Consider the following 144,179-nt stretch of genomic DNA (forward strand, 5'->3'; position numbering starts at 1 on the left):
GTTAAGAGGAAGGGCAGGAAATGACGGTTTAGGTAACACCAAAGATTGTGTTCCTTTAATGTCGTTAGTGTTGAATTGCTGGTTAGGAAAAAAAGAAGAAACTGTCCAGAAGAATAAGTAAGAGCTTGGCTTTGAGAATTCATATTATAATTTTTCTGCCAATTTCACTAACTTCTTCCCCCTACCCCCACCTGCCCCATTCCTAATCCTAAAAAATGAAAAAGATAAAAGTCATATTCAAGGTTATAACTCCCTAGAAACTTTTCTTGTTTGCTCTAGAACTTCAATAATTTATAAGAAGCCAAGCTAATTTAGTTGAAATAACTGGAGCTTTGAAGCCCAAGGGATAAAGAATCAAAATGTTAATAACAGTAGCAGTAATCACAATAATAACATTTATTAAGTGCTTATCATTGTTGGGCACTGTTCTAAGCACTTATATGGGTTATCTCAATACAATAACCCTAGAAGATAAGTACTATGTCTATTCACTGTTCACAAATTTGGAAACATGCAAGTGGAGAGAAAAACTTCCTTCTAGGTTTTTGGCTTGGCCTAATAATATACAGATTAACAGGAGAAAAACATTTAATTTTGTATGTATGGAAACCTATCAAAATATAAGACCTAAAGATAGGACCAAAGCAGGCAACTTTTTTACCTTTTAGACAAGGAAACCATACATTTATGAAGAATTGACAAAACAAAGGAGTTTGGGCTTGGGGTAGCTAATTAGTAAGGAAGTAGCAAGGTTTGTTGATGCATCCTTCTTGGCCATGAATTTCCTCTCTGGTGATAAGGATGTCTCTCTACCTCCTGGTGCACGGAGGGTAACTGCACCTCAGAGGTTTAGTTCCTGTTTTAAGGGTGACAAAGGAAGGTCAAAGTGTCCTTTTGCACCAGCTGTTTCTCAAGTAGCTCTGATTCATAATAATCAGTGTGCCAAAATACCATATATTAGGGTGGCATATTCTGCTCTCCTTCTGAAATTAAATCATTGACTAAATTCTAATTCCCTTACTTCTGCCACAGCTAGTCTGCAGCCTTGGACAAAACTTGAATTTTAGTTTCTGCAGCTACAAAATAGAAAATACATCAACTTTTTCCTGCTGCATAAGATTTAGGTGAAAGGATGTATGTGACATGGATGGTAGATAATATGAAATGAATAAATGGTGGCTATTACTAGTAACTTAAGTTTGACAGACTGTTTTACACAGAGGGGTAGTTTGTAAATTAAGGAACTAATGCAGAAAATTCTGGAAAGGACTGTAGGGTTTTTTTTTTAGTAAAAATGTAAATTCACATTTGTATAGGGCATAATAGCTGTTTGATAATGATGGAATATCTAGGAGTAACTACAAACACTTCATTTTCATTATAAAGTGTATAAATTTTGAAAAAAAATGACACATATTTGTAGGTCATGTTCTTGTGTGTTTGCTATTGACCTTTTCCCTGGTCTTTTATCCCTTTTATTTCCTTTTAAAGAAGAGAGGAAGAAGAAAGATCATACAGTTTCTGAATTTTTACTGAATTCTCCATTTTACCTCTTTTTGACTTTTTTTTATTCTTGTTCTTTTCATTTGTTTGTTTTAAGAGCCTCATGTTCATTCTTGGTCTATTTAACAAATTATCAAACTCCTAAACATTACTATGCATAGCATTACATCAATAACTGCAGCAAGTTTTCTTTTTAAATGTAGTTTTTCCAGCAATTGAAACTCTGGGTCCCATTATGTACTGCCCCAGTTGTTAGTATTTGAGATTCATTTTAACCTTGTTGCTATGGGTAGGCATGCTATGTAAATATTTGGTTGGATTAAAAAGGAATCTGAAAGGAACATTAGGTGGGAATAGATCCAATCAATTTATCCTATGACTTATAGCCTTAATATTATTCAGAAGTTTAGAAAAAATGCAATTTAGGGAAATTGTATGGTCAGAACTTGAAATGCTTCTGTAAAATTTTTTACTCAATTTCTGTGCATCGCATGAAATAATAATGGGAGAAACAAGGGATAGCAATATACTCAATATTCCAGCCACCTTTTCTACAAATAAGTGAACTAGTGAATATATATAACATATAAATTAATAAAGCCGAAATGTCTTGCACTATCTCCAGCCTCCAGCCTCTGCCCCTTCTTCATTCCTCAGCCATACCGTATCTTCTCAGATTTTTCTGTCTTTTCTCATTCCCCATTTTCCCTTTTCCATATTAAATTTGTCTAAGCCTTTTTTCTTTTTCTTTGAAGGCGCAACAATACATCATCACCTCTGTAGCATTTCAAGGACTCCTTCAATAAGAATTAATTTCATCTTTCTCTACTCTTTTCCATATAACATGGTATATGCCTCTAATTGGGGCATTTTCTTTCTGCTTCACAGTTTGGCTCTTTTTTGTTCTGTCTCCCTAATATATTCGTGTTGGAGGGCAGAGATGGCATTTTATTCATTTGTGGAATCTCCCAGCATCCAGCACAAATTCTTGCAGATATAAAGTAACCAATAATGTTTGCCAAATGAAGGAAAGAAATGACAGTGTGACTTTAGGCACTGATATGTGGTATAGACTGTAGGTGCTCACAATATCCATGACTCACGTGACACTACATTTCCCAGCTGCTCTTACAGTACATGGGGGCCAGGTGACTAGTTTTAATTAAGAGAATATGAATGAAAATGACATATGCCATTTCTGGGCAAAGGGAATTATGAGCTAGTGTGCCTCCTTTATTCCTTCCTTTCCCTGCTCTAATAGTCCCATGTTTCAGATGGAGTAGCTACAAAATGGAGTTACTTAAAGGCTGCCTAACTTACTTTGGACTTTATATGAGCAAGAAACCATTACTGTGTTAAGCCAATGATATTTCAGGCTTTATTTGTCATGAGAACATAGCCTAGTTTATTCTGACCAACACAAGATGTTACCTAATAAGATTACAAATCATAACAAAATGAAAACCCAACGAAACATTAGCTTATGAGAATGCTGTAATGTGTTCTTAAATCAAGGTTAAAAATGTATAATTTCACAACCCCAAATTGCATTACAAGACTCTGTGAGACCAGAGTGGATGTGTACACACACACGTGTGTGTGTGTGTGTGTGTGTGTGTGTGTGTGTGTGTGTGTGTGTGTGTGTGTGTGTGTGTGTGTTAGGACAAAAGGCCAAATATCCCAGTTCTCACCTGAGTGAAAACAAGTGGGCACCTGCCAGCCTGGGGCAGCACAGTGTGTCTGAGATTGTAGCTGGCTAGCAGCTGTGAATATGATGGCTCTGGCTTGGTTTCATAGAATGTACAAAATATGAAAGACATCTTTCCACTGCCTCTAGATTCGTATCTTGAGTACATCCATATAATCTATTTTGGGAATATCTTCTATGGAAGCCTACCACAGACTGGTGAGAAGTCCAAATCTAGTCTCATTTTACAAAGAGTAAACAAAGGAAAAACAATTGTTTTGCTTCATGGTATGATCTTCAATAACTGTACAATAGCCTAGAGGGGTGTTTTGTCAAAATGATCTTTGGGGCTCTGCAAAATCTCTTGATAGGTTCTTCATGTAAACTGTTCATTGGTAGTTTTCTAATTTTACGTTTTATTTCATGCTATCCACAAAGTACCTAATGGATTCTGCTTACAAGTGCTGTATAGATGCCTTATTCTGAATATTTTAATTGTTCTGAAAGCATATAAAATTGCAAAGTTGAATTAAAATTTTTCATGATAAACCTTTTGACAGAGATCTCATAGATAATGTCTTATAAATATTTAATACTTTATGGGTTTTGTTAAATGAATAGGCGATGATTTGGTACCAAGGAACTGAGTTTTCAGTGCCTTTTTCTGTACATGTGGCCTTAGGTTGGTCACTTAACCTTAGCTTCACTTTCTAAAACTCTGGTATTTTCAAGCACTTCAAGGGTGCAGAGATCCACAGAGGTTATTCATAATCGTAACAAATGAAAAAATATTTGTGTATGGTACAGTTTGTTTCTAATTAACCAAAATAGATGTTTATTTATCATTTTTTGGACAGCAGTGTTGATCACGGTGTTTTATAAAATGCAACCATAAAGTCACCTGCTTAACTTGTAACCTTGTGTAACTTGCCATGTGCCTGGAATGTCCTTGAAGGGTTAGTCATTGTTTGTATTTACGTAATGCTTCATAGGTTCACAGGAGAGTTCCAGGCTAAAGAACTCTCAGCTGCCTGCTTCTCAGGAAGCTAGGTTTCCCACTATTTCGATACTTTGGCAGAAGTTAAGGCCACATTGCCATTTTGTTTTCCATTCAGGAGCTTCTTTTCTGCTTTCCGTCTTCCAGGAATTGATCAAAGCTACCTATTTGTTTTGTGCTGTTTTCCTATATAATAATAATTGATTTCTTAACATCAGTTAATTCTTTTGGGAATTTGTTGTGATCTTGAATTCTCACTTGGTATAATTTTTTTTTCCCAAAGACAGAATCTGTATGAATTCTACTATGTGAAATGTGATCTAAGTTGCAAATTCATGTGCTTGTGCTTATATAGAACATGCCTCTTCTCTTTAACCCCGTGATTTGAGCTGGAATCTTGCAATGTGGGCAGTCACCTGAAGTTTATTGGTTTTGTATTTTTTTTTTCCTTGAGCCACCAGAATTCCATTTCTCAATGTAGATCCAGAGTCATGGAATCCAATAATGGCTTTGAAGTATTTACCTTAATGAGTTTCATTCATTTGACATATTTTTTAAGCAACTATTATGACAAAGGCACTGGGATAAACTTCTTAGATGCAGGCAGTGGTTCTCTCAAGCAAACTATACACTATTTCTTTAGTTTTCAGACTGATAATGATCCTAATGCTGTGCTTACACCCACCACATAATTACATTTGCTTGTTTGTACACATTAGAGTATAAATATTGGTATGTTAGGCTTCTTGAATGATATTCGTTATAAGTTTTTTAAAATCTAAACTGGAATAGACCATCCTAGTTAATGAGCTAAAGGGTTATCCAGAGACTCAGAAATGTTTCAAAAATGTCATGTAGAGTTCTTCTTTAGTAGCCTTCATGAATGAGTTTTCTTTCATGGTACCAAAGACTCAATAAGAAATTGTGGATTTTTTGTCAATAATAGCGGCTTTATTTTAAATAAATGTATTGAAGTATAACTTACATACATTGAAATTGATGCGTATGAAGTGTACAACTTGATGAGTTTTGACAAATTTATATACCTATTTAACTACCACCCCAATTAAGATTCAGAGAACTCATGTCATCCCATAAAGTTGCCTCTTGCCATTTTTATTCCATTGATCTTTTTGCTTTTTGTCATCATAGACTAGTTGGTTTTCCCTACTCTAAAATGTTATATAAATGGAATGACATAATATGTCCTCTTTTGTACTTGGTTTCTTCTGCATATTATCTTAATTCATCCATTTAGTTATGTGTATGTTACAGTAGTTTGTTCCTTTCATTGCAGGGTGGTACTCTGTTGAGTGGAAATGGCACAAATTCTTTATCAATTCCCATGTTGATAAGTATTTAGATTATTTTTATTATTTACTTTTATGAATATTTAAATTCAAATATTTCCACGGACATGTGTTTATCTTATCAAATTTTATTTTTAATACATACATAAAAACCATGTTAAACAAGCAATATAATGTCTGAAATGAGTGTTAAGATTCTAGGCACCTGATTAACTGGATCAAGGCCTAGTTGGGCACTTTACTAATGCATTACTTTGGCAAAGATGCAAATAAGTTTAAACTGTATAAGTAACAAAAGTTTGATTTCATTATTAGGAAAGGCCAACCAGACAGAGTAAATGGAATAGTTTTCTAAATTGTAAAGCTCAACAGAAATGAAAAGTGGTATTATCATATTGTAAAATGTGCATATAGTTAGGAAAGCATCTTTCAGAAATGATGTAAGTAAAACAAAGTGATTTGACATAATTTGAATGGAAAAAGACAATATAAAATTAATTAAGGCAGGTGTTTATTCCCTTAATAATTTTTAAAGAACAAATTGGACCCTTGCAAAATCCAGAAACAGTTTTACCTAGAAAAATTAATCGCTTGTTGGCTTCATACTTTAAATGAATTCCTGTTCAGTTAGGCTTACACACGTATTTGTGATTAACTATAACAAGTACCATTTATCATACAGGAGCCCAGACCCAGTTGTAAGAGTAGTGCATAAAATGGTAGTCTCTTCCTCTGCTTTTCAACCAGATTATAACTTAAGAATACAGTTCCTCCTCATAATTATTCTAGAGCAAACTTTATCTCTTTTTTCAGTTTAGGTTTGGGATCTTTAAAGGTCATCCATCTTTTTTATTTGAGAGCTATTTCATCTTGCCTTTCTGCTCCAGTTACAATATTTTGTGTAAAAATTTAAAAACCATAGTTTAAATCAACAACAGTATCATTATGCTCGTGGATTCAGTTTTACAGAACAGGGAGGGCATATCTGTACTTCATAATGTCTGTGGCCTCAACTGGAAAGACTAGAACAAAGGGTCCCAATATCATTTAGGGGCATCTTCAATCACATGTCTGCTTCCTGGGCTGGAATGACTCAAAAGCTGGGCTCACCTGGGTCTTCTTATTGGAACACTGAAACTTGGTTTCTGTTTACTGGTTGAGATTCTTATAGCGTGATGGCTGTGTTCTGAGAGCTAACCCTCTAAGAACCAGGTGGAAGGTGACAGAAACTCAGAAGTTACTCAGTGTCTCTGCCATGGCGTTCTACTGGTAATAGTGAGTTATAAATCAGCATTAATTTTCTATTGCTACTGTAACAAATGATCACAAACTTAGTGATCTAAAACAACACAAATTTATGAACTCACAGTTGTATTAATGAGAAGTCTAAGTGTGTTTAACTGCTTCCTTTCCTCTGGGTCTCACTCTGGGGGAAACTGCTTTCAGGTTAATCCAGGTTGCTTTTGCAGAATTCAGGTCTTTGCAGTTGTGGGACTGAGGCCCCCATATCTTGTTGACTATCAGCTCCCTAGGGGCACCCCTATTCTTCACCACATTACTTCTCCATCATCCATAAGCAACCATGCCTGGAGTCTTTCTCATGCTTTGAATTTCTCTGACGTTCTCGTCGTTGCCTTTTTTTCTCCTGCCTCCACCTAGAGAAAGTTCTCTGCTTTTAAGGGTCCATGTGATTAGATTGGCCCACCTGGATAATCTCCCTATTTTAAGTCCTCTAACCTTACTTACATCTGCAAAGTCCCTTTTGCCCTGTGATAGCATATCCGTAGGATCCAAGGACTAGAGGGCTGATATCTTTGGGACGGCATCCTACCTACCACTTAAAAGAAGAGGAATTCAAGTCCACCTTTAGAAGGGGAGTAGCAAGGATACATTTTTAGGAAAGCATGAGGGATGGGAGATGTTGTCGCAGCCATTTTTGGAAATGCAATCTGCCACATGTTCCTCTTCAGCTCTTTTTCACTATCACTTCCTCTAATTAGAAACCAGTAGAAGAATACTAGTGGAAAATTGCCAAATAAATGGACCTGTGTATAGTTTTCATTGGGAAGATCAGGTCTGAAATACAGGGAGAGAGCCAGGCAGTTTGTTATTGCCTGTTTCTTGTTTTGTTTTGTCCCCTGTCTGAAAAATTTATTCCATGTGGAAGACACAGTTGTGTTTCCTGGATCCCAGAGGCAGCCCGGATGCACAGTGTGGTTAGCAGGCAGACTCCACATGTCAGCAACTTCAAGTTCTGCTTTAGCTGCAGGAAGTCACATCTCCTGATGTCACATGCTTTTTCGGGTTGCCTGCCTCTGGTGACTGAGTGTGGCAGATGTATAAAACTCAGTCATTTTGGCCCCATGTGAGATAAGCTGGTGAGCAATACTTGCTCCAGACATCTCTTCTGGTTGACATCACAGTTTGATTTCTTCTTCTGCCCAGTCCTGCTGACTCCCCTTTCCTTTCTTAGGTGTTGATTCCTAATAAATATGTTGCACTCCAGACTTCTCAGAATCTGCTTTTAGGTAATCCAACCTTTGAACGTTGGTATGAGGAGGGGTCTGAGAAAGCAGGTGTAACTACAGGCTTTAAGAGCTGTGTTACTTAGCACCTGACTGGCAGTGAGGACCCCATCACAAATAGCTTCTGGAACAAATGTGGTTGTCCCTTTGTTAAAACTTTCCAGCAGGGACGGGGGCATGCCATCGATACAAAGGATGAGATTGTGTAGGTGTATGGAGAAAACAGTATCTATAAGGAAACCCCGAAGCAGTCACAAGACATGGCCAGTGGAGCTGGGGAAGTGCTTGTGTGACTGGATTCTAAGGGTGCTTAATCAAGGGGGTCAAAATATAAAATTAGGAAAAATTTGATTGACTTGGCAATTTCAATATTGTGATTTACAGGAAATATGTATATTTGATCATTCAGATGATCATGTATTTGGTCTTCACCCAAGGTTCCTGCCTTACAGCTCCCAAAACCCTTGGAATTTCCTGAGCTAAGGGAGCAATGGGAACACCAAACTCTTGTCCCAAGTTCCTAAAAACACTTTACAGTCATACAGCGAAATGGGTGTCTTATTATTCATAACAAGCCCCTTTCCACCACAACTGGGTTTATGTTGAGAAGGTGACTTGTGGAAAGCACCTAAGGATTGGGGCTCATTGCTAGGGGAACTAACTTTATAAATAGAGGGTCAGAACTTTCAGTCCCACACTCTAATTGCCTAGGAGGAGAGAGACGGCAGGAGACTGAATCAATCACCATTGGCCAATGAGTTAATCAATCATACTTATGTAATGAAGCCTCCATAAAAACCCAAAGGAAGGGGTCTGGAGCTTCCAGGTGGGGGAAGCAGAACTCTTCCATGAGCCACTGTGTCAGGCTCCAAGCTCCACGAGGACCAACGCTCCTTTATTTGTATCTTGTCCTATGTGCCGCTTCATCAGGCTCTTTGATTCATTTCCTGTAATATCCGTTGTTATAAATCAGTCATCTAGTGAGTAAACAGGTTTCCTGAGTTCTGTAAGTCATTCCAGCAAATTTAGGGAGCCCAAGGAGGGGTCATGAGGACCTCTGATTTATAGTGAGTTGGTCAGAATGTGCAGGTAACAACCTGGACCTGTGATTGGCATCCTGAGTTGGAGGGGGGTCCTTGGAACCTCCAGTTTGTAGCTGATTGGTTAGAGGCCCTGAGCTTGCAGTTGGCATCTGAAGTGGAGGTCAGTCTTGTGGGACCGAATGCTTTACCTGTGGAATCTGATGCTATCTCCAAGTAGACAGTGTCAGAATTGAATTGAATTCTTGATACCCTGCTGGTGTCCAAGAATTGCTTGTTGGGAAGCGCACACACACACACACACACACACACACACACACACACACACACCCCTTAGAATTGGGAAGCACACACACACACACACACACACCCTAGAATTGGGTCCAGGAACCCAGAGCAGCAGTACTTTCTCATGACACAGGATCTAACACACTGGCAACCACCCCAGGAGATGTTGTGAACTCTGTCACAAGGGCTCACGATGGGTGTACCAGTCAGGATTTCCCACAGAGGCAGCATCAGTAGGTTAATCTACCTACCTACCTACCTACCTATAGATAATGTAAAAAATGCCATCACAGAAACACTTAGGCTGGTGATGGACCAAACAATTACCTACCCATAGCCTAGCCAGGTCGATACATAAAATCAAGCATAAGTGAGCAAAGTTGAAATGCCAAAATTTCAATGCCAGACAGTGAAGGAGAGCATTGAAAGGCTCAGGGAATTCAGTATGCAAGAATGCATACACTGGACACAACCAAACACTTACGAGATGATTATATTCTGCAAGGAGGCCTACTCAGCACAGTGTTTAACAAGGCTATGGGAACGTGCTGGTGAGAGGGCCACAAACACAACGAGAATGTGCTGTGGTAACTTTTCTCTTAGTTGAGGCAAGACTGTCATAGAACTATGCTCACTGATAACAGTAGGGCTGATAGTGCCTCAAAACAATATAATTCAGTTAACATTACTTACATCTCAGAACTCAGAATACTGTGATTATGGAAATGACTAATGAGCTTGGCCCAGCATCCTACAAGGCTCATCCACAGAGAATTGGCTAGATAATTAATAGGACAGAACACACCAAGGGGTATAATAGATGGACAGCTGACAAAGACACCACCCATCTTGAACCAGCAAAAGAAATAAAGTTGGATCACTGGGAGGGGAGGCAGAGGGCAGTCACTTCATTAAAAAAATCACAAATCTTTGTCTTGTTTCTAGACCTGAGCCAGTTTTTAGAACTGGAACATTGTGATTACAGAGAAGGCTGGTTCCTGGGAAAAACAACCCTGCAACACAATGACAATTATATTTGAATGATTACCCCAATTTTTCCTGAAAGGAACCTGCAGCCATCTCACTGGGAAAGGGGTGAACCCAGATTTATGAGGTCTGAGGAACAGAGTATCTGAGTGGATGTCAATACTTACCAACCTAAAGTGTCATCACGTCCCTTCTTAGAGTTTGGGCACATGGTCGTCAGGTAATAAATGGAATAGTGCCATGGTCCGGCTCTCAGTGAGTTACTGAGTCAATGGACCTACTCAATAGTCATTTCCCATCTAGGATTTAAGCACTGCATAGTGGAAGCAACTCTCACATTGAATACTTGGTCTTTGATGTGAAAGTTATAGTAGGGAAGGCCAAATGTAGGCCCTATAAACTAACTCAGCCCCTCCCAAACAAGACAATAAATAAAAATTACCACATGGTAGGGAAGAGAGGAGAGGTATGAAGATCAGTGCTACCCTCAGAAGCCTAAAGGAAACAGTGGTGGAAATGTCATGATATTTTCACTTAATTCAGTGAACTGGCTTCTACAGAAAATGGGTAATTTCTGAAGACTGATGGTAAAGTACCACAGGCTCAGCAATACAACCTGATTTTTGCTACCATGAAAGAAATGGTATTTTTGCTAGAGCAGATTAATACAGCTTTGAATAAAATGGCACGGGATTATTGATTGTATATACATTATTTTCTATGCCATTCAGAACAGAGGCTAAGAAACAGCATTCATATAGAATGGACAACAATACACTATTCATACAGAGTTTTGCTCCAAGGTTCTCCTAACTCCCCTGCCCTCTCTCATAGTGTGAAGAGATCTGGCCACCTGGGCATCTTACAAAACATCATATTGATCCATTACATTGATAGCATTACATTTATTAGGCTGAATGAGCAAGACGGGACACGCACACTTGAGTTCTTGGCAAGACACATGAATGCAAAATAAATACAGTGACATTCTACTTCTGTAACCTTCTACTTCATAAAATTTAAGTCTCGTGTTCCACAATATGCCAAAATATCCTTTCCAAAGTATTACACTTTGCACCACCTACTATAAAAAGGGAAGCATGCCATATTTGCCTCTGAGTTTTGGAGGCAGCATATTTTACACCTGTTGGTACCACTCTGGCCCATAGACTGAGGGATTAGAAAAGCTGCTAGCCTTGAGTGGGACCCAAAGGAAGAAAGGTTCTTTCTTCTTGAGAAACACAATTCAACACTCTACTGTGCTGGCGGCATCAGTGGTAGGAAAAAAATATCAGATGAGATTTGTGGCACTCCTTAGTGAGAGAATCATTTTGAAGGTCCCTGGGGTTCTGGAGCAAGATCATGCCATCTACAGTGTAGTGTTCTACACCTTTTACACCTTTTGATAAACAAGTCCTGACTACTAGGCCCTGGTAAAGCTAGAACATCCCTTCATGGGACATCAAATGAACATGCAGGTGGTGACTGTGCAGATGGAACTGCCAGTCATTGGCTTGATCCTGTCAGCCCTACCAATCATAAGATCAGGAAACCCAGCAATAATCTAATAAGAAAGGCAGTGGTGCATTGGGGATCAAGCATGAGCAGCACCAGAGGTGCAAGCAATTCATGAGTATAGCACCCACAACTGCTATATCAGCATGCTCCCTTTAGCCCACCCGTAAAGGAATCCAGGGCTGTATGAAGGAGGAGATAAAGACCGACTGTGGTTTATGGATGGGTTAGCTCAGCACAGGCAGGTGTATTACAATTTATAGAGGGGTAGCCTTGGAAAACAGTGATATGGGGAAATCCCGCTAAAGGGAAGAGCTTCAGGTGGTGCATGTGGCCATCGCATTGTGTGGACAAAGTCACAGCCCAAAGTTAGAATATATACAGACTCATAGGCAGTAGCAAATGGACTGACTGCTGATCAGAGGCAGAAAAAACCTTGAAAGACTGGGGACAAAATTGTCCGAAGTATAGGTATATGGGTAAACACAGGAGAGTAGTCATCAAGTGTAAAATGTTTGTACCGTATGTGAATGCCCAAAGGAGAGCATTCACTACGCAAGAGCCTCTAAACAACCAAGACCTAGAAGCGACCAGTAGACTGCCATCAGCCAGCTTCTGTCATTGGCCCTTCTGGTGAAATTATGATGGACACACACACAAAGCAGCTATGGGGCAGACATGAAGCCTGGGCCTGGGCCCCGAAGCACGAACTTTTACTAAGGCTAATCTAGGTGCTGCTTCTGCCAGCTTTTCAATCATCCAGCAGTAGAGACCAGTGCTGAGCCCTGATACAACCCCATTCCTCAAGGAGCCCAGCTGACCCCTACGTAGCATGACTGGGTCCATCAGTCATGAAAAGCCAGCAGTTCATCAGTGTAGGAATAGACACATATTTCACATACGGGTTTGCCTTCTCTGCATACAGGACCCCAGATAGCACTATTATCTGAGGACTTCTGGAATGTTTGATCCACCGGCATGTGATCCCATATAATATCACATTAGGTGATTAAAGTATTTTTTAGCAAAGGAGATGCTGGAGAGGACCCTGGACCCTGTTATCTACTGGTTATTCCACTTGCTCCAGTAAGAGGTTTCTGGACAGATAGAGCATTGCAATGGGCTTCTGCAGGCACATTTGGAGGGCCAGCTCAGAGGTAAGAGTCAGAGGTAAGTATAGGGTGCCAGGCTCTGGAGTGCAGCATATGCATTAAATCAGTGACGCTTGAAGTACATTATATTCCCAAGATAAAAATGTGAGTCCCAGAACCAAAGACGAAGGAGAAGTGCTTCCACTTGCCATCACTTCCAGTAGCCCTCTGGGGAAATTTGTGCTCCTGTCCCCACCACTCTGGAATCTGAAGCACTAGAGGTCCTAGTCCTCAAAGGACACACCCTCTCCATTGAATGATTACCTAGGGCTGCTGCATGGCCACTGGGTTGAGAAGGACATGGTGACCAGGGACTCAGGTCTGTTGGCAATGAGCATCTGGTTCACACCACCAGTAAGACCCTGATGTCAGCAGAGGGGACACTGAGGGTGAGGGAGAACTGGCGGAGGAGGGGGAAGGTCCCCACAACCCACCACGTGTGACTCCCAGCATGCTGCCATGTCAGGAGCTATCCTAAGTCTCACTAGCCCCCACTTCCAAGAGCCCTCTCAGGGAGAGAGGCCCACCAAAATCCTGCTTCACCAATGGCTGATTCTTGAACATACATGGAGACGTGTATGCCAGCCGTGCCAAGGGTGCGCAGTGAAAGATACAAAGATGCGCCTCCCAGATACCCTTGGGATAAAGACTTCTGTGGGGCGCGCCGTCAGCAGACAGCCTGCAGCGACAGCTCCCCAGAGTCACGTTGGCTACCACAGACTTTCACTGCACCTAGTGACTGAGCAAGGCAGCGCTGGGACGGGCTGGCCATTTTGCCCAGCACTGGCCACTTTGGCTGACCTGGGGTTGATGAGCCTACCTATTTACTGTCACAACTGACTAAAGGACCAATCAGTGCCCCTGGGGATTACCTGGGCTCTCTCCAGGGGTCCATGCCAAATTGCTGAAGGCTTTGTTGGGTCCATCTCAGTTCCATTGCTCCCTCTGCCCAGCCTAGCTTACTCCCTTCCCATCTCTAATAAAACACCCTGTTGGCGGAATGCAGTGACTCTGCTTCTGGAGAGCTCAGCTGATGACACACCAGTTTAGAGAGGCAAACCAAGCACAATCTCCCCTTATCTCTGCCACCAGGATCCACTCACAACACAGAACTATGTGAAGTTCCTGCACATAAACAATATACAGTGTCATTAAACCAGCACAAAGTCAAATTAATATGCAATTTCCTGTCCCCTTCTTTTTAAACATGGTCATCTCTTAATCCATATGCTGTAAGTTTTGTTGTGGGTTAAATCACTCGCATATGTGGGGTTTTTTTTATTTCTAATGGTATGCTCACTTTTCTGAGTGCATCATGTTTGTTTTTAATATTTTCATATTCAAGTTTAACGAGGGGTAATTTACCTCCAGGAAAATTCGCCCTTTTTAAGCACTTAGTTATAAGAGTTTTGACAAATGCACACAGTCCTGTAACTCCCACCAGAATCAAGTATTCAATCCAATCCTTTCACTCCCAGACCTTGGCAACCATTCATTTCGGTTTGGGTTTTGAACTTTTTAACCATTTTTTATTTTACTCTGCAGTTTTTTTTCTTTCTCTTGACACTTCGTCCCTCTGCACAATCATGCCTAGTATTTTAGGCTGATTATCAGGGCAATCCCCCAGGAAATGGAATCTTCTGGGACATTTTATATTCCTTTGAGAAGAATTTCCACCATTTCCTGACATGATGTGTTAATACACCTTTCATATTAACTGGTCCTGGGGCTCTACCTTCTGCTTTTTCCAATCAGTCAACATAGCTCCTTCTTTCTCAGAGTTCATTGCTTTAAGGTTCTCAAAGACTCCCCACCTTAATTTAGTAATTACATAGGGGCTCAAGGACTCAGGAAATCAAATGAATTTGTGTTTCAATTCTATAACTCCAAATATATCACCAACTTCCTACCTATAAGATTTTTATTTAAATGGCTTACTGCTTCTTTATATTGCCCATTAAATAAATCCATTTAATGGGAACCACCTTCACTACTAGAACGTGAACTGAAAAATTATAAAGGATAAAAAGGGTATTTCTAGAAAACAAACTAATCCTAATTCTAGACTTCACCATGCTACCCCAGATGATTAAAATCCTTTTCATCAATTTCCCTACCTATCATATTGTTCCACCTTCAGCATTTCATCCTTTGCAAAGGTATCAGCATTATCTTCCTATTAAAATGAGGGCTAAGAGAAACCATGTGTGGCATGTGTGGCATTTTAAATGCCATTTTAAAGCAATGCCCTGTCCCCCAACCAAGGTAATATAGTAACTTTTCTTTTGGGAAACCCTTTCAAGAAAGAAAGAAAGATATACGATGTTTGCATTTCTACTTGAACACCAGTCTGTAGTTCATACCTCATTTTCCCACCCAGCCAGAAATAGATATAATAAGAGAGGGTGATTTTCAGATTATTTGGAGTCACATATTCTTGCACCTTTCAATAGTCTAAGAAACTCAAGTTTGCAAGACTCTTTTCTTTATTAAGTCATAACATCCTTCATTCAGTGTTCCCATGTGAGAATCAAAGGAGGGCAATCTCTAAAGTCTACAATTCTGGGTTGGAGGAAAATATTCATCTGCTACCTATTTCTTAGAAAACATCTGGTTTTCTTGTTGCTATTTAGAACAATAAGCAGTTCATAATCTCTTCTGCTCAGTCCCAATTGATTTAATTTGAACAATTATGCTTAATATTCATATTTTCATATTCTACATTACAAATATAATTAGCCTTAATCTTGGGTTTTGATGTATTATTCATTTTACAGTTGGAAAAACTGCAGTATTTTGGGTAAAGTTTTAAATAACACTGCCCCCATGTCTTCCCTCTCTGGTATTGTTTCATGAACTTTGTTTTCATATGCACATGAATACACTAGTGGATAGTAATTGACAATGGTTCCTTATAACTTAAAACTTGAATGAGTGATTAATCAGTATACTTGAAAGTAGAAATACTTGATTGCAATTTTAAGATACTCCTCCTGGGATGTTAACTAAGTATGGGATCTTCTGTGCTTTTTACCAGCCAAATCCATATGCCAATCTAGAATTAGTCATTCAAAGTCAATTATTGAGAGTTTATTATGTGCAACAAAAATGGAAAAATGGAAACAACAGGTATTTTATGAGTGCTAGCTATGTATCAGGAACCATACTAAAAAATTTCTATATATGTTATCTCATTTAATCTTCAAAACAAACACCAGAGAGAGATTTTTAACTCCATTTCTTTAGGTAAGGAGACTGGGGTATATACATCTTAAGGGCTGTGCTCAAGTCACTCAGCAAATCAGTAGCATCCAAGTCTACTCAACTCTGTCTGGTTCTAGGGTTTGTGCTATAGTGCTATACTTTTTAGGGAATAGGTACAGAGATAAATGAGAAGAAGCTCTTGCATCACAACACATCACCACCTGGAAAATAATCTAGTTAGAACATTTATATAAATAGTTATAATTCAAGGTAGGAAGAAATGACCAGCATAGAAGGCCAGGTTATGCACTACAGTAATTCAGGCCAAGGTGGATGGAGCAATTTTTTATGGTTGAAGGAATCAAGGATGGCTTCTTGTAGGGGAGAAATGTAATTAAGTACAGTAATTAAAAGTATGAATTACTTGGATTCATCCCAAGCTCTGCTACTTACTAGTTGCATGATCTTGGGCCTCTCTTAGGGCCTCAATTTCTTCATTGCTAAAGAGTGGATAAAATAATATTGCTTTATGGAGTCATTGTAAAAATTCAAATTCTGGGTTGGATGAAAATATTCATCTGCTACCTATTTCTTAGAAAACATCTGGTTTTCTTGTTGCTATTTAGAACAATAAGCAGTTCATAATCTCTTTTCTGCTCAGTCCCAATTGATTTATTTGAACAAATATCTCTAAAGCAGGTAAAATTATGCCTGGCACATACTAAGTACTAATTGTCTATTTGTTTTAAAAAAAAATGAACAGAAACTTAAAAAACAAGAAGAAAATTGCCTTTTATATGGAATAAAATGAGATAAGAAGAGATAAGGATTAGCAATTTTTGTGGTCTTAGATCTTTCAAGTCACTATGGAAGTTATTGTAACACATATTAAAGTAAAAGTTGTGTGTCTCAGACAGGTAATAATTACCCTCAAATTCATAACACACTTGTGACAAAACCAGCTCAAATTCATAGTAACATTTAGTAATTCACAAAACTAATTCTGAAGTTTCCCATACCTACCACTGTAACTGAGTCTATGTCATTTGTTATATCTGACGAGATGCTAGGTCCATCCATTTGTACCTCTATATTGTCTCCTCAATCTGCCTTCTCTTTTCATTTCCAACTGTCTTTGCCTTATTAAGGATTACCTTATATTACCACTGTCTTATGTTATTTCCATAAATATCTTTCCTTCCTCCTTAAAAGTAAGTTTCTTAAGTAGCACTTGCAAAAGTAGAGGACACTGTTGTTTTCCTCTCCCTGATCTTTTCATTGCACCCTATGAGAGTCTGGGGGAGTACCCCTGAGAAGATTTCACATGGGTTCTCAAATACTTGGAAATGTATTGAACTTAGAAACATAGAAATTCATGCCTATTCTTGCCTGCAGGGCTGTGAAGTCCGGAGCTGGTGAAGAAACTTAGCAGAAAGAAAAAGTGTTAATTTCTGAAGCTGAACATCTACCATTTGGTAAACCAAAGATGCATACGATCCCCCCATAAATCAGTGAGATAACAGGGAATGTACTGTGCTTGAGTTATCTCAAACGGACCCCACTTAAGAAACTCTATGATATGTTCCTCCAGGAAATGGCAGCTAAAGAAAGACAGCAAGAGGTCAGCTTGGTATTTGCCCACATCAAAAAACGGAGGATGTTCACTTAGGGCTGGATTAAATAGCAATAATCAAGTAAATCACATGCCTACTTTTCCTCCAATCCCTGCTTTTGCCCTTGGCAGTGCAAACAGCTGAGAGAGGAATAAGTGAAGGAAGACCAGATCAAATAATTCTTTGCCACAGCAAGTCTCCAGGAAAAAAGATTTGCCTAAATTGAAGGAAGGGAAGAAACTAACTTGAATGAGATGTATGTTTAATGTAAGATAGAATCAGACTTCTTAAATCTTAAGAGTGGTAGCAAAGTTGTGGGATTTTCCTCAGATGTCATCAAGAGGGAGAGTAGATCAGAAATGGTGTATTTTAAGAAAAAGAAATATATTGTCTGTCCCATCATGTTTTGCTCATTTAATAAACCATTTATTTATAGAATCCTTCACAGCAACATCGAAACTTGCTTAAAACTCTATCATGTAAAAAAGAAACCAATCAAAGGAAAACACTCATTAGATCCTATGCTTTTCTCTACATACTTCTTAACTTTTTTTGCAATGTAACCCTTTGAAGTAATTTGTGTTAGAGTAGGCATTTAGTAAGATATGAATGGCAGAAAGGAATGGAGAGGTGGAAGCTGATAACCTTTCTAGGTTGGTTTACACCCACTCTTTGCCTAAAACAAAAAGACAGAGGCAGGAAATCCCCAAGGCTGACACTTGCACAAAGGACACAGAGACAAGTCTGAGAGATCTTGGCCCAGGCACGTGATCATTAGATTAAATTAGCATTAAATCCCCAAGGCTGACCCTGTGCAAAGGAAACCAAGACGTGTCCAGAGAATGACCTTAGCGCATTCACATGATCATTAGAATCCACACCCCCACCCTGGTCCAGTTTTTTTCAGAATGCATTATGAGTAAGAGCATGTGCAGAACCAGAGCAGTTGTATAACTTGACCCTGTTAACCCACCCCTCCCACTTTCCTATAAAACCAACAAGTATTCAGATAAACAGTGCTGTGCTGGTCCTGACCTCTCAAGCCACCTGTTCTTTCTTTGAGAGCATACTTTCTTCTTGCTAATAAAACTGTCTTCTAGTCTTCTCATTCCTCTTCTTATTCCTTGCCCATGTGCACTGAGGGAGGGGTAAGGAAGACCCTCTTGGTAACATCTGACCCCACTACCTCCATCATTTCACAACCAATTATTCCTCAACTCTGGTTTTTGCTCCTCCAATTTCTGTAGGGAAGCAAGGAGATACCCTTCATTTTCTAAATCCAATAGACATTATTCAGTTCTATTTGATATCCCAGTAGTTTGTGACATTCAAAAACTACTCGTGAAACTCTCTTCCACGGTCTTCCACTGCACTGCACTCACTGGTTTTTCCTCCAACTTTGTTGCCCAGGCATTTTCCATCTTCTTCTAAGATCACCCTCCTCTACATTTAGATGTTGGGGTTTCCTATGGATTGGTTCTTGGCCATCTCCTCATATTACTTTATGCACTCTTATTCATTGGAGGGGAGCAAAATTTGTCAAGCTCTGAAAACTGAGAAGTTACCCTTTTGTAAGAGACATTTACATTTATAAGGGAAATCTCCATCTGTTAGAGTGTCTCCCTCTCTGTACCAGGAAGAGAAAATGACTATATCTCTAGAAACTCTTATCAATGGAGAAGGCAGCAATCCAAACCTGCACGGCAACCTTACCCTTGTTTACTGTGCTTTGCCCTAACTGCTCCACCAACCTTTTTGTCGTCTATAACTAAAGATGGTTATTTAACGTGATAGCTTGGTCCTGTTCAAGGAGTTGCTATGTTTTCCCGGGTCTTTCCAAATGTGTATGGAAGTTATAAATGTTATTAAACTTCTTTTATTTTTCTCCTGTTAATCTGTCTTTTATTATAAAGGAGTCTCAGCCAAGAACCTAGAAGGGTAGAGGGAAATTATTTTCCCTCTTCTACATCATTAAACTTATTAATGTCTGCAACCCTACTTATCATAATATGCCAATCATTTTCCAGTTTAAGTCTATATTATCAACCTACTTGTTATTTCCATTTAAATATCTCAAATACACTTCCAGCCTCACATGTTCACAACTAATCCTGTACTCTTTAGCCTCCACTCTGTATCTCTTCCAATGTTCCTTATGTCTTAAATGGTAACACTATTCATTTGGTTCTACACCAATATTTAGGCCTCCCTGATATCTGCTTCTCTCTCAACCCCCATATCTAATAAATCATCATTCCCAGTGGATTTTTAAAAGATATTTCTTTAATCTACACATTTTTCTCTCTCTCCAGTGGAAATTGTCCTACTTCATACTGTAGGAACCAACGACAGGCTGCCCCAAGACTAGTCAATGTGACCTGCAGATTACTTCAGAGTTAAGAAAAATCAAGGCCCAAAGACCCAGAAAGAAACTCTGACCTCCCACCTCCCAACTGCATAAAGGGAATTTAGATGGAGGACATGCTCCAGGAAGAGAGCCATGGCCATACATAGCTATATTATAATGTAAACTATGTATGGTGGGGGGGGAGGGATGTGGCTAAGTCTTTTAAAATTCCTCTGTGCCCCCGACCCCCGGGTTTATGTGGAGCCCTTCAGGCATCTATTTATCAAATATTTACTTTTGTCATATTCCTGTGAATTATTTTCCATAGAGAAAATGAAAGTTTCTCACCAGGATACTTGCCTGGCCTTAATACTGCCCATTGTGCACATAGCCTGTCTGCAGATCTATGGGAGGTTTACCAGAGACAGAGACTCTGATCAATCACAGGAAGTACCTGCCCAGAGGAGGGGGTGGGGGAGAAACACCCATTCTCCTCGCCCCTCTCCTTAGTTCCTGGCACGTAATTGGTCAGGCATCTGCCAGTCACCATAGAGACCCACCCACAGAGTTCCTCCTGGTGCTAGGAGTGAAGAAGGGGAAAATGCAGGGGAACTAGAGAGAGCAGTGCAGCGTGGGAGCAGAGAGCTTAGAGCGCCCAGAAGGGAAGCCTGGAGGGAGAGCCAGGAGAATACAGAGGCTGGCAGAGGGAAGCCTTGGAGCTCTGGTCCTAGGGGAGGATGAAGCTCACGCTGGAGCAGGAGGGAGCAGTGCTGGACACAGCTGCTCGTACACAGCTGGGTGACCACTGTGAGAATAAATGTGATAGGAACCCCTTTTGACCCCCCAACTTGCCCTTGTCTTTATTCTGTCTCAGCAAATTTATAGGGAAATTTCCCAGAGCAGGGAGACCCCTCCTCCTGGAGCAACACTTCCCTTTTCCTTTTAAATCTCAGACGCCTATCTTCTCCTTGGTTCAGGATGACATGTGTACCTCAGTCTCCCTGACTGTCTTTGGAACCCATGGCTATGGCTTCCCCATATGTAAGTAATTAAACTTTGTTTTTCTTCTCCTATTAATCTGCCTCATGTCAGTTTCATTCTTAGACTGCTAGAAGAACCTCTAGGGGTAGAGAAAATTTTTTCCTCTCCAATATTTCTCCTGCACCATTGTGACTTGAGCCTCCTGGTTGATCTTCCTACTTCTACACTTACCCTTCTTAATCTGTCTTAATCTGTCCTCCATAGGAAAGCCAAAATCTCTTCATAGTCTCCATTTCACTTAGAATAAATAACTATTAGTATGTCTTTTGCAGAGATTCCTAATTTTCTACTGAACATTTATGCTTTTAATTTTTCTTAATAACATAACCCCTATTATATTTGGTGAAGTGGCAGTAAGTAACTAAAAAAACGATTATTTCTAACCTTTCTTACAACAGAGTAATGTCAGGGATTAACTTCCCTTCAGTGAAATATAGATGAAAGATTTTCAGTCTGGGTCTTTGGTGAGGGATCCTTAATAGAGTAGAGACCTTTTTCTTTCTTTTCTTTCATTCTTTTTCTTTCTTTTCTTTCTTTCCTTCTTTCTTCTTTCTTTCTTTCTTTCTTTCTTTCTTTCTTTCTTTCTTTCTTTCTTTCTTTCTTTCTTTCTTTCTTTCTTTCTTTCTTTCTTCCTTCCTTCCTTCCTTCCTTCCTTCCTTCCTTCCTTTCTTCCTTCCTTCCTTCTTTCCTTCTTTTCTTCCTTCCTTCTTTTCTTCCTTCTTTCTTTTCTTCCTTCTTTCCCTTCCTTCTTTCCTTCCTTCCTTCCTTCCTTTCTTTTCCTTCCTTCCTTCCTTCCTTCCTTCCTTTCTCTCTCTCTCTCTCTCTCTCTCTCTCTCTCTCTCTCTCTCTCTCTCTCTGTCTCTCTCTCTTTCTTTCTTTCTTTAATTCTCTTTATCTTCCCTGGAATGTGCCTTCATTGTCTATTGTTTTCCCTTCTACATTTAGTTCCATAAATATTGGTAGTGTGGAATAGGGTCCAATTTAATTTTTCCATATGAATATTCAGTTGTCTGAAGACTATTCATTGTCACATTGCTATGCAAAGCCATCTTTGTCATATTCCAATTGCTTGCATATCACTGTGTCTGTTACTGGGTCCTCTGTCCTATTGGTCTACTTTCATATCCCTGAGCCAACATCACACTATATTTTTAAATGCCATGAAACATTATTATTATTATTTAACTATTACTAGTTTATAGATCAACGTGAGTTTATTTTTTCTATGTATTTGCTAGTTTCTGTGCTCTTTGTTCTCGCCTGCATTACTAATTTGTCATCTGTTAGAATTTCCTTTAACCTCAGTCAGCTAGTAGTGAATTCTTTTTTGTTTTGCTTAAGAATGCCTTTATTTTTTCAAGTGTAATTCTAAAAGGAGACTCTTTAAGAAAGAAAATGTTTGGTTTCAGCATACCTATAAATTATTCCGATCTTTTGACTTAATTTCTGCTATTGAAGTTACAGCTGTCAGTCTGTTGCTATTTGTCAACAAGTCCTGTTGGTATCTATCTGATGTTTTAAAGAAAGTATTTGAAATATTTTGTAGAGCTTTCAAATGGTCTTATGTGGAAGTTGTGGTCCAAAAATCCACAGTCTGCATTGCATAGAACCAAAACTCCACCCACTTTTTTCCAATAAAACATACACACACCCAGAAATACATACCCACAATTACTATCCTGTTCTTTAATTGAAGTAGGTAAAAAATTGAACTTCTGTCTCTAACGGTTATCTTCTCCTTTTTTATCATTGAAACAAACTGCAAGTTCTTCCTGGATTATGCTCCTGCCTCCTTTAATCAGTCACAGATACTGATTTGACCTTTATTACTGAAAGAGTCTATGAGTCAGGAAGGGCTGACGTGGCTGCCGCCATTTTATAGATAAAAAGAGGAAAGTGCAGAAAACTGAAGTTATTTGTTCAGAGGAATCTAGTAAGAGAGATTTTGGGGACTAGAGTTCAAATTTTCTAATTCTAATATGAGTTTTATCATCCTTCAGAGAGAGTAGACAGTGGAAAACGAGCACTTTGTAAATCACTTATTCAATACATAATTTTGACATTATCCTCTAAATGACAGGAAAGATGAGAAGATGAGAACTGTTATTTCCCAGTACTTAAACTACCCAGGGACTGAGCTAATATGTCTATCAGACTGTAATGATTAGTGTTTTATTATTGATAAGGAGTCAAAAGAGACCCCTTAGGAATTCGAATTTTGAAAAATAAATCCAGTTGCTAAGGTACACTAAGTTTTATCAAATTTAAATGAATTTACTTATTAAACATATGTAGCTATAACTCTTATTAGCAAGTAACTCATCAGGATTGGATTTTAAGAACTGTAAATATGAGAAATAGGATATTAAGAATATAGCTTTAAGAAAAGTTGCCACAAATAGTAGGTTAACTTTGCATTATTTGAGAATTTATATTATCTTTCTCATACTACTTACTGATATAAACTGACAACTGTACGAATATTTCTATGGAAGGCATAATTCAATTGGAACTTTTTAAATTAGGAAAACTGAATTCTCAGAGTAATTTCTTATAGTACATCAAATTTTCTTGGAAAGTTGTATATTTTTATAATTTAAAATAAATAAATCTGAACTCCTGAATGTCAACATGAATCACTTTATAAATGTCTAATAACATCCAGCATGATATTCAAAGTGGTCTAAATTGATTTTCCATAGCCTGGCTTTGTTAATAGTTAATTATTTCCCAGTGAGAATTCTTCACTGAAAGTTCATGTGAAGACAATAATAAAGTTTTGCATGGAAAGCCTACTGAATTGGATTTCTTTGAAACAATATTCCCATTTCTATAAGTCTGGGACAATTTTAAATCAGTAATATATATGTAAATATAATTCATGTTTTCTGGGATACCAGATACATTCATTTTTAAAATATAATATAATGACTGCACCTGTTTTAAGAAAACCTAGCATATAAAATACAATTTTATTAAAGTATTTGTGAAACATTAGTACTAGCATAGTTCTCTTCAGAGAGAAATTGCTTATTTCACTTAACAAAAATATTAAAGCAAAGTATGTTAAAAGAGAAGTATGTTATATATTTAAATATTTTCATGCAATAAACTTCTTGACAAGGTATGGAGAAAAAACCCTATCTGTTCATTTCTGACTAGAAATTGCTATCATATTATTAATCAAATTAAAAGATTAATCATAAATTAAAAGTCTTAATTTGTAGTTTATATCAATGAAAAGCTAAGGCAGCATGCAAATATTCAACTGCAACCATTTGCATGAAATACTTTAATGTTACATCATGTGAAATGATATACTGAAAAAATGCTCAAGTATGGATATCATATCACCAAGGAAATAACATTAGGAATCATCCTAACCTTTAACACAGATCAATGTGTTTCTGACACTGTTAAAATTATTACCCCTTCTTTTTAAACCAAATGTTATTAACAGTATAATTAATAAATCTCAATTAATGTTTAAAATTTGACTTAGCCAATCTTTTTTCATATTTACCTGCTTTGGCTTTTTCTAGCCTCTCTGCACATACTCATTTGACACCTATTACTGACTGCTCTAGATTTTGGGAGTCTAGTGTTGAAGCAGATGTACAGGATGTCCTTGTCCTGGAAGCTTATATTCTGGTAGAGGAAGATGAAAGTTCACTAGTTAACACAAAAATAATTGCTAAAGTGAAAAGGCCATATGATAGAAATTTCAGGGGTGGTACTAGATGTGAGAGAGGAGCGGACATAATCAGACTAGATGATTAGAGAACATTAGTAACAGTGAAATGAACTTAGGTAACAAGGCAGAGAAAGCTACTCAAAACATGGAAGGAAAAGTAATCCAGGCAGATAGAATAGCTCGTGGAGAGATCCTGAGTCAGGGGTGTACTTGGAGTCTTAAAAAAGCTGTAAAATGTCCCGGTCTAGTGTGAGCAAGACATATACTGTGGCTGGAATGTGGTTAGCAAAGGGGGAGCAGGGGATGGACAGTGGTGGTTTCTGCTGACATCAGAAAAGGAGGCAGAGCCCGACTTCCTGTAGTGCCCCAGAAACTGTACAACATAAGATTTCATTTATTTTAAGTCAGTGAAAGACCATTCAGGTATGCCAAGTGGTGCCTGCAGGCGGGGGTAGGGGTGGGGGCCGTTCAACGTCATAGCCCAATCTCTCTCTTCATGCAAATAAATACACAGTTGGAGTAAAGATGTTTCCAAAACATCTTCCCCAAATTCCCTAGCCCACCTTCCCTTTCCAGATTGTTGTTCCAAAGGATGTCTGTATGGAAATGCTGGAGTTGTCATTGACGGGAAGCCGTAAAGAGCTTTATATAGGGAAGAAAAGCCTTGCTCTTATTTGAATTAATATATGGAAATACAGGGATGGAAACTGGAAGTTCTGGACATGTTAAGTTTGGGATATGTATTAAATATCCAAGGCGAGTCTGTAACTAAGAGGACATGTAAGTCCTCAAAGTATATTTATATGGGTCGTAAACATAGCAGTGATATTTAATCATGAAAGATGTGCTTATCCAGGGAGTGCGTGAGTGCATGTAAGAATTCTGGGCTCAGTCCTGAATCCACTGATGTCTGTGACTCTGGGGGTTTACCTCATCAGCACGCTTTGACCTAAGCACATAATAATTAAACCTAACTTCAGATCTGGTCTTCCCGCGAGTTTGGATTTTTCACATGCCCGGATGACAGCACCTAGGTCTCATAAAATGGATCTCAGTGCTGATATTTGGAGTCCCATATTACCTTTTTACTAACAAGCAGATCTCAACATTTGGTTTCTTATGAAGGCTGCTGGCTTCCTACATCAGCTGCCGAGTTACAGCCCTCCTTGTATTTTGCACTCAGCACTTTTGGTTTTCAGTTTTGTGAGTCCTCTGCTATATCCCTTCAGGTACCCTATCCGTTGGCTGGAGCCCTACCGCTCTTGAGTCCTGCCCGTCACCTAATACACTGCCTCTTTCAATTAAATCTCATGTATTTATAGAAGCTCCAGAACTGTACATGGACATTTCAGAGTTCTTTTACCACTTCCTGAAAACTTAGGGATGGTCTGAATGGACTGAACTTGTGACTCTGATGAGAATGGCTGATGGTGGCACATTTCTCCTAGCTGCAGCACTAGCGTGCTGGGAAGATATATAAACTTATTTTACATTTCCAGTATTGTAACAAGAGCCTTTGAGTAAAAAGCATGGCATTATATTTTCTGATGAAATACTCAATGTAAAGCAGACAAAGTAAATGGACAAAATTAGGTTTGGGTTTATTAAGTAAATTTCATTAAATAGAACATGCTGAGAAGTTACTGCAGGTCTCTGTTGAACGCTATTCTTTCTTTCTTTATGTAATTTTAATTGTTAAGTAAGCCTCACAATGAAATAATACCCTGTGGGAATCCTGCCCATTGGTACCAATTCAAATTTCCAATTTCTTCCCCACAGGAAAATTCCTAAATTATGGAAAAATGCTATCCACACATCATTCTTAAATCTTGTCTTTAAATGGACATATGTCTGTTTGCTTTGACAGTTCTTATGCTATTTCTTTGAAACTTTCCTCTAGAAACACTCATTCATAACAGTTTCTCTACGGTGTGGTGCCCCTCGTCTGACTGTTGTAAAATGCGCGTGGGCCAGTGCGGAGCCTATGCATCTGCGGCTCGTGCTGGCCTCTAGCCTTCCGATGCTGCCGCCCCTGCAGATGTGCATGGGAATTCTGGGGCAAGCACACACAGCGCTGTCGACTTGTACTAAGTTGAAGTCAACATATTCGCTTGGGTTTCCTTCATATGAACTTAGAATTCAGTCTCATTTCTTCTATGTAGTATTTCAGTTGATTTTTCAAACCTAAACCCACATATCTTGGAAGGGCTTCTTAGACACATAAAAACAGAACCAACCATTTCCGGTTATGTAAGCAGAAAAAGGGGTACATTAAAAAGATATTGGGTAGCTGACTGTGTCTCTTGTGTGGCCAGAGAACTGGACTTGGAGGTAGCAATCTGGTCGCTCATTTTTGTGTCTCTAGACCTTGGAGAAGTCTGGTTGCAGTCTAAATAAATTTTGAAAAGAAAGTATCCAGCTTCTGTATTAAAGGTAGTTTCTGCCTCTCAACAAGACTATAAAGTGGAGAATGTACCAAATGTAGAGATGAGGTTCAGATGAGCAGATACAAAGGTTAACACTGACCCTGCTCCCATTTCAAAGTTTGAGATTGATTCTGTAATTAGTATGGAGCCTTTCCTTTTTATTTGCATGATATGCCTACAATGTTCTTTACTATCTTCTCATGGTTTATTACATAGCCTTACCAGTTAATGTCACATATAAATTTTGGATTTTCAAATACTAACTTTTTAAACTAGCTAATGAACACAATAACATCACATCAAATTTGAAAAGAGAAAACAATTTCTGGTGGGAAACTACTATTTTCAGACATTAAGGCAATGATTTATTTACTGTATTAAGGAATCTGTTAATGCAGTAATAGCATAACAATTTTGAGATATTAGATACCCTGTATTAAAACAGGATTACTCAAAGTAGGATCAATAAATTTTTGCATGACCATTACCTAGTGTTTGTTAAAATGCATATTCTTAAACTCCGCTTCAAACCTATTAATTTCTAATCTGGGTTAGGCCCCAAGAATACGGTGTTTTGGCAGAGCATCTGACAGATTTTATGCACAGCAACATTTGAGAACTGTCCTGAGTGCTAGTTATCTTTTACCTAACATTTTTGAGAATGTCTTAAATTGCTGCTCTAGTTGAACCAGTGATATTTGTTAACACCTGCACTCTCATAATGAAAACAAGGAAACGACAGTGTCCATTTATATATTTTATATGTGTTTTAACATTTAATTCAATTTTTTAATAGGTGATATATTCCCATGGTTTAAAAAGCAAAACAACACAAAAAGACACAGTTATGATTCTTGCAGCTGTTCCTGCTCTCATCCTTTTTCCACTTTTATCTGTTTACTATGTATGCTGCTGGTGTTTTTATAGATACTGTTATTTTCTCTTCTTTCATAAGAGACAGTACCCCGTACACTGCTCTGTGTCCTGCTTTTGTCATTTAACACATCCTGAAGGGCTTTTCACGGTAGTGATGTATGCGTCATCACTCGTTAAATATTCTTTTTTTTCGGTTTTACTATCATTTTGGTGTATTTCCCTCTTCTGCTGTTTTTTCTCTTTTAATATTTTTAATAAGGTATCATTGCTATACCATCTTACGAAGGTTTCACATGAGCAACACTGTGGTTACTATGCTCCCCCCATTATCAAGTCCCCCTCACACACCCCATTGCAGTCACTGTCCACCACTGTGGTGAGATGCTACAGAGTCACTACTTGTCTTCCCTGGGCCGTGCTGCCTTCCCTGTGTCCCTGCTCTATTCTGTGTGCTCATCATAACACCCCTTAACCCCCTTCTCCCTCCCACCACCCTCCCCAAACCCTTTCCCTTTGGTAACCGCTAGTCCCTTCTTAGGTTCTGTCATTAAATATCTTTAACTCTGCTTCTTACCCTAAATGGTTCTTTCTGTGTTATTAAACTAAATAAGGTCACCTTATTGGTATTTGGTAATACTTCACATTATCTTATACATTAAAGGAAATCATTAAGGGTGGATGATCCAGTTAAGAAGGCTGAAGTTCCAAAGACTAGTAGCCAATTTTGTTTTTTATGAAACCAAAGTCTTTTGTTTGTGAAGGAGGGAGAATTATGCTATAAAACAAACAAATGACATCAGGACTTCGACAAGAAACTGAAAATATGTCTGAATATTTTCTATGTTTAATAATAAAAATTGGCAAATGAATACAATCTAAATTTTATGTTATGTAAAATAAATGAACTGATTTTATTTCAATATACTGATTGAGACAGTAATGTATAAATTCATTTTACTCTTCTAATAATAATTATTATTAAAATCAAGCTTCCTTGAATTGCACCTGCCAACACCATAAGTTGGAACATATGAAATAGGAATTCTTGTAGGTAAAGAAATGATTACTGGGAATTTTGACAGTTCAGTCAAATAGTAGCATGGGTTTTATATTCAGATCTGAGACAAAGTTTCAGCGACAGAGATTAGCAGAGGGCTCCCTGAAAGGCATTACAGTCACAACATAACCCTGGCTACTTGTGCTTACCATGAGAAAACAAAGCAGAAGAGCAGGAAGACATAAATAAAGGAACAGTAACAATCCATTCCAGTTCTCACTTCAGTTCTTATCACCTCAAATCAGGATTTCACCATTTCAGGTTTAGGTGAGTGGTAGCTTATAAAAAGATACATCCTGGAGGGTGGGCGGCTTATAGGCATCTGTGCTCATACAGAATATGCACATATATGAGGCTTTAGAGATCCAGGGGTCTCTGTCACACCCGTTCCTTCTTTTTTACTACTTGGCTGTGTTTTTTAGTGCTACAGCTTGGGAACCTTTCTAGGTACTCGGCATATCACTGCCTTATTTTTGATGCTGTTTGTTAAGAGTTCATGAAACACTGGACACATGCATATTTCATCCTCCTACTTAGATTGTAAATACTTCTTGGAACTAATGCTCCACATCTTCTAGCTTACTGTTTTTAAATTCTAACCACTGCCTGGTACAAAGGTCTACATACAGTGAAAAATCAAGAGCTGTTGCCTGATTAAAGATACCAATTCCTAGTAAGATTAAAGTTGAAATTTCTGAATGCCTTGGGAGATATGAAGAATAGAGATCTCTTAGGGTTTTTTAGATGAGAAATGTGTAAATTTGGGAACATTTAAACCAGTATGTAACTGTATTTCCCTAATTCAAAGCAAAGCAAGATCAGCATGTTGTGGTTCAAAAGATGATTTACTTTTTCCCTAAATGAATGACATTGTGTTAATACAAACATGTCATATTTTCTACATTTTTAAATATTTTCTTTTGCTCTTAGATTGATAACTCGCCTGTAAAACATACTTGTAATCCCCAATATGTAAGTATATAGCAGAATGCTTAATTTTTGGCATGTATATTTGACTTGAACTACTCTTTCTACTAATTTCAGTCTATATTCAGTTTTGAACATGCTGTAAGATGCTCTAAAAATTTTTTCCCCTGAACTCTTATTAAATGAAATGCTGAAGAGGGAAACATGTTTCTTTTCTTCATTTAGATATCAACTTTTGCTTCCTCTAGAGTTAGGCTGTCCAGTATGTCAGTATTTAAGTTAAAATTAAATAAAATTAAAATTCAGTTTCTCAGCTTTAATAGCCACATTGCAAGCACCACTCTAGAGCATCATGTGTTTTCCTTTACTTAAAACAGGATACTATATTGAATGAGCTGCCAGATGTATTTCAGATGCTTTCATTTAATTATCATTTTCTCAATGGCTTCATTTCAGATGATCTTCATGCGTTCTCTTCTCTTTCTTAGTAACAAAAGTATAAGATAGCAAAGAGAGTGCTTTTTAGTTTGTCTTTCAACTCTTTTTGCCAGTTTTTTTTAATTCCCCTTTTCGATAGCTTGACTTTGAAATTTCAGGCTTGGCACATATTTAAAAGAAGTTATTTTAAAATTGCATTAAAATTGGGAAATATTTTGAAAATAGTTGTAAACTATCCTATTAAGTCAATATTACTTAAGGATAAAAAGACAATCAAACAGATACAAATTCTCCTGGATCCTCAACTCTGGCTGTGGCTATGTAATTACTTTTATAGATTAGAGATTCTTGCATGTTTAATCTTGTGGCAAACATGTTTCTTAAATACGACTGTGCTATTTAGGAATTATGCAAACATTTGCATCAGATACATTCCTCTTGAAGAAAACAATCTCAATCTCAATTTACAATAAGAGTGGCTGCCTAGTTTTGGAAACTAGTACTCCAAAATTTGTCCATCTTAAAAGGAATTGCACTTGTTTTGAAACATCTACTCAAAACAGGAATGATTTGTCATGCAGTCATTGGGTGGGGTTAAGTGACGAGCTTTATCTTTGCTTAATATTAGTACAAGATCTTAAGCAAGAAACAAAAAACTCATACTTTAGCCTAGTATAAAAACTTCTTAGTTTATTCTGTTGTTCCAGTAACTGGATCTCTGCCTCCTCTCTCATAATTAAATCCACATTAACTTTCTAGTTTCTCTGGAACATGAATCTTGCCTTTCTCTCTCAGCTCTATTCAGTTACTTTATAGTCCAACATGCTCACTAAAGCCCCCACTCCAATTTCCAACTTACTTTTTCCCTTGTTAAACCCTGGATGTCCTTCCCAAAATCTTCCTCCATCTAGTCTGGTTCTGTTGCAGACTCTTCAAAGGGGATCCAGATTTTGTTCTCTAACCAGGCCACCATAGTGGCTATATGGGTCCATCTCTGTGGGCCCTCCGCCCTGTGCAGGATGATGTCTTCATTTCATCTTTACTTCCAATCCACTGTATAAAACCCACCACATTTATGCTCTCCCCTAGCTTTTGTTCCTGATGATCAAGGCCAAACTGAAGTGCTTGGCTTCTGCTCAGCTGGAAAGTGAGGCAAATAGTTTCTCCAAGGTATCCAATCACTTGAGAGATTATGACTTCTGCCCCACACTCCAGTCTTTGTGGATGACTGCTCACTACTTATTAGGTGATATCATGTTCATTGCCTGAATATGTTCTACCCATTCTTCTACTATCTACTGTTCAGACCTCCACTGACTTTACCATTGTAGGGCTCTGAATCCCATCTGTGAGGAGCTTGACCTATCCTGTCAGTCTCCCAGCAAGAGATATGACAACATGCCAATACCTCTAACATCTCATCCCTCAAATGAGGACTACTGGGAAGTCATTTGTGTAAAACAGGATGAGTTATGTAGGGTAGACAGATGTCCTATAATTCCTGCCTGTGGCATCCTTCAAGTATTTATTTGAATCAGACATGAATAGAGAAAAGTATTTGTATTTTTACTGAGTTTTAACTTTTTTAATTTTATGCTAAAAGAACACATACCAGATTCTGGATCAAAGATAGATTTCTTATTAAACATCACACAGGAAGTGATAAATGCTTTCAGTCATCTTTTCCTTAGTCCTTATGTCTTCAGCAACTTGATGAGAGCCAAATCAATAGTTCTATGCAAGTGACTAGATAACCCATAGATAAGTAATAAGAAAAATGTAATTTTTCTCTGTTTATAAAGATGAAGAAGGCAGTCATCCTCTTGTCTCCTAAAAGGATCTCTTCCTTGTTCCAGCTATTTAATATGTAAATAAATCTCTCCAGAAATCAGAGAACCCCATGCATCTTGCCTTTTAAGACAGTAGAGCTGGGATACTAGCACTCATTTCACCATAAAATATTTGTCTGGGAGATAGTGCTTCCTGGCACTGTCTTTCTGGCACACTGGAGGCTTAATCTAGGAAGCTAAACAGGGGTATAACTATTTGGCCCCCTCAGAGAAAAGAGAAGTTTTTTTGCATCAGAACAATTAACCGTAGAAGCAGATCAAATTCTTAAGGTATGTGAAGAGTAAAATATTTCTGGAGGAAGTGAAGTGAACATTTCCTGCCTTCGTATCATATACATTTCCATGCCATAGAAGACAGGAGCACTGACAGATCTGGTCAGGTTTTACTTTCCTGCTATTCAGAACATATAAATAACTTCTAGAAATCAATAAGAAAAATGTTACTTAGAAAAAAAAAACAGTTAAAGAATATTACTAGGCAAACCATAGAAGCAGAAAAGCAAATGTCCAATACACTTATTAAATATTGCTTAATTTCACAAGTATTGAGAAATGAAGAAAATTAAAACCAGAATGAGATTCCATTTCACACATATTAAATTTGCAAGTAATAATGTCTAATAATGTTGGTAAGGTTTTGGAACAACATATTTGCTTAAGAGCAATTTAGCAATGGCTGTGAGAGTTGTTGATTTCCTAATCCCAGCAGTTGTACTCCTCAAAATTCTGCTGTGTCTGCATCTAGTGGTCAGAATAATGTCCCCTTAGCCCCCCACCCCAAATATTCATGTTCTAATTCTTGAGCCTTATGAATATGTTAAGTTACATGGAAAATGGAAATTGCAGTTGTAGATGGAATTCAGACTGCTAAAAAACTAAATTTAAAATTGACTCTTGTGGATTATCCACTTAAACTCAATGTAACCACAAGTGTCTTTAAAAACTATTAACAGATCTGAAAGGAGAAATAGATAGCAATACAATGATAGCAGGGGACTGTGATACCCCTACTTTCTACAATGGGCAGATTTCCCAGACAGAAAATCAATAAACTTTAACTCCATATTAGACCAGATGGATTTAACAGACATTTACAGAAGATTCCATCTAAAAGCAGCAGGATAAACATTCTTCTCAAGCACATATGGGACATTCTCTAGGATAGATCTTATGTTAGGCTACAGAACAAGTCTTTAATAAATTTAAGAAGATTAAATCGTATCAAGCACCTTTTCTGACAATGGTATGAAACCAGAGATTAATTATGAGAAAACTAGAAAATGCACACATATGATTAAATAACATGCTACCACACAACCAACGAGGCAAAAAAATCAAAAGATGAATAAAAAAATACCTGAGACAAATGAAAATGGAAATACAACACACGAAAACTTTATGGAATGCAATAAAGGCACTCCTAAGAGGTAAGTACATAGTGGAAAAAATGGTGAAAATAGTGATGAAATAAATATCTCAAATAATTTTACACCTTAAGGAACTAAAAAAAGAACAAATTAATCCTAATGTAAGTAGACGGAAGGAAATAACAAAAGATCACAACAGAAATAAATGAAAAATAGAGATTCAAAACACAAAAGAAAAGATCAATGGAACTAAGAGCTGTTTTTTTGAAAAGATAAAGAAAGTCATACACACAATTAGACTCACTCAGAAAAAAGAGTGCACTCAAAATCAGAAATGAGAGAGAAGTTACAACTGATACCACAGAAATACAAAGGATCAAAGAGACTACTATAAACAATTATATGCCAACAAACCAGACAATCTAGAAGAAATGGATACACTCCTAGAAACATAAAACCTACAAGGACTGAATCATGAAGAAATGTAAAATCTGAACAGACCAGTTACTATTAAGTAGGTTGAATTAGAAATCAGAAACCTCCCAACCAACGTCCAGGACCATATGGCTTCACTACTTTTTACCAAACATTTAAAGAATTAATACCAATCCTTTTGGTTTCTCCCCAAAAATAGAAGAGAAGGGAATACTTCCAAACTTATTTTATGGGGCCAGCATTACCAGGATACCAAAACAGGACCAGGACTCTACAGAGTCCTTATAAAGAAAATTATAGACCAATGTTCCTAATAAACATAGATACAAATATTCTCAACAAACTATTAGCAAACTGAATTCAACAGTACACTAAAGGGATCATATACTATGACCAAGGGGGATTTATTCCAAGGATGCAAATGTGGTTCAACATATGTAAATATAATACAGTACCAGAGGTGACATGCAAGAATGTCAGAGAATCATTAATGGGAGAAAGGATTAATAATAGTTATCCATGGAATAATATATAAGAGCAAAAATGAATGAACCAGAGTTACTCATATCAATATAGATGATTACAGAATAAATTTGAGTAAGTACAGAATAATATATGCCATATAATACTATATAAATACTTAATATGTTCTAAAGTATAAGGAAATAAAAATCCCAACCACCAAATTCAGAATACTGGTAACTTGGGTATGAAGAGAATGAACTAGGAGGATGACCTGATCAAGAAAAAGTACACAGGATACTTCAAGTTTATTTCTCAAACAAATGTAGGCAAGAAATGTTGCATCATTTTTTGTCCATTTTTTTTATGTCTGAATTATTTCATAATAATGATCTTACTTGCTCTTCTTAAAGCAGAACATAAGATCATCTCATGCCCCTGCTCAAACCACTCAGCTGAAATTCAAACTGCTTCCCAGTGACTATGGGGCCCTACAGATCTGGCTTATGCATTTTTCTCCAAAATTCTTTCCTACTAGCTTCCTTTATTTTGCTCACTTTGCTCCAGCTACACTGACCCTTTTATTGTTACAAAATTTGCCAGATTGATTCCAACCTCAGGGCCTTCAACTTGTGACACCACTGTCTGTCACACTTCCCTCACCAGAGTATTGTAGTATTATGTGTTAATTTATTATCTGAGTATTTAAGGACAGATGTGGGCATGGAAAGAAAGGAAAGGGCCACTTCTCAAAAGATTCCAAGACATTATTCCAAAATAAATTGTACTTCCCATATTTTCAAGTCTGGATTTTCCCTACTCTCAGGAAGTGTTAACTTCCCCTATGAACAAGTTATTAAAAGGGAGAAAGTAGGGCAGAATGGGCTCCTGCGTTTTAGAGGTTCAAAAGAAAGCAGGTCCTTGAGTGGTTATCCTGGGTAAAAGCAACAGTGGTCACATTTCTCATTAGGCCCAACTTTTTCTAGGCAGAGTATCTTTTGGACAGTAAGACTCCGGAGGAATAGAACTGCTGTCTGTGGGTGAGCACTGAAAAGGATGAAGAATTGAGAGCTCGCGTAGAGGTCAGCCCGAGTTGGACAGGATACAAGGGAAGGTTCATTTTTTGAAGTATCCTCCAGAGAGGGACCCCTTGTAACAAAGCTGAGGGAAGTGTGGCTTTACCACCGTGCAGACCTCATCAATGGACCAGACTTCTGCAGCAGGGCTGGGTGGCAGCCAGGAGCAAACGCAGGTGTATCAGCTGTGGTCTGACAAACTCAAGCACTCCTCAGTGACCTAGAGTGAAGGCTTAGTGGGTGCCCACTTTGTATTTTATAGGCCTCTGAGTTACTTGGATAATCAAGGGTAAGATGTTAGCATTTGGTACTGGCTTTTCTCCCAGAAAGGAATGTGGTATTCAAGCTGGTTCTAAGTGTGCCCAAATAAAAGTGCACCCCATGTGAGGAGTAAGTATAAATAACCAATTGATGAAACACCTACAGCGCAACAAGGTCCTTTAAGCAGTTTCCCCTTTGCCTTTGTTATCATTTACATGTCTTACTACTAAATTTGAATGGGGTGAAGACAGTATTTCTAAATAAGGGAATATTATTTGTTCGCTTTTATAATCATTATGAATTTGTGCTGTAATTAGCTTAAGGGTCATACAGAACCTTGGTTTCCTTTAATGAGAACATGAATACCTACTGTGTTCACACTGTCAGTTGTCAGCAAATGATTAGCTTGTCCTGCTGATGAACTTCACTGTCTTTACAGGACTGTTATTATCTTATCAAAAGTCAAAGATTCATGAATGAAACCAATAAAATACTAAATGTATTGTTACACAACCCGGTAATCTTGATAATCCTTGCTAAAAGATTAAGTATTTGGTGGCCTACTTCTCTGTAAACAAGCATTATCAAATTTAGATTAAAAAGCATTTATAAGACTTCTGGAGCAATTTACATTTGAATTGAAATGTGTGCACTCTTAACAGCTGGAACAATGGACAAAAGTCAGTTTCCTCTAGGGAAAAAAATAGAATATTACTTACCAAGAATACATCAGCAGGAATAGATGATAGTTAATTATCTAGCTGATTATAAGCACTATTTTAGAACTCTCATTTCTGCACATTCCCCGAAGCATTATCAGTATTCAAGCTTTTTCATAAGCTACACATGTGTGGTGACGGGAAGGCAAAAATAATTTGATGTCCTGCTGGTTTATATTCAGGTTTGATTTGAATGGGAGTATGGAAATTTTATAGCAGTGAAGATAATTTGATGATTCTATCATACCTGTCTTGGTTAGTAAGAGTCTTTATATTAACGCTTTCAGCTTACTTTAGGATACATAAATTCATTAGAAGATGGCATGAAAATTACAAATCTGGTGTTATAAGTAACAGCAGAGATCACATTCTGACTCCACAGCTCACTTTAAAGGACCACGTGGCTCCATCTTAGCTTCCACATACCGACTTGACCAATAGACTTGAACACTTATATAGCCACCCAGCCCTAAAGATAGGGAAAAAACCATAATGTCTTTGGATTTTGCTTTATATTATTTTAAAATAAAAGAGAATGTTTTTATAATGTTTATCAGATGTATAATAATGTTACCACAGCAGCAATAAATAAATAAGGTAGAAATCAATTTGTAACATATAGTCAGCATCATGATGTAGGGATTGTGTTGGCCATAACATGCTTTATTGCACACAGGGCAGGAGAGAAGTGACCACAGTTACATTCTGACCTGTAACACCTCTTCTGCACCCAGGAAAAATTACACTCTGAGTTGCCATTTGTAATTTAGCTTGGCACCAATCAAACCGGAAGCACATGAATGCATTACTATTTCTGAGCAAAAGGTGAATATTTGGTTTCAAGCTTGCTCAAAGGAGTTGTGTAATTATTTGTCCCTTCCTGCTGGTATACCTTTCCCCTAGTTTTGTGTTTACATCTGCTGAAGAATCAAAGAGAGGGGACACTAAAATTCCATCTCCCAAACTCAGAGCAGGCGAGGCTCACATTTTTCCTCTTTTAATGGATTGAACTTTGTCATTCTTTTTTTTTTTAAACTGTGTTCCTTCCCCCTTAAATCTATAGTAAATATCAACTTTTACTTTTTACATTTTGTCACCATTCCTCCTAGAGGAGATTGGTATATTTATAATAGGATATGGGAACAACAGAGAGAAGTATTGAGTTTTAACTGAGTGTCCAGGGCGTCCACTAGTATTTACTGAGCACCTGCTCAATAAATTGCCTCAGTAATGAGCATTGTGTGAAACTTACAGCTGAACTAGGAAAGCTCCATGCTATGTCTGTGGATGTCTGAAATCTGGAACTAATCCTTGGCTAAGATAAGGATGAGATATATTAGTGATTTATAATTTGGTGTTAAAAGTCCAAAAGACTCTGCTATAAACTTTTGCTTGGGCATCCTTGAAATCAAGATACTTTGTGCATATCTTGGTGGTTCATAATCTGAAAATAAAATGCATTCTATGTGACTGAGAAAGGATTCTAGATCCTGGACCTCCTTGATGATTGCTGTAGTGTCTTCTTGTAGTAAACTGTACCTTTATATTTAACAAACACTTATGTGAATACACCTTCAGAAATATTGTACATCTTCCAGTTATCCGATCCTTTGTCATCAATGCAAGCACACACTTTGCAAGGTTCTTTAAAGGAGAGAGAGGGAAAAAGAAAACCCTAGAACTTCCTTTCTAATCCATGATGTTTGAAATAGTCACTTGTGTTTGAACACTGGCATCAAAATATTTTACTCACTAAGAAAAAGGGGATACTGTTTAGGGACTATCTTTACCTCTCGCTTTTCAATGTAACCACTGTATCATGATTTTTCAAATTGAAAACCCAAACACACTCATGAATGACAGCATATGTATTTTAAAATACTGTGTATATACATGACAAAGGTAACCCAGTACTTTCTGGGATCAGAATCATGGTTCTAACATTTACAAGTTGTGGAATCTTAGTCATTTCATGTTGTCTATTTGGCTGAGTTTCCTTATCTGTAAAATGTGGATTGTAGTAGACCAAATCTGTCCATACACATTTCACAAGTGGTCAGGTAGTGTTAGCTACTATTATTGCTATTGTTAGTATTGATTCTATTATTCTATATTTATATAAGATATCAAATGGACAAAAGTAGATGGTAAAGGAATTAGAACTATTCTCCATATTAGAGATTTTGCATATCAGAAGTAAGTCTTAAATCTGATAATTCTAACTTTTTAAATATTCGTATTCAACAGTTTTAAGTTCATTATTGGAATAATAGCAGCACAGAAGTAAGCATGTGAATATGTCCTTTGTTGTGATACCCTTGTTCCTTGATCATGTGCAATTCTATTTGACAAAGAATGTCGTGAATGCTAAAGTATTGTATAGAAGTTACTGTTACCATCAACTGGAGCTTAGCTATTGCTTTCAGTGTAAAATGGTTCTCTTTTTAGGAACTAGGTCTCTGCTACAGCACGTCACTGAGTAGAGCACAGATGTGTGCATGGTACTGAAACTACTGTGTGTGATAATCCCTGAGACTAAACTGGTTAAACATCGTGATGCTTCGATTTCTTGATAAATCAATCTCCAAGGTTCAGTTCATTCATACTGTGAGGCTACTCACCTGTTCAAAGTACATCACTTTTGTCCTCCAGTTTTCATATTGGCTTCCTGTCATGGTTTGTATTGATTTTAAAGTTTTATTGTTGACGTTTAAAGCACTTAATGGCCTGATACCTCCTTATATTAATGATGTGCTTATCCCCATAGGACGAGAATAAATTTTGAGATCTTCTGCTAGCTGGATGTCAATCTTAAATGTCACCTTGAGATTCAGAGAGCAAAGGCTTTTTGTCTTTTGTTCATATTCTTTTTGAGATAAGACATTAGATAGAAAATGACACATCTTTTCTAAAGGTCAGTGGGGCATCATGGAAAAATAAGATATGGAGACTTTGATTTATCAAAATAATGTACGTTTGCAAGTTCTCAAATAAGATTCATAGGAGATCAAATCCCCCAGCGACACTATAATAAAAATATGTAATCTATGAAATGTGGAAATGATTCAAATAACATTCTTCTATTATTTTAAAAACTTGGAAAATAAATGCTATGTTCTTGACTGAAAGATTGTTTTACTTGTTCTTCTCATCTATGACTAAAAATTATAATTTTATTTTTAAAGTAAATATCTCAAGATACAATTTTTTACATTCTAAGATATTTATGATAAATTTCATGAGTAGAAAACTGCTTCAAAATATTTTACAATCAATCACAAATAGCCCTTTTGGATTTAATGTTTAAGTACAAAGACTAGGTTATGCTATGCATTTGTGTTAGATAGCTTTGGTTAATGCTTAGAGCAATCTAGTTATTTGGAAAGGAAATAACTTTCATGTGTGTGTAAGTGTTAAAATATAATATAGAAAATTAACTGTTTATGACCACACATAGTCTATAAAAGGAGTGTTAAATCATGACATAGGCAAACCAATTTTTATGTGCTAGGATAATCTATAAAAGGAATACCTTTCATTTATCACCGAGCAACTTACTTTTTTATCTACTAGTTGGCTTTGAATCTCAGTCCAATGCGTTTCTGTCACTTGCCATATTGATTTTATTGCCTTTATATTGATACTTGATAACCCAGTATACATCAAACCCTCTGAACATATGATAAAGTACAAGGAAGTATTTTGAAAATTTTGACTGCAAGATAAATGTGACAGATCACCATAATTTTACTATTACTATTTCCTGTGAAGGATACTTTCCCTACAAAAGTGACCTGGCTGACTTCAGAAGGTCTCCTTTCTTCTATGCCATCTCTGTCATACCTTTCTTTGTGTAGCTATGTAATGCAATTCTTTCTTGTAGATATGGCAAAGGAAAGTTTTTTTAAACTTTCTATATATTGTGAAAATAAAATAAAATAAAATAAAATATTCTGTTCTTTATAATATAAAATTTATTCTCCATAACTGTGCAATACTCCTTCCTAAGGTTCAGATTTTGTCTAAAGACTTTTCATAACAGCATATGACTTTGATTTAGCACTTTTTAGAACATAGATGGGGAATTTAAATCTCAGACTTGAGATGTTCTCTAATTTGTATAGTCTACTATAAGATCCTACAGTAGAAACAGGTTTCATTGTTTCCCATCTCAATTTCTGACCTATGAATAAAGTTTGCATTTGCTATTAATATAATAGAAAGTATCATTTTAGCTCATACCATTAAATCCCTGACTTCTTAGTTATAATTTCTTTCTTATGAAAGTCAGTTTCTTGGGAATTGTCTAGACATATGGCTTCTCCTGAGAAAATTCTTTGGGTTTCCATGACTGCACCAAACCAATTTTTAGGTCGTCCTTAACTATCCACCAAATTAGGAGCAACTGTTTCTAAGATACCATTTAGTGATCAGTTGTGTATTATACACGTAGTTGTTAAGAGCCTTAAACCTACTTGGTTCTTAGATAAGAACTCTAGACAGTTCTTAGATAGGAACACTAAGTTCATTATACAAATGATGGGTAACTCATTTTATTAAACATATGGGTTAAACTGCACACCCATTTATTGCTATTTCTAAAGAAAAGTATCCAACTGTAAGAACATAATGATACAATCAGCCCACAGACTGGTAAGGTGACGCTCTTGTACTGTAAGAGTGGGAGGGGCTAACTTTTGTTAATTTCACAAATTGTCTTCTATTTCCAATTTTGTCTCCACTGATGGCTGTGCTAATTGAAAAAAAAATTGTAATGACTTGTCTTAATAATCTTAATAAGTATTGCTCTCTCAATACCCTAAAGTCAGTTATTAATATGACAGGCTTTGTTCTTGATTCACACAGTGTCTCGGAAGATGAAAAGGCAAGTTGGCCTGTTGTCCTCAGTCAGCTTCCTGCTCCCCACTTACAGCCTCACTTACCACCCCCACTGCAGGTTTCTGCACTGCTGGTTTCAATGTTAAAGAATAGTATACTGTCAATTTTTTAACTCACACTGATGAAAAAGCTCTGAATTGCCTATGCCTGTTTTTAAGGCTCTTAAAAAGTTGATTTGCATGTTGAAAAACCAGATAAGACTATTGCAAGGATTACTTTGGGGGGAATATAAATGACTCCATCCTGTAGGATACTCCAAGGCCACCTGTCTTTCTCATCTCTTCTCCTCCTTTTTTTCCCTTTTTTATTTTCCCCAATTGTCAATTGTCTTAGTCTTTGGGGGCTGCTGTAAGACAATGCCATACTGGGTGGCTTTAACAGCAAATATTTACTTCTTGTGGTTCTGGAGACAGGGAAGTCCAACATTGAGGAGCCAGCAGACGTCTAGTGAGAGTCTACTTCCCAGATCATAGATAGCTCTCTTCTTGCTGTGTCCTCACATGGAGGAAATGGGAAGAAAGCTCTCTGGGATTCTCTTACAAGAGCACTAATCTCATTCACGTGGGATCCACTTTCCCAACCTAATCACCAACCAAAGGCCCCAGCTGATAATACCATCATATAGGGGGTTAGGATTTCCACCTATGAATTGTTAAGGAGGCATAAGCATTCAATCCATTATACCAATTCAATTCAATTTAAATTCACTGGGTTTTACTCAGTTCCAAGCACTAGTCTAGGAACTGAACATATGATGCTTGGGAGAATATGGTCCTAGGTCTTAATAAGCACACAGTGCCATAACTCTCAAAAGTAAGTTACATTTTGCCCCTTGGAGTGGGCAGCTGGGAAGTGTCTAGGGAGGGGGGTTCGCGTGTGCAGATAGATGGATGCACAGAAGCAGAGAAGATCATGGCCCACTAAGAGAACAAAAAGCAAGGTGTTCCAGAGACAGATGATGAATGACGGGAATTAGAGGTGGAGCCATCTTGGATCTGGGCTTTGTTTAATCTCTACCTTGAGGAGCTTTTGGTTTTCTGACTGATCACCAGTCTTTTATCACTATGCCAATGGGATTTGTGGCCTATCTTGATATATGCCTATGACCAAAATGAAAATATCACTGTGTATAAGCTATTATGGAAACTAATGACCTTATTACTACTTGTAATTCCATTTATGGATGGGGGTAATGCTTGGATATCACTTTAATCTCCCAAATTAGGGAAATTGTGAAGTTAATCCTGGTACCTCCATAAGGCAGAATATTGTGAAATAACTTAAAAATAATTATTGTGACACTGGGCAAAGAGGCACTAGGATATTGCATTGCTCAATTACTCCTCACAAATGGCTAATCATGGTTTAAAATTTAGTTGTTTTAACTCCTAATCCAATTCTCCCTATCACTAAGCCATAAATATGAATTTTTCTCATGAATGAGAAAATGTACTTTAATAGAATGTTTTCATTTATTCATTAAATCACTATTACATACTCAGATTCTTTTATTAAATATATAACATCTCAAAAAATAAAGTAGCAAAAGATTTGGCTGATATTGGTGGAATAACATTATTAAACCTGTTTTAAATCTTGGTACCATCAGGATATGTTTACATCCTCTGATTTTTATTTCCATTAGAGAATTCTGCATTTGTCACCACAGGAACTAAACATGGTAACATTTTTCTGGAAAAGCTACCAACCTTATTAAAATAAAAAATTCAAGTACATTAGAAAGCTAAGGAAAGAAAAATCCATGTTTAATTACTTATAAGAAATCCAAAACTTATATCCAATACCCAAACTAAAGTAATTTGATGCAGGAATTCATGAGAAGAGAGAAAAAAAAGCATAATTAATCTATATGGAATTCATGTGTTTCTGGAACTATACTTGATAGGCCTTTGTCATTTTGCAAGGGTTAATAAAAATTGAGAAAGAAAGGGGTTTTTTTTGCCAGTCAGTTTCCTTCTTCTGGCATAAGACAGAACACTTCACAGGCATGTTCACTCTTTCAGACCACTGAGGAGCCATTAAATGAATTATTTCTGCTATTCACTTAATGACACTACAGATTTAAATCATGAAAGCCTGTTCCTGTTAGCCTGAATTATTTCCAGGAAATATTTTATAGGTATCTTGATAAAATCCTGCCATTATTTGTTTCTTCTGGATAAGTTAATGAAGGAGCCACTTTAGAAAATCAGCTTTTCTTATTTTCTACTTTGTCACCCATGTCTTTTAACCACAGTAAGCTTTAGGTTTTTGCATAAAAATTTCCAACAGCCCAATGATGCTTTTCAGAAAGTCATATATATGGTTGTTTTATTAAAATAGCTTTATAGAGGTTCTAACTGACAAGCAATACACAACACATATGTAGACTGCATAGTTCAATGTTTTGATGTATGTATACAACCATAAACCTAACACCATAATCAAGAAAATGAACATATTAATCCTACCTGAAAGTTTTCTCAGGCTTCTTTGTAATTTCTTCTTCCTACCCTGTTCCTTTTTCTCAAGCAACCAGTGATTTACTTCCAGTTACTAGAAGCTCATCTGCAACCCCTAGAATTATATGTAACCAGAATCGTACAATATGCACTCTTTTGGTCTGGTTTCTTTCCCTCAGCATAATTATTTTGAGATTTATCTATGTTTTTGTGTGTGTGTTAATAATTCACTACTTTTTATCACTGAAAAGTCTTCTATTGCATGTATATAATGCAATTTACTTATCTCTTCACCTGTTGATGACATCTGGGTTACTTCCAGTTTGGGGCTATTAACAAGTAAATATCTACGGACATTGTGTACAATTCTTTGTATAGAAATGCACTTCCATTTCTCTGGGATGAATACCTATGGGTGTAATAACTGTGTCATATGGTAGATACATATTTGAACTTTTTATGAAAGCTTGTGCATTGTAGTCCATTTTATGACCCAGAACATGGTCTTACTTGGTAAGTGTTCTTAATGCATTCCTAACAAACACTTTCTCCACTTTTTCCTGGGTGGAGACTTCAGTGAAATTCAAGTAGCTTAAAATGACTGAAATGCTGTTCAAATCTCCTATACAGCCTTACTGATTTCTGTGACTACTTATTCTGTCAATTATTGAAAGAGGAATATTGAAACTTTGTAGTATGACTATGGATATGGGTAGTCTTCATTACCTTTTTATAAATTTTCATCTCACATATTAGATACACAAATGTTTAGAATAGTTATATCCTCTGAATTGACCTACATACCATGTCAAATCTATTTTCTCTAATATTAATATAGACACTCCAGATCAAAAATATTGATGGGATCATTTTCTTTCAGGGTCCAAACACCTTTCTTCACTTTACAATTGCTTTTTCCCCATCCTGGTCATTACCGCCCCCATCCGTGGCCCAGATGGAAACATGACACTGGGGACATGAAATGTGTGCATGTGGTCCTCTGTTTCCACGAACAGGTGTAACTCCGGGGAAAGGAAATCCTGGGCAAAATACCTCTAAAACTGAAATCAGTCAAAAGGAGAAATAAAGTTTAAAAGCCGTTTATTGCTTACAAACTGCAGTATGGATCTCTCTTTCCTGCTCAGGCAGAAGTAAGCAATACCTCCCCCCAACCTCTCAGGTTCAGATAAGCCTTTGGTGGCCCAGGTAATTACCTACTGATAAGAAGATGAACTACTCCTCTCCACCCCTTAGGCTCTCCACCCCTTAGAAATGCCTGTTGAAATGCAGATGCACTAAAGCCAAGTGAGATATTCTGGAAATATTACAGTTTTACCCACAACAGAGCATGAGGTAAGCTGATGACAGATTGAGAGAACACATTTTCCTTCACTTGTAATTACTTTCCTTCAGAGCTTGAAACCAGATCTAGCATAAAGACTAAACTGTTTCTTGGTCTTAAAATTTTGGCTTTTATTTACACATATTTTATTTTAAAATGATCTCTTTTTTTATGATAAAATCATCTTTTACTCTTCCAGAAAGAATAACTCTTTTTACATGGTAAATTACTAATACGTGAAATCAAATGACTACAATATAGTTTGTGATTCTAAAATATGTTTTCATTTCAAGTATAGCTTGTATCAATAAGAAGAAAAGGTATTTTTTGGGATATTCCAAGTTATGTGTTATATGAAAAATTATATATGTTTTCTGGATAAGCCTTCCTATGGAGCTGTATAAAAATGTCATAGAGAGGGTGGAGCCAACATGGCAGTGTGAGTAAGACAATGGGAATCTCCTCCCAAAAACATATATATTTTTGAAAATACAACAAATACAACTAATCCTAAAAGAGAGACCAGAAGACACAGGACAACAGCCAGACTACATCCACACATGCGAGAGCCCAGAGCCTGGTGAAAGGGGTAAGATACAACCCCCGGCCCGGCGGGACCCGAGCACGCCTCACCCCAGCTCCCGGCGGGAGGGAGAGGGAGCCCAGGACTGCTAGACACCCAGCCCCAGCGACCGCACCAGAGCGCAGACACAGTGCATGCGTGGGATCCTGGATACTAGGGAAACAGGGCAGCAGGACCGGTGAGTGGGTCCCAAAGCTGATGCCCCTGTGACAAAGAAAAGCGAGTGCTTTTTGAAAGTCTTAAAGGGACAGGGATGCAACAGCTGGACAGAAACAACACAGGTCACAGTCCAGCAGCTGGAAATTACAGGGAAAACTGGGGGCACTAACCCCCTGGGCAACAGCTCTGAGACCCCTCATGGAGGTAAACAGCCAAACACACCCCATCCATCACCCCTCCGGGCGCTGCGAAAGCAGAGAAGCAGCCTAAGGCCCCTCCGCCCTCAGAAAGGGAGCTTCCTCCATATCGGCCGGGCAAGACACAAAGACCCAGTCTACACGCAATTACCCAACACAAGCCACTAGGGGTCGAAGTTATCCCAGTAAAGAAAGGCCGGTAGCAAGTGGAAAGTTTGGCCCCCCAGCTGACAGTCAATAGCACCTGTCAACATGAAAAGGCAAAAAAATATGATCCAGACAAGACTAACCCAGACAGCTTCAGCATCTGCTACACATTCCCCTGAGAAGGAACCTGGGGAGATAGATTTAAACAGTCTTCCTGAAAAAAGAATTCAAAACAAAAGTCATAACCATCCTGATGGACTTGCAGAGAAATATGCAAGAACTAAGAAAGGAGAATACAGAAATAGAACAAGCTCTGGAAGGACTTCAAAACAGAATGGATGAGATGCAAGAGACCATTAATGGACTAGAAAACAGAGAACAGGAACGCAGAGAAGCTGAAGCAGAGAGAGATAAAAGGATCTCCAGGAATGAAAGAATTCTAAGAGAGCTGAGTGACCAATCGAAAGGGAACAATATCCGCATTATAGGGGTACCAGAAGAAGAAGAGAGAGAAAAAGGGATAGAAAGTGTCTTTGAAGAAATAATTGCTGAAAACGTCACCAAACTAGGGGAGGAAATGGCCTCTCACACCACAGAGGTACACAGAACTCCCATGACAAGGGATCCAAGGAGTGCAACACCAAGACACATAATTAAAATGGCAAAGATCAAAGACATGGACAAAGTATTAAAGGCAGCCAGAGAGAAAAAAAAGGTTACCTACAAAGGAAAACCCATCAGGCTATCATAAGACTTCTCAACAGAAACCCTACAGGCCAGAAGAGAATGGCATGATATACTTAATGCAATGAAACAGAAGGGCCTCGATCCAAGAATACTGTATCCAGCATGATTATCATTTAAATATGAAGGAGGGATTAAACAATTCCCAGAGAGGCAAAAGTTCAGGGAATTTCCCTCCCACAAACCACCTCTACAGGGCATCTTACAGGGACTGCTCTAGATGGGAGCACTCCTAAAAAGAGCACAGAACAAAACACCCAACATATGAAGAAGGGAGGAGGAGGAATAAGAAGGGAGAGAAATAAAGAATCATCAGACTGTGTTTATAATAGCTCAACAATCGAGTTAAGTTAGACAGTAAGATAGTAAAGAAGCTAACCCTGAACCTTTGGTAACCACAAACTTAAAGCCTGCAATGGCAATAAGTACATACCTTTCAATAATCACCCTAAATGTAAATGGACTGAATGCACCAATCAAAAGACACAGAGTAATAGAATGGATAAAAAAGCAAGATCCATCCATATGCTGCTTACAAGAGACTCACCTCAAACCCAAAGACATGCACAGACTTAAAGTCAAGGGATGGAAAAAGATATTTCATGCAAACAACAGAGAGAGAAAAAAGCAGGTGTTGCAATTCTAGTATCAGACAAAACAGACTTCAAAATAAAGAAAGTAACAAAAGATAAAGAAGGACAATACATAATGATAAAGGGCTCAGTCCAACAAGAGGATATAAACATTATAAATATATATGCACCCAATACAGGAGCACCAACATATCTGAAACAAATACTAACATAACTAAAGGAGGAAATAGAATGCAATGCATTCATTCTGGGAGACTTCAACACACCACTCACTCCAAAGGACAGACCTACCAGATAGAAAATAAGTAAGGACACAGAGGCACGGAACAACACACTAGAACAGATGTACCTAATAGACATCTACAGAACTCTATATCCAAAAGGAACAGGATACACATTCTTCTCAAGTGCACATGGAACATTCTCCAGAATAGATCACATAGTAGGCCACAAAAAGAGCCTCAGTAAATTCAAAAAGATTGAAATCCTACCAACCAACTTTTCAGACCACAAAGGCATAAAAGTAGAAATAAATTGCACAAAGAAAGCAAAAAGGCTCACAAACACATGGAGGCTTAACAACATGCTTCTAAATAATCAATGGATCAATGACCAAATAAAAATGAAGATCCAGCAATATATGGAAACAAATGACAACAATAACACAAAGCCCCAACTACTGTGGGATACAGCAAAAGCAGTCTTAAGAGGAAAGTATATAGCAATCCAGGCATATTGAAAGGAGGAAGAACAATCCCAAATGAATGGTCTAATGTCACAATTATCAAAATTGGAAAAAGAAGAACAAATGAGGCCTAAGGTCAGCAGAAGGAGGGACATAATAAAGATCAAAGAAGAAATAAATAAAATTGAGAAGAATAAAACAATAGCAAAAATCAATGAAACCAAGAGCTGGTTCTTCGAGAAAATACACAAAATAGATAAGCCTCTAGACAGACTTATTAAGAGGAAAAGAGAGTTAACACACATCAACAGAATCAGAAACGAGAAAGGAAAAATCACGATGGACCCCACAGAAATACAAAGAATTATTAGAGAGTACTATGAAAACCTATGTGCTAACAAGCTGGGAAACCTAGGAGAAATGGACAACTTCCTAGAAAAATACAACCTTCCAAGACTGACCCAGAAAGAAACAGAAAATCTAAACAGACCAATTACCAGCAATGAAATTGAAGCGGTAATCAAAAAACTACCAAAGAACAAAACCCCCGGGCCAGATGGATTTACCTCAGAATTTTATCAGACATACAGGGAAGACATAATGCCCATTCTCCTTAAAGTTTTCCAAAAAAATAGAAGAGGAGGGAATACTCCCAAACTCATTCTATGAAGCCAATATCACCCTAATACCAAAACCAGGCAAAGACCCCACCAAAAAAGAAAACTACAGACCAATATCCCTGATGAACGTAGATGCAAAAATACTCAACAAAATATTAGCTAACCAAATTCAAAAATACATCAAAAGGATCGTACACCATGACCAAGTGGGATTCATCCCAGGGATGCAAGGATGGTACAACATCGAAAATCCATCAACATCATCCACCACATCAACAAAAAGAGACAAAAACCACATGATCATCTCCATAGATGCTGAAAAAGCTTTTGACATAATTCAACATCCATTCATGATAAAAACTCTCAGCAAAATGGGAATAGAGGGCAAGTACCTCAACATAATAAAGGCCATTTATGATAAACCCACAGCCAACATTATACTGAACAGGGAGAAGCTGAAACATTTTCCTCTGAGATCGGGAACTAGACAGGGATGCCCACTCCCCCCACTGTTATTTAACATAGTATTGGAGGTCCTAGCCACGGCAATCAGACAAAACAAAGAAATACAAGGAATCCAGATTGGTAAAGAAGAAGTTAAACTGTCACTATTTGCAGACGACATGATACTGTACATAAAAAGCCCTAAAGACTCCACCCCAAAACTACTAGAAATGATATCGGAATACAGCAAAGTTGCAGGATACAAAATAAACACACAGAAATCTGTTTCTTTCCTATACACAAACAATGAACCAACAGAAAGAGAAATCAGGAAAACAACTCCATTCACAATTGCATCAAAAAAAAAAATACCTAGAAATAAACCTAACCAAAGAAGTGAAAGACTTACACTTTGAAAACTACAAGTCACTCTTAAGAGAAATTAAAGGGGACACTAACAAATGGAAACTCATCCCATGCTCATGGCTAGGAAGAATTAATATCGTCAAAATGGCCATCCTGCCCAAAGCAATATACAGATTTGATGCAATCCCTATGAAACTACCACCAACATTCTTCAATGAACTGGAACAAATAATTCAAAAATTCATATGGAAACACAAAAGAGTCCGAATAGCCAAAGCAATCCTGAAAAAGAGGAATAAAGTAGAGGGGATCTCACTCCCCAACTTCAAGTTCTACTATAAAGCCATAGTAGTCAAGACAATTTGGTACTGGCACAAGAACAGAGCCACAGACCAGTGGAACAGACTAGAGACTCCAAACATTAACCCAGACATATATGGTCAATTGATATTTGATAAAGGAGCCATGGACATACAATGGCGAAATGACAGTCTCTTCAACAGATGGTGCTGGCAAAACTGGACAGCTACATGTAGGAGAATGAAACTGGACCATTGTCTAACCCCATATACAAAAGTAAACTCAAAATGGATCAAAGACGTGAATGTAAGTCATGAAACCATTAAACTCTTGGAAAAAAACATAAGCAAAAAGTTCTTAGACATAAATATGAATGACCTCTTCTTGAACATATCTCCCCGGGCAAGGAAAACAACAGCAAAAATGAACAAGTGGGACTACATCAAGCTGAAAAGCTTCTGTACAGCAAAAGACACCATTAATAGAACAAAAAGGAACCCTACAGTATGGGAGAATATATTTGTCAATGACAGATCCGATAAAGGCTTGACGTCCAAAATATATAAAGAGCTCACATGCCTCAACAAACAAAAAACAAATAACCCAATTAAAAAATGGGCAGAGGAACTGAACAGACAGTTCTCCAAAAAAGAAATTCAGATGGCCAACAGACACATGAAAAGATGCTCTACATTGCTAATTATCAGATAAATGCAAATTAAAACTACAATGAGATATCACCTCACACCAGTAAGGATGGCTGCCATCCAAAAGACAAACAACAACAAATGTTGGTGAGGCTGTGGAGAAAAGGGAACCCTCCTACACTGCTGGTGGGAATATAAATTAGTTCAACCATTGTGGAAAGCAGTATGGAGGTTCATCAAAATGCTCAAAACAGACTTACCATTTGACCCAGAAATTCCACTCCTAGGAATTTACCCTAAGAATGCAGCAATCAAGTTTGAGAAAGACAGATGCACCCCTATGTTTATCGCAGCACTATTTACAATAGCCAAGAATTGGAAGCAACCTAAATGTCCATCGGTAGATGAATGGATAAAGAAGATGTGGTACATATACACAATGGAATATTACTCAGCTGTAAGAAAAGGGCAAATCCTACCATTTGCAACAACATGGATGGAGCTGGAGGGTATTATGCTTAGTGAAATAAGCCAAGCAGAGAAAGAGAAATACCAAATGATTTCACTCATCTGTGGAGTATAAGAACAAAGGAAAAACTGAAGGAACAAAACAGCAGCGGAATCACAGAACCCAAGAATGGACTAACAGGTACCAAAGGGAAAGGGACTGGTGAGGATGGGTGGGTAGGGAGGGTAAGGGGGGGAAGAAAAAGGGGGGTATTAAGATTAGCATGCATAATGGGGGGGTGGGAGAAAGGGGAAGTCTGTACAACACAGAGAAGACAAGTAGTGATTCTACAACATTTTGCTATGCTGATGGACAGTGACTGTAAAGTGGTTTATAGGGAGGACCTGGTATAGGGGAGAGCCTAGTAAACATAATATTCCTCATGTAAGTGTAGATTAATGATAACAAAAAAAAAGAATGAAAAGGGGGATTACTCCCTGATAGGATAAAACTAACTATAAATCAACAATTAATGCATGCTTTAAATATCCTTTATTTTGATCACTTAAAGGGTGTCAGATGATCGGCTATGGAGGTACATTTTTCTGATAATATTCCTTCTCTTAATAAAAATAAAAAAAAATAAAAAAATAAAAAAAAAAGCAGTTCCTGTGTGCTGACCTCCAATGAGTTCTACACAGTGGTATAGAGGGCATGTCAAAGTGTGGCAAAGGGTCTGTTTGTTTCTATGCAGAAGATCAAGGCCTAGCTTGGATACCCAGAAAATGAACTAAGATACGATATGAGGAGGAGCTTCTGGCATCAGCACTCTCTGGAGGACTCGTGCGGGGGGATGATCATCAAAAAGCCTCCATAGGGATCCGGGCGATGCTGCGGTTGTGGCTGCGTCCACCCCACCGTTTCCTGGACTTGCCATTGGAATGAGGAGGGAGATGTCTAGGCTGGCATGTGCATACAGTGAGACAACAAATTTGACCGGATCTGTACTGTTGGAACTCAATCAGGAGTTGGGAGGGGTGCAAGTTGTAGCGCTCCAAAATCTTACGACTATAGACTATCTACAGTTAAAAGAACAGATCCCAGAAATGGGTTGCTTTAATTTGTCTGATTTCTCTCAGACTGTTCCAGTACAGTTGGACAATATCCATCATATCATAGACTAATTTTCACAAATGCCTAGGGTGCCTAAATGGTTTTCTTGGCTTCACTGGAGATGGCTGATAATTATAGATCTGCTTTGGTTATGTAACTGTATTTCTTTTATGTTAATATGTGTGCGCAAGTTAGTTAGTAGTTTAAAACCTATACATGCTTAAGTTACTCTACAAGAAGATATGTCAAAGAAATAATCAATCCTCCCATGTTTTCTTCCATATGCTACTTCTATAGCTTTTCTTCTTCCTTCCTAATTACAACCCTTAAATAGAATTCTTGCCTCATATCGAATTTACTGTGTATCATAATTCCTCCAGGTGGTAAAGATACCTCGAGACAAGTGCTGGGCATAGAAGCCACAGGGCATAAATCTGCAAAGAAGTAAAAAGCTAACCTTTTCAAACAATATGGCTTCTCTCTCACTTACCAACTTTATATCTCCCTGTATGGCCCCGGAAGATGACTGGTAAGCCAGAGACGGGTAAGATTCCTCAAGGGAGGAACAACCTAAGACAGGCACAGTCGCAGGGGGGCCATCAGGTGAGAAATTGGGGAACAACAGTGGTGAAGCTTAGACCCCCCCCCCCTTGTTTTGAGAGGAAGCTTCTGCATCCATGGATGTTTTATTGCCCTTGTCTAGCTCGGATTACCACATAGTCCACAGGCACACACCTGATCATCTACAATTGCTCTCTTACAACACTAAACTATGTTTTCTACCTTTATCTTGCATCTACCTACCACTTCAGCATTTTATTAAAAATAAAAATAATAATAATAATAAAGGGAGAAATGTGGGATCCACATATAAATCAAGTATAAAAATCAAACGAATATTCATATTTGACCTGAATGTTTATAGTTCATAATGCATGATCAAAACCGAAAGTTTCTGTGATGACTACCCTTGTACTGTTCACCATGTAAGAACTTATTCATTATGTAAGAATTCGTTCACCATGTAAGAACTTGTTCGTTATGCTTCAGAAGATTGGAGACTGAGGAGAACTAGGCTTGAGATGTATTAATGATTGTGCATTGAGCATTGACCCCCCTATACAGAATTTTATTGTTGTTAACAACCATTTGATCAATAAATATGAGAGATGCCCTCTCAAAAAAAAATGTCATAAAATGACATTTGTGGTGGTTACAGTGTATTACTATGTTTTTTCCCCCATGCTTCAGTTCTACCAAGTCAGAAAGAATCTCATGGTAAAACTGAAGTCTAATTTAAATGGAATGTCAAATTCAATTCCCTTTGCAGATATTTGTCCTCAATCAGCATGAAAATGAATTTCTTTCTTTTGTTTTAATGTATCATAATAAAAAACAACTATTAAATTCCCAAGGAAAATGAAAACGATCAGCATGTCATGATTATCAATCCCATCTATAGAAACAAGGACATTACATGTACTGTTAACTGTTAGGAGTTGCAATAATTTCATCAAGTTTGTTGCTTCTGGGAGCATTCTTAAAAATTGATAAAGTGTCCAACTACCACTGATTTAGTGTAGCAGTAGAACTAGTACTACTAGTTCTAGCAAAAACAATTACTACGTACCAAGCAATGTGCTAAAACTTTTATCAAATCTTCAAGTGTAGATGATGATTCTCAGGCTCTGGGTTATATAATTTTCACAGGGTCACAAAGCTTGCAGGTGGTGGAACCAGGAATTGAATTAATACCTCTCCAACTCCAAATTAAATGCTCTTTCCTCAAGCACAGAGTCTAATGCCCTGAAGGCATTTGATATCATTGAACTGAATAAGTGACTATCTGCAGATGTCTTTCTGCAGTGTGATACTGAAGAATATATAATTATTTGCTGATTTCTCCCTTTCCCTCATTGATAACTCCCTATGTTTCCTACAATCTATTCTTCACATAGCATTGAAGTGATTTTCTAATAAGTTAGATCACATCGCTCTCCTGCAACTCTTATTTGTTTCTCAGAATAATAATAAAATTCAATACATAATAGAATAAAATAATAATCTCCAATACTCTATATCTTCAAATCTCAGTTATCCCCTAAATACCATTCAGCTTCCCTTCCTCTTCTTCTTATCTTCTGTTCACCATGCTTCAATCTTACCAATCTTCTTTTTGTACTTCTGAAGATACTAAGTTCATTTTTTTATGTATACTTGTTCCTTCCATCCCTTATGCTGGAACATTCTTTTTCATTTTCCCAAGCCTGGCCCCTTCTCAACACTTACATTATATAAAAACCTGCCCTATGTACAAAGAAACCTATTTAAACTATATCACTAGAATTATTTTTCAGTCATATAACCCTGCTTTTCACCTTTATTATTAGATAACACTAACTGATCTGAATTTTCTAATTAGCATGTACTCACATGCTAGGCTTCTTACATGTAGACTTCTTTGTTTCACATTAGTTTATTTGTGACTCGTTTTTCTAAAGTCCATCTACTAGAAAATTAGCTCCATTAAAGCAAGAATTTGTCTTATTGATAGAACAGCTTTGTCCATATAATAGGCTCATAATAAATAATCATTTAATAGATGTATTAATAAATGTAGAAAAATATTTTGCATGATTGGAACTGAAGGCACAATACTACCCAAGTTAACATAAGAAATTAGATTTACATTGGATATAAAGTGAATGGATTTCTTAATTTCTTAAGCATAATGGTCTTTATTAATAAAGGAGGTCTTAATCAGAATTTAAGTGGACATTTTTCATCATATATATAAAATTATTTCCAAAGTTTAACTATGCATTTAAAAGCCTATCCTAAATTGAGACACACTCTACACAAAATAACACACAAAACTTTTAGGAATACTGTTTGATGAATTTGGTGTATGCATGCACCCGCACACAACCCACATACATCTAAGCAGGTAACATTTCCATCCCTCCTCCAGAAAGTTTCCTTATGGACATTGATTAGTGATACCACCCCTCCCTAACCACTATTCTGACTTCTAGGATCAGTTTTGTCTGTTCCTGAACCTAATATCAACTGAATGGTCTGTATTCACTTATGTTAGTTTCTTTAGCTCATAGTGGTTTTGAGATTCACCTATTTTGTGGAGAACATAAAAGGCTTATGTTTCTTTTCCTTCTTTTCTGTAGAGTATATTATTTTATGACTATATCACCATTAAAAAATTCTCCCATTGATGAACATCTGAGGTATTAACAGTTCTGCCCTGTATAACCAAATCATACTGCTATTAAATAAACCACTGTGGATATTACCATAGAAGTCTTTTCTGTGATGCTAGGCACACATTTCTCATGGATATATAACTAGGAGTGGAATTCTCTATTAAATGGATTCCTAATTTTATTAGAAACTGCAAGAGGGTTTTCCAAAAGGGTTGTTCTGTGTTTCATATCCACATTATATGAAAGCCCCGGTTGCTCTACAGCTTCAGCAATATTTCATATTATCAATCTCTCATATCTCATGGTGGTTTCAATCTGCAATTCCTATTGAATAATCATTTCACTGAGCACTTCTTTGTACATTTATTGGCCATTTAGCTATTTTTTCTTGTTATGTGATTGGTCATGGTTTTTGCCCATTTTTATTGGGCTTTAGAACTGTCCAATAAATTCTCAATTTAAGTATCAAAATTTTCAGTTCTATAATATCCATTTTCTTTGTTAGAAGTTTTTTTTCTCTGTTTAAGTTCTTTCCATCCATTTTGTCCAGATTTTTCTAAATTTAATATATTCTTGGTATTTACTTACAGTTTTTGCTAATTCCAATTTCTGAGTTAAATGTGGATTTTCTTTGATTGACTGATTTTTTTTTCCTCTTGAGTGTGGGTCAAATTTTCCCCATAGCTTTTAATTTTATGCTAGATATAGTACTTAAAATAACCATAGGGATTGCAATAAATAGTACTTTCCTTCAATGAGGGTGTCTCTCTGTCAGGCAGCGAGCATTTCATTTCAATCAGGAATTTAACTGCATTGAAGCTGAGTTGCAGCTTTAGTTTTTATTTCCTTCTGATTTAAAATGCCTTGAGTCCTGGACCTATGTGTACCACAGGCCCATCATTTTAGAAGGACTTTGGGATCAAAATATCAGGAGCCTGTGGGGGTCCCTTTCTGCTTTCCAGCTCAGCCTCTGATGCCCAACGCTGAGGCCAATACAGCAATCAACACCCCCGAGCTCCCACGGATGGAATCAGGTGATGGGTGGACAAAGTTAGCTCTGGATTTTGGACTCTTAGTGTTTGCAATCATTGTTGTGCAAGTCAGCATATTTTATTCAACAAGAACACAAAAGTATGAATTACGGAGTTAAACTGACGGGATTCAAACTCCAGCTCTTCAAAGGACCAGCTGTGTGACTTCAGAGAAGTTACTTAATGACCTGTTTGCCTATGCAAATTGGAATAAAATTATCTACACCACAAGATTGTTGTAATTCTAGTTAACTTTATGTAAATTAAGTGGGACAGTGCATCACACGGAGTGTTATGAAAGTATTATTTTTGTTATTATTGATATTGGCATTAATATTATGAGACACTACTACCTAGGTAGGCTATGAAAATATAAAGATGAATCAAATGTTTCCTTATCTTGGAAGAATGTATGGTGTTCTGTGAAAGAAATAGGGAAGTTCCAACACAATGTCACAATGTATATATTATTGGTTTATAAGCCTCACTAAACAATGTCCCTTGGCTGCTCTCAGAAATGACTAATTCTGAAGTTTGTCTTAAAATATTAGTTAGAACTTCCCAATTGTATTGGGGAACAAGTGAGAAATAAATAAGAGCATTCCAAGAAGACAAAATACAATATGCAAAGTCATTCATTAAAAAAAAAATCTTGGGTGTCCTGGGAGACAAGGAGCTTTGAGACATGAGAAAGTAGATCAGTGTATGTAGCACATCAGAAGATAGATGAGCCTGGGTTGGATCATGAAAAGTATACATTGTGGCAATTCTTATATTTCAATATAGTTTGAGGGTGACTCTGGAGTGTGGAGGACAGAATAGACAATATGAGAGACCAAACACCTAGGGATCATGTGAGAGAAAGTTGCAGTATTTCAGTTGGTCAATGGACAGTGTTGGTACAGGTCACACTAGTGAGACTGGTTAAGTGGCGAATAAATAAATGAGATCTTGGAGACTTGGGGCCTGATGACCAATTTGATATGGTATGTGATGGAGAAAGGGTGATTTAGGAAAATGTGTTGGCATTTATTCTAAAAAAGAAAACCGTCACAGGTGTTCAGAGATATTTTGACTGAGTTGATCTTGTAGAAGGGGAGCTTTAAGTCCTGAAGGACAGGTAGATTTCTAAAGCCAGACATGGTAGAAAGGAGCAGGCATTTCAGGGTCTTTTCAACCCCACTTTTCAATTCCTCTCAATTATATAAGAGAAATTTTGTCTTAGTTTCAGCAGCGAGAAGCAAGAATTTAAGACAAACTCTCAAAATTCAAATATTCATTCTGGCACTTCAAGAACCAAAGACAATGTGTCTTTGAGTCATCTTCATTATAAATGCAGAACCCAGAATACTGTTTTCACCCATCTGGAAGAAAATGTACCTATAGAGCAAGATGGAAGGATATAAATTTCATATTCCATCTCTTATGAGCTAAATTTATACTTATCAATGGAAGCATTATACATTTATGCATTTTAATCATCTTTTAAAAAATATTTTATGGAGTAAGCAAAAATCAATCACACATTTATAAAAAAAGCTGAAGCAACTCTAGGATGTTTGCTGCATGCATATGGCACCTGGGGGATACTTCTTAGAGTCTTTATAGGCTTTTATGCCTTGGGTGTCTTAGTAACTTGACATTCAATTTTCTTTTTCACTTTTGGTTTTAAAAAGAGACAACTAAATGGCTTTTATGTATGAAGCCACTGAGATTTAAAATGTTTAATAGCAATCATTTTAAAAGAAAAATAAGGTGGTATATTTGGCACTGATCTATGAATAGATGTTTGTGACTTTCTTGAAGATTTTTTGAAAAGTTATGTAGAATGTCTATTTACATCATTCTTTCATTGATCATTCTTGGTATTTTTATATCTCATGATGACTACTATGTAGTAGTCTAACTTGTTCTAACATGTGCCTTCTATAAAATGTCAGCTTACATGTCAAGCTTATAAAAATAGTAATTTGTTTTAGGAAATGCATTATTTCTGAAACATATGTAAATCTATAATAGCACTCTTCTCTTTGGTAACTAGACTTCCTAGAGAGTAAGCACAGTATAGGAGTTAGGATTCATGTACAACGTAGGAGGTCTGTTTATAGTCTGATTAACAGTGCCTTTGGGAAGAAAATTGCTCTATATCTCCTAAGTTCAACATTAAGTTTATTTCATAAAGCAGCATGAATAAACCCTCAACTCTTAGTGAAATAAATGTGCCCTTTGAGAAAGCATATGCTCACCTATCACTTGTAGCTCACTTAAACACTTGGGGGGGCTGAAAATATTTCCACAGCCCAAACTTAGATGCATTAAAAAATGGTCTTCAGAATGAAGTTAATGGGATATCTGATTCACCCAGTTGGCTTTATCAAAATGCAAATTTCTGGGTTCCCTCCAATTTAGTGAATGAAATGTCAGTAGGTGGGGGCCTTGAAATCTGATTTTTATTAAGCTCCTCAGGTGCTTCATATACCTTCTGAAGACAAAAATTTGACATACCTCTCACATTTATTTCGTGTCTAGAATAACATTTGAGCTTAAAAATGTGAAAAAAAACCAGATGTGATTTTGGGTGAAAATGTTGGAAAATTGTACTATATGTGATATCTTGGGTATTTAGGAACTGGAAACTTTTATGTCTATGTAATGTCCACATGCTGGAGGCTTTATACGTAATTTGTTAGTATAATCCTAAACCCAGTCTTATGGCAGTAGGTATAATTATATCAGTTTTATGGGTGAGAGAACAGGCTTAATGATGTGAAATTAACTTTTTCAGGGAATAACCAGAAAATAAATAAATAAATAGATAGATAGATAGATAGACAGATCTAGTTACATCAAACGTTAAAGCTCCTTCTGCTATATATCAGTCTACTGGTTTGGATGGGGTGGATGATGGGAAAGAGGAAGCACTTTTTTGAAACAAACTCATGTTAGATTATAGACACTTCCTCTCTCTGTCAATAGAACAAAGTGATAAGGAAGAAATTCTTATACCAAGTTCACTGAAGAGACACAAAGCAGTTAGGTAATTTGCTCGTCAACACACACTCATTCCTACATTTATTTACTTACATATTAAATGGCTGCTTTCATAAAGCAGCATGAATAAACCCTCAACTCTTAGTGAAATAAATGTACCCTTTGAGAAAGCATATGCTCACCTATCACTTGTAGCTCACTTAAACACTTGGGGGGGCTGAAAATAGACGTGAGGTGAACAAAGCTGACTTCATGTGTGTCCTCAGGGAGCTCACAGACAAGCTTTAGAGACAAACAGGTAAATTGGTTTATACCATAATATTTAATAAGTGCTACAAGAGCAAAATATAACAGGAGAAATCTAATTTAGATTTGGGACACAAATAGCCCTATCCAGAGAAGTGACATTTGAGTTGAGATAAAAGGATGAGTAAGATTAGTAGAGTGAGAGGAAACACATTCAGGTAGAGGGAATATCATTGTGAAAAGCCTGTGAAGCAGAAAAAATCTTCATCCTTTAGGAATTGGAAGTGCAGTCTAGCCAGCAAAGAGGACAAGGGGTGAATGGTACAATATGATGCTGTATTCAGTGCCCAGATCGCTGAGGCCTTTCATGGTAAAATGAAAGATTCTTGGCAGTTCTCCTCTGTAGCAATGGAGGTGGAGAGAGAAAAAAAACAGTCCAATTTATTGGGGGAGGACATAAGGACAAAGCCATGTTTTAAATGATATCCTGTCTTTTGCAACTGGATGGAGAGAGAATAGAGGGACATATGCTGAGAAAAAGGAACACTATGGAGGAGCAGGTTGAAATACAGAAGGAGGATTTGAATAGAACTCTATATATGTTAGCTTTTTGAGCACAAAGGTGGTATTTGATGCATGGCAATGAAGTAGCTCGCCCAGAAGACAGTGTCAAATGAGAAACAAAGACAACCTCTGAGGTTTAGCAGGAAAGGAGTGAGGAAGTGAGACTGAGCAGAGAGAGAGAGAAAGGAAATCACAAGATTGATGGCATCACAGGAACCAAAATAGAAAGAACTTCAGGGAGGGGATGGTCAGTTGCGCTCGGTGTCTCTGAGGGACCGACAAGGAAGGAGTAAAAGTTGTTCTCCACGGGAACTGTTCTCAGGCCCCTTCTATTTTTGAAAATTTTGGCACTACGAGTGTATAGCAAATGAGGGTAAAATTTAGCCATTTGGAGTTAGGGGAGGATAGTTTTTAGAGACAGAATATAGAGAACCTGTTCATATAATAATGGGAAGGGTACGAAAAGTGGGAAGACTGATGATCTTGAAAGACTGCAGGTAACTGAAGGATATATGGTTTTGAGAAGATGGGGACATGTGGAGGACCTTTGGCAGAAAAATGACACTTTTTCTGCTCATAGGAGAGAATAATAAATGGTGATGACAGTTAACCCTAATTGTTCTTGCTATAGGCTATACCCTTTTCTGATTATCTATATGTGTGTGTATTATTATATGAATATATTATATGAACATATAGTAAGTGAATATATGATGTTTTTCTTCCTAAAACCTTCGTAGGGTTGGTTATTACCATTTTATAGATGGGCACAAAAATTATAAGCAACTTGCCCATGTCCCACAGCTAGTAGGTGATGAAATGGGATTTGACCCTGAGTCTAAGCTCAGAACTACAGACTTTCTGGTAGGAAGTGAGTCCCTTCCTGTCTGACGACTTCCTCTTCATGATGCACAGGGCAAAATAATCAACTGAAGGGTGCAGGGAGGGTGGTGGTGAAGGAGATAAAGGAAGATACTCTTTTTTTCTTTTTTATTATTTGTATCAAAGTATACCTGACATACACTATAATGTTAGTTTCAGGTGTACAACATAGTGACTCACCATTTATGTACATTACAAAATGCTCACCATCATAAGCGTAGTTACCATGTGTCACCACACATGTGTGAAACAGTGCTTGGAGACAATGGGCCATGGACTTACAGGAGCATGGTCAGATTTTCATGTGGTAGTAAGTACTCATTTGAGTTTTATGAGAAAACATTTATAGTGATACCAGTCTACCTGGGTTTCAATCCCTTCTATACTATGCTGTATGAATATAGGTAAAGTAAGTCTATGGCTGGGTTCATTTAGGGTCAGAGTGTTTTTGTTTTTATTTTGCTTTGGCAAGGAATTTGAAGGTATTTGCAAAGGAAGAGCAAATTAGGAGTGCAAACCCAAATCCATCTACATTTTATCCAGCTTCACTGCATTGCCACCAGCATTACTGGATTGCTATAGGTAAGCAAAAATGTAGTTATGTTGCATCAAACTGTGATTATGTAAGATTAAAACTGGAAAAAAAGAAGGTATTTAAACGGAGTGAACAAAAAAAATAATACATAGTTACTTGTAATATAATAATATGCCCTGATTGGAGAAGTACTAGACATTCTTCTTATTTATAATAGTATGTTCTGGATGTACCTACATTTGGAGAACCTTCCAGAATTGCTAGTAGTAATATTATGCTCCAGGCACATTGCTAAGAGTTTCTGTATTTTCTCCAAAGCATTTAACTTTTGAAGCAAAGTACATTTTTCCTATATGTTTGCTGCATTTTCCCTTAAATTATTTGTTTTCTTATAACTATTTCCCATATCTACTTCATTCTTGTTAATGGACACTAGCAAAGTTACAATTTAATGGAATTAATGTTGATTAAAATAGATTTTCTATCATTTATAAAGGAAAGACATGATACATAATTGCTCATAAAATTTAAGCAGCAGTGGTGTGTAAATTGATTCCTTTAAGAGAAATGTGCTGTTTTAAGGTCACTATTTCATGCATGCATCATTCATTACCCATGGCGACACTATATTGCCTATTCAGAGTTATCTCAAAGCCAGAAACAAATAAAGAGCTGGGCCTAAGCTGGTGAGAAATGCGGGTTATTAACATTTCTGCAGATTCTTGCAAGTAAAGTTTCACTAAATGGATCCGCATGGGAATGGTCTTGAATAGATAATTTCCTCCACAAATCTTTCATTGTAGGATCAAGGATTATGAATTTCACAGCCATAGACAATGTTAAATTTATTTTATTCCAATGTCAGATACACATATTTATTCCTGAGTTTTATGCAAAATCAGCTACCACATATTATGTGAAAATATTGGCTCATGCCCATATCTTAATTACAAAGCAGAATCAGAAATTAATATGTAAAATTTTGGAAAGAGCCTACATAGTAAACACTAGAATTTACTAACATATCAAAATTCCCTGTAATGAAAAGCAGTCCTTTCATTGAAATTAAGATGTGTCTATCAAAAGCAGTGGCTATAATTTATAAACCCTAAAATATGTTGACAATAGAAGTGTTATGGAAATTAAGATCTTTTTCATGTCAACTGGTTTTGACAAAGACTGGTCAGAATGAGGACAGGAACTCGTTAGTATTAGGATGGACAAAATCAAGGGACTCTATGGCCAGGACCCAGGTGGTATATAGTGGGGACTTCAGAATGGCCCTTTCTAGGTGGCTACTGGATGCCCAGCAAATAAAGCAGAGAAAAACCAAAAAGTGAGGTGCCAGGAGGCCCAAGTATTATGCAATAGACCCCTAAGGAAAAGTCAGTAATTCATTTACTCAATAATGGCACATGCCTACCATGTACCAGGCCCAGGCAATCATTTAGAGGCTTGAGGTAGAACAATGACAAAATCCATGCCACATGGACCTTACATTCCAGTGAAGGGGAGAGACAATAAATAATAGACAGTGAATAAGTAGCTGTTGGAAAGTGATCAATGCCAGGGACAGATACAATGAAACAAAACAAAAAGCCAGGGTGAGGCAAGAGGGATCAGAGCTGTGGAGTTTAGATGAGGTGACAGTTTTCAGCAGGTTGATTGGTGGCATCAAGATGATGTCACCCCCTTCAAGGCAAAACCTCCAAGGAAGTGAGAGAATTAGCTATGAGATCTTTGGAGGAAGACAAGGCTGTCTGTGCAAAGGCTCCTAACTGACTTGATCACAGGAAAGGGTCAGCCTGTCTCAGGAAAGTGAGTCAAGGGAGGTATCTGGATGCAGCATCACAGAGGCACAGGCAGGGCTGTCTCTCTGTGGTTTTCTTCTCTATGTTTATGTCTTTTTCCATTTTCCTGAGTTGTAAAAGGACCAGGCTGGCATGATAGGCTATATCTCAAATAAATTGTAAAGGAGTGGAAGGAAGTGGAACTCTGATTCTATAGGATGAGTGGACAGTAGGACCATGTGAATGGCCTCATTTCCCAGACAGAGAGTTAAGAGAAAGAGTTGGGCAGACTTGGGTGGAATCCTACCTCTCTCACTAACTAGCTGTCTGACCTGAGGAGTGACTTCACTTTCCTGAACCTTGACCTGTTGATACAACGGGCATCATGACACCTGTTCCCTGAAACTCCAAGGAGATAATGTGTGGGAACTGTTGGGCACAGAGCCTGGCATAAAATAGGCATGTGGGACAAGCTGTCTTGTCTTTTCTGTTTTGAGCATCTAGCACTAATGTCATTGATTTCAGCTCAGAGTTTATTACCTTGTTCTAGAAATAACTTCTGGATTTGAGTAAAAGAACTATAATCCCAACATTATATCAACAAAAAGCTATTGAAATCATTATACAGAATAAACTGGACACAGAGATAAATAAAGCACTTTAAACATTCTCCTACTGCACGTTCAAACCTGTTTTGTGGAACTTTTTTTTCTTTGCCATTTCTCATTGAATAAAACCTAGGCTTTGTCTGATCACTTTTAGCACATACCCGAGTCAGCTGGATTAACTGCAATGGAAAATAGGGGCCTGGTAGTCTTGTCATTATTTTCATACCCACAGTCCTGCCCTCTTACCCCATTTTTCAGATTTTAGTCCAACACCAGTGAATACATCACTCACTGTGTACATCACACACGGTCTCTTGAAGCACATTTTTCCAGGCTTAAAATGAAGTTTCAAATGCCTCTACTTTAATGAGGGTAGGCTGGAACTCAGCCCACAGATGACTTCCTCTGGACATATCTTCTAATAACCAATACTTTAGCTTCTATACTCTAGACCCTGAGGAAGCAAGGGTCAAAAACCAGTGTTCTGCCATCTCCTTTGGAAGTCCTTGCATACATAGAAATTCTGATTAAATTCAAATATCCCCCAGAAATTCTGTGGACTTAGCCAAACTGAGACTGAAACTGTTCCATTTAAGCATCTTGTAATACTCTCTTCTCAGGAAACAAAATAGTGTGTTACAGAGTGAAAATTCCTGAGATAAAACATCTTCTCAACTATCCATGCAACAAGTATGAACAAATGTCAAAAAAAAAAAAAAACCCTCAGCTCCCAGAAAGGCTGGGAGATTGTCTACTGAGGCACAAGGTAGGAGAATTGCAAATGCATTGTTCCTGTCATATGTATTTAGTATTTGTTTCAAATAATAAAGTCACACCTAACCCTCCTCATCAACATAATTTATGCTTTTATGAATATCCATATTTAACATTCCAGGTGATAAAATAATTTTCTTAAGGCACTGATTTTGTTTTTATTGTTCCAGTGTTTAACTATTTGACAGTGGGTCTTTTCCCCACAATGTTCAGTATTACTACATTTGAATGAATATTGTCTTTTCAAAATAATTACCAAGATAAACAAACTTTCCTCTGTTGAAGATAAAGTTCATCTATTTATTTTTTGAATGACCAAACATCACGTGGATTCATATCTAATGGATGATTTGTGATTGAATGATTTATGATTATGTGGTGATCGAACTGGAAAATAACATTTGTGGGGAAACATATTAAAGATATGACTTTAATGGGATAAGACTGGTTTCTCATGTACACTGAAAGTATTTTAAAAGAGGCATACAAATAGTAATAAAGAAAAGAGCAGCATCGCTAAAGAGAACCATTGCTTTTCAGGGCAACTACTTGGTAGAACACAGCATAAACTTAGATATTTCTGAAAAGATTAATATCATATTTTACTTTCTCAGCTGATCTGTAATAGATGAAAAACTAAAACAAAGATACTTGAATATTACTGACACTGAAAACTTTATACTTCAGAATATCATTTTGATTTTCAATCTGCATTGATTTCAGAAAGAAATGTGATTAATCAAAAAAATGTGATTAATTCCTTAGAGCACATATGCTCATATGCTTTATTTCTGGCTCTCACTCACAATACTCAAAAGACATATCACAATTAGGTGAAACTCAGAAATATCCTCTACACTACTTCTTTTCTTACAATCTTAAATATGCATGTACTCAGAGTTGAGCCTACTAGCATATTTTCTGGATGTTAAATTCAGAAATATAAGTGAGTTTCATCTAAGTGTGGAGTATCTATACTAGATACTCTCTTAAAGAGGGGTAAATGAGTCAGTTTGCTTTTGGATGACATTAGCAATGTTTTCTCTTTGTTTTACCCAAAAATGAAAAGCAGTGCAGCATTACTTAGATGCAACCAATGTTGTGTTACTTTAAAATACTCACTGTGTTATTTCATTCAGCAAAAAGAAGGGTGAAATCCCCATTCTTAGAAGCCTGCCATAGTATTTATGAAAAGTAGGCTCAAACAAAACAAGTGAACTTTTCAACTACTTCAACTGGCATGGACTCTAATAAATAATATAAAACAAATGATACCTGTTCAGCAACAAAGACAGAGAACTTATCCACTCCTACTATAAAATAGCTATATTTCAGGTTTATTAGACTGAATTTAATTAGTTTCCCTTATGGTTTACATGTGAGAAATTAAATGACTTTCCTTCTGTGAATGTATTTCCCACATAATTTCTAATATTTGAAATATATTACAAAACTTAGTTGAATCTATGACTTCTTCTTATAAACTTATAACTAGATTGCTTTAAAATTAATTGAAAGTGGAAGGAAAAATTACCCAAGAAGATTGTAATAAAATAAGATACAAATAAGCTTCTCAAACATATCTATTTGATGTTTGCTTATTGTGAATAAAAGAGGGGTAATGAATTCCTCTGAATCCATTTTTTTCTCTCTTAGGACTACAAGAATAGAGAAAATTAAGAAAAATGCCATTTAAAAGCAGTCTTTACATTTAAAGTGTACTTATTATTCATGTATTACTGTAAAGCCATTGTTGTGGACACTAGAGTAAACTCACCAACATCCACCTCATTCTGAATTATTTTTCTGAGCCTATCATGGTCATTTCTTTCTTTTTTCCTCACCAATAATTAGTTCAGAAATGGATCAAGGGAAATGGAGGCAGAGCTGACATCTCAAATGCCAACTCTGGAGAACATACCCTACAAAGGACTTTGATTACATGATATAGTGTGCCACTCACTTATTTATTTGTGCATTGCCTCCATGCCCACTAGGATGAAGGGCTATGAAGCAAGGACATTCTTGTTTGCACAGCTTATCTCCAAAGCCTAGGTCAGTGGCTGGTACATGGTAAGTACTCAACATATTTGTCAAATAAATAAGGAAAGAAAAAACCTTGTTACTTTAAGGAGAGCTTGAACTTCAGTCATTTACTACTGATGCACTACTTTTACTTAACCTGATATTTAAATGCCAGTTTTGACAATTGACCAATAATGCCATTCCTAGCATTTTTTTATCCTCCAGTGCCAGATCTAGTCCAGGGTAATGTATTGTGTTTAATTGCCAAGGTCCTTTAATCTATATAATTCTTCAATCTGTCTTTGTCTTTTATGACGTTGACATTTTTAAAGGATTTTTTTCTTATTTTTATAATAGGATGCTCCTCATTTTTTATTTCTCTCATGTTTCCTTATGATTAGACTTAGGTAAAGCATTTTGATCTGGAAAACTACAAAAGTGATGTTATGTCCTTCTCAGAGTATCAAATCTGGAGGCTCTACTGCTATTATTGATCACCTGTTCAAGATATTATCCAATTTCTCTACTTTATACTTCTTATTTCTCCCTGTAATGAATAAACAATTTGTTGGGAGACATTTTAAGATCATATTCATATTTCACTTCTTTCTAATCACAAAGAGCTTTCAAAGTGTAGGATAGATCAAGTGGCAAAATATGGGATTCAGGATGTCATGATACTTTTCATCAACAACACTAGATATTAGAAGCAAAAGCTCTCAAGCTTCTGAGAAAAAAAAATTACCTAGAATTCTGTACCCAGACCAAAAAAAAAATCAATGATGTATAAGGTAAAATAAAAATATTTTTAGAAATCCATGAATAACAATGACAATCCAAGCATCATTTCCTAGGTAATCATTGGAGAACATTCTTCATTCAGCAAAATGAAGGCTGAAATCCCCAGATAGTAAGGCATAGTCAGGATCCAAGAGAGGAAATCAGTGAAAAGACGTTCCTGCAGAGCATCTGGTCGCTAAGTCTAGGGAGCCACCTCTGCACATCAGAGCAGAAGGTGCAGGAGGAAGGGATGGAGGTCTCCAGGTAGATTATCTGAGGTGTTTGAATATTTGGAGAAAATTCTTGATAGATAGTTCACAAATTTGCAACAGCATAAAACACCTGTAATGATTACACAGGAAACTAAACCAATGGAAAAATGAAGTAACTATAAGATAAATAAAAATGTTGAGCAAGAAGGGAAATCCAAGGAGTGAACAGTTTATACATTGTCTTAATAAGGTAAATTCTGACTAATGCTCTAACCAAAAGGAAAAGAAAAACTGACACAAATATTTTGAAGGACAGAGGAAGTGAAATTGGAGGAAGTGTGGTACAGAGCTATCTTATCAACTATCATAAAATGAAGGCAATAATGAGAAAAAAATTAAATTAAGAGGAAATATTACTTATTTAGATAGATATTATAAGTACCAGAAGAAATAGATAGAAGACTTGAAAGAGGTTGTTCCTGGCTAATAATATTTGTAAATAGGGAGAGACAGTCCAATAGATAATTTTTAAGTGATATTTATATTTCTATTAGTTTTATAAACATACTAATAATCACTGATTTTTAAACTTGCATATATTTTCATTTAAAAATTAATTTTTAAGAATAATAATATGCATCTCATGCATATACAACCAAGAAACTCATTTCAGTTATTATTTATAGAGGATGATAAATATTTCAATATGGTTTGCCCTTTACAGGCATTTTCATCCTTGGAATTTCAAATGAGTGCAAAATTGTGATTAAATGAAAGACAATTAAGGGTTTTTAGCGACACTAGCTTCAGGTAAAAAAAAACACCTTCTTTTATTTTACATAGAATTTGTGATCTAACTGAATTTAAGACAATCGGCATTTATGAACTGAATATCCACTCCTTTATACATTCTTTAGAGAGAAACTTGAGTAAATGGGTAAAGGACTGAACATACATATGGTACAGACTGTTATTTATGCCAATGCTATTTTTCCTCTTCTTTTTAGTAATAAGAAACCCAATTTAGTCTGTTTTCCCAGGTGGGGTTGGGGATGTGTTAGAAACGTCAGCCTCCCTTAAAGCTATATATAGCCAAGTAATTAAATGTTGGTTAGTGAGATGTAAGTAGAAATATTTCTATAACTTCTGTGAGATCTCATCTCTTCTTTGCCCCCTTTTCATTCCTGCATCTTGGAATGGGAAGGGACATGTGATGGTCAGAGTTCATGCATTCATCTTGGACTATGAAGCTGAGGGCTGCATCAGCGACAGAATGCAAAACACTGGAAGTGCACATTATGGTGCCACTATACCAGTCACAGACTGCTTTTATGTGAAAGAATGTAATTACCTCTTGCTCAAGCTGGGTTTCTTGGTCTTACCTGATATATACTATGAGATTGTTTTTCTTTCTCCTACGATTTCAAGTACTTAAATTTTAATGTAGAATTAAAAGTTACAGAAATATTAGTATTATAGTAATAGAGTGTGTAGGACTTGTGTCTTGCATTTTTTCCTAAGTAAATCACAGCTAACTTTCTGATAAACTATGTTATAAACACAAGTTCATCTTGAATGGAAGTTATTAGTATGGCTTAAGAAGCAATGGAATTATTGTGAAGTATCAATAAATAGGGTAATAATGAAAGTTTGATGGGAATAGGAGCTATATTTGTTAGAATTATTATTGCTTTAGGTTATAATTACTTATGAAATAAGAAAATGAAACAGGCTATATGCAGGAATACATTTAACTAACATCCAGCAGAATCAGTTAACAGGTTTACTGAGAATATTGCTGCTGTCAACTTCCACTGGCATTGCAGGCCAAATAAAAAATTTAGGACTATTGTATTAATGGGAAGCACAGATGGAAATTGTAGTTTATTAAAATGTAATCTTAAAATAAGTATATTTTATCAAAAGCTTCATCTATTTGTAGTCATCTATCTATCCACTGTATTTACTGCATGGCCTATAGTGACAAGGTATACAATAGTTTGATAAAGAGCCATGACTGGAGGGATGTTATTTATTTGTGCCTATGATTTTTTTAACAACAGCTTTATTGAAATACATAATATAAAACTCATCCTTTTAAAGAGTAAAATTTAGTGTTTATTAGAACACCCACAAGGTTGTTCAATTGTCGCTATTATCTAATTTTGGAATATTTTCATTACCTCAAAAAGAAACCTAAAAAAAATCCATTAGCTATTGTATTTCCTCAAAAAGACATCCATTAGCAGTCACTCCTTCCATCCTTGTCCCTGTTCTTGGGAATCAATAAACTGCTTTCTGTCAGTATGAATTTGCTCGTAGTCTTTTGTGTCTGAGTTATTTTACTTAGCATAGTTTTTTCAAGATTCATCCATGTTACAGCATACCTCAGTACCTCATAGCTTTTCATGACTGGATAATATTACATTGTAGGCATATACTGCATTTTATATTGCTATTCATCAGTTGAAGGACAATTTGGGCTGTTTCCACCTTTGAACTACAATGCATAAGGCTGCTATGAATATTTATGTACATGCTTTTGTGTAGTCACGAATTTTTAATTCTCCTGGGAATACACTTAGGAGTGGAATGGAATAACTAGGTTGTATGGTAATTCTATGTTTAATATTGTTTCACACAGTGGCTGTACCATTTTAATTCCCTACCAGTAATATATGGTTCTGATTTCTCTACATCTTTGCCAACACTTTCAATCATCTGTCTTTTTTTATTATAGTCATCCTAATGGGTATGATGTGGAATCTCTCTGCGGTTATGATTCACATTTTCTTAATAGCTAATAATGTGGTCTTTTTAATGTGTTTTCAAGCATTTGTGTATTTTCTTTGGAGAAATGTCTGTTCCATTCCTTCACCCATTTTAACTGAATTATTTGTTTTTTATTGTTGAGTTGTACTGTTTCTTACATGAATTCTAGATATAAAATGCTTTTCAGACGTTTAGCAAATATGTCCTCCCATCTCTCTGGGTTATCTTTTCACTTGTCTTCTGGTGTCCTTTGAAACAAAGAAGTTTTATTTGTGATAAAGTCCTACTTATCTGATTTTTTATTTGGTTGTGCTCTTGGTGTCAAGTTTAAGAAATTATTACTTAATCAAAGTTCATAAGGATTTACACCTATGATTTCTTATCAGAATTTAATACTTTTAGCTCTTGGTCTATAGTCCATTTTGAATTAATTCCCCTGCATGGCATGAAATAGGGGCTGAATTTTATTTTTTTGCATGTGAAAATACAGTTGCTTCAGCAACATGTGGTGAAAAGACTCTTCTTTCCCCTGTATATTGTCTTGGAGTCCTTGTAAAAAAATAATTGACAATAAATGTGAGGGTTTATTTCTTAAAACTCCCAATTCTAATCCATCGATCTATACATTTATCCTTATGCCAGTCCTACACTGTCTTGATTACTGTAGTATTGTAGAAAATTTTTAAAATCCAAAAGCATAAATCCTCCAACATTATCCTTTCTTTCCAAGACTATTTTAGCTCTTCTAGGTCCTGAATTTCCATATGAATTTTTAAGATCAGTTTGTCAATGTCTGCAGAAAAGAGAGCAGGGGTTTTGGTAGGTTGCTCTGCAATTGGAGGGTGCAAATTTTGCACTCATTTTGTCATATTTATTATAATTATTTATTCTTAGTGATACTATCATGAATAAAATTTCTTAGTTTCATTTTCAAGTTGTATGCTACTGTTTAAAAATGCAGTTGACTTGTATATTGAACTTGTGTCATATAATCTTGCTGAACACATTCAGTAACTCCAGATTTTTTTTATTACTTAATTTTCTATATTCAAGATTATGTCATATTCAAATATTTATAGTTTAATTTCTTCCTTTCCAATCTGTATTCTTTTATTTCTTTTCCTTGATTGATTGACCAGTTAGGACATCTAGTATAATGTTGAATAGAAGTGATGAAAGTGAAAATCCTTATTTTGATCCTATCTTCAGGGAAAAACATTCAGTCTTTATCTATTAAGAATGATACTAAATGTGGCTTTTTTGTAGATAACGTGTATCAAGTTGAGTCAGTTCCATCCTACTTCATGTTATTGAATGTTTTTATCTCAAATAGGTATTAGATTTGTTTTTTTAAGTTTACTTGCTCCCTGTTTCTCAGACTGGGTAATTTCTGTTGCCCTCTCTCCAGTTCCTGATTGTTTTTTTTCCTTTGCCTTCCAGTTTGCCATTGAGCACATCAACTTAGTTTTTGAAAGTATGGTTATTGCATTTTTCTTTTATATCTTGTCTTTCTTTACTGAGACTTCCTATTATTTTCTTGAGACTTTCTATTTTTTTCATTTGTATCAAATATGTTTTCAATTTCTTGCTGATGTGTTTATAGTATGACTGCTTTAAAATCCTTGTCAGATAATTCTGACATCTCTTTTTTTCTTGGTTTTGGCATCTATTGATTGTCTTTTTCATTTAGTTTGAAAACTTCCTAGTTCTTGATCATAAGCAATTTTTAAAATTTAAACTGGGACATTTTCATAATATGTTATAAGGCTTTGGATCTTATTAAATCTTCTGTTTTAGCTGCCTTTCTATGACACCAATCCTGCAGGGGAAAGGAAGGGGCTGCTTCATTACTGCAAGGTGGAAATAAAAGTCTAGATTCTCTATTCAGCATCTAGTGATGTTCAAGAGGAATGTCACTGCTGATGCTGGATCTTCCCAGGTGTTTGCCACTCACACCGTGGTGGCGGTAGGCTCGCTACCCCTGGGTAATGGTGGAAGTCATGACTCCCCCTGAGGCCTCTTCTGACACCAGTCCATTGGGCAGTGGGAAGGATGTTTAATATCAAGTTGGTGTGAAAGTTCAATCCCTTCGTGTGGTCTCTACCAGCTCCTCTGGAGATGGGCTTCATCGTCAAGCAGTGGGAATGCAAATGCTGATTTCTTATTTAGCCTTCTCTGATATGATCTGACCAGGGACGGTAGAGCACCTTGTTATACCCTTCCACAGCGGTGGAGGTCTAAGTGCCACACTCAGACACTCAGCTCTTCCTGATATGAGTGGAAATGTAGCCACTGATTTTTCTGTTTTTTGTTTTTTTGTTTTTTGTTTTCCCCATTTGGATGGAATAAAGCAGTTATTGTCTGAAACTTTTCTGTCTTGTTGGGCTGCCCTTTCCTGCGGCTACAGAGAAGAGGCTCTTGTTGCTGTTTATGATTTACATCCATTGGCATTTATAGGTTGTCGACTTGTTCAAGTCTGGGATACATGAGGTAAAAAAGAAAACCCAGGGAACTCATTAACGTATTGTTCTTTGGGCCCCAAAATCTGGAGCTGATCCTTCTTTCTTCCCTTTACTTTTCAGAATTTATGTTTGTTCCTTTATATTGCCCAAAGTTCTTGGTTGCATTTAATGAAAGGGAAAGAGAAAAGTGTGCTTACTCCATTTTCCTAGAAGCAGAAATCATGCTCTTTTAGTATTTTTTAATGTGTTGTTATTAAAGTAGCTTACTTGGAGATTACAATTCACATGTTAAAACCATTCTGTTCACATGAATATAAACTTGATTTCAATAGGATATAAAAAGTTTGTTCCCATTATATCTCCTATTCTCCCCCTCCTTTGTGCCATTTTTGTATGGATATGAGGTTTCATTCAAGTTTCATTTTAACTTTAGCTTTAATTTTTATTTTAGTTTTAACTTTAATTTTAATCTGATGGATTCACTCTGGTTTTACTTCTAGGACAGGTCTGCCAGCAATAAATACTCTCAGTTTCTGTCTATCTAAGAATGTCTTAATATTTCCTTCATTTTTAAAGGATACTTTTTCTGGATATAAAATTCTTGTTTTACAGTCATTTTTTTTTAGTACTTACAGTATATAATCTTTCTGCCTTCTACGGTCTCTACTGAGAAGTCAGCTAGTGAGGAACTTACTGAGGTTCATTGTGCATGATGATTAGCTTTGCTACTACTGCCTTCAAGATTCCCTGGATCTGGCTCTCAGCAATTGGACTGATGTTTCCAATTATGCTACTGGAGTTTGTTGAGCTTCCTGGATGTGCAGATTAATAGTTTCATCAAATTTGTAAAGTTTTTGGCCATTATTTATTCAAATATTCCTTTGCCCTTCCTTTCCTCTTCTTCTAAGTCTCCCATTATGTGTACATTGGTACAACTGATGCTCTCCCTTAGCTCTCTCAAGACCTGTTAATTTTCTTCATCCTTTTATCTTTCAGTTCCTCAGCTGGACAGTTGAAATTGACCTATTGTCAAATTCACCAATCCTTTTTTCTGCCATTCCAATGCTGATTTTGAATTCCTCTAGTGAATGTTTCATTTCAGTTAGTTAGAATTTCTATTTGGTTCTTCTTTCTTTTTAAAAATATAATCATTATACTTTATTGATAGTCTTAATTTGGTGAGACATCATTTTCATACTTTCCTATAATTCTTTAGACATGTTTTCCTTTAATTCTCTGAACATACTTAATATGGCTGACTCAAAGTATTTATATAGTAAGTTTAATGTCTGGGTTTCATATGGACAGTTTCTTTGACCATATTTTATCTTAGGTATGGGTCATACTTTGTATATTTTATGGGTTTTTTCTGCTGAAAATTGAATACTCTAAATAAAATAATGTGGTAACTCTGATAATCAGATATCACCCCAGGATTTTTCTGTGCATTTTATTGCTGTTGCTGTTTATTTTTTTAGTGACTTCACTGGACCATTTCTATAAACTCTGCATTCTTTGTCATGTATAGCCACTGAAGTCTGTGCTCAGTGTGCTCATTGGCACACTTTTACAGCACCCCCTTTCATAAAATAAATATCTGAATTGAAAAAGTACTAATAAGAGAAGAAAAAATGAAAAAAAGGCAATAATGAAATCTGGCATGAGATCCATGCCACATTGCTCAGACTCCTACAACCACAGAGTGTACACTGGGCTGAATTTAGAGGATGTGGGGCTCCTTCATGCTAAAGTCAAAAGATAGCTGCTGAATTTCTTGGTTTACCTGCTCCAAGTCCTGAGAAATAAATGTGTTTTCCTTTCTCAATGGTGTAACTCCTAAAAGCATAAAATATGATATAATTACAGATTAAAGTGATGTTGACTATCCTCATTTTTAAAGATAGTGAAAATGCTTTTGAGTGGAGTTAGTTGATTTTTTCCTAGGTCTTGAAATTTTTAGTGGGAGTTGAATTTAAGCATCCAGATTCTTTTCCATTTACTCCCACTGTAACATTCTATTATATCAGTATATAAGACTTTTCTTTTAATTCTTTTGGCTTACTACAATGTGATTATGCTCTTGTGACCTTTTCACACACTATGTGTGTTACTGAACTTGGACTGAAGATTTCCTATAGTGCTATGGTTCTGTATAAAATATAAAAGAACAGGCCCCAGATAAAATGGAGAAATGTATTTTTCAGATGGGTGGCCTGTGGCTTTAATGTAGGGTTCCAAATCACTTGATATGTGAGTATTAGGACAGGTGTGAAAGTGAATTCTCTTTGCATTGTAACCATGGTATGCCATTCATCTAAAAACAATGTAGGCTCTTAAAACTATTTTCTTCTCAGCAAGTTTTTATTTTAACAATGTAATGTATTTTTTCCAAAACTTTCAACAAGTATATTAAAAATTAATTTCATTGCCCCAATCAACATAAACACTATAAAGCAGCCTATGTTCATGTCTCCTTATCATATTATTCTAAAATGAATATATTGTTAAAGGGGTCAGGAATGTCTAAAATACATGTCTTAGTTGTAGCTTGACATTTGTCCATAATAAGTAAATAAATTCCAAAAGGGAATATTACATCAAGAAACAATTTTATGATCTGGCAACATTATTATTCATTGGAGCTGCCATTTATATTAGCATTTTACATGAAAAACTAGTTTTAGTATCCAGTTCAACTTTAACAATTAAGTCTGGATGCAGTGTATTGATTCAGAATTTTGGAACATCACTTTTTATCATATCATGTTGTAAACAAAATGTATCATGGCATGATGAGCCTGGCTGAAATTTTTTATACGAATAATTACAAAAAAAAGACATGTATGAGGATCTCAAAAGGAAATCCGAAAAGGAAAAGATGTATTTAATGACATCTAGAAAAGGCAGAACCTAATAGACTCTGTTTTGGAAGTGTCAGGGTTTGTGCTTCTTAATAATGGAATCAACAGGCCTGAGATTAAAAGTTTTAACTCTGAAAGAATGGCTCCTGCAATGCCATGACCTCCCCAGATTCCCAGGAGTCAAATTGTCTCAGAAATTGAGTGTGATTTCAGGGACCATAGGATGATAGTTATCTCCCTGACATAGGAGAGATCAAGGTTATGTGGACATTTGCAAATGATCCAGACTTCCTTGTCAGCTGACAGCCATTCCTGGAATGTGAAGCTGAAGAAAGATCTCAGTGATAATGTGTAGCTATGTATTACTTCTTTGGTTAATGGTCTTCTGATCCAGATTGTTCTTGTTAATATGAGATCAAGAAGGCAGATAAAACCACAGGAGTTACCTGCTTTACAGGCAAGCTAATTCCAGCTATTTCTATACCTGTGATTCATTCATTAGTTTGTCAATTAAAAATTACTCTAGCACTTACCTTTCCTTATTTTTTCTTTTTTGTTGAATAACGCTGGGAAGAGAGGGGAAGGGAGAGAAAACTAGAACCCAGCCCTACTCAAAGGCATACTATATCCATCAGATATTTTTTTGGTTTTTAAATATAAAATACTCAGCATTGAACTAATAGAGATTAGGAGTCATGAGCACTAGGCCATTTGATATGTGAGTATTAGGACAGGTGTGTTATCTCTGCCTTGCTTTGTCAGTTAGAGGTATCACCAAGAAATTCTTTGGCTCTGACCGTTCTTTGCCAAAAAATTAGAAAATTAAACTTGTCTAAAGTTCTATCTCAATTACAATAATGACATCATCAATTATGTGTCAGGCTTTTTATACATAGTATCTGAATTAATGATCACAACAATTAAATTCTATAATCTCTGCTTTATAGATGAGATTATGGGGGTACAAGGCAGTTACATGATTTATCTCAGTTGACCTTATTTAAAAAGAAAGAATAAACAGATAAGTGATTGGATCTGAGGTCTGTCTGGCTCCAAAGATTAAAAATTTTACTATAACAAGCCATAGTACTTTGCAAAATAATAGATATTTATATATATGTTGAAATGAATGATATTTCTCTAATTTTACTCGAGTGTATATGGTTTAACTTTCATATGGTAATGGGGTCGCTTGATGAGACAGTTCCTGTTATATTATTCAAATTCTTTCCTGGCACAGTGTCTGGTTCCCAGTAGGCACCAAATATCCTGAGAATGGAAGAACTAGCTCTCATTAGCAAAGGAATAATCCATTCTCCCCTCCCCAATCTATTGGATAATAGTTGTTTTATAGCTATACACTAAGTACAGCTTGAAAAGCATAAAAAGGGAATGCATATTTATTATCAGAAAATAATTCCAAATGAAGCTCATCATCATCAAAATATATTCATTAGCAGAACTTTGAGGTGACCCAGAATCAGACCTTATTTAAAAAAAAACAAAAAAACAAGTGATTTACTAATCACAAGCTATTCACATTTTAAGTGAATGTTAAAGTATATACTGTGGAGTCAGACAAACCAAGTTTCTAAACCCAGCAGTGTGACCTTAGGTAAATCCCATAGCTTCCTCTTAAGAATGGAAAAAATATTGCTATTTCTAAAATAAAGATTAGAAATAATATTGTTAAGTTATTGGCAAAATAAGCCCTCAGTAATTGGCATTTATTATGGCAGGAAACAAAGGAGGTGTCTTCTTTAGCTTGCTATGTAAATAAAGTGAGTTTTTGGATAAATTGGAAACATTTGAATTGTATTATCAGACTAAGTTTGTCAAGATGTTCCATGAATAACTGGCTGGGAAAACACATAAACAATATGAGTTACATTTTACAGTTTTATTTATTTATTTTTTTCCCACATGTCTTTCAACACCTGTATTTCTTTGCAAAATGAATTCGATGACTTTTTTTGAAACATTTTGCTATGGAAATAGCTCCAAACAAACATATCTGTACAGTATCAGCTGGAAAGAAGCTGAATAATGTTAGTGAAGTTATCCAGAAACACATGAACAGAGAGATACCTGGACTGACCTTAGACACAAATGAACTCACTCTAAACATACACAGTTGTTATCTAACCAAATATTATTACCTTTTCCTTTGATCTCTTTGGAATGCCACAAAGGCCCTATTGTAACATTACTGTGGTTTCCACTATTAACTTAGTGCTGTAACCTGACTGCTTCATACCGTGAGTATGCAAATGCAAATTATTCAGGTTAAAAGAAATTCAGCTGTGAAACACAGGGACTCAAATCCCCTTACTAATTTTAACTTCATATATCTCCCAATTTTAAAATAATAGGAAGATCCCAAGAGTAATGATTATATGCAGCAGCCAACAAGTTTAGAGTAATAGCAAAAGTCTTTTTGTTCATTATTTTAAACTAGTTTGTAAATATATAAAGGAATTTTTTTAAAAATTTCAGGTTTTCCTTCTATGTTTTGATTCTTACATTTGGTTTAATCAATAGGTGTAAATTTATATTGTCAAACCTAGGATTGTGTCTCTACAGTAGGGATGATTCTACCTTCCCTACACCTTTAGCCAGAGGAGCCTGAGGAAAGACACCATTACCTGATTTCCTTTGGTCTGCAGGTGAGGGTACTCAGTAAGACTCGTCATGGTTTTGTTCCACAGGTAGTACACAGTTATTAATAGGTTAGGCACTACAATTGAATACCTGGATTCAGATGCAATTTACTAATTAATCTATTCATTCAGCAACTATTTATAGGTCAGACACTATTTTGGACAGAAGGGATTAGATAGTAAACAAAACAGAGAAGTCCCTACCCTCATAGTTTTTAATATTCTAGTAGGAGGACACAGATAAAAGAAGTAGAAGATAAAGAACTGTGGCTGTAATGTGGAGAAGGCATTGTCTGCCAGCTTAATAGATAAATTTACTAGCTCTATTACCTTTGGAAAATAGTTGAATGTGTCTAAGTAACTGTAAAAGGTAGACAATATCACAAAATTCATAGGGCTGAAGTGAAACAGTATCCATAAAGTGCTGAATTCAGTGGCTGGTACACAGTGAGTTCTCAAAATAATCTAAGCCAATAAATGTGACAATCTAAGCTCAACTTGACAAAGACTATTTACAAAGAACCCACAGCTAAAATACTTTATAGTGAGGAACTCAAAGCTTTTCCTCTAAGATCAGACACAAGACAAGGATGTCCCCTGTCACCATTCCTTTTCAAGATTGAACTGAAAGTCCTTCCTAATGCAATAAGGCAAGAAAAGGAAATAAAAGGCATACAGATTGGAAAGGAAGACATAAAACTGTCTCTGTTCACAGATGACATGATGTTCTATGTAAAGTTCAAAAGACTGACCCAAAACTCTTGAAACTAATAAGCAATTATAACAAAGTTGCAGGATGAAAGGTTAACATACAAAAGTCAATTGTTTTCCCATAAACCAAGAACGAACAAGTAGAATTTGAAATAAAAAACACAGTACTATTTAAATTAGAATCTTCCCCCCAAAATGAAATATTTAGGTATAAATCTAACAATATACATAGCAATCATAACAGTGACCCAAATCATACATAGATATGAGAAAATGACAAAACTGATGAATGAAATTAAAGAAAAACTAAGTGGAGAGATAGTCCATGTTCTGGATAGGAAGACACAGTATTGTCAGGATGCCAGTTCTTTTCAACTTAATCTATAGATTCAGTGAAACAGAAATAAAAAAACCAGAAAACTATTTTATGGATATTGACAACCTTACTCAGGTTTCTGAAGAGATGTAAAATACCCAGAATAACCAACACAATATTGAAGAATAAAGTTGAAGAACTGTTGCTACCTGACTTTAAGACCTACTATAAGGCTATAGTAATCAAGGCAGTGTGGTATTGGCAAAAGAAAGACTAATGGAACAGCAAAAATCTAGAAATAGATGTCCATAAATATGGTGAACTTATCTTTGACAAAGGCATAAAAGCAATACAATGGAGCATTCTTCAATAAATGGTCTTAGAACAACTGGGCATCTGCCTACAAAAATGAATCTAGACACACATACCTTCACAAAATTAACTCAAAATGGTTCATAGACCTAAATGTAAAAGATAAAACTATAAAACCCCTGGAAGATAACATAGGAGAAAATCTAGATGACCATGCATATAGTGAGGCCTTTTTAGACACAACACCCAGCACAGACCATGAAAGACATGGCGAAAATAATTGATAAGCTGTACTTCATTAAAACTAGGTACTTCTTCTCTGTGAAAGACGATATCAAGAGAAATAGAAGACAGGCACTGACTGGAAGAAAATACTTGCAAAAGATACACTACTAAAGTACTGTTACCCAAAATATCTAAACAGCTCTTACAACACAACAATAAAAAGACAAATGGCCTGAATCAAAAATGAGCCAAAATTTTGACAGAGACCTCAACAAAGAAGATACGCAAGCGACAAAACAACAAATTAAAACATGTTCCACATCATATGTCATCAGGAAAATACAAATTAAAACAATAGTGAGATCTTACTTCTTATCTACTAGAATGGCCAAAATCTGGAACACTGACATCTCCAAATGCTGGTGAGGATACAGAGCAGCAGGAAGTCCCACTCATGCTGGGGGGAATGCAAAATGCTGCAGTCACTTTGGAACACATTTTGGTGGTTTTTTACAGAACTACTCCTTCCATAAGTCCCAGTAATTGTGCTCTTTGGTATTTACCCAAGAGAGCTGAAAATTAATGTCCACACAAAATGCCTATTGCAGCTTTATTCATAATCACTCAAACTTGGAAGCAATCAAGATATCCTTCAGTAAGTTAATGTATGAATAAACTTTGGTACATCCAGGCTTTGGAATATTATTCACTACTGAAAGGAAATGAGCTATAAAGCTATTAAAAGACATACAGGAAACTTAAGTACACATTACTAAGTGGAAGAACCAGTCTGAATGGGCTACATATTGTATTATTCTACCTGTACAGCGTTCTAGAAAACACAAAACTTGGAGATAATAAAAAAGATCAGAGGTTGTCAGGAGTTTGGGAGGAGGGAAAGATGAATAGGCAGAACACAGAGCAATTTTAAGACAGTGAAGACACATTTTATGCTACTGTCATGATAGACGTATGTCATTATACACTTATCTAAATTCATAAAATCTAGAAAAGCAAGAGTGAACCCCAATATGAACTATGACTTTAGGTGATAGTGATGTATTAGTATAGGTTCATAGGTTGTAACAGATGTACCACTCCAGGGAAAGATGTTGGTAATGGGGGAGGTTATACATATGTTGGGGCAGATGGTAAAAGGGAAATTTCTGAGCTTCTTTTCAATTTTATTATAGATCTAAAACTGCTCTCAAAAAAGTCTTTAGAAAACGAAGCCATTGTTTTCATTGGTAATTAAATTTGTTAATTAAACTTGAGTTTTAGTTTTTCTTTCTACTATTTGTATTTTTTCCACAAATAAAGGTAATAATTATTATTTAGTATCTCAAGCACTGTAATAGGTGTTGCTGAGTATGTAATCTTAAATGAGATTAAATTCTGTAAGGTAGATTTCTTAAATACCTATTGCTCACTAAGAATAAAAGACTACATGACCAAGGATCTTGGTTTTAGCCTCAGCACCCCCAAATTTATTATTTTTGCCAGTTAAACCAGGAACCTATCCAAGCCTCAGTTTGCATACCTCTAATATAGGGACAATTAAGACCTTAATTATATGTAGATATTTGAGAGCTTATCATGAACTGTTACTTTGAATAAATAAATGTAAGATGGTATTGTGTTACTTGAATTGATTATGTATATTTTCCTCAAAATGCCCTCAAAGTGGCATCTGAAAGAGTTAACATACCATAGGAAATAACCTCTTTCCAATATCTTACAGGACGACTATGTAGGCAGAAAAACCAAGTGCAGTTATTCTAAGAGTTGAAATTTAGTGTGCTTTGACTATGTAGGTAAGGGTCCTGAAAAGTAGCTAATACTGCCAGAGCAGTCAATTTTCCTTCTGTATGCCACCCATCGAGATCAAGCCTAGCTCTTTACAGAGGGACTGTATTTTCTACTGGAGAATGTTACTTTTTTGCAAACCAAAGAAAGAACACTGGTGATACTGATACTGATAATAAACAACTGCTATAATGTGAATAGCCAACACACATAACTTCTTCATGTGAGGCACTATTCTTAGCACTTTACATTATTTGACTTACACTCTCTTTGGGTCACTAGTCAAAAGTTATGATCTGCCACTGTCTGGGTTGATATTACAATGGAATTGACATTATTCATTCATGAAATGAATATTTATAGAGGGTCTTAACATGTGACAGACTACTATTTGAACACTGAAGATAGACATTCCCACAGTGCCTCATGCCCCAGTCATATTTGATTCTATGAAAACATTAGCTGCTGTATTCCTCAGTCTTCCACATATTCTCATCTACAAATTAGTTTGTTCTATTTCTCTGCTTCCCTGTAATCCTCTTTCCCCTGTGTGACTGGGACTTTCTATACGTGGTAAATAAACAAACTTATATTCACAAAGTCTCCAGAGGATTCTCTCTTTTTTTCCAAACTTAACTGAACTTGACTCAACTTTACAGCTGATCTTGTCTGTAGCCCCTCTGGGGGTAGGAAGTGCATGCTGGGAGAGGCCACAGATCCCAGGGGAAGGTGTAGGATCACCATTTTTCTTAGCATCCTATTGCCTTCAGACATTTTTGTTGTTGTTAGAAATAATCTTCTTCATTTCGAGGTTGTATCATCTGGTTCAATTCAATGTAAACTGGATTTTTAAAATAAAAGCTGATAACTTAGTAGATATATATCCATATCAGCTCATTTTATTTTTATATACATTCAGATAGAAAATCATCAGCCATATAAATTATTTTTCCCTTTTAAAACCTTATTAGACAAAATAATTGTAACTGAGTGCAATAAACAATAGCACAGTCAGAAGACCATACCAATAAGCTCATGCCAAAGACAAAATAATTCACATACCCCACAGATAGAAATTACTATCCAGCAATATTTTTCTTATGAAGAAAGTTTCCTGCTTAATGAAAATTAGTTTTAAAATGTAATCAATAATTGTTAAAGATTAACAAGGCTAAAGTCAAATGAAGGGTCATTGGAAGAATAAATGATAGGTACTTGGACTCTTGCTATCAGGTGCACGTGGCAAGCAGGAAAAATAATGAGACTATTTTGTCCTGTAGTAAATTCGTGACTCCTAATCACGCTCCCTCCTGTTTGGTTTCCATCTCTGAGCACAGAGTCAGCACATGGCTCTCCACACTACTGGCAGCATCAATGTCTCTAACACAGAACAGATGACCACCCCTTGGGAGTTTCCTTGCCACCACAGCAGTTAGCAAGCCTCAGAGAATGATTTAAAAAAGAGGAAAAGAAAAGAAAGAGAGAAAGAAGAGGCAAATATTAGCTCCAGAAAAACTATTTAAACTCTCTTCTTGCAATTTTAATTTCTGAGCTCAAATCCCTTTTCTACTCTCTTGTTTTGATTTCCTCAATTGAATGCACATTTATTGAAAAATGTATTCTTTGTAAAGTAGTGGTAAGTGCTATGTGATGTATTGCTAAGGAGGAGGAGCAAGGTAGCAAGCTACAGGACAGAATAATGATCCCCAAACTACTAATTTGTGAACATCATGGAGAATGTCTCTTTCATTCACCAACATACCTAACATCCAACAAACATCCATCATAGTGCCTGGCCCACTGATGGGACTGAGACAGTTAGATAACTCAGACAGAGGCCACAGATTGAGTCACATGCTACCCACTGATCTGAAAGCTCTAGAAATAAGTAACAAAGTGAGCAATTATATACTTATAGGGCTAAAACATGCCCTGGGCTGGTGAACTGAGGGCCATGTAGCCAGCAGTTCTGGTATTACTGCACTTGTGGGTGAGAAGGACATTTACTGAGTTCCTTCCAGCTGTGAGGAAGGCCCTCCTATATACCATGGGCTGGCTGCTGCTTGCTTCAGAGGCAGTCTCCTGAATGCAGTCAGGAAGGAAAATCTGGGCTCATAAGCATACAGATCAGCACATTATTACCACCAAATCTGTCATGTCGGCATCCTCCTGGAGAATTTAATCCCAAAATGTTTGCATTAATTTCCACAAATTGGTTCCTGATTTGACAATTTTCACAGTAGCGATTTTTCCCCTGGTGATCTCAGAAATGACTAGGGAGGCTTAAGTTATGAATTTTGAGACAATGTGGATCTAAGATTTTTCTCTACATGGTGGAGAGGATTTAAAATTGGTGGCCTTCATCCAACTTCCTACTTGTTCTTCTGGATGGGTGATGGATAATTTTTTTAAATTCTTAACAACTCTTTTTTTCTTACCTGCATTGTTACATCTTAGAATATCCATCTTTCTATATAATTCTTAGGGGATTTTCTGAAGCTGCACTAAATTTACACTATAAATGAGATGTTTCTAAGAAGGCTACAGGTTGCTATGGTGGTACACATTTAATCAGTATGTCTGTCTCTTAGATCATAATTCTAAGAAGGTACTGCATGAATTATATGTTAATCTAACCTGGGATCAGACTGTTTAGAGTTACTGTGAAGTAAAATCACACCAGCTTTTTATTATTAGTTCTTTTTGTTGAGGTGTTGAGAGGAGTTGGAGTTTCGATTTTCGTCTGTTTTATAATTTTTAGAAAAAACAAAATTGAAGAGTAAATACTAGTCCTGTCCTGTTTACACAGCTATGCTTATTTTACAACACTGCATCTAAAGAGGTATTTTCCAATATATTCAAAATCAAACAATTCACTGTATAATAGTTTATAGTTTTCAGTTTGATATTTTTTTGAACTGTTATTTATAGTCAACTAAAGTAGACCATATACAGATTGTATATTTGTCTAATGGATAACTTTAGAAGCTATACTTAGTTCTATCCCTAAAATTATTGCCTAAATTGACATTTTAAATATATGTAGTTCATATACAGGTATCTCTTTGCCCCTCTTCAAATAGCTATACAGCTCAGGGTTAAAGGAGAAAACTTAAAATGTGAAGAGTACACATAAGCTCAGGAGTTTTCTGATAAACAAATCCACCTTAATTACAGAAGAGTAATAAGCACTTACAGTATACCACACACTATTGTTAGTGTTTTATACTGGTTGTTTCATTTAAACCGTACAGTGATAGTTAGTAGTAGGTACTTCTGTGATGTTCATTCTACAACACCAAAATGGCCGCAAGCATATAAATAAATCTTACTCGCAATTGCTTGGGACTTCTCATCTCTAATAATTATTCTTCCATTGTCCTTCAACAACCCACTCCCCTAGCTGTACCCATGACCTTTTTATCAATAATTACTTTCAAAAGCTCAAATTCAAATATGCCATTTTTTGACTACCATATCTAATTCTAACTCACCTACTCTGATTCTCCAATTTCAACAAGTATGTATTAGAACAGTGCAGAGATGAGCATGGCCTTGTGCCAGGCTAATACACATATTATAGTGTTTCATATTTTTCTGTTCATGTGCTGGACAATTCAGTTTGGAAGTGCAGCAACTCTACAAATTGATAAATAGATTTATTGTAATTATAATCAAAACATCAAATAGTTACTTTGTTTTTTTAGAAACTTAAAATTCCAAAATTTGTGTGGAAATACAAAGAACCAAATATATCTAAGACAGCTTAAATAAAAAGATTAAGGTTATAGATCTACAATTATTGAGAATAATTATATAAAGATAGAGTAATTAAGAGCAGGTAGTATTTGTGAAAGCAAGTTGTTTATGGACAAAGATAGGAATGTACCAGAATAGAAGCTCAGAAACAGACCCACACACACATGAATATTTGATTTTGAGCAATGGGAGTTCTATAAAACATTGAGGGGAATAGTCTTTTCAATAAATATCTTTTGAAAAATCGGTTATCTGTAAGTAAAACATGATATTAAATGAACCCTTATCCCAATACACACACATGCACACACAGTCATATGAATTGTAGACCAATGTGAAAAGTGCCAAATAAAAGTTCTAGAATATAATTTAGTAGTCTCTCAATATAATCTTTAGGAGTCTGGGGGTAGGGAGTAATTTATTAAGCAAGAAACAAAAAGAATTATGTAAAAACAGAAAGACTAATAAATGGACTACATTAAAATTAAGAACTCATCCTCATCAAAGGATAGTACTTAAAGAGTAAAAAAGGTGGCCTAAAGATAAGAAGAAGATGTTTGCAACACATGACCAATAAAATCTCATATTCAGAATATATTAAAAATTCTTAAAATGCAATAAAAAAAGGCAAAAAAATGAAAAAAATGGGAAAAAAATCTTAAAAAGCACTTAAAAATGCTTGATTTACTAGTCATCAGAGAAATAAATGCAACCTGAAATCACAACATTAGATATAACACATCACCATTGGCAAAAATCCCACAGGGTGATAATACCAAGTGTTAGCAAGGACACAGATCGATGGGGATTTTCACAATTTGCTGGTGGGTGTGTAAGCTCTTAAGATCACTTTGGATAATAATCGGCCATATCTAGTAGATCTGGAAGACAGATGTATGGCACAGCCTGTTTCATGCCTAGGCATAAACCCCATAGAAATGTTTGCTTATGTTCAACTGGATAAATGTACTGGAAGGTTCCTAGTACATAATTCAAAACTGCAAACAACTCAAACGTCCAGCAACTGTAAAATAAACAAATTATAGTATATTCATATGTTGGAACACTAAATAATGAAAATAAACTATAAACTACTAATGAGTACGGAAACATTAATGAGTCTTAAAAACATAATGTTAAAGGAAAGAAGCTAATACAGTAAGAAAGTACTATATAATTTCATATACATACAATTAACACTTTTTTACTCATGAATATACATATAGGTAGCAAAACTCTAAAGTAAAGAAGGGAAGCAAATACTAAAATACTATAAAATTCAGGGTAGTTGTTAATGCAGGAAGTAGAGGGGTTTATGGCCAGCAAGGCCTGTGTAGGAAGCTTCTGGGGATCTGCTATGTTCCATGTCTTGATCTGAGTGGGGTTACAGGGTGCTTAGGTGTTTCTCCTTGGTCGGTTTGCTAAAGTGGACTGGGTGTTTATGTTATCTTTGTTACATATTAGTAAAAAAGTAGGAAGTAATTACATTAAAGCAGTTGTAGAAGCAGATAACACATTTTAATGTCTGAAGACAACTCTTTGAAGAAAAGGTTGAAATATTACCTTAGGGCAACAACTTGAAAGAATAAGAAGGATGAAAGCGAAGATGTTCCAACACTGGTAAGATTTGAACATATTTATAAATCAATGAAAGCAAAAAATGTAAAATTGTGAGCCACACACAAAGAGAAAGAGAGTTGCAACTTGGACCTAGAGAAGATGAAAGCAGCCTGGATCAGTCAGGGTGCCACCTGGATGCAAATAGTTGTCCAAGAGGGTTTACTGGAAAGGTACGGAGCATCCCCAGGGTGGACAGGACTAAAGGAACAAGGACTGGTGAGGCACCTAGGGGCCTGTAACAGGAGGCCCTCCCCACCTTTTGGCCTGAGGCAGGAAGGGAGGGAATAAATGCCTTAGCCGAAGCCAAGTGAGAGGTGAAGAAGAGGAAAAGGGGTTACCCATGGGAGTCAGAACCCACACTTATAGCCCGGCTAACACTTCAGAGCAGTGGGAAAGGGGCCTGGGCAGAGGGCATGGATGCGGAAAGAAATTGCCTGATGTTTTCTTCCCTCCATCCTCTCATTTCCTCTCACTTCTTGCCACTGTCCAAACCCAGATGAAAACCAGAGGGCAGGAGTGCCTAAGTGATGCCCTTGGAAGAGGCTAGTCTTCCGCGACTCAAGGCAGAGCAGAGAAACAAAGAGAAATCCTGTAGGGATGCGAAGGAGCAAGGGTACAATAATCTGCCAGGACAGTTATTAATAGAAACAGCTTGGTTCAGAACGGACACTTGTCCTTAGGCAAGAGAAACTACAGAACCTCATAGATGATAATTCAGAGACAATTTTGGTGGATGGGGAGGACAGGTAAGAGAACTCTTGTCTGATGACCTTAATCTCACTAAAGTCAATGCAGGGGTTGTCTGCCAATAGGGAAGAAAAACAGGGACAGGTCAGGCCATTGAGAAGATTAGAGGAAACATACAATTACTTTGGTGGGAAATTTAGTAGGGAGTGGGTTAGGTATGGGTCCAGGAACTGCTGAGTTGCATTGAAGACAATTGAATTTTTCATATGATGGTGGTTTCTGTATTTCATTGTTTAAACAAATATTAATCAAAACCACTTATAAAGAGTGAAAATAACTTTTCTTTATTTAATTGCTTTTAAGGCAAAAAAAGTCCTGAGGGCAAGAATTGTCATATTCATGCCTGTTCCCATACCTCTCCCCCCTCACCCACATTACAGACACCAAACACATGTGCATGCTTGTGCGCGTACACACACACATTATCTAACAACATACTTACTTACATAAATTGGCACTTGAAAATTTCCTAATCAGGATAGGTATTTCTTACTTTAATGTATTATAATTAACCTAAAAAAGTATACATATAGAGTGTTACTTGATTAAGTCCTGGGTTTTAATCCTAGTTCCACTATGTCATTTTGAGAAATGCGATGGTCTAAGTGTTTGTTTCTCCCCAAAAGCCATATGTTGAAATGCTAGTGCCCAATGTGATGGTAGTAGAAGGTGGGGCCTTCGGAAGGTGCTTAGCCATATGGGCGATGCCCTCATGAAAGGATTAGTGACTTATAAATGTGGCTCCAGAGAGGACCTATGTGAGGACACAGCAAGAAGGTGCCAGCCATGAATCAGGAAGAGGGAACTCATTCAGAAGTCAACCATGCTGCTTACTTCCCAGCTTACAGAACTGTGAGTAATGAATTTGTTGTTTATAAGCCATCCAGTGGTATTTCGGTACAGCAGTTCCAAAGGACAAAGACAGGAAGTCAGGCACATATTTTCTTTAAGCTTGAATTCAGTATGCATTTACTTATATGGAGCCATTCTAGGGAAGGCTCTATGAAAGATGGTTTATGCAGTTGGTTATTTTTAGGAAAATCAAAAGTGTATGTGGCAAAATATATCAGTGAGTTCAGGAATATTTTACTGACCTGCGCTTTTCTCTGTTCATCTGTTCTCTGCCTTTAACAGTAAAGGTAGTATTAAAGCAAGAAGATATTACCCACAAATTACATGGTACAATAAATTTTTCTAACCTGTTATTGGGAAATAGTTAGGTTTTCTTTCAAAGCAAAATGTTTTAGAGAAGACATTCATAATCATAGCTTCTGAAATAATTGGTAATCATTCCCCAAAATACCAACTGAAATGTGCTCTGCTTCACCTCTGTTTGTTAACAATGAAAACATCAAGTCAAATTAAGCCAACAGTTTTAGTCAGAAGGTAAAGATGAACAAGAATTTTTTCAAGATTCAGATATACCAACACCAAGAATACAGCAGTAGTTGAAATGGATATTCATCAAATATTACTACTAAAATTTCTACCTAAAGAACAAGTTTCAAGACAGAGTCAGAAGAATGTGCAGTTCTGAGTGATCTATCTATCTATCTATCTATCTATCTATCTATCTATCTATCTATCTATCTATCTATCTATCTATCTATCTATCTCTATCATCTATCTATCTATCTATCTATCTATCTATCTATCTATTATCTATCTATCTATCTATCTATCTATCTATCTATCTATCTATCTATCTATCTATCTATCTATCATCTATCTATCATCTATCCACTCCCTGGAAATTGGGATATAATTTTAAGAGGAGGGATAAGCTCAGAGGCTATATTCTTACAAAGGAGATTCTCTATCCAGAGTTCAAGTGTGCACCATGCCTTTACTGAGGAACAGCTGTGTGCTAGGCAAGCTGTCAAGGCACTGAGGAGAGTGCCAGCAGGTGGGGCAGAGGTGGGGCTGTAGGAACACCCCTAACTCCATGACCTGTCTTATTCAGAAATGGTTCATCACCTTTGGTAATGGCAGGGGCAGAATCCATAGTTATCTTTGAATCATCCATTTATTAATACCTGCCAATCAGAGTTATAATCAGTTATTAGACATTTCTATGAATAGCTCCAGGGTAGTGAAAACCAGAGTTGGATGTCCTTGTGATGCTGGCTGACAAGTTTCTCCATTAGAAATTATGTAAAGCAGTAATATCCTTCCAAATGAGCAGCTCTAAAGAGAAAAGGATCAGTCCTTTGAACTGTGTACCACTTAAACATGGGGAATAGTGGTGGGAATACCAGGGGACAAGGATTGGACAGGAGGATAAATACCATCCTTTGATTTTAGGCTGTATTATAACAGTTTCTGGACTATGGGAAAGCCATTTGAGAATCAAGATATGTATCTATTATCTCATCTGACACAAATTATCAGTGCAGAATGTGATATGGGTGCTTTGGCATGAAAGTGTAAAAATACTGAAATATATTTTCAAGTACTGTGTGCATGACAGACCTCTCCAATCAGCGTCTTTATTTGCAAGCTTGATTGAATAAAGGGGTAGGGCTGGATTAGGAATAGGCAGGGTGGTATCCGCTACTTGATATTTTTGACAACGAAAGGTGCTAGTAGCATCAGAATGCCATTAACCCCCACTCACTAATCTCAGGAAAGTTATTTGTCCGTTCTTTGTCTAATCTCTCATCTAAAAATTGAAACAGAAATTAAGTTACCTTTATCTCTAACAGACTGTGGAACAATGATTGTTTAAGGTAAAAAAATATGACTGGATCCTACATATGATCGTTTAGGCATACTTTTTATGTGACCAACCATAACAGACAAAAGATATCTTCTGCCACAGGGTGTTTATTATTATCAATAGTATTAACAGCTGTCAAAATTAACAGATTTTGAGCTCTCTACAATGTAGCTTTGACTAATTAGTTGATATAGTGATAAGATTTGAAGTAAGAGCATAACTATAGCTTACCTAAGCTAAAGTCTTTTATTAATATTTGTTTGAGTGATTCTTAATCTTCACAGATGAAGCACATCATAAGAAATCCAGGAAATTGATTCAAAACCATGTGCATTGGCTGTTGTCAAGATCTCAGAACTTTAAAGCCACACACTTTTCTTGTTTAATTTTAACTTTTTAATTGTTGTAAAATGCATATAACATAAAATTTAGCATTTTAGCCATTCTAAAATGTACAACTGAGTGGCATTAAGAACCTTCACAATGTTGTGCAACTGCCACCATCACCTAATTCCAGAACTACTTCTGGAACTACATCACCACAAATGGAAACACTACCCATTAGCAGTCACTCCTTATTTTTCCCTTCTCCTGGCCCTTGTCAATCACTAATCTTTCTGTCTCTGTGGATTTACTTATTATGGAAGTTTCCTATATATTAGATCACATAAGATAAAGTCTGACGTATGTGGCTTCTCTCACTTAGCAAGTTTTCAAGGCTCATCTATATTATAGCAGAGATCAATGCTTCATTCATTTATTATGCCTGAATAATATTCCTCCCTTTATATATATATATACCACCCTTTACTTTCCTATTCATCAGGTGATGGACATTTGGGTTATTTCCATTCTTGTAACTATTGTGAATAATGTTGTTATAAACACTTATATATAAGTTTTTAGTCATTTTGGATAAGTACTTGAGACTATAATTGTAGTCATATGTCTAACTCTGTTTAACTTACTGAGATATTGCCAAACTGTTAATCAACAGCAGTTGTATCATTTTATATTCAGTACATGTATTTTTAAATATAATTTTCAAAACACTCCTATAAGTTAGGTAAAATTATTATACTAATAAGAAGACCATGGGCTTGAGAAGTTAGGTAACTAGCCCCATGCCACCACCTATAATCTTTTGGCTCCCTGACCAAACTTGGGGCTCAAGTTCATTTTGAAGGAAGGAAGTATCATTGAGACTAAAATGGGGACACCAAGATGAATGTTGTCATTCTAGACCTCCTGGCCTCAGAGGCACACTGTTGTACTAAAGATAATAGAATCTGCAGGCTGCAGTACAGTACTCCCTAGGAATTCCCACGTACAGAATTCCAGAAGTCTCTGAGTACCACTTACATACACTTCTTTTATGTACATTTCCTCACTTCCAGCTTTATAAATAAATGTTAAACATCCTTCAGTACATTAAAAAACTGCCTTAGTTCAATTTCAGGTGCCATAGAGCTCATGGAAATAGATCTAATTTTATTGGGAAGAATTAAAAAGCTGTCTTATTCCTTGTATAATACATAAAGCTAGTGTGATCATAGGAGGTTAGGGGAATATGATCACATGGACATGATGTTTTCCAGGGCATTGAGTATTCCTGAGAAATAACATGCAGAGAATTTCTGAAAGCCAGATATTACAGAAGAATCGTTTTAGTAAAGTGAGGTGAAGAGGTGTGTACAAATACTGTTGTTAAAAATACATATTTAGTATTTGAACACACAACACATTATGTCAGCTGATTATTTGCCCTGTCTCCTATTTTAACAGTTACTCCAAATAACCTAGCACTGCCTTAGGCCCTCCACAGATGTTACCTGATTTCATATGCACATACATAGGAGACATCATTACAAAACATTCATATGAATATAAATACACGTAGGTATGTATGCATTCATTTCATGGTGGAGTCCCATAAAAATTAAAAATATTAACAAAACATGAACACATTTGCAACTTAAATGCTGTATTATTTTATGAATAAGCAAATAGATGAAAATGTGGTCTTGCTCTAGCTATGTCTAAATTTTACTTGGTGTTGAATTTTCCTAAAATAATAATTTGCACTTGTTTTAGATGAAAGCAATGGTTTCTTCCATGGTTTTAAGACAGAGCTTTGGGAAAGTGGTGGGGAGCGATACGAAAATGGAATAGTTGTAATGTTTGATGTTGCATCATAAGGATAATACTTTTCTGAAAATAGCACCTGGCTTTGTGAGTTACTTGATGTAACTGCAAAACAAAAACATTAAAAAACAACAACACTGGATCTCACTGAACAAAACAAGTAGTGCTGGTTTGGCTTCCTGGGAGGCATTCCCACTGACCTCGTCATAGGATATTTCTGTACTAAGTTTACATAATCAAGCCCACTGTTAGCCAGTTTTAGAGGGAAATTAGTCCCATCCGATGAAGGGATTACTGTTCACCGCAGTCTATGCTGAAGTGCTATCATGCATGTTCTCCTTTATTACATTGATATACAGTGATTCACTGGATATATTATAGACTTGTTTACTACAGAGAAAAAAAAGTTACTTGTGAAGTTGCCTTTAGAAAAATCCAGATGACGATCAGTAATGAAAAGACCTAATTACCTTTCTCAGGAATCCTCACCCCAGCAGGATCACATATGCAGGAACACAGTATCAAACATGAAAACTCTGCAGACATCACACATATCAAGTGAGCTTACAGACTTCCCTAGAAATCTTAACAGGCAGTGGTAAAATATTTCTGAATGCCACACTAAGTTACGGCATGGTAGAGAAAGAAAGCATTGTTTTGTATTGTTAGGGTCCAGAAATTTTCAGTGGAAATGCAACAATTAAATGTTTGAACATGGACATTCTGAATATACCTTTGTTTTTAAACTAACTACATGAATTGTCATTTATTTTCAGAAGTAATCATATTTAATGGAATGGAAAAGATAAAGAATATGTTTTGAATACTCCCAGTGCCATCTATTGGCCATTAAATTTGTTGTTTCGATGCTAAACCAGGACATACAGATACTGTTAGGTGAGGAGGAAGACATTTCACACATTCAAGATAAAAACACATCTAATTGGATGTTTGGAGGGTTATATGTATTACAATGTGCCTCTGAATTCTTATATGTAGTATTTCAAATCAGATAATATACTTCATATACAAATATTTTAAGTATTAACTCTAGACTCACAAGGATCCAGTAAATTATATTTAATACCATCTCATATTTTACTTATGTCACAAACAAAACTAATGACTCTTCTTGATATAATAAATAATTTTCTACAAGTCTGGTAGCTTTTACAATGGTCATGTTAATCTTCCTTTTTGTCATTGTAATCATAAAGGAAGCTATTTCATGTCACAAAAATGGCTCGATCAATACATTTTCTCTTCTTTCAAGGATCAGAAATGAACAGAGAAAAGATTGTGAAGTAGATTTTTAAAGATATCTTTTCTAAAGCTCCCTTTTTACATGTGTATTAAAATTGTTGAATTAGATAATTTGAGCATTCACATTAAAGGGCATGCAATTAATTAATCTCAGGTAAAATTGTTTTCTCATTTAATTTTGCAAGCACAACTAATTGAATAATGGAAGAGGTAAGCCTAGGAAAAAGAAAGGCATTTTTTTAAAATTTGGCTCTTCTTCCTGCTTCTCATATGAGTACTTTCATACATTTATGATTGGTAAATGTCCTCACTGAGAGAGAGAGAGGAGAGAGGGAGGAACACAGGGACAAACTGGGAGTCTTGATGTTCCTAAAAATAATCTGATATTCTCATGGTTTAGTGAGTTGTTAAAATTTCTCCCATTTTGATCTCTAATCCACCTCACCATTTGGTTTTAAATTTGTATGTAGTTTTTGACTTTATATTTTTTAGATAACACTTCCCTTTAATGCACATTTCCACTTGTTTCTGCCATATTAAAAGGATGAAGTGCTTATTACAAAACTTGAAAAGGTTTTATAGTGAAGTGATATATACATCCAAAATCATAAATGAGAAATTTAATGTTTAATTTTCAAAAATGTGACTATTGTTAGTTTTCTCAGCCATCTTTTTTTTTATTCCTATGGCGATACTTCAGTTTAACCAAAGAAATAAAGTCTGCACAGCACCCTAAGGATCTCACAGGTGACATAACTTCTGTAGATATAAGTGTATTTGGAAATGGATCCCCATTTTCCAATATTTCTTCCATTCAAATAGATTGCTTTCATATATGGAAGATAGATAAAATAGTATTTTCCATTGTCAATGCCACCAATTCCTCAGGAGGGTTAGCTGGGTAAGGAAACATACAAAAGAGCCTGTGAGAGTATTTAGATATTTAGCTCCTGTCTGTGATTTAGAAATGTTGTGACTGATCCTCATTTTCTGTTTCCCTCCAAAAATACCTCTTATGTGAACAAAGGTCTTTTTTATTTTATAGTCTATTCAATATTCAGATAGCATGTGAATAAAAGTGAGCTTCTATGTGCTTGAAAATAAATGGAGTACTTAAAATCAAACCCCAAAATAAAAACACAAGAGAAGAAGTCTTTTCTATCTTAAAACAATGTTTTTTTTTTTAATGTAATGACTTCATTAGTCACGGCTTACATTGGCCCTTAAAGGTGGTCAGTCATTCTCCAGAGAATTGGTTTACTGCCCGGTAAGATCATGCCATCCTTGAAGATAAACCTCGCGGTTTGATATGATTCAGCAATTTCCAGAAACTTGCCTGCATTTGGTCCATTAAAAATTAATATAGCTCAGAATATTATGGGAGTTCTCATTAATGGATTGCTGTTTAAGTGGTATTTGTATACATACCCTGACAAGAAAGTAAGTATGTATGTTGGGATCAATTTAGATAAGAAAACTAAGAGAAATTAAAAGAGAGAATCTAGTTGAATTAATTTTTTGTACAAATGAGAAAGAAGATACATGGGCTAATATATGTATTTTTTGTAGTTTACAACATAGGCCTGCTCAGTATTTTACATCAATCTCTCTACATTTTCTAGTCAAATGGAAACCTATTGAAGATCGCCTCTGTAATTCCTGCAGGGAACCAAGTAGCTACAGCAGCACAAACTTTGTTCCCTCTATCGATATGTAATGATTAAGAGTCTGAGCTCTGGAAACAGACTGTGGGTTTAAATCCCCTCTGACACTTACCTCCTCTAAAAACTTGGGCAAATTACATAAATCTCCAAACCTCAGTTTCTTTATGTTAAGATAAAAACAATACTCCTAGAACTGTGGAGAGGTCACATACAATAGTACCTTTACTGTGCTTGTAATGGGGGCTGGTGCAGAGAGTACGTATCTGACAAACTTAAGCCATTATGCAAGATGCAAAGTTATTTGGTTTGAAAATAATAATATATTTAAAGGAGAAAAAAGAGTGGGACACAATCAAACAATTGGGTCCTAGCCTGCCAAAGCTTTCCTTTCAGCTTCGTGATTCTCCATTGAGAAGGACACAAGCACATTGGTATTCAGCTTCTCACCATAGCATGAAGACTGCTGCAGTAAATGAGTAGGGCTGGCACCAAACCTCTAACCAGCACCCTATGCAGTCAGGATAAATATATTCATGGAATGCACAGGTGTCCTGTGTCCCAGTAACCTATGACACCAGCACTTGTCCTCCTGTGACCCCTTTATCCACAGCAGTGGTGGCACCCTTCACCACACCAAGGGCATCTCTCCGGAAGACCCTCTCCTGCCAACACTCACACTCCAGTCCCCACTCCAATGACCATCAGGTCCCACTTCACATAGACACACATCATGAAGAATTTAACTTTATTTTTCTACAACGCTCTTTGAATAGCAAAAATGGAGAGCCACCCACTGAGAGCGAGGGGTCCAGAGAGAGAGAATGGTTGGATGGGAATTCAGAGTCTGAAATTCAGGGTCAGAAAATGAGAGGAGGGAGAAAAGTAAGACAGTCCTAACCACAGGACAACCGGAGCACAGGAGGGGAGGGAAGAAGAGAAGCAGCGGGAGGAGAGCAGGGTGGAGGGGGCAGGGACGGCGCGGACAAGAAGCTGCTAGGGAAGGCCGGCCGCCACCGCACGGAGACAGCACGTTTCATTCTGCCTGACAGCACACTCCCTTCTACGTTTTGTCCTTGCTTTTGTGCCACACATAGGTTTCAGTGTTTTCACTGAACTATTTCACCTCACAACTGTACAAGGTAGTAGATATTATTAGGTTTACCATTTCCAGTTGGAAGAAATACACACTGGTGTTTCCCTTTCCTTACAGGTACTGAGGTAATCACCTTTGATCACCCTCAAGAGGTTTTATCCTATTGAAGGAACCCCAATCTCTCCTATTTAAGCCCACCCTTGACTATTAAACTTTGTAGTCAAGCACCTCAGGAAACCAAAAGCTCTGATATTTCATAGTGTGATCGATTACTTGGTCTTGATTAATCAATTCATAGGTCTCTTATTTATAAAAATGCAACCATTATACATATCCACAATGGAATATTATTCAGCCATAAGAAGAAAACAAATCCTACCATTTGCAACAACATGGATGGAGCTAGAGGGTGTTATGCTCAATGAAATAAGCCAGATGGAGAAAGACAAGTACCAAATGATTTCACTCATCTGTGGAGCATAAGAATAAAGCAAAAACTGAAGGAACAAAATAGCAACAGACTCACAGAACCCAAGAATGGACTAACAGTTGCCAAAGGGAAAGGGATTGGGGGGTGGGTTGGAAGGGAGGGAGAAGAGGAATAAGGGACATTATGATTAGCACACATGATGTAGCAGGGGGGAATCGGGGAAGGCAGCATAGCACAGAGAAGACAAGTAGTGACTCTATAGCATCTCACTACACTGATGGACAGTGACTGTAATGGAGTATGTGGTGGGGACTTGAAAATGGAGAGAATCTAGTAACCACAATGTTGCTCATGTGATTATATATTAATGATACCAAAAAAATTGCAACCATTAGACATTTAAAATATTTATGAGAGCGTTGAAATTAACTTCTTTCTGTTTCAAGTAAGAGGCATGAGATGTAGTGTGCTTATGATTAAAAAAGAGTTTTAAAATAGTGTTTTTCTAAGGAATATTTAAAAATTTAGCCCTTTCCTTATTTTAGGCCAAGTTCATCATCTCCCCATCTTTCTAACTGCTGCTATGTGTGGCTAAGTTAACCACTATACCTACCATTGGAATTAATGATCAGTTGAAACACACTACAGTAAACAAATCCCAAACTTGAAAACTAAACTATTTTGGAATTGCAATTCTGAGAATATTTTCAATGCTTTTCCATTATATAGTATTTCAATAGCATTTAGAATATGAAATGAGTTTTTTATTTTTTTTAGTTGATTTTCTCTATCCCGCTGCAGAGAAAGTAGGAGTTACGCATTGTGTGATTACAATTAGGTACCAGTTGAATATTTTAAACCACATTTTGTGCACAATAGTTTCAAACTGGTTATTATTAAAAGATAAGGAAATTAAAGTTTATGTACTAAATTCTAAACTGAGGGATTATATTGTTAACCTGAGACTATATTGTTATGATTGGTATGCAGATTTGGGGGATAAACAATCTAATGATATAAAAATAGAATAAACTGGAGTCTAAAACTTTAGCACAGTAAAAATTTCCTTGAGTGTAGCTTTAGCTCTGTGATGCTGAAGTAAGGTTACAAAATATTTTTGAAGGTATACATTATATATTTTCCCTGGTAGAATCATAACTAATTAATAATAGGAAAAGGAAAAGAGAGGAAAGGGAAGAGGAAGAAGAGAAAAAGGGAGAAGAATTACTTTTAGCTTTCATAGCCTTTTTAAGATATGTTACCTCCTAAAAATCCTATGAAATTGATATTTCTGCTTTATAGATAAGGAAACTGTGGCCCAGTTTTTAAATGAGTTACCTAATATATGTCATATATATGTATATGTACATCTGATATATGTATCTGAAACATCAGATCGGTATTGGAGGACACCATTATTTTCAATGCCTCTTAAAATACTCGCGTGTGCGTGTGTGCATTTGTGTTTGCTAAATCACTTCAGCATCCTTGCATAATCATTTTGCCATATGCTCCCAGAGTGAAATAAAAATAATGTCTGTTTCCAACAGCTCATGCTTTATAATCATTTTATAACATTTAGAAAGTTTAACTAGAAACGTTTGCTCTTGGGCTGAATTTGAATGATTTATGATAACTTCCTTAGCAAAAGATGCATCGTTATTGTGATTAATCTCACCTGGTGACAGTGCCATTGGACAACTACATCATCAGGCGAGAAAGAAACAAAACCAGTAACTCTATTTAGCAGATTTGGTGAGGATGCTTGTTCAAGTACTGCAAAATTCATATTAAAATACAGCCACATGATATTAAACACTGTTTATTGCCTGCTGAAGACCTCAGACTAAAAACAAATCAGTCATTTTCCATTTCTATTGCATACACGTGTTTAGACTCACCAGCCACTTGAGATAAAACTGATATTTGAGGGAAAACCATTCTCATCGGTGCTGTTCCTGGAACCAATCTTTGTCTATGATTTTCAGGTAGCTCTTCTTTTCCTATTTGGAAAACATATTTTTCAGTAAACATGGTCTCATAATACGTTCTCTGTAACTCTGGACCCTGGTCCCTAGATGAGATGGTGTTGCCAAATTTTAGGTTTTCTATTTCCATTCTTAATCTATTATATACCAACAAACTTGGTTTTATAGCATCACTTGATTTACTCTGATTTAAAACTCAAGTTGGAGTTCCGTAAAACGTTTAGTTCTTCTATTTCAAGAGGACCAAGAAGCTATCTTGTTTTCAAATAAACTGCCTTAACTTTAGTATTCCCATCTCTGTCTGTTCTGAACTCCACAGCTATAGGAAGGATTCTTCCTCTCCACAGCATGATTGGCACATGTCTGTTATCCACTTAAGTATGGTTGCTTGTTATTCACCACATTCACTGGAAGGTATGCTCACTGACACAGGGGTCTAATCTGATTTATTGACTTCTCAAAACCTAGCTAGATATTTCCAGTTGGTAAATAACTATCAAAAGAGTATTATAATGGTCAGTAGCAGAATGCTTACTTTGCTATGCACTTTACTTACATTACCTTATTCAAATCTTGTGGCAATCCATGAAATAAAACCTATCACCATCCTCACTTTAGGAATGAGGAAACTCAAACAGTGAGAAGGATGACGTCACAGAGTCTCTCATAAGATTGGTGTGGTGGTGGAGCCAGAACTCAGTCCCAAGCAGCCTGATTGGAGAGCCAATGCCTTAAAGCACTGCCCCACAGCCCTGTTTTGCTTGAGTTTTTGTTTCAAAGAATTCATGTTTCTTAATTACCAAGATTGTCTCCATGGCTTTTATCAATTACATCTGTTATAAAATTACATTGTCAACTAATGTGTTTTATTTGTTGTGTGTGATGTTTAATTTTATGTGACATTTTGACTGGGGCACAGGATATCTAGATAGCTGGTAAAACATTATATGAGGGTGTGCTGTGGGGATGTTTCTGGAAGAGATTAGCATCTGATTGCACGACTGAGTAAAGAAGATCTATGGCTCACCCAGGCCATGGAGAATCCAAATGGATTGAAAAGGCAGAAGAATGGTGAATTCTCTCTCTCTTTCAACTTGGGACATCCATCTCCTGCTCTCGGACTTTGGAGGTCATGGTTCTTAAGGCAGTACAGCCCCCTGGTCCTCAGCCATTAGCCTCAGACTAGAGATTATAACTTCAGCTCCCCTAGTTCTTAGGCCTCTGGACTTAGACTGAATTACACCATAGGCTCTTCTGGTTCTCCAGCTTGCAGATGGCAGTTTGTGGGACTCTCGGCCTCCATAAACTGCATAAGCCAATTCCCACGATAAATCTCCTCTTACATGTATCCATATATACCCTATTGGTTATGCTTCTCTGGAGAACTCTGATAAAAAGTATCATAGTTTGTGTGTTTGCTTTTCAGTGCATAAGAGCCTTTCATTATCCACATCAGAGATGAGTAAACTGATTAAGATTTCCAAAAATGCAGATAATCCAAAATACCTTTCTATTTGCATATTGTTTGATATTTTTTGCATCAGAATTGACTTTCTAAAAATATTTTTTAGACTCTAAGTTTTATGTATATAAAGGCTGGGCCTCTTCTCACTGATGAGTCTTCAGCAACTAGCCCAGCAGGTAGACCATGACTTCTCAGAAATTGGAGTTTCGTGACTGACTACTGCTATTGACATTAGACTGTTTTTTTTTTCTCTAAAAACAAGGCAAAGTGAGTAGTTTGGAAGATATATTTGGATCTTAGAAGATTTGTAACAAACAAGAATCAAGTTGGACTAGTATGTAAGCACTCAATGAAATGAATGAAGAGCTCTTTTTCCCACCCTTTTCACTCCAATTGGATTTGTGATGGTCATGATGCTGCCTCATAAGTAGAGGCTGTAAAATTAGTTGTAGAGGATATAATAATTGTCTGCCTTGTAGAAGTTAAATGTGGGCTTAGAAGTAGAAAAATCATCAGCCAAAACTTATTTAGCTCTCAGTTTTGATAATTATCATATTAATTAACTCAACTCTTCAAAATTAATGTAAAGAAATACTTATTGGATCAATATGTACTAAGCCCGAAATAGAATGAGAAGTATTTTGGAAATGGCACTGTACTTTCTTTGATCCTGAGGCCCTCTCGCATACGGACAGCTAGCTGTAAAACAGCCATGGTCTAAGAAGTAGCTGTTACATCAGGAAAAGGAAGAAAACAGGCATTAAGTTCATGCTGAGATATGAGATGCAATGTTTTAGAAGACTGCCTGATCTAGTTTTTTCCCAGTTCCAGAGTAGTTTTAAAAATAACAGGGAACTCTTTAGGTTGCAAGGAAAAGGGTAAAAACAGGAGAACTATGGAGTTTCACATTAACAGTGGCCTCAGATGACTTAGGACTGGCTCACAGTAATGAGCAAAGAAACCTCAGTTAGAGATTTAAGACTGGAGAGCACATAAATATTTCTGAACCAAGTCCAGTTTAACATCTTATAGGAAGCAGAAGTTTAGCAGATGGAAAGAGCGGCCTGTATTATACTGGGTAGGTGCCCATATTCTGAATGGCCTCACGATAACCACTCAAGGCCTTGCCTCCCCAGGCCATATGGAATGGACAAAACCAAGTCTTGCAACAATATCACAGCATAGCTTGCTCACCCCTCCACACTTTTTAGAGTCTTCCTAAAACTGCATATCCATTATCAAATTAATTGAAACCTGATTTGATCAGGTTAATATCAAGAACATCAATTCAAAACAATCATGAATTCCATGGCCATGGAGTTAAACCAGCCTGATCCTACTTTCATCTCTGACAGTATTTGATCAGTTCACCCAAAAAATGTTGTATAGTTGGAAAATATTCTCCAACTTGCAAAAAAATGCCACTCTTAAAAACCCTTGCTGTAAGGATACTAATAAGGATTGAAGAAGAACATCACAGTTGGGACATTTAAAAATGAACTTCCAAGGAACTTTGAGGAAGTCTAAAAATAAAGTTAATTTTTGAGTAGATATAAAAAATTAGCATGAAATATTTTCTGAGTAAATAAAATCACACAGATTTATAAAATAAGATATATGCTAAAGGATATATTTATACAAGGTGAAAAATATCATTTTATATTACATGAAATAATATTACTTTCCTTTCACCCAAAATTGTTTCCCAAATGCCTAAGTACACTACTACCAGCTGGCTGGCTATTCAGCGAGCAACCATTATTTTTTTTGTTGAAGTTACAGGCTTATTTTGTTGAGTGTATATCTTGAGGCCATTTTGCTGACACTTTATTAGATAGACTGTCCACTTCCTCCTAAAGAAAATTAAGAAAAGTGGGAACTGGACTTAGTTCAAACAATGTTAGGACATCCATATATAGAGAGCAAACGAGTGGTTGCCAGAGGGAGAGGGTTGGGGGGGCAAATGGGTGAAGGGCGTCAACTGTATGGTGATGGATAGTAACTGGACTTGGAGTGGTGGCCACTTTGTAGTGTACACAGATGTTGAGTTATAAAGCTGTATACCTCCCTTAAACTTATATAATCATTTAAAAAAACACTAGAACATCCTTATTTCAAATGATAGTTATGTAATGGGAAAATAATAAAATAAAACCCTCTGATGATGGTTCCATCTTCAACCAGTGTGGCCTTCTCCAGCCTGCTTAAAATTCACATTAATTTAGCTAGAAAAATGGGCAACTGTAGTATCATGAGCAAGATTTAAGGCCAATAGCTTTCCTTCTTACATGCTATTGATTCTGAACACATTGCTTAGTTTTTCTAAGCCTCAGTAATTTCATCAGTAAAGTGGGAATAACAGAAATACTAACTTCATAAAGCTCTCTTAGAGACTAAATGAAATAATGTCTTTGGAGCATTTAACAGAGTTCTTGGTACATCTTAATTGCTTCATAGATGTTAGGCAACATTATTACTATCATAATTTTGTACTTTTCTTTATGAATAACTATCTCTAAATTATGGGAGATTTGGAAGATATTTTATATTTTAAACTATATATATATATATGTGTATATTATTTTTTAATTTATCTGCTATAGAGAAAATAAGTTGTTTCCTGTAGATCTAGTTGTAAAATATATATATTGATCTTAAACATGGTAAGAAGTTCGCTGAGTGACTAGGACACAATGATGACAAGAAAATCTGTAACATAGTGGATTGGAAATGAGCATGACTTGACACAAATTGAAAGAAGGGATATATTTATACATTTTATGTTTATATGTGAGCCATAAAATACTTTAAAGAGAAGAAGAGAGGCAAAGCCCATGTAAGAAGGAAGGAACTGAATGATGGAGAACAAAGAAAATGTTTGGTTATTAATTCCAGAATGGAGATGAGGTCAAGACAGTAGATAGAAGTCTGGGAAATGAAATGTTGGTTGACTTTGAGGAGTAAAAATAAAAGTTTTGAGCTGAAAATATTTTGAATAAGGGACACTATTCCTAAAAACCCGATAACAACAACCAAAGATTTTAAAATTTCATGTTGTCACAATATCTCTACAGGGAAGAAAAATCTAGGTGCAATTAAAATTGGAAAAAAAGAGCTTGAGGATACAATAGTAAACACTTGAAAATTATTAAAGTCAGTGAAAAACTCTTTAACTGACTCATTCATATATAGATGAATGCATTTATTTTATTTACCATGGCTTTATGAATGAAATGCAAATTTTAGACTTGAAAGGAAACACTAATCTAATTCTACACCCAATACTTGAATCTAGTTCTAAAGGAGGCGTGTTAAATAAAAACAAGCTGAACAACATATGAACATAGAAACACACCGAAGTTATTGGTTTTAAAATGTGAGATTCTCCAAATTTATACAAAATGTCCCCATCTTTTCCAGTAGGTGGTAGTCACCTGTCTGAAAACCAGGTCTTTAGGAGGATCTCAGTGGTACCAATCTATGCTTAGTCTCAATTAGCCTCAGTATTCACTGGTGTTAAGGATACCTATTCACACCTCCTCTTTGTTTCTCTGTATGGTAGCATGGTAAAATTCAGGCAGTATTGTGGTAAGAGAAGATGACCTGGTACACTCTCCCCTAGTCACAGGACACTCATTGAAAAAACTGTACTGATTATCTTCCAAATGCAAAACACTTAATTTGGTGCTAGAGAGAGAAATAGGAACCAAGTCCTAACACCCAAGGAATTAGAAGGAATTTACAGTCTAACTCAACATCCAATGATTGAATCCTGTCTTAAAAGAGGTATGTTAGATAAAAGCAAGCTACCACCAATACTTTGCTGGAGCAAAACTAAACCAATGATTTGAATACTATAATAAATCATACAACTGAAATATGAACAAAGGGTTATGGAAGGACAAAGTGAAGACTAAATCAGCTCAAACATTAGGGAAGGTATCTCACAAGATAATACTGAGTTAAATCAGGCATGAGTTGGTTGAAGAAAAACTCTTCTACAAAGCAATTACAGTGACAAAGACATAGGAGCATTAAGAAGTTGGTGTGTGAGGCAATCTTAACAGACATCCACCCAGCTAGCAGATCTCTACCAGGTGCCTGGGAATGTGTCTGCACTCCAGGAGGGGTTGGAGATGAAGATTTGGGAAACCCAGGCTATAGCATAGTGATAAGTAACTCACCAAGCACGAGTGATGAAATCCTCGTAAACACTAGTTTTTAAGGTGGTGGAAAGAGGCAGAGTAATAACCTAAGGGAAAAGAAAAAGAAGCATTTGAACAGCTAGAACAAGTATGAGAAGAATGTGCTTCTGTAGGCAAGGGAGAAAAGAATTTCAAGAAGGAAGTGGTAGCTAAAGGAGAAAAAAATCTGCAGGAAGGTCATAAGATTAAAACAAAAAATGTCTGTTTTGTTTTGGAAACCACAAAATAACAAAAATCATTTGAAACCCTGTCAGAGTTAGTTGAGAAAAAAAAAAAAGTGAAGATACAAGCAACAAGTGATTTTTGTAAGAAGTGATAAAGACTCTCCACACTTTGGTGCTGCTTCTAGCAGCTTAAGGCCTTGTCCGTAGGATGACGCCAAGCTCTTTTGACATGCGTGCCTGGGAACGCTCAAGGCCGCCTAAAGAACTTATTGTTACAGTCACTACCACCTCCCAATGGCACTTTGGCAGATAAAAATCCTGTGACCTGTTCTGATGAATTTCTCTTGGTATTATCAAGATAAGGTGTTCAATACCAATGTGCTGAAATGACAGGATCTCTTTTGTTTGGAACCTATAAAATATAAAGAAATCTTCAACTGATTTGAAATTAAACAGCCATTTCTTACATCCATTACAAAAAAAGGTCATCAGTTTATTTCATTTTCAATTGGTGGGCATTAAGGCAGCCAAGAATTTCCAAGACAGACAAGTACATTTCTCAGGTTTAGGAGACGGGATGGCACCATGATTATCACACAAATCCACATGAACTGGCTCAGTGAAGGGTCAGGGGGCATCTCTCTGAGTGGAAGACCAAACACACTGCATTTGCTTTTCAGAAAAGAAAATCATGTTTTACCAGAAAATGTATAGGAGAAAATATTTAAGAATGAATCAGTCTTGACTGTTCCTTGATGAGTTTGATCTCTAATTCACAATGCCTTGTCAAAATCTGAGCCAGGAAGGATAATTATGAATATAGCCCAACTCTGGCCCAGATATGAAATGTTTCTTTCCTAGATTTAGCAACACAATTATAGTTGGCCCATAGCTACTACCCTAGGATAAGAGTCATTTTTTTGTATATGAAGTAATAGATGTAACCAGGAGAGAAATACCTCTCCGTATACAAGGAGTGTAGGGTCAACATCACATAATTACCTGTTTATACAGGGTGTAGGGGCATTCCTTCTCTCATTAAAAATACCCCTGTTCCTAAAGAGTAAGGATGTTAGTTTCTGGCTGTGGTGATAATATATTCTCTGATCCCTCTCATCAGTAAAGCAAAGTTTCAGAGTTCCTCTAACATTTGCTCCTCCAGTTTTTCCGGATCTACCTGGACCTGCTAAAGAAGCTATTTCTGGAAGCCCCTAGTGTTAAGCCCCGGGACATACAACTGCGATAGACCATGATTCAGAGCCCAGAGACATTTGGGTGGTACTACAGCCCTCCAACAGACCTGATCTGACGGAAACATCGCCTATCTGCCCTGCCTGCTGCCAGGAAACACATCTGTAGGAAAATTTTTTATTGGAGAACAACTGAGTTTTACTCATCTATATAGAATTTGAAACCCAACCTCTGACATTTCAGAAAAATAGAGCTTATTGCTCAAACTGCCTCAGTATGTTTTGTGCTGAAAACACCGCAAGGCAGTACTAGGTGAAAAGAGTAAGGATAAAGATTATGCTCTAAGGGAATGACCTATAGGTGAGAGAAAATATCCAGGAGTTGTGGCAGTACAGTCAGCAACAGCGTCAAACAACAAAGAACCTTGTTCAGGATGCCCTGGGCTTTTATCTTTACAAGAGTTTCTTATATCTGCAGAGCTGTCTGCAGATTACAAAACACTTCCAACACATTCTAGCAGCCACCTTCCCTCCATCTCCCAAACCACTGCACTGGGACAACTGAGGAGAGTAAAAGGGACACTAACTGTGGCTACATAATGTCCTACTTCTGGAAAGGCATTTTAAAATTTCTGTCAGTCTCATTTTGTTGTTGAATGGTGAAAAACACTTCAGGTTTCTTGAAATGGCATGAGTTCTTGGTTATGAATAAGCTTGTTTTGTTCATTATCTATATTCTTAAATATTTAATTCAGGGTTTCTCAACTGTGCCTTTATGGACATTTTGGGTAGCATGATTCTTTATTGTGGGAGCATGTTCTGGGTGTTGTAGGTTATTTAGCAACACTGCTGTTCCTTACCCATCAGCTGACAGTAGCCCTCACCACACCCAGCTGGAAAAGCCACAAATGTTGGCAAATGGGTGGGACACCTGAGGGAGGGTGCGTGTGTTAATAAGGCAAAAGAACATGACAGTTGCATTGATTCTAGTCAATTCTTGTATGAAAAAATCCACCTTATGTATTAAAAATTTGAAAGAATCATTACTTAAATCTGCTTACCACCCACTAAACACAATTTCGTTGATTCTTCTGGACATCAAGTAAACAGATAAGTTCCAGTGTTGATTGCTCCACTGGGCCAAACCAGTCTTTTAGTTACATTTGGCAATAGTTTGTTCTTACCTTTTTATGCCGGCATACCTCTGCCCTAGGGAGTTCACCTTGATACAAGGTCTTTCCAAAGGTCAGATTTAGGTTTCTCATTCTTTTGTCCCTGTCTTTCCTGTAGCCGACTAAAAAGACGTAACATCTAACTGTAGTTACATTACACAGGACTAGTGCTGAATCTTTTGGTTCCCATGTTTTTTTCTTCCTTTTCATGGAAACACAACCAGTATTTGCACCATCCCTTCCAAACTAATAATAAAAGACATCGATGTTTTTTTGCTCCAATCAGTATCTTTCCAGAGACATGAAAAATTTTAAATCTCAAGTGGAAATAGAAACTCATCAAAGACAAGTGAGAGTAAAAATGTCCAGAATTAAAATATCTGATAGAATTTTAAAAGGGAAGTCATGAGTTAGGTGTAAATAAGTGTTAATTATGCTAATTTGAAACATGGGAGCTACTTTCAATCTGTGGACAATATCTGAACTTGGAAGGAAAGCAAAACGTCAACTTGACCCCAGCAGAGACTTGGCCACACAGAGGAGATCATCGGGATGGATGAGCTTCCAGCTATTCAGAATTCATCAAAAATTCTAAACTGAGAGAAACTGAATTAGGCTAACTGAAAATGAGGTGGGAAAGGGGAAAAGTATTTTGGAGATTCCAGTTTTGTAGAAGCTTAAGGGTCATGTGACTCCAACAAACATTAAAAGTAACCTTCTTGAATAAAGCCGATGTATCTGATATATTAAAGAGTAGAGTCAATCTTTCAATTTGGAAGCAGGCATCTTATTCATTTACAGTGGATTTACAATCCTGTTGCCTTGGCTTGAAGGTGCACTTGAGAAAACACCCTGCCAAGTGTGCAGCCCCTATGATGTCTGTAAATTTTATATTCCCTTAAATGCAAAGCCTTTGTAGTTTTTAAGCAGTTTTATTTTCATTAGAGCCCTAAACTCTGCAAACATTTATTTTATTGCCATGTAGTGCCAAGTTTGGGACTTTCTGGCAGCATGACATAAAGAGCCAGAAAGAGAGGCAGCCACCCAGGATTCTGTTTTGGAAGATGATAAATCCAAAGCCGAAAATGATTTAGCTTTAGGAACCAGGGCTTTCTGTTGGAAAACAGAAACAAAGAAATGTCTAGTTTGTTTCTCACCCTGTGGGGGCTGGGCTGGATTTTAACAATGGTCATGCATCAGCCACTGTTCAAGGCCCTTTACCAATATTAACTTATTTTCTCTCTGAAATAAGCCTGGGAGGTTCATCCTTTTATAATTTCCATTTTACAGATAAAGAAACTGGAGAGGCAGTTGCTTTTCCCAGGACCCTCAGCTGACTAAACGTGAGGCCAGCTTTCAGGTCCATATATTCTGGCTCTATAGTTTTGGATCTTACATGCTATGTTATGCTCCTGAGTCAGATATAAAAATATAACAAAAGCAGCTTGTATCTGGCACCAGGAGCAGGAAATGAGGATGTTCTTTCTAAGGGCTTAGAGAGCCAGAGGGATCAAAACCTGGGAAATCAATTTTACTCTGAGGACCAGGAATATGTGACCAGAACCTAAAGGGAGAAGGGAAAGTCAGGAATCAGGTAGGGCTGGAAAATGAAATAGAATGACGTAAGGGAGTCCAGGGAAACGGCAAAGAAAGGGTTTGAATGTTGTGATCAGGCTAAACCAGTGTCATGGGGAGGCTGGGCTAATTTAAAGCAACAAAGTAGAACTTGAAGAAAATTTCCCCTGTGAATGTGTCTCTTTCCCTTCCCTCAGACTTCTGACGCAGTGAAGATACAGCACAAGAGGGAAACCAGATGGAATGTACCAACTTAACGCATTTCCTCTAACATTTAAGACATTACTGTTCATTCTTTGTATATTCTTCTCACTGGTGATTGCTTCATTTTTTTCTCCCCTAGGACTGCTCATCTGCTAGAGGCAATTCTTGGCTCTGAGAAATTATGTTCAAGGAAGAAAGTGCAAAACAAATCTAGATCCATGTAACATAAAATTCTCATCACAAATAAGGCATAGGAAAATCGATCTAAAAATCTCGGTCTTATAATGTGTTAGGTGAACAAAAATGTCATCACCAGGTAAATTATACTGGGTACATAAATCAACGTGGAGGTGAGTAACACTATTTGTTTTCCTTTTATGTAACATGAAAATTCAGAGATTAGGTGTATTGAAAGTTAAGGAACAGTAATAGTGGCAACTTGAATATTGTTGCTAGCTGACAACTCTTCTCGAGATTCTCCCTCAAATTGGGAAATGTATACAAAAATACAGAGAAGTCTATTTTAGTCTGTAAACCAGGAAAGTGAAAAGTATATGCAAGGAACTCCTGCAATATCTGCAATAGATCCTGGCAGCATCCCTTAGTCAGGAGTGCAAGCACATGTAGTGAAAATGATCTATCCAGTAGGTTATTGTATATTTGAGGAACAAGTTCATTTTACCAATATTCTTGTGAGAACTACAGATAAAGACACAAAAGGACTTTAGAAAAATGTTGACTTCATGCTTGGCATGCTCATGGGGCTGCCTGTCCCAACGAACTTACAAGGACCTTCTTCAGCAAAGAGATGCTGCTCCTTACTGAGAAAGTCTTTGAAAGGGGTACTTCCTCCGTCCACATTCTAACCCATATGATACCATGATGTCCAAGCTGGCCAAGTGAAATCACACTAAATCAAAATCTCCTTCTCTCTTTAACACCCACTGGCAGATTCTGCTAGAGATACACACAGTGTCTCCAGACAACGTATCTCAATTCACAGTACTGCATGAGCACAGATCTGCCTCTATAAAGATATGAAAAAAGAAGAAACTTGCTGGGATGAGAAATGCTTCAGCAATACAAAAGAAGACTCAATCTGAAGAATGAGAAATAGTCATTCTTCTTTGAAATGATGTTTCTGCAAGATAGAAGGTAGAATTCTAGAAAATCCTTGTTTTCTATAAGATATAAGATGTTGCTAGAAGAAGATAAACACAGAAGGGGAAATTATGACATCAGGGAAAAAAATGCATGAAAAGGGAAAATATGATTGCAAAATTTTAAAAAGCAGTGGGAGCAGCAAAACATCAATGGATATATCACAGACACTGGAATAATGAAACAGAAAACATAGTTCTTTTTATAGGGAAAAGGATGGGGGCATGAGATTAATAAGGAAAGACATGGAGGAAATATTGATTCATTTATCAACCCATTTAACAAATATTTTTTGAGGGCACTGTTGTAATCACGGGTGATAGAATGGTGAGCAAGACAATGTCACTGTCTTAGAGGGTAAATTAGAGTGAGTGGTACTGACAACAATCCATCAACAAGTACATGTATATTATAACATCAGGTAGTATCAAATGCTATGAAAACAACTACAGCAAGGTCGGAGGACTGAAACATTAGCAGGGTTACCAGAGATGGCCACACTGAGAAGGTGATATTGAGCAGATAATACAATTATGCTAAGAGTGAACTGTGTGAAGAGCATTCCAGGCAGAGCTTAGCAAGTTCAGAGACCACGAAGCAAGTATGTACATATTTAAAGAGATGACCAAGTGGAGTGACCAAGAATGCTAGAAAATGAAGTCAAGAGAGTTAGTCAAGGGCGTAACATTTAGATCCTAGAAGATCATATAAGGATTTATTATGAGATCATGTGAAGCTAATTGAGGGTTTTAAGCAGGACAGTGATACAGTTTGTATTTTAAATAAGAAAATACACATGAATCTGCTTTATCATATCCTTCATTTTTCGTTCTCCAAAGAGATACCTGAAGGTATAAATCAGAACTAAAGAACTTGCTTACCTATAGCAAGTGAATGGAAGGAAACAGGATAGAGAGAAGGAAGGGAGTAACTCCTCTTTGTGAGATTTTTACACATTCAGAAATGAATATAAACAGAAACGATGAAGCCAAGTATATAACATAACTGTCCTGGAAAAAAAAATGGTGGGGGGGATGTGGGAGAAATGATCTAAGCAACTATTGAACATGTATTTTGAGTACATGCTTTGATTCAAAAACAAAATAATGACAAGTCTCTAACTCTTCTTAGATCTATCAGTGCCAGAAGTAACCCAAATATCTGCCTTCTGGTTCTATAAACTTTCACTGCCATTCATTCAGCCAATGGGGTTATTGCTCAGGGCCAACAATATATACCTTTAAGCTAGTCCCTTAAAGTTTAGTTTAGATTATGATATAGCAGAGAAGTCATGGACTTTGGAATTCTACAGATAAGGTTTAAAATCTAAATTTGCTCTTTGTTTGCTCTTGGCATTAGGCAGATCACTTAATCTCTCTGAGTATGTCTTTCCCATCAATAAAGTGAACATAGTAAAATCTAATTTACTGGATTATAGTAAAAATTAAATGACATAATTAGGCAAAGAATGCTGGCCAAGCACTTCCTATTTATCTTAAAAGAAAAGCAATGAAGTCTCCATCTTGTTAGAGTGGTTAGTGTATCCAATGTTAACTAAGAATGACTATTTTCTATATACATGATTGAAGGTTAAACCCAAGAACCAAACAGCAGGAATTAAACTTGAAATAGAAGCACATATCAACATGTCCGTTGACATAGGATTTACTTTTGAGATTTCAAAGGACAACATTCAAGAGTTAAGAGGTTACTTCCTAGGTGATGATGAAACCTCTTTAATTTATAATTATCAATAGTAAGTATTCAAAATTTCCCTCATTTAAGACTAAGAAGGCAGTTCTACAGACCTCAGTAGTTTTTGGTCTTGACACAAAGATAAAGAAAATTGCCCAAAGAAAGATGTAGAGCCTTAATCATCTTTGACTTTGCTCGCATCTTTGGTTTTCTGATAATCCAGTTAAATATGAATATAAAATGAAGAAATGGTTTTCCTTCCTGAAAAGATAATCCCAGTTATTGGGATGCTATAAAATTAAATCTATTTTTTGCTATTGAATGGCTACTTATATAAAACTAAATTTGTTTCATCTTTTCCTAAATGTAACATAAGCTGTATTAGTTTTTCTTGTAGGCTTATAAAGAAAATGAAAAAAATACACATGTAAGAATGACCTAAGAAATGTAATGGCATTGTGAGTTATAAGACAATATCTTTAAAAATTACTATTCACTTCAAAAGACTATCACATAATTTTTTTTCCTGTCTCATCAACACTATTGTGTTAATATATTAGATTCCTACAATGTGCCCAAAATATATACGGTCAACGTATTCGGAATTTTTTTATGAAAAAATGAGGTACTTTAAATCAGTGGGGAATGAAAGAATTATAAAATGAATGCTGTAGGATATTAGTTACTTAGAAGAAAATAAAGCTTGATTATTAATCCCCATATATAAAAGGGAATTTTAGATGGATTAAAGATTCAAACATTGTAATATTTGGAACAAAACATATGGAGTTATTTTAATAATACTGGAGTAGAGGAATACCTTTGAGGCAATACACCAAGGCCAGAAGACATACAGGTACAACATGACAGACTTGACTACAAAGAAATTACAAATGTTTGTATAGTGAAAGATGCCATAAATGTCAAGTAACACAAATTGGAAAACACAATATAACATGTCAATACAGGTACGAACAACTGAGTAGAAAAGTGGGCAAATAATACAAACAAACAATTCATAGGAAAGAAGTAGAAATAGACAACATATAAAAAAATGTCAAGGCTCTTTAACATGCCTCACTGGAAAAATGGAATTGGCAAAGTCAAGGGCATAGCTAGACTGGCCAGAGCAGCATTTTGTCTTTACATTAAAAAGAGGCGGCTATATCTTTGGAGGAATCATTATCTTTACCCTCCACCCTCACTGAATTCATGAGACAATGGTCTGGCTCAATGGGGTCTTTGATGCACAGATGTTCTGAATTTCTAGGCCTGATTTACTGATGGCTCAGCTAACTTAAAATTTAATGGTGTCCATTGAGCCGCTACTGAACTTCAGTCATAGTACCAGGTATCTGTAAACAAAGTGGATGTGGTTATCCACTCTGTGCGCTAAACTCAAGGCAGTCTTAATAGCCCTGGCCAGTGCTATCCTTGATGAACCTTTTTACATTTCGGCTAACACTTGGGCTTTTAATAGAACAGCCAGTTAGTAGGCTGTTAGCAGAACAAATCTTCCCAGTTGGAAGATCACAGAGTAGCAGATTAAATAGACCCCTTTTTGGATCCATGAACTGTGGAAATAAATCCCAGCTGGCAATCAGACAGACTGAATCACTCATGTAGATGTCTACATAAGGACCAGTTCTCAGATGAGACCAACTGGGATCAACCTGCTGGCCAAGCCTGCTCAGGTGCCAACCCATCACTATTTAAATTTACCATACTAGACAGGACAACACATCCCCTTCTGTAGACTGGGTATAAAGTAAAGGACTGTATGTTTCTGGTGCAGAAGTCACCACTTCATGCCAAACTTGTAACTCTTGCCAGAAGTTGACCCACTTGACTTACAGTGGGAGGACATGTCATAAGACTCATTGCCTCTGCCTTCTGGCAAACTGACTACACTGGAATTTTTGATGCCTTTTCTAAGGCTATCTGTGGTACTTCATGAGTGTCAGCACTTCTGGGCATGGTGTTGCTGTTCCAGTCCATTCAACTAACTCTGGCCACCCAGCAATGATTCTTAAATCTAAATTGTGCCCCATGTTCTGCTTTACAAACCATATACAGTCTGACAATGGTTTGCCTTTTGTCATAAAGGCCACTGCAAAATGGGCTGATGATCATGGTATTTGATGGACATTATGCCCCTTATCATCTTCAGGCTGCTGGTATTACTGAGAGGTAGAATGGATTTTTTAAGAAATCATCTAAAAATTATTTCTGACTGTCTATCTTGTCTGTTCCTCGTCTATACATTTTAGTAAGCCAGTTTGGTCACCAGATGTGGCCTTCTCACAATGGGTTGATCTCCTCTTGTCTCCCTCCTGGGTAATGACCAGATGAAGGGAGAGGAAATATATAAAACTATTGTGAAAATTCAAGATTCTTCCCTGACCGCTCCAGGGCGTGATGTGTGTCATTCTCCTACTAGTGACCTATGGTAGGCATGATCGATACACCCTCTGCAAAGAAGCTGGCCAAAAGGGAAACTAGAGACTCAAATGTGATTCCGATCACAGGTGAGCCACCTGAACTGTGACCTGAAAGTTCACTGAGAAATATTTTGTATCATCCATGGAGGGCACAGGGGCAGGGAATGAGGCATCTTTTGGTGTTCACACAATTCTTGCTGTATGGGGAGTAATAAGGCCCTTGTCTCTGACCTTAAGTCTTCTGTCTTCTACCAACATCCATGAAAAGTAACAAGCTAATTTAAAAACTTGTAAGAAAGGTAAATCAAATCCCAGAGTGGCATACTCAAGAATCCAATACTCACCAAAAGCTGAAAAACACTGAATTTGATTGTAAAATAAGAGACTATACATCCTCCAAAAACACAAACTATGCCTGTTCTTTTCTTTGATTGCTCCAATTCACTTGGTTTACTCTGCAAAATTTGTGTTAAATGTCAGTTAACTGAATTATACCAGGAAGCCATTACTCTAAAAAGAGTATCTGTATTATATTGACAGGATTCTAGGTATAGACATAACTTTTGATTAACTTAAGATTAAATGTATGAATATCCAAGAAAAATATCTTCTTGTTCTATAAGCCATTATAACACTCTAGGTGTTGGTACAATGTTAATTTTCATTATAAGGAGTTGTTAAATTATATTTAATGATATCATTCTCTTTGGTTCAAGAAAGTATTACCCATAGTAATTTTTAAGTTACCCTTCAGATATCACATCTTAGTTTTTTGTATATTATATAACTCTTTTATTAGATAATGAACTCTACTGAAAGATTTCTACTTCAGTTAGAGGAACTAAGGAAATGAATTTTCACAGCAAACTATCAACCCAAGGACAGCTTCTCTGAACTTCTTATATTCCACTTTTCATTTTTAACTATTTTTTTCCTAGTTGGTTAAGCATAAATCCAGTGAGACTCAAAAATGTTGAATTATCACTTATTTCCAAAAAAGAAAATATTCTCTCCTAATATTGCAGTGAATTCCATCACTACAGATAGAATTTCATCATAGTGTCAATAAAGAGACAGAAAGATCACAGTACAAATTGTAGGTCTTTTGTCCATAATGAGAAGGTAACATTTCAGAATGTTCATTAGCACTGTCTTTGGCTGACAAAAGTGATTAATTCCAGCATGCATATACCTAGTAGAATAAAAAGTTTACTCACAAGTGTGTGTATACATGAGATTAATGGAAGCCTCCTTTATAGAAAACATGAACCAGAGCAAAGCATGAATTTCCTTTACTTTACTCCTTAACCACAACTGATGTTTCCTGGATTGGCGGTCTCCATATTTTTAGACTTCCATAATCACTACAGTGTTAAATCCAGAGTTTTGCACACACCACATTTACATTTTACTTTTCAGACTCATTCACTAATTCAAAGCCAGCACAAATATAATCAAACATATTAGCTAGACAGTACTTCATGCATTTTATGGGAAGAAGTCTTTATACATCCAAAAGACTTCTAGTTTAAGGAATGGGGAAAAGCTAATTTCACAGGGGTATTCCATGCATAAATTTCATGATATGCTACTTTATCTTGGAATCTAAATTCATTTTTTCCCCAATGAAATCAACATCTCAATTGACTGCCTGGAACTGCCTTGAACTATCACAGGCAGACAAGACAGTGTAGTAAAAAGTTAGCTAAACTTTTGTGTTCCAACCATGCTTCTTTCAGTATTCCCATTTAGTCACTAGTGGTAGTATACGTGTTACCAATTTCAGGGTTTAAAAAAAAAAAATCTTGGCTTGAAAGTACTGGGAAGGTCAAGTCTCATGAGCCAATTTCATATCCTGTATTGAATCTCTTACATACAAAAAAAGGTCAGTTTCACTGTAAATATCATGTCTGTCACTGAAATAAGACATTGCTTAGCTACTGACAGACGTAGTTATTCATCTGTAGGCTTCTCTAAAATAGTATTTTAGTCTTAAAAATCTATTTCTTTCCAGAATGAATTCTGATCCAGTATCAGGAGATTTGGTGAGTCTTGAATATGGTGATTAAAATTCAGGGAGCTCTGAGAGATTAATTGGACCTCTGTTACCTAGGAACTGTGGGAAACCCAAGTTTCCCCATTTACAGAATGGGGATCTAAGGTCATTGTGAGAATTCAGTGAGATAATGTATGAAAATTAACTGACACATAGTAAGCACTAAATAAATTATTTCAATTATTATTATGTGACACTTCCATTTTAGTTCCTTCTGTTCTTTCCAACCAAAATACTCCTTTATGACTACCTAAATAAATCTTACCTGTCTTGTAAGTTTTATGCCAAATTCAACTTTTCCTTTGAAATTTTTCAAACTTTCCTGAGTTAGAAGTGATTTATCTATCCTCTGAAGCTGTGCAATATCTCTTGGAGGTAAAAGTTAAATGAAAACAAATTATCTTCTTTTAAAGTTATATGTTGTACTGTTTTTTCCTTAACCATGTACTTGGTTGCTAAAACTATAACCCACACATTAGCCATAGGAGCACTGAGACAGTGTATAGCTCTTAGAACAGAGGTTCATATAAGGTTCATTTAATGAATATGTGTTAAAAAAATGAAAATAAGAATAAACATGTGTATCTTAGGTCTCTGTTTCCAACTGTGTTGATATGATTTGTTCTTATATGGTGAAATATATTACTGTATGTTTCCTGTACACAGAATTTTAATATTTATTATATGTGGCTTATTTATGTCAAAATAAAGGGTAAGGCATTAAACATAAATGAATAAAAATAAAATCAAACAGAAGTCTGTTTTGTTATATTAAAACTAACATTACTTAATTTTCAAAAATACTAGAACTTGTAAAAATTTATAAAGAAAAAATACAGGGAAAAGATAGTGGAATAGAAAGGCAAGATGGTAAACTCTTCCCAAAAACACATAAAGGAGAAAACTACAGCAAATGCAACTAGACTTGAAAATGACCTGAAGACTGTGGAACAGACCCACTACACCCGAGGAAAGAGAGAAGACCACACAGAAAAGGGTGAGGCGGCAAAGCTGAGATGGAGCAGGACCCTAGGCCTTCCCCCACATCAGCCTACAGGTGGAACAAAGGAATGGAGCAGGGACGGGGTAGGAGCCCAGGAGTGCTTCTCACCTGGCCCTGGAGATCTGCTCCAGGAGAACAAGCCCACATTACATTGGGTTCTGGTGATTATTGGGTCTGGACACCAGGGGCAGGCAGACCACTCTGGGAAGCTGAGACTCCAGCCAGTGTGGAGAGCAGGCCCACTCTGCCAGTCCCAAGACCCAGAGCAGAAGCAACAGTTTGAAAGATTTGCCAGCAGTGGGAGGGATACAGGTGACAAGGGTTGGACAGAACTCTCTAGTCAGGAGGAAGGATAGGTGGAGGATACCTCCCCAACCCCTCCTCAGTCCAATAGATCGGGAATCCATGGGAGCTCCAGATGCTCCATCCCCCTGCTGGCAATGCAGCCCTGAGACACCTCCCTGCATGCACCACAGGAAACCAACCCACTTGGCCCAGCAGCAGCATGAGACTTTGCTGCCTGGCAGGCAGAGGGAAACTCTCCCAGCTTGCTTGACTCCATTTCAGCCCAACTGGGGAGGTGCCTGGAGGAGCCAGTCCCAAGAGCTCCTTCCTCCCTGAGGGTGTCCAAACCCAATGCTGCACATCTGGCAGGGGCATATGGGTCCACCTACCCCATCAACCCTCCAGCCCCACCATTGCTGCAGACCAGGCAGAGAGCTGCCCCACCCACAGCAAGCTCAACAGAGATTCCTGAGCTGATCACAAAGGCAGCAGATCAAGCAAACTGCTCACCCAGACTCAGACCACTACAGAAGCAAGAGAGAAAGACACCCCACCAATGACATGCCAACACCTGGTGCCCCCACAAAATAGAACCAGGCACTAGACAGTAAAGAATCTTGAGCTTCTGGGCACCATAGCACACCTTCATAAAGCTATTACTCTTTAGACAAAAATGCATAGCAGAGATATTTAATACAAAGGAAGAAACACAAAATCCCTGACAAAATGAGCAACCAGAGGAATTTAATCCAATCAAAACTATAAGACAGAACACCAGAAAGAGGGCCTAATGAAAGAGTTATCACCAAGGTTTTTGATAAAGATTTCAAAATAAAAATCATAAACATGCTCACATATTTATAGAAAAGTACTAAGAATCTCAGGGAGGACTTCAGCAAGAGATAGAAAATCTGAAAGAGAGCCACTCAGGGCTGAAGAACACAACATCTGAAATGAAACATACAATAGAGGGATTTAAAATTAGATTAGATCATGTAGAGGAGATGGTAAATGAAATAGAAATTAAAGAACAGGAAAATAAGCTGAGGAACTGAGAGAAAAAAGGATTTTTAGGGATGAAAGAATGATAAGAGGGCTATATTACCAATCCAGACAAAATAATATTCACATAAAAGGGGTACTAGAAGGAGAAGAGAAAGATGAAGGGGCAGAAGTTTCCTTTAAAGAAATTTTTGAAAACCTCTCCAATCTGGGGAAGGAAATAAATACTCAGGTCATGGAAGAACAGAGATCCCCTAACAAAAGGAACCCCAGGAAAAAGCACCAAAATACAATAATTAAAATGGCAAAGATCAAGATAAGGAGAGAGTGCTGAAAGCATCCATAGATAGAAAAAAAGATTACTTACAAAGGAAATCCCATCAGGTTGTCAGCAGACTTCTCTACAAAGGTCTTCAAGGCAGAAGGGAGTGGCATGATATATTTAATGTACTGAAACAGAAGAACCTCTAATGAAGAATCCTCTATCTGGGGAGATTATCACTTAAATTTGAAGCAGGTATTAAACAATTTCCAGATAAACAAAAGTTGAAGGGATTTGCCACCACTAAGCCAGTCTTACAGGATATGCTAAAAAATTGCTGTAGTTGGAAATGACCCTAAGGCTAAATTGCTTTCAATAGTGAAAATAAGCCCACAATAAGTAGACCAACTAATTACCAAGCAAGTAAGAAATTAAAACAAAATGAAAGCAAAGCTACTGTATGCAAAATCAGTCAAGGGATACATAAAAAGTACAGATATGACATCTATTACAAAAAATGTGGAGGAGGAAGAAGAAGAAGGAATAAAATAAACTTTAGACTGTATTTTAAATAGAGTAAACAACAATTTAAGATAGAATATTATATAGTAAAAAAACTATCCCTGAACCTTTGTTAACCACAAAACTAAAGCCTATGATGAATACACACACAAAAAATAAATTTTAAAAAGAGAAAGAGATTCTATCATAAAACTAAATAAAAACATCATAACAAGAGAAGAATATAAAAGCGGAAGAAAGGAATAGACAGGAGATATAAAAGACAGCAGAAAACAATTAATAAAATGGCACTAAGTACATGTCTATCAGTAATTACCTTAAATTTAAATGGACTGAGTGCACCAATCAAAAAACTTAGAGTGGCAGAATGAATAAGAAAACAAGACCCATCTATATGTTGCCCACAAAAGACTCATTTCAGACCCAAAGACATATACACACTGTAAGTGAAGGGAGGGAAAAGGATATTTCATGCAAATAATATGGAGAAAAAATAGGGTTAGCAGTACTTATTTCAGACAGAATTGATTTCAAAACAAGAAAATAACAGGAGAAAAAGAAGGGCATTACATAATGATAAAGGTATCAGTCCAGTAAAAGGATATAACCATTATAAATATCTATGTACCCAACATAGGAGCACCTAAATATGTAAAACCAATACTAACAGAATTAAAGGGGGAAATAAATTGGAAGACATTCATTTTATGGGACTTTAATAAACCACTCACCTCATAGACAGATCAACCAGACAAAATAAATAAGGAAACAGAGAAACTGAACAATAGATTAGATCAAATTGATTTAACAGATTATCTACAGAACACTCCACCCAAAAGCAGGATACACATTTTTCTCAAGTGTTCATAAAACATTCTCCAGAAGAGATCAGGTTATAGGCCACAAGAAGAACCTCAATAAATTCAAAAAGATTGAAATTGTATAAAGCAGCTTCTCAGACCAAAGTGGTATGGAACTAGAGATAAATTATGCAAAGAGAACAAAAAGACCTACAAGCACATGAAGGCTAAACAAAATGCTTCTAAATAATCAATGGATCAATGAACAAATTAAAACAGAAATCAAGTAATACATGGAGACAAAGAAAACAAAAACACAACAGCTCAACATCTGTGGGAGGCAGCAAAGGCAGTTTTTTTTTTTGAGAGGGTATCTCTCATACTTACTGATCAAATGGTTGTTAACAACAATAAAATTCTATATAGGGGAGTCAATGCTCAATGCACAATCATTAATCCATCTCAAGCCTAATTCTTGTCAGTCTCCAATCTTCTGAAGCATAACGAACAAGTTCTTACATGGTGAACAGTACAAGGGCAGTCATCACAGAAACTTTCAGTTTTGATCATGCATTATGAACTATAAACAATCAGGTCAAATATGAATATTTGTTTGATTTTTATACTTGATTTATATGTGGATCCCACATTTCTCCCTTTACTATTATGATTATTTTTATTTTTAATAAAATGCTGAAGTGGTAGGTAGATGCAAGATAAAGGTGGAAAACATAGTTTAGTGTTGTAAGAGAGCAATTGTAGATGATCAGGTGTGTGCCTGTAGACTATGTGTTAATCCGAGCTAGACAAGGGCATTAAAACATCCACGGATGCAGAAGATTTCTCTCAAAACAGGGGGGGTGAGGTTCTAAGCTTCACCACTGTTGATCCCCAATTTCTCACCTGATGGCCCCCCTGCAACTGTGCCTGTCTTAGGTTATTCCTCCCTTGAGGAATCTTACCCGTCTCTGGCTAACCAGTCATCTTCCGGGGCCATACAGGGAGATGTAAAGTTGGTAAGTGAGAGAGAAGCCATATTGTTTGAAAAGGTTAGCTTTTTACTTCTTTGCAGATTTATGCCCTATGGCTTTTTTGCCCAGTATTTGTCTTGAGGTATCTTTACCACTTGGAGGAATTATGATACTAGATAAATTTGATATGAGGCACGAATTCTATTCAAGGGTTGTAATTAGGAAGGAAGAAGAAATGCTATAGAGGTAGCATATGGAAGAAAACATGGGAGGATTGATTATTTCTTTGACATATTTTCTTGTAGAGTAACTTAAGCATGTATAGGTTTTAAACTACTAACTAAATTGTGCACATATATTAACATAATAGGAATACAGTTACATAACAAAAGCAGATCTATAATTACCAGCCATCTCCAGTGAAGCCAAGAAAACCATTTAGGCACCCTAGGCATTTGTGAAAATTTGTCTATGATATGATGGATATTGTCCAACTGTACTTGAACAGTCTGAGAGGAATCAGACAAATTAAAGCAACCCATTTCTGGGAACTGTTCACCTCCCATAAGTTCTTTTAACCGTAGATAGTCTGTAGTTGTAAGATTTTAGAGCGCTACAACTTGCACTTCTCCTAATTCTTGGTTGAGTTCAAACAGTATAGATCCAGTCAAATTTGTTGTTTTACTGTCTGCACAGGCCACCTTAGATATCTCCTTCTTCATTCCAATGGCAAGTCCAGGAAATGGTGGGATGGATACAGCTACAACTGCAGCATCGCCTGGATCTTTGTGGAGGTTTTTTGATGATCATCTTCTGGTATGAGTCTTCCAGAGAGTGCTGATGTTGGAAGTTCTTCTTCATGTCGTATCTTAGTTCATTTTCTGGGTAGCCAAATTAGGCTTTGATCTTCTGTATAAAAACAAACAGACCCTTTGCCCACACTTTGATATGCCCTTTATACCATTGTGTAGAACTCATTGGAGGTCACCACACAGGAAATGCTTTTTTTTTTTATTAAGAGAAAGGAATATTATCAGAAAAGCGTACCTCCATAGCCAATCATCTGACACCCTTTAAGTGATCAAAATTAAGGATATTTAAAACATGTGTTAATCTTTGATTTACCATTAGTTTTATCCTATCAAGGAGTAATCCCCCTTTTCTTTTTCTCTTTCTTTTTTTTTTTAAATCTTTAATCTACACTTACCTGAAAAATACTATATTTACTAGGCTCTCCCCTATACCAGGTCCCCCCTATAAACCACTTTACAGTCACTGTCCATCAGCATAGCAAAATGTTGTAGAATCACTACTTGTCTTCTCTGTGTTGTACAGCCCTCCCCTTCCTCCCTCCCCACCATGCATGCTAATCTTAATACCCCCTTTTCTTCTTCCCCCCCCTTATCCCTCCCTGCCCATACGTCCTCCCCAGTCCCTTTCCCTTTGGTACCTGTTAGTCCGTTTTTGGGTTCTGTAATTCTGCTGCTGTTTTGTTCCTTCAGTTTTTTCTTTGTTCTTATACTCCTCAGATGAGTGAAATCACTTGGTATTTCTCTTTCTCTGCTTGGCTTATTTCACTGAGCATAATACTCTCCAGCTCCATCCATGTTGCTGCAAATGGTAGGATTTTCCCTCTACTTATGGCTGAGTAGTATTCCATTGTGTATATGTACCATATCTTCTTTATCCATTCATCTACTGATGGACATTTGGGTTGCTTCCAATTCTTGGCTATTGTAAATAGTGCTGTGATAAACATAGGGGTGCATACCACATCTTCTTTATCCATTCATCTACCGATGGACATTTAGGTTGCTTCCAATTCTTGGCTATTGTAAATAGTGCTGCGATAAACATAGGGGTGCATCTGTCTTTCTCAAACTTGATTGCTGCATTCTTAGGGTAAATTCCTAGGAGTGGAATTTCTGGGTCAAATGGTAGGTCTGTTTTGAGCATTTTGATGAGCCTCCATACTGCTTTCCACAATGCCTGAACTAATTTACATTCCCACCAGCAGTGTAAGAGGGTTCCCCTTTCTCCACAGCCTCACCAACATTTGTTGTTGTTTGTCTTTTGGATGGCAGCCATCTTTACTGGTGTGAGGTGGTACCTCATTGTAGTTTTAATTTGCATTTCTCTGATAATTAGCGATGTGGAGCATCTTCTCATGTGTCTGTTGGCCATCTGTATTTCTTTTTCAGAGAACTCTGTTCAGTTCCTCTGCCCATTTTTTAATTGGGTTATTTGTTTTTTGTTTGTTGAGGCATGTGAGCTCTTTATATATTCTGGACGTCAAGCCTTTATCAGATCTGTCATTTTCAAATATATTCTCCCATACTGTACGGTTCCTTTTTGTTCTATTGATGGTGGCTTTTGCTGTACAGAAGCTTTTCAGCTTAATATAGTCCCACTTGTTCATTTTTGCTGTTGTTTTCCTTGCCCGGGGAGATATGTTCAAGAAGAGGTCACTCATGTTTATGTCTAAGAGGTTTTTGCCTATGTTTTTTTCCAAGAGTTTAATGGTTTCATGACTTACATTCAGGTCTTTGATCCATTTTGAGTTTACTTTTGTATATGGGGTTAGACAATGATCCAGTTTCATTCTCCTACATGTAGCTGTCCAGCTTTGCGAGCACCATCTGTTGAAGAGACTGTCATTTCGCGATTGTATGTCCATGGCTCCTTTATCAAATATTAATTGACCATATATGTTAGGGTTAATTTCTGGAGTCTCTAATCTGTTCCACTGGTCTGTGGCTCTGTTCTTGTGCCAGTACCAAATTGTCTTGATTACTATGGCTTTGTAGTAGAGCTTGAAATTAGGGAGTGAGATCCCCCCTACTTTATTCTTCTTTCTCAGGATTGCTTTGGCTATTTGGGGTCTTTGGTGTTTCCATATGAATTTTTGAATTATTTGCTCCAGTTCATTGAAGAATGTTGCTGGTAGTTTCATAGGGATTGCATCAAATCTGTATATTGCTTTGGGCAGGATGCCCATTTTGACGATATTAATTCTTCCTAGCCATGAGCATGGGATGAGTTTCCATTTGGTAGTGTGCCCTTTATTTTCTCTTAAGAGTGACTTGTAGTTTTCAGGGTATAGGTCTTTCACTTCTTTGTTTAGGTTTATTCCTAGGTATTTTATTCTTTTTGAAGCAATTGTGAATGGAATGGTTTTCCTGATTTCTCTTTCTATTGGTTCATTGTTAGTGTATAGGAAAGCTACAGATTTCTGTGTGTTAATTTTGTATCCTGCAACTTTGCTGTATTCCAACATCAGTTCTAGTAGTTTTGGAGTGGAGTCTTTAGGGTTTTTTATGTACAGTATCATATCATCTGCAAATAGTGACAGTTTAACTTCTTCTTTACCAATCTGGATTCCTTGTATTTCTTTGTTTTGTCTGATTGCCGTGGCTAGGACCTCCAGTACTATGGTAAATAACAGTGGGGAGAGTGGGCATCCCTGTCTGGTTCCCGATCTCAGTGGAAATGCTTTCAGCTTCTCGCTGTTCAGTATAATGCTGGCTGTGGGTTTATCATATATGGCCTTTATTATGTTGAGGTACTTGCCCTCTATTCCCATTTTGCTGAGAGTTTTTTTCATGAATGGATGTTAAATTTTGTCAAATGCTTTTTCAGCATCTATGGAGATGATCATGTGGTTTTTGTCTTTCTTTTTATTGATGTGGTGGATGATGTTGATGGATTTTCGAATGTTGTTCCATCTTTGCATCCCTGGGATGAATCCCACTTGGTCATGGTGTATGATCCTTTTGATATACTGTTGAATTCTGTTTGCTAATTTTTGATTGAGTATTTTTGCATCTACATTCATCAGGGTTATTGGTCTGTAATTTTCTTTTTTGGTGGGGTCTTTGCCTGGTTTTGGTATTAAGGTGATGTCGGCTTCATAGAATGAGTTTGGGAGTATTCCCTCTTCTATTTTTTGGAACACTTTAAGGAGAATGGGTATTATGTCTTCTCTGTGCGTCTGATAAAATTCCGAGGTAAATCCGTCTGGCCCCGGGGTTTTGTTCTTGGGTAGTTTTTTGATTACCTTTTCAATTTCTTTGCTTGTAATTGGTTTGTTTAACTTTTGTGTTTCTTCCTTGTTCAGTCTTGGGAGGTTGTACTTTTCTAGGAAGTTGTCCATTTCTTCTAGGTTTTCGAGCTTGTTGGCATATAGGTTTTCATAGTAGTCTTTAATAATTCTTTGTATTTCTGTGGAATCTGTTGTGATTATTCCGTTCTCATTTCTGATGCTGTTGATTTGTGTTGATTCTCTTTTTCTCTCAATAAGTTTGGCTAGAGGCTTATCTATTTTGTTTATTTTCTCAAAGAACCAGCTCTTGGTTTCATTGATTTTTGCTATTGTTTTATTCTTCTCAATTTTGTTTATTTCTCTGATCTTTATTATGTCCCTCCTTCTGCTGACTTTAGGCCTCATTTGTTCTTCTTTTTCCAGTTTCGATAATTGTGATGTTAGACTATTCATTTGGGATTGTTCTTCCTTCTTCAAGTGTGCCTGGATCGCTATATATTTCCTCTTAAGACTGCTTTCGCTGCTTCCCACAGAAGTTGGGGCTTTGTATTGTTGTTGTCATTTGTTTCTATATATTCCTTGATCTCTATATTGATTTGTTCATTGATCCATTGATTATTTAGAAGCATGTTGTTAAGCCTCCATGTGTTTGTGAGCCTTTTTGTTTTCTTCATAGAATTTATTTCTAGTTTTATACGTTTGTTGTCTGAAAAATTGGTTGGTAGAATTTCAGTATTTTGAAATTTACTTAGGCTCTTTTTGTGAGCTAGTATGTGGTCTATTCTGGAGAATGTTCCATGTGCACTTGTCAAGAATGTATATCCTGTTGCTTTTGGATGTAGAGTTCTATAGATGTCTGTTAGGTCCATCTGTTCTAGTGTGTTTGTTGTTCAGTGCCTGTGTGTCCTTACTTATTTTCTGTCTGGTGGATCTATCCTTTGGTGTGAGTGGTGTGTTGAAGTCTCCTAAAATGAATGCATTGCAGTCTATTTCCCTCTTTAGTTCTGTTAGTATTTGTTTCACATATGCTGGTGCTCCTGTGTTGGGTGCATATATATTTAGAATGGTTATATCCTCTTGTTGGACTGAGCCCTTTATCATTATGTAGTGTCCTTCTTTATCTCTTGTTACTTTCTTTGTTTTGAAGTCTATTTTGTCTGATATTAGTACTGCAACCCCTGCTTTCTTCTCACTGTTGTTTGCCTGAAATATGTTTTCCATCCCTTGACTTTTAGTCTGTGCATGTCTTTGGGTTTGAGGTGAGTTTCTTGTAAGCAGCATATAGATGGGTCTTGCTTTTTTATCCATTCTATTACTCTGTGTCTTTTGATTGGTGCATTAAGTCCATTTACATTTAGGGTGACTATTGAGAGATATGTACTTATTGCCATTGCAGGCTTTAGATTCGTGGTTACCAACGGTTCAATGTTAGCCTCTTTCGTATCTTACTGCCTAACTTAGCTCGCTTATTGAGCTGTTATATACACTGTCTGGAGATTCTTTTCTTCTCTCCCTTCTTATTCCTCCTTCTCCATTCTTCATATGTTGTGTGTTTTGTTCTGTGCTCTTTTTAGGAGTGCTCCCATCTAGAGCAGTCCCTGTAAGATGCCCTGTAGAGGTGGTTTGTGGGAAGCAAATTCCCTCAGCTTTTGCTTGTCTGGGAATTGTTTAATCCCGCCGTCATATTTAAATGATAGTCATGCTGGATACAGTATCCTTGGTTCAAGGCCCTTCTGTTTCATTGCATTAAATATATCATGCCATTCTCTTCTGGCCTGTAGGGTTTCTGTTGAGAAGTCTGATGTTAGCCTGATGGGTTTTCCTTTATAGGTGAGCTTTTTCTCTCTAGCTGCCTTTAAAACTCTTTCCTTGTGTCCTTGATCCTTACCATTTTAATTATTATGTGGCTTGGTGTTGTCCTCCTTGGATCCTTTCTGTTGGGGGTTCTGTGTAGTTCCGTGGTCTGTTCGATTATTTCCTCCCCCAGTTTGGGGAAGTTTTCAGCAATTATTTCTTCAAAGAGACTTTCTATCCCTTTTCCTCTCTCGTCTTCTTCTGGTACCCCTATAAAACAGCTATTATTCCTTTCAGATTGGTCACATAGTTCTCTTAGTATTGTTTTATTCCTGGAGATCCTTTTATCTCTCTCTATGTCAGCTTCTATACTTTCCTGTTCTCTGGTTTCTATTCCTTCAATGGCTTCTTGCATCTTATCCATTCTGCTTATAAATCCTTCCAGGGTTTGTTTTACTGCTGTGATCTTCCTGACATCTGTGATCTCCCTCCGGACTTCATCCCACTGCTCTTGCATTTTTCTCTGCTTCTCATCCCATTGCTCTTGCATTTTTCTCTGCATCTCCGTCAGCGTGTTCATGATTTTTATTTTGAATTCTTTTTCAGGAAGACTGGTTAGGTCTGTCTCCTTCTCAGGTGTTGTCTCTGTGATCTTTGTCTGCCTGTAGTTTTGCCTTTTCATGGTGATAGAGATAGTTTGCTGAGCTGGTACGAGTGACCGCTGGAAGAGCTTCCCTTCTTGTTGGTTTGTGGCCTTCCTCTCCTGGGAGAATAGCGACCTCTAGTGGCTTGTGCTGTGCAGCTCTGCGCAGACAGGGCTTCTGCTTCCTGCCCGGTTGCTATGGAGTTTGTCTCAGCTGTTGCTGTGGGCGTGTCCTGGCTGGGGCTGCTCCTCCAAAATGGTGGAGCCCCATTGGAGGGGGAGTGGCTGAGAGACTATTTATCTCAGTAAGGGGCCTCTGTGCTCCCTGCTGCCCAGGGGTTTAGAGTGCCCAGATATCCCCAGATTCCCTGCCTCTGGGCTAAGTGTCCTGTCCTGTCCCTTTAAGATTTCCAAAAAACACTCTCCAAATGAAAACAACAGCAGCCACAACAAAAGACAAAAAAATAAATTAATTAATTAAATAAATAATTAAAGAAAAAAAAAGGAAAAACACGTGATTTTCTTTGTCCTCAGGCACCGGTCTCAGGCACCCGCTCACCGGTCTTGGTGCCCTGTTTCCCTAGCACCAGGGTCCCTGTCCCTTTAAGGCTTCCAAAAAGCACTCGCAAAAAAATAAATAAATAAAAGCCGCTCCCATTTCTTTGTTCTCCGGTGTCAGCCTCAGGCACCCGCTCACCGGTCCTGCCGCCCTGTTTCCCTAGTATCCAGGACCCCACGCATGCACTGTGTCTGTGCTCTGGTCCGGAATCCTGGGGCTGGTGTTCAGCAGTCCTGGGCTCCCTCCCTGCTGACTCCTCTCCTCCCGCTTGGGCCTGGGGGGAGTGGCGCTCGGGTCCCACCAGGCTGGGGCTTGTATCTGACCCCCTTCGTGAGGCACTGGGTTCTCGCAGGTGTGGATGTGGTCTGGATGTTGTCCTGTGTCCTCTGGTCTCAATTTTAGGAAGAGTTGTCTTTTTTATATTTTCATAGATAAATGTGGTTTAGGGAGATTTCTGCTGCTCTACTTACGCCGCCATCTTGGCTCCTATCAATTCCCTGTAGCAAAGGCAGTTTTAGAGGGAGGTACATAGCAATACAGGCCTACCTCAAGAAACAGAAACAATCCCAAATAAACAGTCTAAAATCACAATGAAAGAGGCCAGAAAAAGAAGAACAAATGAAACCCAAAGTTAGTAGAAGGAGGGACATAATAAGGAATAGGGCTGAAATAAATAAAATAATAGAAAAATTCAATGAAACAAGGAGCTGGTTCTTTAGAAAATAAACAAAATAGATAAACCCATAGTCAGGCTTACAAAGAAAAAAAGAGAGTTTACACAGATAAACAGAATCAGAAATGAAGAAGGAATAATCATAATGGATACCCCAGAAATACAAAGAATTATTAGAGAATACTATGAAAAATTATATGCCAATAAATTGGGCAACTTAGAAGAAATGGACTTCCTAGAAAAAAGCAATCTTCCAATACTGACCCAGGAAGAAACAGAAAATCTGAACAGACCAATTACCAGCAATGAAATTAAATTTATAATCATAAAACTCTCCCAAAACAATGTCCAGACAGCTTCACAGCAGAATTCTACCAGACATTTAAAGAGCTAGTATCCATCCTTCTTAAAGCTTCTCAAAAAGTAGAAGAGAGAATACTTCCAAATTCATTCTATGAAGCCAGCATCTCCCTAATACTAAAACCAGAAAAAGATACCACAAAGAAAAATAAATTACAGACCAATATCCCTGATGAGCATAGATGTAGAAATCCTCAAAATATTAGCAAACCAAATTCAAAAATACATCAAAAAGATCATTCATCATGACCAAGTGGGGTTTATCCCAGGAATGCAAGGATGGTACAATATTTGTAAATCAATCAATACCATACACCACATTAACAAAAAGAAAGATAAAAACCACATGATCATCTCAATAGATGCTGAAAAAGCATTTGAGAACATTCAACATCCATTCATGATAAAACCGCTCAACAAAATGTGTATAGAAGGCAAATTCCTAAACAAAATAAAAGGCCATATATGACTAACCAACAGCCAACATCACATTTAAGAGAGAAGCTGAAAGCTTTTCTTTTAAGATCAGGAACAGGACTAAGATTCCCACTCTCCCCACTTTTATTCAACATAGTACTGGAGGTCCTAGCTATGGCAATCAGACAACATAAAGAGATAAAAGGCATTCAAATTGGTAATGAATAAGTTAAACCCTCACAATTTGCAGGTGACATGATATTATACATAGAAAACCCTAAAGAATACACCAAAAAGCCATTAGAACTAATAACTGAATTCAGCAATGTTGCAGTATACAGAATTAATACATAGAAATCTGTTGCATTCCTGTATAAAAACAATGAGTTAGCAGAAAGAAAAATCAGGAAAACAACTCCATTTACAATTACATAAAAAAGAATAAAATACCTAGGAAAAAACCTAACAAAGGAAGTGAAAGACCTATACTCTGAAAACTACGAGATACTCATGAAAGCAATTAAAGAAGAAACAAATAAATGAAAACCTATCCTGTGCTCATGGACAGCTACATGTAAGAGAATTAAACTAGATTGTTGTCTAACTCCATATACAAAAGTAAACTCAAGAGGGATCAAAGACCTGAATTAAGTCATGAAACCATAACCTCTTAGAAGAAAACATAGGCAAAAATTCTCTGGGGTATAAACATGAGCAACTTTTTCCTGAACACACCTCCTTGAGCAAGGGAAATAAAATAAAAATGTACAAGTGGGACTACATCAAACTAAAAAGTTTCTGTACAGCAAAGGACACCATCAGTAGAATAAAAAGGCATCCTACAGTATGGGAGAATATATTCGTAAATGACTCATCTGGTAAGGGTTAACATCCAAAATATATAAAGAACTCATATACCTCAAACCTAAAAAACAAATAACTCAATCAAAAATTGGCAGAGGAACTGAACAGACATGTCTCCAAAGAAGAAATACAAATGGTCAACAGGCACATGAAAAGATGCTCCACCTCACTAAACATCAGGGAAATGCAAATTAAAACCACAATGAGACATCACCTCACACTAGTTAGAATGACCACTAACCAAAAGACAAGAAATAACAAAAGCTGGTGAGGGTGCGGAGAAATAGGAACCTTCCTACACCGTTGGTGGGACTGCAAATTGGTGCAACCACTGTGGAAAGCAGTATGGAGGTTCCTCAAATAAGTAAAAATAGAAATACCCTTTGACCCAGTAATTCCACTTCCAGGAATTTACCCAAAGAAAAACAAAATCCCTGATTTGAAAAGATATATGCACACCTACATTTATTGCTGTACTGTTTGCAATAGTCAAGAAATGGAAGCAACCTAGGTGTCCATCAACAAATGAGGGGATAAAGAAGAGGTGGTACATATACACAATGGACTATTATTCAGCCATAAATAGAAAAGAAATGCTGCCAATTGGAACAACATGGATGGATCCAGAGGGTATTATGCTCAGTGAAATAAGCCAGGCGGAGAAAGACAAGTACCAAATGATTTCACTTATCTATGGAATATAAAAACAAAGCAAAACAGAAGGAGCAAAAAAGCATTAGACCCATAGACACTGAGAAGTGACCAGTGGTTTCCAAGGGGAGGGGAGTAAAAGGAGGCAGGGGTATGGGTTGGGGGACTGTTGAACCACTGCGATGTACATTTGATAAAATTTTTTAAATGTTGACCTTCAAAAAAAAAAGAAAAATACAGAGAGCAAGCTTTTAAGCATGAGGTATCTTTTGCTAATTTTTAATTGTGTTTTAAAGTATTTATTAATTGTATTAAGTGTTTGTTAAGTTTATTAAGTTGACAGTGTTTCTCAAATGACTTTTGCAACTTGAACAAGTACCTAGTAAATTTTATCTTGACATTTGTACTGTATAGAGAGATCTGTTTTTCTGGACACACTACTTTCTTCCCTCAAATAATGATCCAAGTATTGCTTCATTTTCTTGAAGTAAATCCAACTCTTATGCAAAATTAAATTTATTAAGCAATCAAACTTAGGTCAACACAAATGGACAAATATTTCTTAAGGGGAATTATAAGTGAAAAAAAACAGCACAACTCACTATATGGTAGATTCTAGAATTGGAATATGATGTTATTATCTCACATAGAACTACTATAAAAATGTAATATTTCAAAATAATAAATATTAGCAAGAGTGAAAATATATTTTCTTTTTCACTCAACCATACCTGCTATTTCAGAGACCATTCAAAGTTCACACAAACTGTAAAAAGACTTCTATGAGTGGATTGATTTGCTCTTTTGGCTCCAGAAGGACACAAACAACTCATTTATTTTAACCTTAGTCTCACGCTTTGTTCCCTGAAATATATAAGATCATCATCAAAAATGTATTGAAAAGCTTTCTCCTTTTTCTGTTTTTTTTTTTTTCCAGGAATGCTTCACTTCAATGTCCCTTGTTTTCCATAGAAATTTGATCATTATTTTTGGGGGTAGGCAAGGTGTGGTCAGGGAAGAGGTCGTGAAGACTCTTTCACAGACTTATGAAGTATTAAAGATGAATAAGTGCTGCCTGAACAGAGGAGGAGGTGAATGAGGGCTTTTAGGAATCCCAGGGAGAGAGCTTATATTTGTGAGGAAAACTGGACGGATGATGTAACCAAATTGGCAAGAGAGAAAACTTTAACCTTATGTGTTTCATTTATCCTTGTTTAAAGGATGATCTTTTCACATAGATTTTTCCAAACACTGCTTTCAAAAACTATGTTTAATTTCCATGGAAACTTCTGAGAAAATTTCAGCTTAGCAATTCTTTCACAGTGTTTTTCATTCAAAGATGGACTGTCTGGTTGGCATTTGGAATTAAGCAATGCTGCCCACTAGAGGATGTTGAGGGACTGAAAACTCATAAGCTTCAGGAACGAACTGGGACAGAAAAACAGATGCTTTTTTCCACATCTTTTCACAGGCTGCATGGACCCTTAAAGTAGTTTGGGAAAGAAGCCCAGCTATGGTCCCAGGATTCATACCCAACATATACAGATCTATTGATGGTTATTCAAAGAAATCCAAACTTGTGTGAAAAACAATTATGTAAAGACTCCCCCAGAAAACTATTTGAACTAATAACTGGATTTAGCAAAGTTGCAGGATACAGAATTAATACACAGAACTCTGTTGCACTACTACATATGAAAAAAAAACTAGCAGAAAGATAAATCAGGAAAACAATTCTACTTACAATTACATTAAAAAGAATAAAATATCTAGGAATAAACCTAACAAAGGAGGTGAAAGACCTATACCCCCCCCAAAAAAACTGTAAGACACTCATGAAAGAAATTAAAGAAGACACAAATAAATGGAAATCTACCCCATGCTCATGGGTAGGTAGAATTAATATTGTCAAAATGGCCATCCTGCTCAAAGCAATTTACAGATTCAGTGAAATCAGTATCAAAATACCAAGAGCATTTTTCAATGAACTAGAGCATATAATCCTAAAATTCATATGGAATCACAAAAGACCCTAAGTAGCCAAAGCTATCCTGAGAAGGGAAAACAAAGCTGGGGGTATTATTCTTCCTGACTGCATGCTACACTACAAAGCTACAGTAATCAAAACAATATGGTATTGAAACACAAACCGACCCATAGATCAACAGAACAGAGTAGTAGCCCAGAAGTAAATTCAAGCTTGTATGGTTAAGTTAATATATAACAAAGGAGGTAAGAATATACAAAGGGGAAAAGACAGCCTCTACAATAACTGGTATTGAGAAACTAGATGGCTACATGAAGAGAATAAAACTGGATTACTGTCAAACTCCACACACAAAAGGAAACTTAAAATGAATCAAAGACCTGAATATGAGACATGAAATCATAAAAGTCTCAGAAGAAAACCTAAGCAAAAATCTGTTGAATATAATAAGCATGAGCAATTTTTTCCTGGACACATCTCAGGCAAAGGAAACAAAATGAAAAATGAACAAGTGGAACTACATCAAACTAAAAAGGTATACAGCAAAGGACACAATAAGCAGAACAAAAAGGTGACCTACAGAATGGGAGAACATATTCACAAATAATTCATCTGATAAGGGGTTAACACCTAAAATACATAAAGAAATCATATGTATGCCTCAACACCAAAAAAATAAAATAACTAGATTAAAAAATGGGTGGAGGATCTGAATAGACATTTTTCCAAAGAAGAAATGAAGATATCCAACAGGCACATGAAAAGATGCTCCACATTGCTAATCAGAGAAATGCAAATCAAAACCACAGTGAGATATCACTTCACACCAGTTAGAATGGCCACTAACCAAATAAGAATGAATAACCAGTGTTGGTATGGATGTGGAGTAAAGGGAACCCTCCTACACTCTTAGTGCGAATATAAATTGATACAACTGCTATGGAAGGCAGTATGGAGGTTTCTCAAAAAACTAAAAATAGAAATACCATTTGACCCAGTAATTCCACTTCTAGGAATCTACTCAAAGAAACAAAATCCCTGATTCAAAATGATATATGCACCCCTATGTTTATTGCCACATTGTTTACCATAGCCAAGATATGGAAGCAAGCTAAGTGTCCATCACTGGATGAATAGATAAAGAAGATGTGGTAAATATACACAATAGAATATTATTTAGCCAAAAAGGAAAAAGAAATCCTGTCATTTGCAACAACATGATGGATCTAGAAGTTATTGTCTTAAGTAAATAAGGTGGAGAAAGACAAATACCATAAGATTTCACTTATTTGTGGAATATAAAAACAAAGCAAAACAAAATGAACAAAACAGCAATAGATTCGTAGACAGTGAGAAGTGACTGGAGGTTCCCATGGGGGAGGGGTTGAGGTGTGTGCGTAGGTGGGGTGAGGAGGATAAAGGGTAACAGAAATTCTTGACCATATTATAAGTTGGTCACAGGGATAGTAGTGCAGCATGGAGAATACAGCCAATGGTTCTGCAACGTCTTTCTACGTTGACGGATGATAACCACAGTAGTTGGGCTGAGGATTTAATAAAATGATAAGTGTTGAACCACATTGTTGCATACTTGAGACCAATGTAAGATTGTATATCAAGGAAGGAGGGGAGGAAGGGAGAAAGGGAGGGAGGGAGGAAGGAATTCTGTGGCCTCTGTAATACCCCTCACTTCTAACATCCCCGTTACCACCGCTCCAGGGACTCACTGATGTCACACTGAGGGAGCAACTATTTGAACCAATCCTTTGCTCAGATTTCTTTGCCCTTCGTAAGATATTGGTAGAGACCGCCCTCATCAAATGAGCTGGAAAGCGTTCCTTTCTCACTATTTTCTGGAAGAGTTTGTGAAGTCTTGCTATTTCTTTAAATATCTGATAGAATTTACTAATGAAGCTACCTAGGCTAAGGTTTCCTTTGAAGTAAGACTTTTAATTACTAATTAAATATCTTTATTTGTTATAGTTCTACTCAGATTTCTCTTCTCATGAGTCAGTATTGATTGTGTCATTCGAAAATGTTGCTCATTTCATCAAAGTTGTCTATTGCTATAAGGTTGTTTATAATATTTCCTTATAAATCTTTTCATTTCTGTAGACTCAATAGCAATGTTCTTTTTCATTCTGATTTGGTAAATTTTGTCTTTTCCCCTTTTTATCATTGCTTTCTGGGGAGAGTGTTGAGTTCCTCAACTCCACAACTCCAGAAGTCCCATCTGGTATTTGGTTCTTATTTTCAGAAAACCTAGTCCATTTTAGCTGGTTCACTAAAAATAATTCAAATATGCTATTTAGGTATAGTAGGAGAACAAGTGTTGGAAATTATGCATTCAGGACCAAAAGAACCAGGGAATATGACCCTCTATGTCACAGGACCTCTGGCAGCAGATAATGACTGCCAATACTTCTGTAATTATTGCCACAAGCAACCAATGCCTTACACTTCCTCCTTGCCTGAAAATACAGTTTTCCAGTGTGTAGGTACCACCTTAAATTTGCTCATTTCAGACTCATACCTACTTGGTAGAGCTTAGATCACATTTTACATCCAATAGGAAAGGAGTCTGGAAAACATATTTTACTTGGTTTGTTATACAGAAAGTCAAAACAGAGGGACCTGCAATAGATGCTCAGTCAGTCACTTGCATTCTCTACCACAATGATTTCATATAATCTGACTAGTTTCCACTCCTCTGACCTTCTCTCTTAACCTTCCCCTCAAATGACCACTAGCCTTCAGTCACATTGTCATTTTATTCTGTCTTAGGAAACCTTGAAAAACTCAGGACATTAATATTTTCTGTTCTTTCTGATTTAAATGTTCTTATCTCACCTTATGGTTGACTTTTATTCTATGTCTTCCTTAATCATTCTGGGTAAAATAGCCATCTCCCTCCCTTGACTCAGAAATTTCTCATTGGTTCCTGTTACCAAATTTTATTAACATGAGTTCATATTAGCAACATAAACAGCCCAATGAACACAGAAATTTTGTATATCTCCATAACCAAATGCCTAGGACAGAATACAGTACATTTTAGACCAACTTTGTTCAGTAGGTTTTTCTGCAGTGATGGAAATGTTCTATATTTACTCTCTAGTAGGTTAGCCCCTGGGCATATGTGCCTACTACAGAGCTCTTCAAATGTATCTAGTGCCCCCAAGGAGCTGAATTTTAATTATTATTTAATTTTGACTAACATAAATTTAAATAGCCACATGTGCTTAGTGACTACAGTATGGTACAATACAGCATTGGTTTTGAAAACTTTTTGCTTATGGAGTAATAATTAGCAAAAAGATTGTACATAGAATTCTTATATATCTATTCTCTATTATCTATGCTCTTTCTCAAATATATTTGTATTTCTATATAAATTGCTTCATTCTTAACTTGCCTTTAGAATAAATGAGGATTTCCTAAGAAGCTGAGTCAAAAAAATCAATTTTTCTCTTTCACTTCTGCCCACACTTCATATGTAAGGAATTTACTCAATGAAGAGAATTTCCAAAAATTAGAGGTGCTACCTCCATCATTTTTACCTGGAGAATGAAAACAGGACAGTAATTTTAATTATTGTCTTTACATCAAATAACATAACATGGAAGAATACTAGGGACTGATGGTGGCAAAAAATCAATGTTTCAGAATAAGGAAGAAAAGGAAGGTGGTGTTAGATAATATATAAGAAGTCTGCATTCTCTATTTGTGAGTTTGTTAAAACTTTAATTCCATAATCTATGATGCTGATCTCTGATGTATCAGTTTGCTTTGAAAAGAAGGCTTTTCACAGCTATTTTCATTTTCAGATTAGTATTTTTGAAAGCTTTACAGGTTTATTTCCTAGAGTAAGCCAGTTTCTTTGCATGTACCCCAAATGTTAAGGCTATAACTTGAGGCTAAATTTATAAAGGACAGAGATTGATTCTATACCAGAAGTGAAGAGTCTGGAAAATCACATCTCAAGGGAGGTAGAGGATACATGTAACACCCATGAAACTTTCTTTCTCTGTGCGGAAGTCCAAGAAGGGAATGGCATGTTGGAATGAGGAAAACAAGAGGAACTATTGCCCTTATGTCCATTTGGAATCCCCAAAAGAGCACACCTTGTCCCTTTACTAAAAGCTATTGAGCCAAAACAGAGCCTTTATCCTGTGTCAAAAGAATTTTGTGGAAAAAAAGCTTTTAGGTTGCTTCATGTTTCAAGAAATCTGAATGCTTGCCTCACTGGTTTTTGAAAGGGAGCAATTAATTTATTAGAGCATGTCAAAAAGAAGTAGTATTAGTAAGATTTACTAAAATATATTGTCAAAAGTATACAACTTCCATTCCAGGTCAGGATTTAGATGGATGTGAAAGATTTTCACTGCCTGATAACAAGAAGTATTAGTCAAAACAAAAATCATACTATTCTACAGGGATAGTGAGAAGTGGTATATGCAAACAAGTTGATAGCCTCGATAAACTAAATTCTCAAAGAGAAGCAAGCTCTCACAGAAGAGCAGACTACCTGTGAATAGATTCTGTTCAGGAGGGTGGATGGCTTATCTGGATACAGTTAAGGATCACAATACAGAGAGATATTTTAGGAACAAGGGGAAGTCACCCAGGCCTTATATTCCAGGATAGATTATGAAATTAAATGATACCTAGAAAAGCTCCAAATGTATAAACAAATTGGTCAAAAACTGCTTTCATCCATAATTAACTAGGACCACACTTGCCTTCCCACCATAAACTAGAAACTAGAAAAATATATGAAAATATTTTTCATACACTGAAGAGTTGAAAGTGACCCACAGAGAAGACAAACAAAAGAAATAAGCCCAACAATTGAAACATTTTCCTGGCTGGAGGAACTTTTCAAACGGTGCTGTAGGGAGGAAGACCACCATAGACCATAGAAGTTCTGCTGAACTGAGAAGACAAAATCTGGAGTTGAGGGAGATAGAGGCAGATGGAACTGTTAGGGCAGAGCACCAGAAAGGAGAGAGCAGTGAACTAAAGTTTCAGAAATATGCTTAGAGGTTTCCTAGAGTCTGTGGGTAAATAATAAAGCCAAACATATATGCAGTGAAATGCATGGCAGGAAATAGTAAGAAGAACCCTCAGAGCTAACACAGGTCTGAGAATGTTTGAACACTGGCACCAAAAGTTGAGACACTATGTTGAACAGCCAGGACATTCAATAGATGCTCTAGAAGGATACTGCCTTCACAGGAGAGCTAAGCAAGACATAGAATAATTGTGACCCTAAAACTGTGCTAACAATGCTTAGAAATAAGCCTTGGAAAAATATCAAGCTGATCTCCAAATATCTGCCTTCCAGCAAAAGCTGCAACAGTCTTAACAGAACAAAAAAACTCAACAATATCCAGCATCCAATCCAAAATTAATAGATATGTGTAAAGAATAAAAACTGAGCCATTTGCCAGAAGAAAATTCAGTCCCTAGAAACAAATGCAGAAATAACAGATGATGAGGCTAATTCAAGGACTTAAAACACCCATTATAACTATGCTCAAGGATGTAAAAAAAGCATGAAAATAGTGAGTGAAGAAATAGAAGACATACATTTCTAGAGATGAAAAGCACATACCAGTGTTTAGAAATTCACTGGATGGAATTAACAGCAGGTTATACAATACAGGCAGAAAAAAGAACAGTAAACATTATGACATTGGGATCAAAATTTTTAAAAATAACCACAGAGAGATTAAAAATTGACCACATATACAGAACCAAGGGATTTATGAGACAAACTCCAACTGTTCAATATCACTGTACTTGGAGTACCAGAAAAGGAGGAATCAGAAAAACAACTTGAAATGATAATGGCTGAAAAATATCTAAATTTCGTGAAAACTAAGCCCACAGATCCAGGAAGATCAGTAAAACAAAAGGAGTAAAATGTGAAGAAAATCATACAGGGACTATTGCAATTAAATTACTAAAAAACATTGAGGAGAAAAATATTCAAACAACCAGAATAAAAAGGACATATTTCATATAGGTAAACATAAAAAGAATTATAGACTTCTCATAAGAAATTATACATGACAGAAGACAATTAATACCATTTTAAAAAGTCTCACCTCAGAATTCTTTACTGAAAAAATAATCTTTCAAAATGAAGGTGGTCTTCCAGCCTCTGCTTAGGGTGTATTAAGTTGGAAAAAGTTTATTCCCAACCTAGCAACCAGAAAAAGATAAATTGTCTATAAAATCATAACTTTTTCAGAACCCATTAAACAGCAAATAGTAGAGGGCTACCAAGTAGCCTGACATCTAAAGACACACAGATGCATCCAAAATAAAATGAGTTGCACGTGCAGGCTTACCTAAAGCAGACCACAAGAGGCAAATGGACTTCCTGTTATTCTGCTAAGAAATATTCAGCTCAAGTGTTTAATCCTTTGCTTGAAATTTAGTGTAAAGCTTAAAAACATTTTGTCTATTAAGCCAGTGAGCCTCTGTGTCATTGAAAATAACTTCATACCTCATTCTCATTTCTTGACAAAATCATTTGATAAATGATGTATGGTGCTGGGTCTGGAAAAGCTGATGGGTTTTTGTCAGGTGATCGAATGCTTTCAGCTGGTAGAGCCTTTTGGATGTGTGTAGATAGAAACGGTGAGCCATACCACTGGGGACCTCATCTACCAAAGCCACCGAGCCTGGTGTGTTCTAATCATTATCTCAACAGGGGTTAATCCATCTGTAACAGAATACTGAATATTCTTTCTCCCATTCAAATTTTTCTTGGTAAGATACAGTTTAAACTCTGAAGAATGTCAATAGAGTGTGAATTTGCTGTACTCAGGTATTTAACCAAGTTGCCTGCTTAAGAGAAATAGAATAGTTATCCATTCCTCCAAGTTACACTTCACAATATCCAAGTTAGACTTCACAATATGAAAGAAAATTATCAGGAAATCAGGGGTAGATGATGCCAATGTGTACTGATGCCACTTCAATTATATTCATTTCTTTCAAATCAGCTCACTTCTTTCTACCAGAGAGGAGTTTATCAGGGGATGCATGGTTCTTTGAAGTTTGCTTTTTTTAGGAGCAAGGTAGGAAACTTTTACAGAATGCTTCAAAATCTGGCTTTTGTGTTTAAAAAAATCCTTCACTTGGTTAAAAATCTAATCATTGACATATGCCTTTTCTTTTATTAGGTCCTCATGCTCCAATGTATTCTTAGGAGGCAGTTATTAAGTGCTGCATCAGACAGCTTTGAATGCAGAAAACGGAAAACACTTTTGGTATTTCAAGTAGGATGAGATTCAACGCAAAGAACCAGGTACTCCAAAATCATCCAAAGAGATGGAGGGGTAAAATTCAGGTGTCTGATTTCAGCCTTCTACTTCAAATGACACCATAGCAGGCATGATACAGGAGATGGCAAACTGTTGTCATAGATCTCTCTACTGCAATGGCTATGGCTACTGGCTGCCCTACACTCCTAGGTGCTGACTAGACAGTGGTATGTATCAGCCAACATCATCACAGAAAAAAGCCTCTATCTGCTTTCTGTCTCCCAAATATCACATGAGTACATGTCTTTGGAAAGTATTGATTTCATCCAGAATCTTAGGTGTAAAGAGGAAAATAGAACAGGATGCTGAAAAATGCCCACTACTACAGGCACTATGCAGCATAGGTGTCCCTTTAACTTTGTTTTGTTTCCATTAGCAAGAATCTTTCCATACTTGTGCATTATATACAGTGATGAAAATAAAACCAGTGAATACAGCAGCTTACATTATTTTTTATTTTTCCAGCTTAAGCTTAGCCCTATGGGAAATGATATATAGGCACCCATAAATGAGATATTTTCCCTAACTGTAATTAATGGCAGACTACTTTAAATGATAAAATATGGCAGTAATAATAATTACATATAAATAATAGTTTACTACCCTGTGTTTCTTTTGAAGTGACCAAAAATCACTTCACACCAAATATTTAGCATGATTTTGCACCACAAAAACATTTCAAAATAATATAAATTTAAAAAAAATCTCTTCTGGGGGGATGAGAACTAGGTGAACCTACTGATTCCTATCTATGAGTATCTCAAATAGTCAGGGAGTTGAGAATCTGTGGTTTCAACTAAAACTAGCCATATACTTCTAACAGCTACTTAGAAGCAACTGAAGATCCAGGGAAAATGAGGATATTAGATTAGCATTATATGCAGAAAGAAAATTCATGGTTGGAAAAGTCATGGACAGAGCCTTTCTAAGGTTTTGACCAAAGTCTTAGAAGATTAAGGCTTATACAACTTACGGGTAAAAGGAGAAACAGATTTTAGTTGGTCAGAACAAAATTTTCTGCCTAGTGAATTGTAGGGGAAGAAAACTTTTCCCTTCTTCCCTTTTAGGTTCTTTAGCTGGTCTAATAATTAACTTTGCACAAGACAGATTAATAGAAGAGAAACAAATTTAATATCATACATATGTAATATCTCCCATATTATGCATGGAAACCCTAAAGATAGGAAGCTCAAAGACCTGACAAATACAGGCAGCTTTTATACCTTTTAGAAAAAGAAATTACAAATTTGTGAAGAATTAACAAGACAAAGGGGTGTGGACTTAGGGTAATGAATGAGGAAGTAACAAAGTTTGTTTATATAGCCTTTTGGCCCCTAAATTCCCTATGTCTGATGATGAGGATATCTTTCTACCCGCTGGTACAGGGCATGTACCATTCATGGGAGGTTAATTTCCTGATTTTCGGGGAACAAGGGAGAGTTAGAGTGTCCTTCTTATATTGTCTGTTTCTCAAGTAACTGTAATTCAAAATAACTATGCCAAAGTGGCGCACTCTGGGGTGGGGTGCTCCGCTCTGCTCCCCTCAGAATCCGCCTCACCCGGACCAAGAGCATACATTCAAACCAGGTCCGCCTTTACCCCATCCCCACAGGCTTCACTGAAGGGAGAATGGATTTGAATTATCCTGCAATTATTCAAAAGTAATAATTATGAGTGCCACTGGACAAAAGGAAAGACACCTCATTCCTTTCTAAGAGGTATTCTAAGTTCTATTATAGGTTCAGTTTGTTGAATACAATAGCTACATACTGGTTAGAGAGTTAGATTGCCCTCAATGTTTCCATGACTAAACAAGTTATTTCTAATCCACTTTAGATTTTATTTTTTTTTTTATAGAACCACATCAACTTTTGTCTGGACAACTTTTGAAATTTATAGTATATGCTGCAAAATAATCATTCTTTGTTAATTAATGGGTAGAAGATGGGAAGGATAAAGCTGTGAGTGGGGGTTATTTTAGATTAGGTAAGGCAGAGAACATTTCTCTCAGAAGGTGACCTTTAAGGAGAAAAAGGAATAAAATTAAGATGTGCGCCACAAAGAGAGCTGGGAAAAGGTACTTTCTGGCAGAGGAGAGAGCAAATGACAAAGCCCTGAATCGACAGTGGACTTGGCAGGCTCCAGGAACAGCAAGAAGCAGTATGGCTGGAGGGGAGGCAGAGGGGGTGATGGCTCAGGAGAAGGAGCCGCACACCACAGAGGTGCAGATCTTGAAAGTCATGAGACGGATTCGGATTTTAAGTGTGATGACAAACCACTGGGGGATTGGGAGCGATGGAGCGAGAGGACCTAATTTACATTAAACAAACAACAGACAAATAAACCTTCTCTGGTGAATGCCAAGAAAGAAACTATAAGGCATAAGTGGAGGTAGAAAAGAACTATCAACAATGAAAACCCACCAACTCCAAGCCTAAAGTGTTATAGGAACAAAAAGGAAGGACTGATTAATGGTCTGTGTGGACTGTGTGGTTGAACAGTTTGTACAGCCCTTGAGATCAAATAGAAATATACAGGTGGACATTGCGACTGGGTCAAGTACATCCCCAATTAAAGGATGAGCTGAGCAAAAACAGGGCCACAGGATGAGGCAAATTTTGATTAGTGAAAGGCTGGGGGTTCATATGATTACAGATTTCATGTGGAGAAGGATTGGGAGATGAGATTAAGTAGGTTACAGCAAAGCTCTATTCTGGCTTGTGATTTATTCCATTAGCAGTGGAGAACAATTTTAAAAATTAGTAATGTAAATTTTACTTAATGAGAAAATATATTTCTTTATTAATTTTTTAAAAAATACCCACAGTGTAGAGTGCTCGGCTAGAGATTGGGAATAAAGGGATAAATGAGACAAAAACAATTTCTGTGAACTGTCATACTTTGTCAGTGGTTAGAAGAAAG

General features: G+C 36.7%; 1 long non-coding RNA gene across 1 annotated transcript; it reads left to right on the plus strand.

The window, feature by feature from the left end:
• Window positions 1-20,780: 20,780 nt before the first annotated feature.
• On the plus strand, window positions 20,781-100,553 carry LOC140843581 (uncharacterized). The gene is made up of 3 exons (XR_012121429.1): window positions 20,781-20,974; window positions 21,145-21,208; window positions 100,373-100,553. It is a non-coding gene; the product is annotated as an uncharacterized lncRNA (long non-coding RNA).
• The last annotated feature ends 43,626 nt before the right edge of the window (window positions 100,554-144,179 follow it).

Source organism: Manis javanica, chromosome 10 (genome assembly GCF_040802235.1).
Source record: "Manis javanica isolate MJ-LG chromosome 10, MJ_LKY, whole genome shotgun sequence".
Taxonomy (NCBI): Eukaryota; Metazoa; Chordata; class Mammalia; order Pholidota; family Manidae; genus Manis; species Manis javanica.